Genomic DNA, 121,896 nt, shown 5'->3' with positions numbered 1-121,896 from the left:
ACCACGCCCAGCCGAAGGGGTAAGGGCAGGGAGAAGGGAACACACAGGGATAAATATGGACTCATGGTGGGGGTGGGGGGTGGGGGGCGCGGTGGTCAGTGATCTGCTTCTAGAAGCTTAACTAAAATAAACGCACCCACGGCTCCACGGCCGGACACATAGACACACAACTCTCGTACCGCTTCTCAAAGCTGCCCAAAGCTGTGGCCTCCTGTCAGTGGTCACCCCCAGCCAGCTTGGGTTTCCCTTCCTTTTCATTTACACACACAAACGGGGGTGTCTCTCTCCTTTGACCATCCAAGCTCTCTTGTCTTAGGTCCTATCCCTTCCATCATAATCAAAGTGAGCAGACTCCATCAGGCCAGGAAACCTACTTTTCTAGGAGAGAAGCCAGCACTTGGCTTTGTTGAATGAACGCGTGTAGTGCCGAGGGCTTGACCCGTCTTGCTGGGGTTTTAGCGCCCACCCTGGTGGCTATGCTGAGAGCTGGACAAGAGAGGGCAGGACGTCTAAAGACTAAATGTTCTCACTCCCCGGTCGCAAGGCACTTTTTGAGGCTTAGAACCTGTCCCCCTCCTCCCCTCCCTGTTTCCTTTTCTCTTGCTTTTTTGGTCACAAAAGGAAGGAACGGGAAAGAAAACTATGTTGCGATTCTGAGACAAAATAGGCCATGCAGGAAACTGCGTGTATTGGGAGAGCCCCGTTTCCAGCAGGCTGTGTTCCAGGCGGCTCCGGAAAGCCTGTAGGTTGTTTTAAAAAAAAAAAAAACAACAACAAGCAGCTGGCCCTTGTTTGGTTTTCGGCAAAGCTCTGTCTCTTTAAGTTTGCACTGGGAGCCCTCGGGGGCAGCCAACTTTTAATCGAGCACACATGGGATTTCTGGAACTGGGCCTATGCTTGCCAACAATCTCATGCCCTGTTTTCTTTCCTTAGAGGAGAGACATTCTGGAGGTCTGGGGAGAAGGATGGCCTCGTCACTGGGGTTCTAAGCCTAGGAATGTAGGCACCCCTCTGGGGACTGGGTTCATTTCCTACATGTCCAGGTCTAAAGGATTTTCTAGGAAAATGAATATTTGCTAGGGCCCCCCTGCATGGAGGAGATTCTGGGGAATCTCAAGAAAGGCACAACTTGCACACCTCGGCTGCTGGCTCCTGAGCCCCACACCTTAGTGGGGCGGGGGTGGGTGGGGGGTTGCTTGCAGTGGGAAGAACAGAAGGCAGAAGAAACGACTATACTTCCCGCCCCGGGTGACAGAGACAGAACCTGCTTTGTGAAGAGGCCACAAGAGAATGCCACCAAGAAAGTCGCCTGAGCAAGGGGCAGCAGACAGAACTCAATTGTATACCAGAGAGTTAAGCGGAGGGGGACTGGGTGTCAGGCCACTCTTGATGATGCGATCTGTGCGTAACATTTAGGCTTAAAGTGAAAATACACGATTCCAGTGACTTTCAAATTTGGCAAAAAGTAAGTGATTTTTCCCCCCTTTCCCCCTCCAACTGTGTGATTCAGAAATACAATATTTTTCCCTCTTACCCTCCTCCATCTGTAATTGCCAGTTGATTGTTCTCAGCGTTCCTCACAAACCCACGCCTCAGAGCCAGCCACTGGCGCCGATTTACATACGAGTTTAGCTCCAGTCTGTGCTGCGGCTGCTTTGAACCAGGGTACTGGGAAAAAACCCACTTTCATCTGAAGTCTCCACGCTGTTGGGGTCTCCCCCTGGGAAGCAGAGGAAAACCCCGATTGCCTTTGATCCTGGGACCTTGGTGGATCGAGTGGGGGCTGGCCAGGGAGGAGATGAGGGACAGTTCTTTCCGGGGCTGCCTGGTCCCCAGGAGTGGCACCTGGGGCTCTTCTCACGGCTACTCCTCTGCAGAGGATGACGCAGGACTCTCATCATCTGACATCGGGGCAAACTGAAATGAGAGGCAGAATTCCTTTAGTTTGGCCTCCCCTTGGGGGTCTGAGGTGGCGACTTTGCTGGCTGGCCCTGCGCCTGTGGTGAGTGAGCAAGAGGCCATGGTCCCTTGGCCTCAAGGAGATGACACTGCTGGGGAGATAGCTTCACAGACGCTCACAGATGAATGCAGTGGAGGGTTCTCCCTGAGTGATAAGGTGGAGTGACAGGGGAGAGCAGGTGGTCTGGCAGGGTGACCTCTGAAGGATGTTGGGGGGGCACCCAAGGGGCAGGGTGTTCCGGGCAGGGGAAACAGCAAGTGCAAAGGCCCTGAGGCAGGAGCGGCAATCGGGCCAGTGTGGCTGGAGCAGAGTGAGCAAGGAAGGGGGAGGTAAGAGTGGAGGGAGGGGGGCTTTGAGGATGACCCCACTCCAAGCGGGGTGGGAGTCACAGAGGGCTGTGAGCAGAGGAGGCCTGTACCCCGACTCAGGTGCTCACAGTGACCTCTGGCCACTTTGGGGAGGACGGTGGAGGGGGCAGTGAGGATGTGAGCCAGAGAAGCAGTGCGGAGGCAGCGGCAGTGCTCCCAGAGGACAATGATGGAGGATTGGGATCCATCCCTGTGGAGCCCTTGGGAGCAGGACCACGTGTCAGACAGCAGGACACCACCCAGCCCCATCACCCCCATCTCCCAGTGTGGACATGGAGGCCCAGAGCTGATCCCAAGGGGATCCCCTGAGCACCTAAGACCCTAAGCAGTGATGCTGAGAAGACTCGGAGTCTCACAAAGAACCTGCAAGCTGAGCAGGAGCCAGATGGTTTATGTCTCAGCAACCTTCTCTCTCCTGGACTATTTGAGGAAACTGCTGTGGTAAACACCTACCTCGCCACCCTCAAACCTGGCCCCAGACATGCATCAGGGAGGCCAGGGCAAGTGGGAGGTGGGGGTGAGGAGGAGCGGGCAGAGAGGTTCCAGTCTGAAGTCTGGATTCACACCCTAAGGTCTCTGCCCCTTCCTGTCTGTGAGGCTTTGGACCAAGAATGGAACCTTCTAAGTCTCAGCTTCCCCACCTGAAAAATGGTCACAGTAACAGTACATTATGCAGCTGAATAGGGTTCTTGTGGAGGGTTCTGGAAATTCTGCTCGGGAGGCATTTGGTATACAGTCCATTAGACCAGCAGGCACTTCTCAGGTGGCTCAGTGTAAAGAATCCGCCTGCCAATGAAGGAGGCGTGGGTTTGATCCCTGGGTTGGGAAAATCCCCTGGAGGAGGAAATGGTAACCCGCTCTGGTATTCTCGCCTGGGAAATCCCATGGACAGAGAAGCCTGGTGGGCTACAGTCCATGGGGTCGCAGAGTCAGACACGACTGAGCACACACACATGCCGTCAGACTAGAAGGGCTTGTCCCTTTCATCAGACAAGGGCATGCTTTGCAGACCTATGAGGACTGCCCCTGCCTCCCCCATCAGACTGGAAGGGCTTTCTCCTCCATCAAGCATTCAGGACACAACGAACATCAATCTCATCCTCCTGTTAGGCTTCCAGAAGAGCATTTTGCTAATGGGCATGATTTTTTTTTTTTTAAACCCAGATTTCTAGGGTCAAATCTGAGAAATCCCCCATTAAGACACAGTTAGGCTTCTTTACAGTGAAACTTCTCAAGGCCTTGAATACAATGACACACTTCGAGTAAATGCCAAAGTCCCCCGCATGGTGATGAAGAACACGATTTGGAACCAGACAGATCTGGTTTGAATCCTGTGATAACCAGTATAGCTGCACAGTCTTAGCTCTTGTGTCTTGTCTCCTCATGGGGGCACCATGAAGGTTCAACAAACAGCTGACTCTGCAGCCCTTGGTGTGGTCCCTGTATGCCATCCTCCATCAGAGCCCCCACCCCCTTCCCAGCTAGGGCTGAGACTCACCGAGCACTTGATGTTCATGTGGGAATACAGCATGGACGCAATTTCACTGTGTCCCGCATCCAAGGCCACCATCAGAGCCGTGCTCCCATCCTGCAAAGCATCGGTTGCCATGCTGATGCCCCGCGCTGTGCTCCCACCCACCCACCCCCCTGGGCGCGCCAGGGCGGGGACTCACACGGTCGGTGATGGAAATGTCGCAGCTGGGCACGGCCAGCAGCAGCGCCGTGATCTCCTTGTGGCCGTGCTCGCAGGCGCACATGAGGGCCGTGGAGCCGTCGTCATCTTGGACGTTGACGTCCGCCTCGCAGGCGAGCAGGGCTTTGACCACGTCCACCCGCCCGTGGCTGACCGCCAGCATCAGGGCTGTCTGCCCCGCCTGGACAGGGCAAAGGAATAGGCTTATGGATCATGCAGGCCCCGGAGGGTGACACCCCTGCTCCAGAACCTTCCATGGTTCCTGAGTACTCTGATGCTAACTGCACCTCCATTCATGGGCCTCCTTCTACATTTCGGACAATCCTACCTACCACTGGGCCTTTGTACTTGCTGATCCCTTTTTTTCCCTGCTGGTTCCTTCTCATCCCTCAGGTCTCAGCTTAAATATCTCCTCCTTGGGCACATGCTGTGTCTCCCCATCCCTTGGTGGTGGTGGTGTTTAGTTGCTAAGTCACATCTGACTCTCTGCAACCCCGTGGACTGCAGCACGCCAGGCCTCCCTGTCCCTTACTATCTCCCAGAGTTTGCCCAAGTTCATGTCCATTGAGTCAGTGATGCTATCCATCCGTATGTCCACTTAAATCAGATTCCTAAGTCACAGGTACAAACATAAGTAAAGTGTGTTGAGCTAAGAATTGTACACTTTCTGTCTACAAGTTGGTGGTGGTTTAGTGGCTAAGTCGTGTCTGACTCTTGCGACCCCATGGTCTGTAGCCCACCAGGCTCCTCTGTCCATGGGATTCTCCAGGCAAGAATACTGGAGTGGGTTGCCATTTCCTTCTCCAGGGGATCTTCCCGACCCAGGGATTGAACCCAGGTCTCCTGCATTGCAGGCAGATTCTTTACCGACTGAGCTACGAGGTTAAATCTCAACAAAAACCAACGTCCAGGGAATTCCTCTGTGGTCTGGTGCCTAAGCCTCCCAGCTCCCAATGCAGGGGGCCTGGGTTCCATCCAGGTCAGGGAACTGGATCCCACATGCCACAACTAAGACCAGGCAAAGCCAAATAAAGAAATTATGCTCTGTGACAAGAGCTAAGACACAAAAGGACACAATACTACATGACTCCGTTTATATAACAGATCCCTAACAGGCAAGTCCGCAGAGACAGAAAGCAGGCTGAGGGGGCTGGGGCTGGGGGAGGGAAGGGAGTGAAGTGATAGCTGCGGGTGCCGGGTCTCCTGTCCGTGTAAAGGTGTTCTGGAGGCAGACAGAGGTAGAGGTCGCACAGTACTGCAGCTATGCTAAATGCTACCCGCTTGGTCATCTTAAAAGGGTTCATCGTATGTGCATTTCACCTCAATTTTTAAAAAAGTAAACCACCTGGACACATACCCAGAAAAGATGAAAACTCTTAATTCAGAAAGATACTTGTACCCCAATGCTCATTGCAGCACTTTTACAATAGGCAAGACATGAAAGCATTGACAGATGAAGAGACCAAGAAGATGTGGTACAATGGAATACGACTCAGCCATAAAAAATAATGAAATAATGCCGTTTGCAGCAACATGGATAGACCTAGCGATGATCACACTAAGCAAAGTAAATCAGACAAAGCCAGATATCATATGATATCACATATATGTGGAATCTAAAAAAGTGATACAAAAAAAAAAAATAAAATAAAAAAGTGATACAAATAAACTTATTTATAAAACAGAAACAGACTCACAGACATAGTAAAAAAAAACTTACGGCTACCAAAGGGGACAAGGTGGGGAAGGAGAAACAAATTAGAGGCTTGAGATTAACAGATACACACAACTGTATATAAAATAAACAACATGGTCCTACTGTATAGCACAGGGAACCTTATTCAACACCTTGTAATAACCTATAATGAAAAATTATATATATATGTATATATACAACTGAATCACTTTGCTGTACACCAGAAATAACACATTATAAATCAATTATACTCCATTAAAAAAAAAACACACCTAAACCACTAATACAATTATTTTAATTAAAAATAAATCAGTAAAAAAGCAAGCAGGGTCTGGGACTTCCTGGTCAGCCAGTAGTTAAGACTCCAAGCTCCCAAAGTAGGGTGGCCCAGGTTTGATTCCTGGTCAGGGAACTAGATCCCGTATGTGGCAACTAAGATCTGGCACAGCCAAATAAATAATTTTTTTTTTTTAAAAAAGATTGGGGCTCTGGAGCTAGACCCCCAGGTTCAAGTCCCCCTCCTCTAGTTGAACCCTGAGGAAATGAATACTTCTCTGTGCTTCAGTTTCTCTGCCTGTGGAGTGGGGGTTCCTGCCTTGGCTCTGGGCAGGGCTAGGACATCGTCAGTGGGAAGGGCTGTGCCGGCGCCGAGGGCCTATACCTGGCTGGCTTTGGCATTGACGTCTCCAAGCCGGAAGAGCTGTAGGACGGTCTGGATGTCATCCTGGGTCTTCAGGGTGGCCAGGGCGGTGAGCATGATGGGGCTGTAGCCGGCGCGGTTCTGCTTGTCCACCTGGCAGACACCTGCCGGGAGTGGGCCAGGAAGACATCGGGTCTCAGACCCCCGTGATGCTGGCTGGGGGAGGGGCCCTGAGGACCAGGCCACGTCTCTGCCATCAGACTGGAAGCCTTGTTCACTACCATAATGAGCGCTGGGGATCATGTCTCCTCCATGAGTCTAGGTGTGGACTCACTCCTTCTTTTTCTTAGACTGACAACCCCATTCTGCCCCTGGGTCCCCATCTCTCTTATGGGAGCAGCTCCTAACAGTGAAGTCTGTGACTCCTCCATCAGACTGGGCTCCCACATTTAGGGCTGAAAGTAGGATTTGTGTCTCCCTCATTAATCTGAAAGGCCCCCTAGTCATCTTTCAGTTTGGCCTATGTCTCCTCCATTAGACTGCGGGCTCTGCCTCCTTCATCAGATTGACTAGTGGAGAGTCACGTCTAATTGCGGACCACGACTTGTCTCTGAGCCCCAGATGGGAAGCCACATCCTTTCCTCAGATTAGGGTTCCAGGGGTGTCACCTTTGTTATACAGGGGTCACTGGGGTGGTAGAAGGGCCACGTGTTTTCCATAAGGCCATGGCTGCCTTTTCCAGGACACTGGGGCCACAGGTAGGGCCTCTATCCCTTCACCAGCGTGGGAGGGCGGTATCTCCCCCATCAGACTGGGAGGGAGGCGTCTCCACCATCAGACTGGGAGGGAGGCGTCTCCCCCATCAGACTGGGAGGGCGGGGGAGTGTCTCCCCCATCAGACTGGGAGGGCGGCATCTCCCCCATCAGACTGGGAGGGCAGTGTCTTCCCCATCAGACTGGGAGGGCGGGGGAGCATCTCCCCCATCAGACTGGGAGGGAGGCATCTCCCCCATCAGACTGGGAGGGCAGTGTCTTCCCCATCAGACTGGGAGGGTGGGGGAGTGTCTCCCCATCAGACTGGGAGGGCGGCATCTCCCCCATCAGACTGGGAGGGCAGTGTCTTCCCCATCAGACTGGGAGGGCGGGGGAGCATCTCCCCCATCAGACTGGGAGGGCGGCGTCTCCCTGATCAGACTGGAAGGGCAGTATCTCCCTCACCAGACTAGGAGGGTGAGATCTCCCCCATCAGACTGGGAGGGCGGTGCCTCTTCCATTAGACTATGAGGCTGGGAAGCAATGTCTCCTCCATCAGACTGGGAGGGTGACAGCTCTCCCATCACTGGGGCCCCCTGCCCCGATCCCAGGGCTCACCACTGTCTAGCAGCTGCCGCACCACGGGGAAGTTGGCGTGGGACACGGAGTAGTGCAGCGCGGTGTTGCCATTGCTGTCGGCGATGTTGACCACGTAGTCCAGCAGCCGCGCCGACATGGCCCGGAAGGTGACCAGGTGGCGCCGCACGAGCTCCGGGTGGGCGTCGCTGCGGCAGGCCAGGCGCAGCCACTCCTGCAGCACCGTGGTGTAGGCCACTTTCTGGACGCGGGCCGGGGAGAAGAGGGGCGTGAGGGCCACGGCAGCCCACCCCGGCCCAGGGGAAACCCACCCTGAACCAGAGGGGATGTGTGGGCGCCCCACCCTGGGTGAGCCCCCCTGGAAGAAAGCGTAGTGTCCCCTGCCCTAAAGGGAAGTGTAGACCCTGTGGTCCTAGGTATGTCCCCAGAGGAAGGTGTGAGCATCTCCACCCTGGATGGGATCTTCAAGGTCAAGTGTACACACCCATCAGAGGAAATACAGCTGCCCCTTCCTCAAGCCCCGGAAGGAATAGGAACCAAGGCTAGCTTTGCTGGCAGGTGATCATCTGTGGCCCTCCCTCCTCCCTGACGCCTCTCCAAAGACCACGACTCAAGTCTCGGAGCCCCTCGCCCACCAGCTCCCAGCTAGGATCCTGGGGTACCCATGATCCAAAGCACAGTGACACACTGTGGATGAGGAGAAGCCAGGGTGGGGGTGGAGGAGAAGGAGCCCCCCACTTCAGGCCCAGGGCCCCACCGTACCAGCTCCCGCTCAGTGAGGGCTTTGGGGTTCTCCAGGTACTTCTCCAGGGCCAGGCAGGCTGAGATGAGGTCAGGACTCAGCTCCATCCTGCCAAGGGCAGACGAAGGGGAGTTTATCTCAGGAGCACTCGCCTCAGCCTCCTGGGTGTCCTCCACCCCCCATGTCCAACTGGGGTGCTCACAGAGGGTCTCAACACTGTGCCCCATGGCCCTCACCCAGTCCTGCCAGGGCTCCCCTGAGTGGTGGAATCTCAGACCCCCCTCCTTCTCAGACACTTTTACACAGCACCCCCAAGGGGCAGACACAGGCGACACATAGACCCCAAGAGAAAATGGACACATGGGTCAAACTTTATTCCAAATGGCCAGCAGCAGATGGAAATCTTTTTCTGAGGATGGATTTTTCATCAGGGGGAGAAATAGGAGACATACACAGGATGGACAGGTGGGGCAAAATGTCCCAAAGAAGGTAGGTGACTTAAGAACAGACTTGGCCTGCCCCTTAAACCCTAACCCCAACAGCCCAAATTGCCCCCCTCAGGCCCTTTATCAAAGCCACTAGACCTTCAGATGCCCAGAATGAGAAAGCGTGGGGTTCACTAATTCAGACTAAGGTGTACATGACTGATGGGAGTTTCCCCTCAGAGGGCTTGAATGGTGGGATCTTGGCAGAGGTCACCCTCTCTGCCCCAGACCCTGCCTGAAGCCCTCCCACCCAGAAAACTGACCGGATCTCATCTTTTGCACTTGATCCTGATGCCCCCTCAGCTGTGGGCGTGTGCAGAGACTCCTGCTTCAGTTGAGACTCCTCCCGGCTCGTCTTGGCCTTCACCGTCTCCTTGGGCCTGAGCTGGGGGGCTTCGGCCACACTCGGAACCCTCTCCTCTGGCTCTGGGGCCTCGTTCTCTGTGCTCTCATTGTCCGAGAAGTTCTCTGCAGTACTGGAGTCCTCGGAGGAGGACTCATACCTGGGGGAGACGCTGTAGGTGGTAGGGGAGGGGCACTTGACCTCTCTGGGCCTCAGTTTCCCCATCCATTAAATGGGGATGGTGGCACTATGAAGTTGACAGGGCTCCAGGGATTCAATAAGTGCTCAGTAAACACTGCCTGTGATGGTGATCATGTTTGGGGGATCAGGGAGGGGCAGTGCTCTCCACTTCTACCCTTCGGTACCTGTTACACTTTGCTGCTTATGCTACAAAGTGTGTTAGTCACTCAGTTGTGTCTGACTCTTGCGACCCCATGGGCTGTAGCCCACTAGGCTCCTTTGTCCATGGAATTCTCCAGGCAAGAAGACGAGTGGGTTGCCATTCCCTTCTCCAGCAGATCCTCCTGATCCACTGATTGAACCCAGGTCTCTCACATTGCAGGCAGATTCTTAACCATCTGAGCCACCAGGGAAACCGCTTTGCTCCTTACACAGGTGTGGTACTGATTCAGACCCTCGTCCTACTGCAAATAGACTCTCGTGCTTTTTGCTCTCTCGTGACAGTCTAAGCTTCTGTGCCTGGCATTCAAGGCCCCCAACTCTTTCTGCTTCCCAGGCCTCCCATTTTTTTTTTTTCTTATTTTTTAAGATTTTTTTTTTTTTTTGGATGCAGACCATTTTTAAAGTATTTATTGAATTTGTTACAATATTATTTGTTTTATGTTTTGTTTTTTTGGCTGTGAGGCAAGAGGGATCTTAGATCCCCAACTGAGGTTCGAACCTGCATCCCCTGCACAGGAAGGAGAAGTCTTAACCACTGGACCGCCCAGGAAGTCCTCTCCCACTTTTCATGTCATGGCTTCCTCTTGCCTCGGAGCGTTTATCCAGGATGTGTCCTCCACCAGGAGACCGTCACCCCCAACTCCGCGCCTTACAAGGGTCTGTTTGTCCTGCAGCACACTTGTTCCCCTCTGTCGGTGACTCTCCTCAGGGCCATCTCTGCCTCCTCCAGGGCCCCCTCACTGCCTGAGCATCCCCACCATTGCTCCGACCATGCTGGGCTGGGACCGCCCATCAGTGCCCCAGGTCACAGTGGACCAGGAGCTCCAGGGGGGCAACACAGCACCTCCCATGGGGCAGTGTGATGCAGTGGTTACAGCACCAGCTCAGCACCGGACTGACGAGTCAGTCCACCAGGCCTCCCTGTGCCTCAGTTTCCTCATCTGTCTCCTGTGCTTTGGTTGAATGAATGAATCAACGTGAGGGGCTCAGCCCAGGATCTCTCACCTGCCGTTGACCCCCACGAACTGGAGGCTCCTCCGGTGGGCCTCTGGGTCTGTGGGCTCCTCTTTCTGCTTCATGATGGACCGCACGCCTGCCTGGGCCCCTCCTGGAGGGGGAGGGGTGGTATCACGAGAGTCTCCCAAAGCCAGACCCCAGGCCTGGGCTCCAGGCGCCCGGTCCTCCATGCAGCCACACCTGCTTACCTGCACCCCCAGCATCCTCAAACTCCGATTCCTGACAGGCTGCTTGCCTGATGGGCTCCTTGATGGTGGTGTCGTTGTGGACAGGCACCTGGCCTGTGTTCTTCTCTGGCTGCGCCTGGGTGGCCCCCTCAGACTCCGGGGGCGATAAGGACGATTCTGCAGGAGCCTGTGGGTGACCTGCAGAGACAGGAGAAGAGGCGTTTACTGCAGCTAACAACAGCAAAACAAGAACAGTAATAATAGCTGCCTCTTGTCACCTACGCGGGGCCAGGTGCTCCAAGGGCTAATTCTTGCATTACTCCATCAAAACTTCCCACGTGGAAGCTGGATTGTTACAGATGAGGAAACTGAGACCCTGAGGGTGGCCTAAGGTCACCCTGCAAAGAAGTGGCAGGATCCATTCCAGGTCTGGTTTGTCACCTGCCTCACAGCCAGTCAGGGAATGTCACGTGACCCCTATAATCCTGGCTTGTGACCTCCCCTCTGACATCATACTGAGTGTTGTCCGGAAACTACAGCTGAAAATAGTGGTCATGGTCAGGACTCAAATCTCCTGCAAAAGAGCTGTGTGACCTCAGGCAGGTCACGACATTTCCTACATCATGACGCCATACACGCTAAAGACAGTAACGTGAGAGAGAGGGCTTAAAACACCACCTGCACAACAATAGCATGACGAACATTTGTTAAGTCAAGAGAACTGTCAGCTACATTTTGATAAAACTTACTAAAAAAAAAAAAAGAAAAGAAAAAAAAGACTTACTATTCTCACTTTATAATATTATTTCAATATTATAAATTATTTTATAATATATATTTTATAATATATTTTATAGTTATATTATATAACTATATATTTATAATATATTATAAATATTTTAACATTTATATTAAATATTATATATTTAAATATATTTATATAAATATATAATATTTATATAAATATAGACTATAAATATATAAATATTATATATTTAATATATTTAAATATATTTATATAAATATATAATATTTATATAAATATAGAAATATATTTATATTATATAAAATAATATTGTATATTATATTATAAATATTTATAATATATAATATATATTATTTTATAATATAATTTATAATATAATATTATTTCATATTATAAATATCTATAGCGTTGTTCTGTAGATAACATTTTGTACCTGGTTTCCTGCTTCTTTATTTTCAGCATTAAGCAGGTGCTCCTTTTAATAATCAGGACAAAGAAGAAATAAGTGTAGCCACAGGGAGTGGACAGAAAAAGAAAAAAACAATAAGGGCTATTAGAAAAATAAAGTTAAAACCCCACCCAGGGGGGTTTCACTCTGGGTCAATGAAAATGTTCTCGGGGTGGATGGTGGGGACAGTTGCATAACAATGTGAAATGGACACTCAGACATGGTTAAAATGAGACTTTTTATGTTATGTGTGTGTGTGTTAGTCACTCAGTCGTGTCTGACTCTTTGTGACCCCATGGATTGCAGTCCTCCAGGCTACTCTGTCCATGGGATTCTCCAGGCAAGAATACTGCAGTAGGTAACTATTCCCTTCTGCAGAGGTTCTTCCCAACCCAGGAATCAAACTGGGGTCCCCCACATCGCAGGCAAATTGCTTACCATTGGAGCCACCAGGGAAACCCTATGCTATATGTATTTTATCATAATTAGGGGAAAAAACGCCCAAGTTGGTCTGAGAACAAAGGTGACATTGTAGGACTCAGGATCCCGAGGGTGCCCACTGCGAAAACAGGAGTGGAGTTGGCAGAGAGTTCCAGCCCCGGATCACCAGCCTGGAGCCAGGAACAGAAGTCCTGAGACCCTGAGTGGCTGCCCGGGTCTCAGAACCCACTGAGGTTCCCCCCATCTCAGGCCACATGTGGCTTCCATGTCCCCACTTTACCAATTCATTTTAATTCCCTTTAACATTTAACTTTTTTTTTGACAACTACAGCAACTACTTCCTCAAGTCCATGGGCGACACTCAACTTGAGCTAGGAACAGGGAGTAAACACTTCACACAGCAGAGCACATCGAACGGATGAGACATTGGCCATAAAAGCTTCCGACAGCGCCCCAGCCCAGGGCGGGGCTGGCCCAGGCGGATTCCAGAGTCGGGAGCTCCAACTCCCATGGGGAACCGAGAGCAAACGCCAGGTTTTTACGGGAATCTGATTTTTTTTTTTAAAAATCTTGTCAATAAATTCACATCTGACAGACAAAAAAGCACTACGTGGTCAAGTGGAAAGTAACAAGAGACAGTGGAAAGTATCACCATCGCCCAAAGTCAGACTTCCTGATGGAAACACCTGGGAGGTCTGTTACTTAAATTCAGGTAAAGTAACATTATGCTCCAGGTTTCCCTGGTGGCTCAGACCTTAACGGTAAAGAATCCGCTTGCAATGCAGGATGCCTGGGTTCGATCCCTGGATTGGGAAGATTTCCTGGAGAAGGAAATGGCAACTCATCCCAGTATTCTTGCCTAGAAAATTCCATGGCCAAGAGGAGCCTGGAGGGCTACAGTTCATGAGGTTGCAAAGAGTCGGACACGACTGGGAGACTAACATTAACAACATTATGTTCAGAAAAGAAGCCAGTCACAGAACAAATGTTGCATGATTTGCAGGATCCCACTTGCACGAGGTCCGTAGAAGAGTTAAATCCACAGAGATAGAAAGTAGGATGGCAGGTGCCAGGGGCTGGGGGAGAAGGATGGGGAGTAAGTGTTTAAAGGGGACAGATATTCAATTTGGGAAGACAGAAAAGTTCTGGGAGGCCTCCCTGGTAGCTCAGTGGTGAAGAATCTGCCTGCCAATGGAGGAGACGTGGTTAGATCCCTGGTCTGGGAAGATCCCATGTGCCTCAGGGCAACTAAGCCCATGTGCTTTTGCTACTAACTACTGAGCCTTCGCTCGAGAGCCCACAAGCTGCAACTACGGAGCCCACGTGCCACAACTACTGAAGCCCGCTCACCCCACAGCCTGTGCTCCACAAGAGAAGCCACCGCGGCGAGAAGCCCGAGCACCGCAACGAGAGAGAACCCTTGCAGCAGTGAGGACTCAGCACAGGCAAATAACTCCATAAAATAAAATAAGAGTTCTGAACATGGATGGTAACGTTGGTTGCACAGCAATGTGAATATGTTTATTGCCACTGAGAAATGGTTAAGAGAGTTTTATGTTACATGCTGTTTACCCCAAATTTTTTAAAAGTGGGAAAAAAAAAAAAAGAGTGAATCGGAGCAGCACTATGGCCCCTTTAGCCCCATGGAAGAGCAGGCTCTGCCCTTCAAAACCTGGGATGGCTCCTTCCAGTTGTGAGAAGTTAAAGGTCAGACACTGCAATACTAAAATAACAATAACAGAACTGATAATAATTATTGTTATTCTACTGGGAAATGGAGCGAACCGTGACCAAAATTTATATGGAAATTTATATGGAAGAACAAAAGTCCATGGCCAGCTAAAACGGGCAGGGATGGGGAAGCTGGCTTAGGAGAGAGTAACACGTCTTCCCAAAGCCACAATAACGAAATCAGTGGGGCATGCTTGCAGGAAGAAATAGGCCAAAGGAGGTGAGCAAAGAGGGCTCAGCACAGACCCCAGGTGAGAGAACTGGGGGTAAAACAGAAGTGTTTGTGCTCACTCGCTCCTGTCCGACTCTTGGCAGCCCCGTGGACTACAGCCCACCAGGCTCCTCTGTCCAGGGGTTTCCTAGGCAAGAATATTGAAGTAGGTGGTCATTTCCTTCTCCAGGGGATCTTTCCAGATCAGGGATTGAACCGAGCCTCCTGCACTGGCTGGGGGATTCTTTTCCCACTGAGCCACCTGGGAAGCCCAGTAGCAGCCCTGCGTGGAGCAAGCCTACGGGCACCATTTTTCCAACAGCATTTGGTCCCTTCGTGTCTCTGTGTCATGTTTTGGTAATTCTCAGAATATTCCAAGCTTTTTCATCATTATTGTATTTTTTATGGTGACCTGTGATCAGTGGTCCTTGATGTTACCATTGCAAAAAGATTATGACCTGCTGAAGGCTCAGACGATGGTTACCACTTTTTAGCAATAAAATATTTTAAAAATTAAGGCATGAACATTATCTTTTTAGACATAATTCTATTGCACACTTAATAGGCTACACTAAAGTGTAGATATAACTTTCATATGCCCTTGGAAACCAAAAAAATTGTGGGACTCGCTTTATTGTGGAGGTCTGGAACGGAACCCACAAATCTCTGGCATATATTCGAAAATTGCTAAACGATCAGGTCTTAAAAGTTCTCATCACAGAAAAAAAAATTATAACTGTGAGGTGATGGATGTTAAACCTACTGTGGTTATCATTTTTGTGATATATACATACATATATACATGTATATACTGTCACATACATATATATGTATATACTGTAATCATCAATGTGTACACCCTCAACTAATATGAATACTATTACTTATAATAAGTAGGAAATGGCAACCCGCTCCAGTATTCTTTGTCCCATGGACAGAGGAGCCTGGTAGGCTACAGTCCATGGGGTTGCAGAGTCGGGTACGACTGGGCAACTGGGCACAGCAGAGTCAACTAATATAATTTATGTGTCAATCATACCTAGATAAAGTGGAAAGAATTAAAAATTTAAAAAAGAAATCTGAGATGAGTTTAATGACATCAACATTAACAGTTAAAAAACTCTTGGTTAAAACTATTTTGTTAAAAAATAAAACCTCTTAAAAAAATAAAAATAAAAAAACCAAAAACCTCTTAAATTTAACTGACAGAAGAATAAAGGCTGTGGAAAGATAGTCATGATGCCAAAAACAGGCAAAGAATTATCTTTTTTAGAATAGGCGTTAACAAAATTTTTCTGTCCTGGGCCAGATAATAAATACTGTGGGTCATAAGGTCTGTTGCAAACAATACAAAAGCAACCCTAGACGGTATATAAATAAATGGGCCTGGCTGTGTTCTAATAAATTTGAATTTCATATAATTGTGCTCATATCACACAATGTTACTCTTTTCACATTGTTCAACCATTCAAAAACACAGAAACCACTCTGAGCCCATGGGCTGTGTGAAAACAGGCAGCAGGCTTCATATGGTCCTGCAGGCTATAGTTCGCCAACCCCTATTCTGGAAAATGCCAGGAACATCTCAAAATTGCCCCAAAGAAAAAAATAGAGGCTACGACTAAGCGAGTCACTAGAGAGACTTGTGAAACATATATGGTGATGCTCAACCCCACCAGAAATCAAAGGAATGCTATTTAAAATAAGGAGATACCACCTTGGACAACTGCATCAAATGAGCAAAAAAATTAGAGAGATAAACAAACTCTATGTTACTGTGGATGAAGGGAAAAGGATACTTCAGACCCAGCCATGGTTGGTGGGAGTGTGGCCAGGGAGAAATTTCCGGAGAGAATCAGACAAAATCTGGAGTGAAGTTGTGCCTTTCCTGTAACCCAGCAACCCCACGGGACAGGACGTGTAAGGACGAAGCCAGTACTATTCAAAGCAGCCAGGAGTTGGAAGTAACCCAGGTGTCCACCAAGGAGGGGATCATATAAGAAACTGTAGCACATACCTAGAGCAGAAATCTATGCAGTCATTAAAAGTGACAAACCACCAGATCAGGGTGGAGAATTCCAAAAGAGAGTGTAGAGAGGAAAAAATAAGAAACAGAAAGAGATTTTTTTTTCCTAAAGCACAATACCATTTTAGGAAATTAAACATGCCTAGGGCATATTTTTCAAGAACACTCAAATATCTAAATAAGCTTCTGGAAGGTGGGTTGCAAGGAATGATATTACAATGGGGGGGTATGACAGAGCAGGGGGTGATGAATCACAGCCTGTGGGCATGGTTTTTACATTTTTAAATGGTTGGGGAAAAACTGAAAGAAGGAGTCTCTTTGGGACATGTGAAAATTACAGGAAATTGAAATTTCAGTGTCCACACATTAAGTTTTATTGGTACATAGCCACATTAGTTCATTGATGTATTGGCTACCCTGCTTACATGCTACAAAGGTAGAGCTGAAACATTAAACTCATCAAAATGTATACATTAAAAATGTGCAGATTATGAAAGAGACTCACAGACTTAGAGAAGGAACTTACGGTTGCCAGGGAGGCAGGGGGAAGGATGAGGAAAGGGGTAGTTAGGGAGTTTGGGATGGACATGTACACACTACTGTATTTAAAATGGATAACCAACGAGGGTCTACTATACAGCACACGGAACTCTGCCCTCAGTGTCTGGCAGCCTGCCTGGGGAGGGAGTTTGGGGGAGAATGGATACACAAATATATATGGCTGAGTCCCTTTGCTGTTCACCAGAGCTATCACAAACTTGTTAATCAGCTATATACAAAAAACACAGAATACAATTTTTTTACACGTGCAGATTTTTGTATATTACACATACCTCAGGAAAGCTGGGGGAAAAAAGAACTGAGCAGAACCGAGTCAAGTCATTGCAACAGAGATCAGATGCCCCACAAAGCTGAAAATATTTATCAATCCTCAACATTGAGGGTGGAAGACAAAGGTGAAAAAAGAATTAAAGTCAAACAAGAGAGGTGCCATGCCTAGCTCCATGGGGCTAGTGAAATTCGGGCCATGGGCCCAAGAATTAGATTAACTCCTTAGGTCCAAAAGAAATTTTTAAAAAATTTAAATCACTTGGCCAACTAGGGCAGGAAGGGAGAATCCACAGCATGGGGTTAGCGGGGTCGGGGGGATAAAGCAATTTGCTAACAGATATCATGGTCCTTAAAAATGCTCTTCTAGGAACTTCCCTGGAGGCCCAGTGGTTAGGACTCGGTGTCTTCACTGTGAAGTGAAGTGGCTCAGTCGTGTCTGACTCTTTGCGACCCCATGGACTGTAGCCTACCAGGATCCTCGGTCCATGGGATTTTCCATGCAAGAATACTGGAGTGGGTTGCCATTTCCTTCTCCAGGGGATCTTCCCGACCCAGGGATCGAACCCGGGTCTCCCGCATTGTAGGCAGATGCTTTACCGTCTAAGCCACCAGGGAAGTCCTGTTTTCACTGAGAGGGCCCCAATTCAATTCTTGTCCAGGAACTAAGATCCTGGGAAGGTGCATGGGGCAGCCAAAAAGAGAAAAAGCAGGAGATGAAAGGTTCCCACAGAAAGAAATTTGCATGGCACCTTTGGTGGCTCAGATAGTAAAGAATCTGCCTGCAATGCAGGAGACCTGCGTTCGATCCCTGGGTTGGGAAGATCCCCTGGAGAAGGGAATGGCAACCCACTCCAGTATTCTTGCCTAGATAATTCCATGGACAGAGGAGCCTGGCGGGCTATAGTCCACGGGGTTGCAAAGAGTCGGACGAGGCTAACACCTTCTTCTTTCTGACAGTAAAGAGTCACCCGGCTATTAAAAGATAAACAGCATGTTCCAATAATTTTTTTTTTTTTGCCACACCTTGCAGCGTCCAGGATCTTAGTTTTCTGACCAGGGATTGAACCCCGCACCCTCGACAGTGAAAGCTTGGAGACCTAACCACTGGACCACCAAGGAATTCCCTTAAAACTTTTTAATAACATAATGAAATGTCCCTGGGATAATGTTAAATCAAAGAAATCAGAGGATTTAAATCCTGGCTTTGAAAACTATGGACAAATTCCTTTACCACTCAGTGCCTCAGTTTCCACATCTGTAAAATAGAGATAGAAACGCCACCCACTTCCAAGCTGTACTGGGGGTGTCAATGAATTAAGATACAAAAAGGACATCACATAATGCCCTGGCCCACTGTAAGGGCTGCCTAAATGCTTTTACATAGAAAATAAGGCAACACAAATTCCATCAGCTACATGTTGCCGGACTCCAAAAATACATATTATTTTCTTCATGAGAAAAAAAAATCGGAAGGAAAGAAGTGTCGATAGCAGCTGTGTCTGGGCAGTGGTGGGTTTATGGAGCTTTTATTTAGTGTTCTAGAGTCTTCTGTCTCAGTTGGTAAAGAATCTGCCTGCAATGCAGGAGACCCTGGCTCAATTCCTGGGTCAGGAAGATCTACTGGAGAAGGGATAAACTACCCACTCCAGTATTCTTGGGCTTCCCTTGTGGCTCAGCTGATAAAGAATCCTCCTGCAATGTGGGAGACCTGGGTTTGATCCCTGGTTGGGAAGATCCCCTGGAGAAGGGAAAGGCAACCCACTCCAGTATTCTGGCCTGGAGAATTCCATGGACTGTATAGTTCATGGGGTCGTAAAGAGTCCAACACGACTGAGCGACTTTCACTTTACAGAGTCTTCTGTACTTTCCAAACCTTCCACAAAGAATATGAATTGCATTCATAGGACTGTGTTTCAAACAATAACACAGGAAATGTCAAAGCCTTGGGGAGACCCCACGGATGCACGTGCCTGGCTGCCCCTTCTCCCAGGAATCTCTCTGTGGTGCCTTTGAAAGGTGAGGGGTGAATGAGAGTTTATGGGGGTCTCCGGGCCTCTGCCTGTCTCATCCACCTTTGCCAGCCTGAGGTGACAGCTGCCTCTCACCCCTCCTGCCCTTCGCTGCAGCTAGCAAATTCTAGGTGGCAGAAAGGCTGGACCCCTCCCAGCCTCCTTATTGACCTATGCATGACCAACCTAAGTGATCAAAACATTTGTCAAGGATTTCCCTGGCAGTCCAGTGGTTAAGACCCCGTGCTTCCACTGCAGGGGGCACGAGTTCAATCCCTGGGTGGGGAGCTAAGATCCCACATGCCCTGCAGTGGAGCCAAAAAACAGAAAAACAAAGCATGTGTCAAGAAACCACCCAGGTGCTTCTTTTCTCTCACATCTTGGCTCAAAGAGCCAACAGCGAACCCCTGAGCACCTACCAGTGCCTGATACCATCCTGAACACACAGCATGAACCGATGCATTTCAGCTCACACTGATCTGGAGCCACTGGGTGGTCGGAACCACCACCCAGCCCCCCTCACCCCGGTTTGCAAATGTGGCACAGAGAGGTTAACCAGCTCGCTCAAGAGCACGGACCTAGGGAGCAGGGAAACCAGAATTTGAACACGGGCCTCCACGCCATCCAACCACCACCCATCCCACATCCGTTTTATTTGCTTCAAACATGTGTCCTCTGAAATGATTTTTCTTCACTTGTTTCTGGTGGGCTATTTGTTTATTGCAGGGGCTTTTCGTCTGTCTTGTTCACTGCTGTGTCCCCAGTGCCTAGAAAAATCTAGCACATGGCAGGCACTCAGTAAATATTCGCTGGATGAGAAGGCAATGAAATGAATTAGCACATGCCAATTCTGCCCAAGCGAGGCAGAGACTGGGGCTGGCTGCAGCAAGAGGGAGTTAAGTGAGACACAGGAAGAACTTCTGGGGGGTGACTGCTTGCACAAGGTAGGGACACGGCTAGGTCTGTGTGTCCTGCAGGCAGGAGGCCCCGTGGCTGCGCTGGGAGGCACGTCTGGAATGGAGGTGGCCTCTTAAGAGATCCAGAGGCTGGGCTGGGCGGGGCCTCTGGCTGGGGGCCAGGGTCGCAGGGCTGGGTGTTTGGGATAGACACAGAACACAGGGTGGAGTCCAGAGCTGGCCAGGAAGAACATGGGGAAGCAAGAAAACACAGCTGGGACCCCGCCCTCCAGCTTGTACCCTCTGGTGCCTCTACAGGCTCTGGCTACCTGATATTATTTGAGACTTAGATGAGGAAATGGGCTGAATCTTTGAGGCATGCTATAGGTTCAGAACAGCCTGGTCTCAGATCCTGGATGTTTGACAAAGGACATGTGAAACTTCTCTGCAAACCTCAGTTTCCCCAGTTATGACAAGAATTGACCTGAAAATTATTAGTAGGGGGGCTTCCCAGATGGCACAGTGGTAAAACATCTGCCTGCCCATGCAGGAGACACAAAAGAACATGGGTTCAATCCCTGGATCAGGAAGATCCCCTGAAGTAGGAAACAGCAACCTGCTCCAGTATTCTGGGCTTCCCTGGTGTCTCAGATGGTGAAGAATCTGCCTGCCATGCAGGAGAGCCGGGTTTGATCCCTGGGTCAGGGAGATCCCCTGAAGAAGGGAATGGCAACCCACTCCAGTATTCTTGCCTGGAGAATCCCATGGACAGAGGAGCCTGGCGGGCTACAGTTCATGGGGTTGCAAAGAATCGGACACAGCTTAGTGACACAATAACTAATAGCAGAAGTAGCAACACACAATGGTTAAGTGCTTACTGTATGCATGCACTAATTCAGAAGAATCCTAGAGGTGTGGACCGTCACAAGGCCACGTCACAGACAGGGAAGCTGAGGCCCAGAGAAGTGAAGCTGATCATTCAGGTCACACAGTAAGGGGTGCAATTTAAACCCAGGTGACCTTGCTACACAGCCCACTGTCTTAACCTCCTCGGTGGGTGAAACACTTAACAGCGCCGTCAGCACCAGACTGGTATTAGATAAAGAACAGCTGTTAGGATTATGAGTCATTCTGGCAGCGTCTCCCAGGGGCCTCAGGACGGCGGTGGTGGGGCAGCTGCTATCCTGAACATCCCACATCCCCTTTCCGAGCATGAGGACTCAGCAGTTCCTCCAGGGAGCATCCCCTTCCTCCCTCTGGACTTGGGTGGGGCTCCTCCACCCCCAGGATCTGGGTCTGGGCAGCGAGAGACTCAGTGATTAGCTCAGTGAGGAGCAAATGACCCAAGTCAACCAAGAAGGGTCACCCCTGGGATTTTTACTGGTGCTATCTGGATTGAGGGGCTCCCTTTCCTTTTATGAGCTGCCTCAACAGATGTCAGGAGTGGTGTGATCACCTCTGCCTTCCTGAGAGAGAAGCTTCCAGAATGCACAGAGGAAGAGAAAGAGGGAGGTAGAGATTCCTGAGGCTATTTGAGCACCTGGATCCAGCTATGCCTGAAGCTGTTACTCAGTTACATGAACAACAAACACATTTCCTTTTTCATGGCCTGAGACTGGTTTTCTGCCAATCAGGGAAGAATTTTTTTTTTTGCCCAACAACTGACAGCCTTGGGGACCTTCACCCAAATACCTCCTATTGTCCACACATTTATAATGTTCTAGACATGAGCAGACACCTAATTCTTCAGATACCTAATTTCTTCACATGGTCCCTAGAGGGAGTGAGTCGGCAGCACAAGTGTCCCCTTTGCACAGATGAAGAAACTGAGGTTCTGATTGCTGGTGGAAGAACAGGGTGGAGGCTGGACCCCAGCATTCAGAGAAAAAGGAGGGACCCTGCACCGCCTGCCCCCACCTACTACGGCTCACCTGCTGCCCCATCACAGCTGCGCTCTGTGATACTGATCTTCTTCACCTGGTGGACGTTGCTGGTGGATGCAGTGGGCGCTGGGGACACTGTCTCCATCACCTCGTGGCTGCGGAACACAGGGGGGCTCTCGGCCCCGTTGGATGTCGCCAGGGCCCGCAGCCCTGCCCCGTAGGGCTCCAGACTCTGGGCCCGCTGAGCAGGGGCTCCCGCCGCTGTGCTGGCCACCACCTCCACCTCTCTCGGCCCCTGCACCACCCGGACGGTGTCCACACGGACTGGGCTGTCTGGCGGCGGCCAGGCCTGGGGCTGGAGGTCGGCCTGCCGGGCTTGAGCTGCCTGTAGCTCCTGGAGTGCTTTCTTGAGCTGGGTCTCCAGCACGGCCACCTTAGCGGCCAGGGCTGCCTCCCCATCAGGCACGCCCAAGTCCCGCTCTCGGACCCAGGTGCCCACGCTCCGGGTCTCGAGGGCCACTGGGTCCTCGGGGGCCTCGGGGAGGTCCAGGCAGAGCTCGCCACGGCCCCGGGCTCCTGCGGGATGGCCCAAGAACTTCTGGCTCTTGAGCTGCACCGTGAGTTGTCGCTTCTCCTCCTGCAGCACCGACAGCTTCACCTGGAGCACGGGGATCAGTTTCACCTGCTCTTCCAGCTGCCGCAGCTTCCGCAGGGCCCCCGCCATCTGCTCCCGCACGTGGGTCAGGTGCCCGGCGCTGGGTGCCACTGGCGTGGACAGTCCTGATCCCCGCGGTGTCGGGGGCGGCAGCCCCACGCCCACCAGTGAGCTCGTTGAGCCGGCCGCGCTGGGGGTCAGGGAGCCCAGACCGGCAGGGGTGGCTGCCTGGTCCTCCAGGCGGCGACGGGCATCCAGCAGCGTGCGCTCCACTCGTGGGTTGAAGCCACCGCGTGTCTCCAGGGCGCCATACTGCGGGTAGAAGCCACGGCCGCAGTAGGAGTAGGCCGAGTGGCGGCTGTCCCCACTGGCATTGGAGCAGAGAGACTCGGTGGACGTCCACCAGGAGCCGGGCCCGCGGGGCAGGGAGCCCAGGCGGGGTCGGCGCTGCACGGCCACCCGCCGCAGCGTGTGGCCCTTCTCGATGTCGTCCACGTACTTGAGAAAGTCCAGGTCTAGGCGGTAGCCGTAGGGCGTCTCCACCGAGTAGGGGACCTCAGGCTCTTTAGAGGGGAAAGCAGGCGGGGAGGCTGGGCCGGGGGTCCCTGAGGTAGAGAGAAAAGCCAGCACCTCTGAACACTGTGGTCCCCTCCTGGGGGCAAACTGGGTGAGTCTGCCCCTGGGTGAGTCATGACTTACTGGCCCAAAGGATGGGACACCACTGGCTGCTCAATGCTCAGCTGTAAGTCTCAGACCCCTTCCCCACCCCAGTCTCAGGCCCCTCTCCACCTCCCCAGCCCAAGGCAAGGCCTTGTGTCCCCTGTGGACCCTCCCAGGGCAGGGCTGTGCTTCCAACCTCCCAACTGAGTCAGGACCCTGTCTCCCAACTCAGACCAATCGCCTTTCCTGAAAGACCCTGTCTCTTCCATTAGACTGTCGAGGGCAGAACCGAGTTGTCCCCATTCAGACCCTCAGGATAGAGCTGTGTCCTACCCTCAGCCCCGCTCAAGTCAGAACCCCTTCCCTCCTCCAGACCACACAGGACCTGGCCTGTGTCCCTCACGCCCCACCTCCCACCCCAAGGCTGGGCCCTCTTCCCCACGAGACCCCTGACCTGGGAAGGGGGCTGACACGTGCAGCACCTGGGCCATCCTCTTGCCTGCAGAGCTCCTCGGGTGTCTCTGGGGGGGACTGTGAGTCAGACCACCTGCAACACCGGCTGAGGTTTACCTGGGAAGGGGGGGAGAGGGTGTGATGACACCCAGAGTCAGGAGTCTGCAGGGGGAGGGGAGGTGACCACCCCTCCCCACTGCCCCCTCCTCCCCAACTTCCCTCTTTCCCTGGGCGTGGGACCCTCTCACAGGCACACACCCGTCCTGCCTATGGAAAGGGTTGGGGGGGGCCCCCACAGCCTGGAACAAAGAAACCAAACCTCACGGTCCGCCCGCACATCTGTCCAGCCCCTGGACAGGCTCCAGCTGTTCCCACAGCCCCGCCTCCACAAGGCCCCCCACCAGGGGCAGGGGGGGTGGGGTGCTGAAGCCTGACAGGCGCCACCCTTCCTGTGCCCCCTCCCCTCAGCCCAGGCAAGAGCTGGCTACCAGGACAGATGGGGGCTTAGATGGGCAGATGGGGGCACTAATGGGGAGACGGCCAGCCTTCCTGCAAGGATCTGGGGAGACAGAGACACAGGGGCACAAAGAGAAAGCAAAGGGTAGGAGACCCCCAAACAAGAGCTGGGTCCGGCTGGGCAGTGGCGGGGGGTTGGTAGGGAAAGTTGGGGGGAGGCAGCAAGGAGCAAAGCCTTTCCCCTTTATGGAAACAATTTTCTCTAAAAATAAACAGTTTCGCTGCCGGGCTACACGAGAACTTCCTGCTCCCCCCTACCCCCCCCAGGATGCGTCCGGCTCGGGGGCTCGGGGGCGCAGCAAGGATAGAAGGCGGGTGGAGGCCCTGGAAGTCACGGGGGTGCAGGGAGGAAGTAAGGGGGTGCCGGAGGCTGGAAAGAGGAGGGACAATCAGGGCCTCTCACTAACCTGCACCCCCAGACCTGGAGGATGGCCAGGGTACTTCCGTCCCCCACACTCTGACCGAGTTTGGCCAGTCCTTTCTGCTGTCTGACCTCTAACCACCCTGCTGCAGAGGTTCCGGCCCATCCCACTCTTTTCAGGCTGTGGCTCCAGGGCAGTGGGTACCTGGGAGGATGGGCCAGGTGGAGCACCTGCTGGGCATGAAGGCGGGGCCGGAGCTCCAGGGGCAGCCGAGCTTGTCTTGTCTCACGTCCTCCTTGCTTACTTAGCCTCTTGCTTGTCTCTCTCCACGTCTCTCTCTGTCTCTCCACGTCTCTGTCTCTCTGCACTTCTCCCGCCCTGTCTCTCTACGTCTCTGTCCTCACTTCTCCTTTCAGTGCCTGGAACACACAGTCATCCAATTGGAGGAAATCTGGCTTTCCACCTGCCTGAAGGGTCACCCCCTGCACAACAGGGAAGTGATCGAAAATATTTTCTGGGGACCTGAGAGAGACTAGAGGCAGGAAGCAGGAATGGTACCCTGTGGAGACCCCTGGAGGTGAAGGTGGTGGGGTGAATAATAGTTTAACTATAATTATCATCCGGGCAACTCCTTTGATCATGACAACCCTACCAGGGGGGTAGTTATCACCGTGTATTACGGTGTCTTGGGTAAGATGAAGTGTTTTGGGACACAGAAACACACAATGGGGACTTCCCTGGCGATCCAATGGTTACAACTCCATGCTTCCAATGTAGGGTGCACGGGTTCGATCCCTGGTCAGGGAACTAAGATACCACACACCAGTGGGGCGGCCAAAACAAAAAGAAAAAAATACACAGTGACTTGTCCAGGGTCACTTAGCCCGAGGAAGTAGCTGGGTCTGGATTTGAATCCTTAGCTTGGTAGATTCCCCTCACTGCCAGCCAAGCCACCCACACACCCATTTTCCAGGCAGAGAGACTGAGGTCTGAAGCCATGTGGCCACGCTCCATGTGACCGGCTAAAGGTGGAGAAAGCAGATGGTGGGGGAAAGGGTAGCGGCGGTGGGTGTCTGAGGCCCAGGCTTGTCTCCTTCTATGAGACCCCTGGAGCAGGCGAGCACACGGGACAGGACAGAGGGAGACAGAAAGGGGGACAGGACACTCCACGAGGGGACAGGGAGGTGGCTCAAGGAAGTAAGGCGGGGTCCCAGGGAGGCGGCCCGATGTCCAACGGGGTCTCCCTAAAGCCCGGGTCCCAGGCCAGCCTAGACGTCTCTGGGGTCTTCTCGCTCCTCTCCCCGTCCCAAAGACCGGGGCGAGGAGGACCCCGCCCCGTGCAGGGAGGGGGCGGGGCCTGCGGGGTCCCCAGCTAATGGCAAACAGCTGCAGCTCCCCACGCCGGCCCAGCCGCTAGGCCGAGGCCCAGCACGGCCGGACGCCCGGCCGCCTTCCCGCCGCCTGGGGCCTGGCTCCGGCCCGGCCGCGGAGGAGGGCGAGGGAGGACGAGGGAGGGAGGAGGGGGACGGGACAGAGGTAGAAAGGAGGATGGAGACAGGGGAGAGGGGCAGCGGGGAGGCAGTGATGGGGCGAAGGGATAGGGGGGTACGGATGGAGGATGGGGTTGGGAGAGACCAGCAGGGACAGGGTCAAAGATAAGGACCGCGCAGAGGCGCGGGGACCGCGACACTCAAGTCCGGAAAGTTTGCGCAGAGATGATGGAGCTGGAGGCAGCGGCTAGTGGAGACCGGCGAGATCGCGCCCTGGGCTTGAGAGTGGGGTGGGGTGGGGTGGGGACCACGCTCGAACCCTGAACCGGACTCGAACCCCGACCCAACCCGGGTCCTACTCGCCTCGCGCGCTCCGGCCGCCGCTGTCCCAGCGTCCCGCCGCCCGTGCGCCCTCCGCGCGCCGCCGCCGCCCGACCGACCAGCCCTCGGCGGTAGCTCCGCCCCGCCCCGCCCCCTCGGGGCCGGCCCCGCCCCCTGTCGCCTGCAGCCGTGCCAACGTGGAGGGGGATGGTAAGGGACACGATCGCACCTGGACGGCAGGTGTGTGCGCGAGTCGGGGTGTCCGGCCTCGCCCCCTCCTCCAGTCCCAGGGACAGTGTTCCCCAACTGCTGTCTTCCCCGGCCCGCTGCAGCTGGGCTGCTGCGGGGGGCGGGAGGGGGCGGGGCTGGCCGGAGTCCAGCTCCTGGAGGGCGGGCGGCGGCGGTGGTGGTGGCTGCGGGAGGTCACCCCTCCCCCAGCCGCCCAGCGCAGGCCTGGTACAGTGTGACGTGACCACCGCGGGGCGGGAAGGGAGGGGTGGGTCAGCGCGAGGCCGCAGACCTCAGCCAAGGCCTGAGCTCCATGGCCAGCCAGACCTGGTTTCCAGTCGCCACACCACCAAGCCTCTTAACTACTGGCTGCCTCAGTTTCCCCATCTGTAAACCGGGATAAGAATGCTGTCTGCCTGACAGTGGCGTTGAGATGATTCTGTAACCACGAAGCAGGCTGTCCCTCATGCAGCCAGGCCCATAGATGGGGACAGTGTCTTTCTGGGAGGCAATTATACAGGTCTGGGCTCTGGGCAAGGGTTTAACAAATGTCACTATTATTCCCCATGAACACACATGACATTGTCATTTGTGTGTTGCCTTCCCCACTAGAATGTCAGCTCTACAAGGGCAGGAATTTGCATGGGTCGTCACTGCTGTCTGTTGCACCCGAGTAGTTCTCAGTGTCCGTCATCAACAATTAGGTCGAGTATGCACCTGGGACCCAGCCCCCAGGGACCACACCACACAGGCTGTTTACAAAAACCATTTTAAATTAGAAAAGGCAAGAAGCATCAGTGCACACAGACGAGAACAGAGGAACAGAGGGCCCAGCCCCGTGCATGATGTGGTCGCCTCACAGCCAAGTGGGCAGTGGGAGAGACTGTCAGGAAGGCACAGGTAGCTGAGGCCAGGGTCCTGGTTCCTCTGGGAGTGGCTTCAGGCCCTGTGGGCTCAGAGGTCAGTCTTCCGGAAACTTGCTCTGTTCAAGGAGTTCCTGGGGGAGGGAGGAACGAAGGAGATCAACACGGCCACGTGGTCCCCAACTCCATAATGCTCTCCAGCCATCACCTCCTCCCCTTCCTCCCACTACTTTCCTTCCCCTCCTCCCATTCCCCCAAAGATCCTTCTATGGTCATCCTGGCTCCTTTAATGTTGGTTCTGATCCAGCCATGGAACTGGAGATTCCTTCATAGAATCCACCACTGGAGATATGAATCATACCCATTTGACAGACGTGGAAACTGAGGTTCAGAAAAATGAAGTCACAGGCCTGAGAAATAACCTAGCCAGGATCAGAAATGGTGGCTCAGAGCTTGAATATTATGTACATGTGCCAGTGTTCACATGCATGTGCAAAGCCTCCAGCACCCGTGTTGATGGGCACGTGTATGGCAGGCCCCACACTCTGCCGGGCTTTGCCTGCCCCATCTCGCCCTCTCAGGGGTGGGCCGGGGACTCGGGTTAGGCACCTGAGGCTGGCTGTGTTTGGCACCAGCATCTGGGGCAGGCGCTGTGTAAGCAGAGGCTGCAGAGCCTCCCGCAGGCGGGAATAGTTGCGCTCCAGCTCCCGATGGTACTCCTTCTGGTCCGGCCCAATCAGGGCTTTGTTCTTCCGCAGCGCATCTTCACACCTGAGGACCAGATGGCTCAGTGGGAAAGAATCCGCCTGCCAATGCAGGGGACCTGGGTTTGATCCCTGGTCTGGGAAGATTCCACATGCTGTGGAGCAACTAAGCCCAGGCGCCACAACTACTGAAGTCCACGCGCTGTAGAGCAGCACATTGCAATGACTGGGTCTGCCTGCTGCAACTAATGAAGCCAGTGGGCCCTAGAGTCTGTGCTCTGCAACGAGAAGCCATCGCAATGAGAAGCCCACGCGCAACAAAGAGTAATCCCCACTTGCCACAACTAGAGAAAGCCTGTGTGCAGCAATGAAGATCCAGTGCAACCAAAAAAAAAAAAAAAGAGAGAGAGGTGGGAAGGCCATGAGCTTGGGTCAGGCATGCAGAGCAGTAATACTGGGGGTCTGATAGGTGGATATATTGTTGTTCAGTCGCTCAGTCATGTCTGACTCTCTGCAACCCCATGGATTGCAGCATGCCAAGCTTCCCTATCCTTCACTATCACCTGAAGCTTGCTCAAACTCATGTCCACTGAGCCATTAATGGTGGACATGACTTAATGGAAATCAGAGAGGCCATAAAGGGGGGTCAGGTTGATAGACTGGCTGTACTGGGGAATCAGGTAGGCAGAGAGTCATAATGGGGGGGTGGTTAGAGGGGCCCTGTCTGGGGATGGGGTCAGGCCTACTTTTTGCAGAAGTCTTTGAAACAGAGCCGCAGCTTGTTGTGATGCCTAAAGAGCTTGGGGTCTTCTGGGATCTCAGCCAGAAACACCTGGGCTACCTCCAGAGGTCCCTGTGGGGTGAAAGGGGCTCATGAGGCTGTCTGCACACCACCACCCCCTGCCCCTGGTGGGGCTTTGGGCAGCCTGCTTCCCCCGCTGGCCGTGCCTGGTTCACAGTGGGCCCCACAGAGCCCTGCAGCACCATCTGCAGCATCTTGGCATCAGGAGGGTCCTGCTCAGTGGCGAAGGCCAGCTCCCGAGTCTTCTTTTGCATGTCCTCGATGGCTACCTCCACCGGGGTCAGCACCGTCTGTGGGGTAGGGATGGGCACGTGCCAGCTGGTGCCTGGAGACGCCCTGACCCAAACCAGCCCGCGGCAGCTTGGATCTTGGCTGGGGGTTCAGAGTGAGCTTGGTGGGCTACAGTCCATTCCAAGAGGCTGTGTAAGGAACGGGTCTGGGGCTCCTGCCTGCCTGGGTCTGGGAGGGTGAGGCTCAAGGTTCAGCTGCTTTTGGTGTGCTGCTGATAACTCTGGCCTGGTTCTAGTCCAGACTTGGGTCAGCGAGCTCTGGAGGGAGGGGTTTAAGTCTGCCGACTAGGGCCTGGAGGCTGGAATTTGGGGGTCCTCCACCTCCCTTGGTCTGGGGTCTCTTCACCTCCCCACTCCCTGGGCCGCCCCTGACCACCCACCTCCTCCCGGTGGCAAACACGGATTCGGGTCTTGATGTAGGGGAAGGCGTGGGCCGTGCTTAGCAGCGTCTTGCGCTTATGCTGCTCTGGCAGTTCGCCGTGAGCACGCCCGTCTGGCGTGAAGGGTGTGCAGAACAGGAAGGTTCGCAGCCCATAGTTGCGGTCGAAGTAGGTCACCCGGTCCTTGAGCTCATAGGTGTCAAAGTGTGGCTCCACGTATGTGATCTGGATGTAGGCCTGGGGCGCGGGGCCCAGGGGTAAGGGTTTCAGCCCCAACACACATACCTGGGGTTTGCCAGCCTCCCGCAGGGGCCCCATCCCTGTAGAAAGGGGGTTGAGCCTCCCTAGGTCTGCGGGTTTTGGGTCTCAGGGATTTGGGTTCTCAGGTCTCCCTATGTCTCATCTGGGGCTTTCCTGGTGGCTCAGACAGTAAAGAATCTGCCTGCAATTTAGGAGACCAGGGCTCAATCCCTGGGTTGGGAAGATCCCCTGGAGAAGGAAATGGCTACCCACTCCAGTATTCTTGACTGGAGAATCCCATGGACAGAGGAGCTTGGTGGGCTACAGTCCATGGAGTTGCAAAGAGTCAGACACGACTGGGCGACTAACACTTTCACATCTCATCTGGATGTACGGGAATCCCTGAGGAACAGGATTTTGGGGTCCCTGAGAGAGACGAGCTTTGGAGTTTCCTAGAGAAATAGGATTTGAGGGGCCATAGGACGTGGTACATGCGTCTCTGAATATAGGATTTGGGGGACCCGGGAGGATGGTCGGAAGCCCTCACCTTCTGCGGGTCCAGCTTGGTCTTGTCCACAGGGTTAGAATCTTTGATGATCTCGACCACATCCTCCCCGAACCTCTCTGTGTAGAACTCCTGGGGACACGGGGCTGACTCAGGGCCACACGGCTGCAGGCCCCACCCAGCCCCAGGGCGGCCCAGTGCCCTGTCCACCCCCCACTGCCAGGACATGCCTCCAGCCGGTGTGAGATCTCAGCCAGCTTCGTGATGGACGGCTCCTTGTACACGAACTCCTGCTCGTCCAGGTCACCAAAGCGGGCGCCGTAGAAGCCCACACGGAAATATGTCCCAAACACGCGCTGGGGCTGTGGAAGAGCTGCTATTGACAGGGAGGCCCCTACCCCAGAGACACGTCCTCCAGCCCCCATGCAGAAGATGGGGGCATGGGTGGAGGACTGGGGGGACCCCAAAAACATCACATCACAGGCAGAGATGTGGACCTGGCCGACTGTCCACTGCCCACACCCTCACTCTTTCTCTCAAGCCTATCTGCTGCCCCCTCCATCTTTATTCTCATTGAACACAAACCCTGAGCTTCCGATTCTCCCTCTCGCCCCATGCAGTCCTTCAAAGTATGGATCTCAATACGCAATGAGGAACAGGGCTCTGTTGCTCACAACTCGCTTCTCAGTGTCTGTGGGGCTGGGTATATAGTTGTTTAGCTGCTAAGTCATGTCCGACTCCCTGTAACCCCATAGACTGCAGCCTGCCAGGCTTCTCTGTCCATGGGATTTCCCAGGCAAGAATACTGAAGTGGGTTGCCATTTCCTTCTCCAGGGGATCTTCCTGACCCAGAGATTGAACTCCCGTGTCCTGCCTTGGCAGGCAGATTTTTTACCACTGTGCCACCTGGGAGCCCCGGGTATACAGTAGGTGCTCAATAAACGCACACGTGGCTGAAGGAAGTCATGGTTGTCTCTTGTTCTGGGACAGAGGCTTTGGTTCCCTTGTTCCAGGGCATCCCCTCCCCTCCCTGATCTAAGTTTGGGAAGAGGGACTCCCCTTCCTCCCACCCTAGGTAGATGACCCACCACCAGGAAGTACGGGGGTGGCTCATGTTCACTCACCAAAGCGGATCCAGGTAGGGTGGGGTGGGCACCAGGACAGGGAGGTGGGAGCCAGGGGCAGAAAGACAAAGTCATTGCAGAGGTCAGAGGTCAGAGCCCCCAACCCCCAGGGTCCTGGTTATGCAGCCCGATGACAATCATTCTATGGGTAGGGAGATCCGGGGACGGAGGAGACCCGCCTGCCCTGCCCGGCCCCCACCCAGCCCTCCCGCCTTGGCTCTGGGTTCCTGCCATCTTTGGCCAGAAAATTCTCCCCAAACTAGGAGATGCCTAAAAATAGACCCAAGTAGGGGAGAGGCAGAGAGGGGGAACATGAAATGGCAAATGAGCAGAGATCCTGGGGGAAGTTGAGGAGACAGGGAGACATGAGACCCAGAGACACACAGAGAGTGAGCAAGCAAGGACACAGACAGGGAGAGATGGATGGGAAGCGACCAAGAGACAGAGACAGAGACAGACAGAGGGCGGGAGCGGGAGGCCCCCCTTTCAGGCAGTGACCAAGCTGGCCCTGCCCGAGGGAGGGGTGTCACTGGAGAGCTCCCAGCTGGGTGAGTCACAAGCTGCCCTGGAGATCTGGGGCAGGGAGGGGGACCCAGGGGGAAGTAGTGGGGGTGCGTCATCGGTCATGGCCCACTGAGCCCCTGTGGCCAGGCAGCCGTGCTCCGCCGGCGCCCCCTGGTGGTCCCCGACCATTGGTCCCCTGACCAGTTGTCATGGGGGTCCCAGAAGCAGGTAGGTGGCCACTCACCTCCCAGCCGGAACTCTGTGGTGGGAGAGAGAAGGTGCAAAGTCAGCTGGGGATGGCAGGGGTCGGCAGGGGCTGGGGCTGGGGGCAGGGGCTGGGAGGGCTTCCTGGGCCCACCTGGTGCATGATCTTAGTGAAGGCCTCCTGCAGTTTGCCGTGCACGGCAGCTAGCTTCTTGTAGTCGCGGTGGGCTTCCAGGATGGGGATGAGGGTCTTGTAGACCTCATTCACGGCCTCGTAGAGCCCGCCCTGGGGATTGGGGTGTGGGGGTATGTCAGGGTTTCCAGCACCTACCCTGGTTGTCTCTCCTGCCTGGAACAACCACGCTCCTACCCACTCCCCCGGGTGCCACCTTCTATCACCTCCTCCAGGAAGCCTACCCTGACTGCATCTGCCCCAGATGGGGTACCAGCCTTTCCACTCAGCCCTTACAGACATCCTCTGTGGTTTCCACCATCCCACTGTGGACCTGGTACTGAGTACAGCTATGTTTTATCCATGTTCTTTCATTGGTAGGAGGAGTCATTTTCTTTCTCCTCATCCCTCAGACAGGAAATTGAACCTGAGACAGGAGGGGCTCCCCAGGACCAGTACCTGAATGTGAGCCCTTCTGGCATGATGCCTAAGGCCTCCACACACCACTGCCTGCTGGCACATGGTAATGGGCACTCCTGAGTGCCAGCCAGGGCCAACATCAAGCTTGGCACACAACAGGTGTCCTGAGCTATTTGCTGACTGTCCAAGGTCTGTGTCCACCATCTGGCTTATTCCCAAGGCCTTTGTCTCTGAGACTCCAGCAAAGTAACAATAAGAAACACAACATCAAAAAAACCTCTAGGGGCTTCCTTGGTGGCTCAGTGGTAAAGAATCCACCTGCCAACACAGGAGACATGGGTTCGATTCCTGATCCAGAAAGATCTCACATGATGCAGAGTAACTAAACCCAAACACCATAACTATTGAGTCTCTGCTCTACAACCTGGGAACTGCAACTACTGGGCCCAGGTACCACAACTACTGAAGCCCGTGCACTACAACTAGAGAAGCCATCACAGTAAGCCCATGTACAACTAGAGAATAACCCATGCAGCAACGAAGACCCAGAACAAACAAAAAATAAATACAAATAAATAAACAAAATTTTAAAAAAAAAGAAAGGAAAAAAAGAAGGTTCAATGCAAAGAACTGAAACAGGATGGTAAACATAGGTGGTCACTGATTTTGGGTGCTGGGTATGAGGGGTGGTGGGGGATACAACTTTCTTTTATGTGTTTTTGAAATTTTGCATAACAGAAAAGAATTTTAGGGACTTCCCCAGTGTTCCAGGGCTTATGACTCCATGCTCTCACTGCAGGGGACCAGGGTTCAATCCCTGGTCAGGGAACTAAGATCCCCAGAGCCTCCGGGCATGGCCAAAATAAGAATTTTTTTTAAAATGGTCAGTGAATATACTCAAGCCTTACCCATGTACCAAGAGTTTTAAGGGGAGAAAGGCAGGAAAGCGGCTTCAGAGAGACCCAAATCCTCGCAGCAGCTCCATCTGGAATCTCCGGGAGCGGGTATGGGGCCCAAGAGTGGAAGTACGCTGCTGCCCCAGGCCCTGGGCCTCACCATGGTGAAGTAGACAGCCGCCTGCTCCAGCAGCCCCACCAGCCCCATCTCCGTGAAGTGCTTCCCGGAACAGAAGCCCTCCTCATCGGGTGAGAGGATGTCATCGGAGATGGCGGATTCTTCCAGCACGTTGGACGAGATGTTCTGGGATGGGAGATGGGCTCAGAGCCTGGTCTTTTACCCACACATGCCACACTCCCGCTTGCCACTACCCCCACCCCCGCCACTCACCTGGAAGGAAACGCAGCCCACAGGCAGGTGGCGGCTGTCCTCCAACAGCGCGAGGTACTCGGCCACCAGGGCGGCCGCGTGCACCATGCACTGCGCGGCCTCCGCGTGGTTGCCCAGCTCCGCGTGCTTCCCCGCCATGTTCTGCAGCCACGTCAGCCGCAGGTCTGGGGAGCCCTGGTAGCCCCGGGCAATCCTAGAGCCCAGGTGAGGGTGATGGGAGGTGGGAGGAGGGTGGAGACTCACCTTGCCCCTCATTGCTCGCCCCTCACTTGTCCATCCCCTTCTGTTACCCCAGCCATCTGCCCCAGACGATCTCCTCACCTGAATCTTCATTCACCTCTCCCTCCCCTCACCTCTCACCTGTCCATCCCCTCACCTGTCTTCTCACTTACTGTTCTACTCATCTTTCTTCTCAGCAGTCCTCCTACTTGTCTCCATCTGACCAGCCAACCTCCTCACCTGTACCCCATTCACCTGTCTCACCTGTCCAACTCTCACCTGTCTTCCCATTCACCTGTGTATCACTGCCTCTCTTCCTGTCTCCTAACATTCCACTCCACACCTGTCCATCCCTTCACAAGTGTCACTCCCTCACTTGTCCTTCTGCTCATCAGTTTACCTGGAACCCTGAGCCCTGTCACTTGTCTGCCTAGGGCCCTCCCTTCTGTATGCCCCCTCCCTTCCCTGTCTGCATTACCTGGGCCCCCATCTCCCACTCCTCAGCTTCTTACTAAATACTCTTCTCTCCTCCAAATCACTCTGCTCTCGATCTGTCACCCCTTCATGGGTTAGCGCCTCACCTGTCTACCTCACCTGTCCTTGTTCTGCTTTGTCATCCTGATCTGTATGTTCCTCTGGCACCTTTTTTTTGCTCATTTACCTGCCCTTACTTGCGGCCTCACCTGTCTTCTCACTGCTCCACTCACCTGCCTTCCCTCTCCCTTGGTCTTCATCTGTCTGCTCTCCTGGTCCCTCATCACTTGTCCATCCTTACTTGTCTCTCTTATTACCTGTACGCTCACCTGCTCCCTCCCACCATCTCCTCTCCCCTCGACTGAGGGTCCCGACTGGCCCTCCTCACCTGTACATGAGGTCAATAAGCATCTCCGGGTCTTCCTGATGCTCCTTCATCTTCACCGTGTCAGTCAGGATCATGTGCAGGTTGAACATCAGGTCCTGGACCTGGAGTGGGGGAAGGGCCGGGAGCGATGTGGCCAAAGTGGTGGGGTTGGGGGTCAAGCAGGGTGGGGCCAAGACCCTGGTTGTGGAAGGTGGGGCCGGGGCCCCTCGGGGATCACCTGCTCAGCAAAGGTGCTGTCCCGCAGCCCCACGTCCTCCTCAGCATAGGTGAGGATGGTCTTGAGTGAACGTCGCAGGTGCTCGTCACTGAAGTTCTGTGTGGTCCCCACCAGGGACGACAGCGACATCGTCACTTGCATCTTCACGCGGGCAAAATTCTGGGCGGGCCAGGAGGAAGAGCACGCCTGCCTGTGGGTCTTGGAGCCTCACCCCAGGCAGGACCTTCTCAGCCTGCTGACATCACCCCTCTCCCCTCCTGCCTCGTGTCTATTTGAGCCAGACTCCTGGTCAGGACTGCCCTGGTAGGCTAGTGGTTAAGAATCTGCCTGCCATGCAGGGGACACGGGTTCGATCCCTGGTCTGGGAAGATTCCACATGCCACGGGGTGACCAAGCCCGTGCACCCACAACTACTGAGGCCACAGGCAACTACTAAAGCCCACAGGCCTAGAGCCTGCACACCGCAGTAAGAGAAGCCACTGCAATGAGGGGCCTGTGCACCACGACTAGAGAAAGTGCGCGGGCAGGAATATAGCCCAACACGGCAAAAATAAACAAACACAACTTATTAAAAAAGTTAATGAAGAATCCTAATCAACGGCCTCCCTGGAGCCCCGCGCCCCGCTTACGTTGCCGATCTCGAAGTTCTGGCGCATGAGGAGGTAGAGGGAGGCGCTGGCGTGTGTGCGGATGGCGCTGATGCGGCTGCCGCAGTGGCGGAGGAGCCTCAAGCAGAGGTCGGCACATAGCTCCGTGTCCTCCTCGAAGAGCAGCTCTGGGAACTGGCCGCCGCACCCAAGGGGAAACAGACACCGGTGAGCCTCTCCCTGTTCTGACCCAGACGGTTCCCCGTGGGGACTTGGGCAGAAGCACAGGGCTCTTCTGCCTTCTCTGGCCAAAACCAGCAGGCACTGGCGTCTGAGCCACTTGAAGCCCTTGTGTGTGACTCCAAGTAACCGACTCTGCCACTCTGATCCTCAATTCCTCTGCAAACCGCGGCTGAGGAGTGTGTCTGGGCACACAGCAGGTGCTCCGGGACTGACTGGGCAGTGCCTGTTGCTCTCAGAGGCGTGGCTGGCAGAGATACTTACCTTGGAGACCAGAGCCCGCTGCGTGGCCAGGCCGTGCTGCAGGAAGAGGGCACTCTGGGCGCTGCCCAAGCTGTATAACACGACCTTCAGTACCGCGCCTAGAATGCTCTCCCGGGCCTCTGACAGCATCACCGTCTGGCAGGCCAGAAATCCAGCTCTTAGAGACTGGGGTGGTTATGGAGTCAGGGAGGGAGAGGGATTCTCAAGTCAGAGATCACAAGGCCCGTTGGTGGGGTCAGAGGTCATGGAGATGCTGGATCAAGCCATACCTGCACTATGATCTCCAGTGTATCCAGCACCACCAGGCTTGCCTCGGTTGCCAGGTTCCCGTCCACCAAGGCCTCGTGTTCCATTTCATCCTTGGTCCTAGAGGGGATGGGACGGGCTTGGGAGGGCCTCTCCTGGCCAGACTCCTCCCCCGACAGCTGGGCGCTTTCCCTTTATCTGCCCTGGGGCCGCAGTTCTCTGGAAATTGATCTAACCCCTGTGAACTATGTCCCGCCTACACCCACTTGTCCACACGGTCCGAGGTTTGTCTCCAGTGTGTGACGCTCTTCCGCCAGCGTACATTCTCCTGGTTCCCAAACGGGCTCCTCTCTGAGACACACAGGTGGGTGTTCACACATGTGCAAAGACAGAAGGACACACGTGACCATGAAAAGATACACACGTGGGAGCCCTGTGAGGACACTGGATGATGTGGACGCCTGCGGGGTGCACGCGGTTAGACATGAACAGGGAACACAGAAACCCAAGTGCCACATGTACAGAGACGATGTGTGGGCTTCTGGGAAAAGCGAGCCAGACAGTAGGCAGGAATGGCTCCCGTCTCGGGGACCCCTGTACAAAGTGTGGGTGGCGCTGGGTGGGGACATGTGTGGGGTACACCTTCCTCTCACCACAGCTCCCGTCTCAGGGACCCTTGTACAAAGCGTGGGAGGCACTGGATGGGGACACGTGTGGGGGTATACCTCCCTCTCCCCACAGCTCCCATCTCGGGGAACCTTTACAAAGTGTGGGCGGCGCTGGGTGGGGACATGTGTGGGGTACACCTTCCTCTCACCACGGCTCCGTCGCACCATCTCCTGTCGGGCCCCGATAGTACCCAAAATAGCTTCCTCTAGGCGGGCCTTCATGTCCAGTGATTTCTTGAATGTGAGGCTGTTGATGCGTTCAAAGGCCTTCTTCCCCTGAGACGGCACAGAACAGGTTCAAAGTTGACTCTGTCCTTTTCTGTGGGCTAACCTGGTCTGCTTTTTCTGGCTCTATCCCTCCAGGAACCTGTGCTCAAAAACACAGTCCTCCCCTTTACAGCAAGCTCTCAGCACCTCCCAGATTCTGTTGGTGAAGGAAATTCTCCCTTTTTGCTTTGGTTCAGGATGTGCTCATGTGCTCAGTTGCTAAGTCAAGTCTGACTCTTTGCGACCCTTTGGACTGTAGCCCACCAGGCTCCTCTGTCCATGGGATTCTCCAAGCAAGAATACTGGAGTGGATTGCCATTTCCTCTTCCAGGGGATCTTCCCAACCCAGGGATCGAACCCACGTCTCTTGCGTCTCCTGCCTTGGCAGGTAGGCTCTTTACCACTGAGCCACCAGGAGAGCTGAGAAAGGTACATGGACTCTTACTGTTCCTTGGTTTCTATCAGGAACTTCTCTCAGGGGCAAAACTGCAGGAGCAGCTGGTGGGTAACGTACCTCACTGCAACAGTCTACCCCCGCCCCCCAGCTCCTGGTGCACAGGCCACCCCTTCACACCCAGCCCACGTCACTGCAGGCTCCCACTATGTGTCCTGAATCTGCCCCCTACGCCCCAGTCCCCTGCCCGACCTTCGAACCTTGTACTCGAAGGCAGCCAGGCAGAGGTACAGCAAGTCCAAGACACGACCCAGCTGAGGGAGGGTCAGGTCCGCAGCCCAGCGCTGCAGCAGGGCCGGCTCAGCGTTCTTCAGGACCCAGAGCACACACACCAGCAAGGTCCGGCTGGACTCAGCGGAGAGGGCGTAGCCTGAGCGAGCAGCCTGGGGCCGGAGAGGGGACAGGGGGCTCAGAAGGAAGCGTTGACCTTCATTTTCTCCATAGTAAAGTGAGAACTGGCCGATTGGTACTTGATTACATAACTTCTATTACTGGGTTATTGGGCACATGATGTCCAAAATACAACAGAAAATCACAAAACATGTGAAGAGGTAGGAAGATGTGATTGATAAGGGAGAAAAGACATTAGACACAGGCACAAAGATGATCAGATGTTAGATGGTGTCTCTGGGGACAAGGCCAGTACTCACCGTCACCGGGCCCTGGGAGATACTGGCCCGGGAGCCAGGGGCCAGGGGGCCACCTGCAATGGCCATGGCCACTGAGGGGTTGATGGTGCCTCCCACATCCCCTTCCCCTTCTGTGTCTGAGTCGAGCATCGAGGCCAGTCTTGAGCGTTGACCTGGGCCCTCTGGGATAAAAGAACCAAGAGAACTCGGTTAGTTCTGTCTCTTTCTCAAATTTCAGCTCAGAGGTCACCTCCTCAAGGAAGCCTTCCCTGATACCACCCCCCCAGACCAGGGTGCGGTCTCTAGTTATTGACTCCCAGAGTTCACTTATTGTATTTGCAATTAGATACAGTCATCGTGCAACTAAGATCCACAAAGGCCTGGACTATATCTATCTGCTCTGGCCACTCTATGCTCAATGCTTAGAACATGGCCTGGTGCACAGGAGTAGTCATTGTAAAGATGATGATGACAACGATGACAGTGGTGACAACCATAACAACTGCTGCTATTATTATAGCATCAACTCACACGTACATGGATTTCCTACGTGTCAGGTGGTGTTCTAAGCACTTTAAAAATATTAACTATTATTCTTCAACACAACCCTATGAATTAAGTACTTTTATCATCCTTACCTTATGGAAGAAGGGACTGAGGTAAAGACAGGTTAAGTTACTTGCTTGGGGTCATGTAATAGGTAAATGGTAAAGCTAGAATTTTAACCTAAACAGTCTGGTTCCAAAATCTATGATCTTAAAAGATTATCCTCTCCACTCGCCTCCAAAACAGTATCATCAGAGAGAGCTGCTACCAACAAATACAGAATAGGTCTCAGCCTAGAGATTCTTGAGATAAAAAGTCAACTGAATTTTATTCAAGCTCCAGCCCAGTTTAACATGGATTCCTGACTGGCTTGAGGTGATCAGCCCCTTATCCTATCTGCCTAAGAGAAGGAAAGACGAACCCTCACTGGGAAAAGAGGACACTGCCTCAGTCCTGATGGCCCTTTTACACACAATGTCCAAAATACAAGAAAAAAATCATAAGACATGAAGAGGCAGGAAAATGTGATTGACAGGGGAGAAAAGACAACAGAAGCAGGCATGCCACAGAGATGATCAAATATTGAAGTGAGCAAACAAGGACACTGAAATAAAAAGTAGAGGACTTTCCTGGTGGTTCAGCGGCTAAGACTTTGCATTCCCAATGCAGGGGGTCTGGGTTCAATCTCTGGTCAAGGAATTACATCCCACATGCTGCAACTAAGAGTTCATGTGCTTCAACTAAAGACCTCAAATGCTATAACTAAGACCCAGTGCAACCAAATAAATAAATAAATTTTTAAAAATAAAATGTAGAAAAGATGCACAAACAAGGGTAAAAAGATGGAGAATATCAACAGAGAGCTGAAATCTACAACAAAAAACATCAAATATTACAAGTGAAAAATGAAACATCTGAAATTCAGAACTCAACAGAGGGTGTTAACAGAAGACCAGACATAGCAGAAGACAGAGGTAGTGAGCTCAAACACAGGTGAAAAGTTTCCTAACTCATGCACAAGAGAGCAAACAGAATGAAAAGCAGAACAGAGCATAGCAGACACGTGTAACAGGATCATAAAGGTCTAACATACGTGTCATTGGAGTCCCAGGAGGAGAGAAGAGAGAAAAGGAGGCAGGAAAAAAAAAAAAAAAATCAAAAGATAACAACTGAGAGTTTCCCCGAAATGATAAAGGGCATCAACCCACCAATTCCAAGTCTGTATCTTTCAACCACAGTGCACACTTGTTCATCAACGGTGCTGGTCAACGTGCAAATTAATGAACAAAAGGCTCCAATTGCCCTCTCACCCTGATGTTCCCAACCTCTCCCTCCTCCCACCTCTTTCTAAAAGATAATTCATCTCCTGTTTATCGTGCACTGACAGTATTCCAGGCCTACACCTCCCCAGATTTTCACAAAATCCTAGGAGTAGTTGGTACTACCACTGTCCCCATTTTTACAGGTGAGAAACTTGAGGCTCAGCAAAGTTAATGGCTTTCTTGAGGCCCTATGGCAGGACTTAAAGCCACTTCTCTGATGCTAACACCCAGGTTTTTTACTCCTTGCCCACCTTTTCTGACTTGAGCCTTTTCTGACCTTGAGGCTTTCCTGGGGCCCTGTGGCAGAACTTAAACCTGCTCCTCTGACCCTAACACCCATGTTTTAACTCCTTGCCCACCTTGCCCCACCTGAGCCTTATGGGATCATATCAGGTCCCCAGATGATGGAACCTGCTCCTCCCCACCCTGCCCTGCTGACCGGCAAAGTCATGCAGCCGTGGCAGCGTGTCCCGGGCTAGTGACAGCAGCGGGAGGTACAACTCAGCCACCCGGGCCTTCACGGTGGCCTCGGCATAGCGGGGGTCGGCGTCATGGCTGCAGAGCAGACTGTGGACAGCACAGATGGCCTTCTTGTGCAGCAGGGACGCCCTGTAAATTGTGAGGTGCTCAGGATGGAGTGGGCGTGGCTCCTGGACCCTAGCCCCCACCCCGGGGGACCAGACAGGGCCTGCACTCACCCCTCAGCCTCAGGTTCCATGGCTAGGGCCAGTTCCGTCAGCAGGAGCCCAGCCAGGAAATGCTGCTGCCGGAAAGGCCCGCTCAGCTCGAACATGCTGACTACCTTGGGGTCTGGGGCCTGGCTGGAGAAGGTGGAGCTCTGGAGAGGATGGGGGACAAAACAGGGGGTGAGGGGGTCCAGGGTCAGAGGGGAGAGGTCGGGGTTAACTCATCTGTGAGATGACAGGGGGTTGAGTCCAAAATCAGAAATCTTAGAAACGGCAGATGGAATGCCAGTTTGGGAGTTAGAAGTAAGAAATCAGAAGCTGGTCCTCCCGGGAAGTTGCTGAGAATGCAGGGTCAGAGAGAAGGGTCAATCCCTTGGGCAGTGGCCTATGTGTGAAATGGACAGAGATGAGGGAACCGCAGAGAAAGGGCTGAAAGGCAAGAGGTTGGCGGGTCAAGAAGAGGCGGCACATGCGGGGCCAGCCCACCTGGGAGGTGGTGGAGGACACCGAGGGTGAGGGCGAGGCCGGGGGCGACAGAGGGCAGCAGGGGAGGTTGAGGGTCACGTAGTGCTCGTGGCTGCAGAGGATGCGAGTGAAGTCCATGCGCAGAGTCAGCAGCACTGCCGGGTTGGGGGCTGACTGCAGCCGTGTGGCCACCTGCAGGGGAGGGGTTGGCAGGTGAATCACAAGGGGCCGCCCACCCCCCACCTGCGTCCCCCGAAGGACTGCCAGTCCCCCCACGTTCCTGCAGGTGCGCCGTGCCCACCACACCCACGCCTACCTGCTTGTAGTGAGCCCGGACCAGGCTGAAGACGAAGCCGCGGTCCACCAGGGACAGCAGATCGCTGAGGAAGAAGGCCAGGCTGGCGTTGAGGCGCTCAGCCAGCTCCGCGTCCTGGGGGCACAGGGCCTGTCAGCCTACGCCCACTCGCCCCATCGAGCCTCAGTCCCTGCCCAAGGCCTTGGGTCTCCTTGACACGCCCTTGTCTCAGCTTCAGACTCCTGGCCTTTCTGCTTGTCCTCCTCTCTCTGACTAGCCTTTCCCTCCCCCCCAGGTAGGTGTCTATTCTCCATCCAGCTCTGTTGAGGGCACGCTTTTTTCTTCTCTCACTAGATTTTATTTATTTATTTTTACTAGTATTTATTTATTTGGCTGTGCTGGGTCTTGGTTGCAGCACGTGGGATCTAGTTCCCTGGCCAGGGATCAAACCCCGGGCCCCCTGCATGGGGAGCACCAAGTCTTAGCCACTGGACCACTAGGGAAGTCCCCTCTCTCACCAGATTTCAGTAAGACAACGCAGATGGCAGAGACTGGCTGCTAACTCCCCCCATAGCCTCTCTTAGGTATTGGGGCCCTTTCTCAGAGTTCAGAGCTGGGTAGGGACTACATTTCCCAGCCTTCCTTGCAACTGAGAAAAATCACATGACCACAGTCTGGCCAATGGAATTTGAGAAAAGTGACGTGGCGGGTCCTCCTGTTCCCACCACCTTGTAATACCTGATGTGGTGGGTACTATGATGAAGTGAGATGGCCAGGCCCACACCGTGGAGCTCCCTCCAACCCACTTACGCTCAGGAATAAACTCTGGTCACATTTAAACCGCTTGTGAGGATATTCAAGCAAATTAACCTCTGCCCTAACTGATAAACAAAAGTATTCCAAATAGTTCTACATGTTTCAAAGACACCTAACAGGATGCTATTCCAAGAGAAGCCTGGGGACTTTCTTGGTGGTCCAGTGATTAAGCATCTGCCTGCCAATGCAGGGGACACAAGTTAGATCCTTGGACCAGGAAGATCCCACGCACTTTGGAGCAACTAAGCCCATACTCCACAACTATTGAGCCTGTGCTCACAACAAGAGTTGTTCATTCCCTAAGTCATATCTGACCCTTTGCAATCTGATGGACTGCAGCATGTCAGCCTCCCCTGTCATTCACTATCTCCAGGAGTTTGCTCAAATTCATGTCCATTGAGTTGATGATGCTATCTAACTATCTCATCCTCTGCCGCCCTCTTCTCCTTTTGCCTTCAATTTTTCCCAGCATCAGGTTCTTTTCCAATGAGTTGGCTCTTTGCATCAGGTGGCCAAAATAGGAGAAGCCACCACAATGAGAAGCCTGAGCACTGCAACTGGAGTATAGGCCCGTGCTTGCTGCAACTAGAGAAAACTCATTTACAGCAGTGAAGACCCATCACAGCCAAAAACAAAGTAAGTAAAAAAAGAGAGGAAAGCCTGAAGGAAGAGAAAGAAGGAACAGTAAGTGCAAAGGCCCTGGAGCAGGAAGTGCCCAGCAAGTGGAACAGCAAGGAGGCTGATATGGCCTCAAGGCCCAGCTGCCCTCCTGTTCTCATGAGTTACCCTAAGGCCTCACAAGTTAGCCTCAGGGGTTCTCAGGTCCTGTGACCCAGAGACAAAATACAAAACCCGCCTGAGCTCCAAGTCCACAGGAGGGCAGAGACAAGGTCTGCCCGGTGCATGGAGTCTGATATAGTTGGATGCTCCATAAATGTCCAGTGAAGGAACGACCGCTGGGACCCGTCACCGATGCCCCCCACCCAGTGACGAAGCTGCTTCTCAAGGGTGCTGTTCTTCCCCGTAGGCCTCTTGAAGAGGGATTTCCTCGTAATCTGGAACTTAGCTCTTAGGGAGACTTTAGTGCAACCAGGTCAAGGCCTTTGAGATCAGCCCAAAGGTCATGGGGAATTGCACAAGAGCCAGCTTGGGCTGGACCGGCATTTCAAACATCTGGGAAATTCCCATCAAATACAGAAGTCCCCTTTCTCTTTGAAAATCAGACATTCTAGACTTCCCTGTGGCTCAGTGGTTACGAATTCACCTGCCAATGCAGGAGACACGGGTTTAATCCTTGATCCGGGAGAATTCACACATGCTTCGGAGCAACTAAGCCTGTGTGCCACAACTACTGAGCCTGTGCTCTAGATCCTGGGAGCCACAACTACGGAGCCCACGTGCCCTGGAGCCTGTGCTCCACAATGAGAAGCCTGCGCACCACAACTAGAGTAGACCCCACTCTCCGCAACTAAAGAAAGGTGCGAGCAGCAATGAAAACCCAGCACAACCCAAAATAAATAAAGTTATATTAAAAAAAATCAAACATTCTGGCCACAGCCAGTGGGCATATGCCCTCTGGTCCACCAGAAGCCCTACTCTCCCAACTGAACCTGGTGGTGAGGGTTCAAATCTCCATTCTGCCCCTTCCCAGTCATGTGATATCAGGTTATTAGTCATTCTCTGCCTCAGTTTCTCCATTGGCAAAATGCAGAAAACAATAACACTAAGTTCATGAAGCTGTTGGGAGAGTTTAATGATGGGATCCACCTAAAGTATTCAGGTACACAGCCAAGTGCTCAACAAATGCACAATTTGATTATCATTATTATTGTCTGCTCAGCTCCTGTGAGCACTAGGTTAGTAGTTCGGAGTCTGGATGATTGTCAAGGTCTCAGAATATCAATGTCCATTTATTGAGTACTTACTGTATACTGCCACTGTGCTAAGGGCTAATGGATCTGCCCTGCCACCTCCCTGCCCTCCCCAACTCTCATTCCTATCCTTGGTTAACTCCACTGCAGCCATTCACCTCCTCACTGCTTTCTAACGGAGGCAGGTCCTGCCTCAGGGCCTTTGCAACTGCTGCTCCTGCTGCCTAGAACACTTTTCCCTTGGATATCACACAGACTGCTCCTTTACCTCCTTCAAATCTCTCCCTAACAGCTCCATGAAGGCAAGGAACTGGGTCTGTTTTGGTCACCACCATCTGTCTCTAGTTCCCAGCCTAGGGCTGTGCACACAGTAGGTGCTTTAAGAAAGAGATGTTGAGTGAACAGACCCATCCAGTGAATGGGATTTGTGGTCTTGTAGCCAGGAAGCACCAGGCAGATTGGCACCCCACCTGGCTGGCTCCATGTCTTCCCTCAGCACCCCTGCCCCCCCCCACACCACGGAGGCCCCACACCCCTCACCTTGTGGACGCGGGTGATAACCTCCAGGCCTACAGAGCCCACCAGGGCTGCGATGTCATCCAGGAATCGTCCAGGGAAGCGAAGTTTGCGGGGTGTGTCCAGCTTCTGACCCAGAAGCAGGTGCAGCGTCATGCTTTTCACCTGGGGGCCAAGCAACAGGATGGGGGGTGGAGGTGGAGGTGGCTCGCCAGAAGGGGGTGGAACTTGGGGGACTGTGAGTGATGGCCTGAGGTGGGCTAAAGGTGGGCAGAAGGAATCCTGAGACCTGACCGTGTGGGCGGGGCCCAAGAAGGCCATGGGTGGGGCTTAAGTGAGGGCTAGCTAGAGGGGTAGGAGGCTCCGAGAGAGCATGTGTGGGGCTAGAACTGGTCTCCAGGGGTCAAAGTTGGGCGGTAGGAAAGAGGGTGGGGCTTCAAGGCCCACCAGATTGAGGTGGGGGCCGTTATAGTCAGCAGGAATAGTTCAAGGCACCTCTTGAAGAGTCTGGGGGCGTGTTCAAGTCTGATCTCAATAGCTTCCTTCTGTCTCTTGGGGATGAGGTAGGTCTCCTCGCTAGGTAGAGTTTCTCAATGGTGTCACAGGAAAAGTGGGGGGAGAATCCTTCACACAGGGGAGGGAGTTTCAGGTAAGTTTCAGGGGCTCTCCAGGGAGAGATTCACTTAGGCATCTCTTATCTCCATATGGGGGTCTCTTGGGACCATTTCTTAGGGGGCTTAGGTGCAATCTCAGGGGGTTTCTCTCCCTTAAGAGAGTCTCCTCGGGGCCCCTTGCTCTCAGGCAGGGAACAGGGAGTCTCACCATGAGCTGGAAGAAGAACCAGGCGTGCTGCAGGACGGCTTCGCGCACAGCGCTGCCGCTGACCACCCACTGGAGGGCCAGCTCCTCATGCAGCAGCTGGGGGCAGGGGCAGGGGTCACGGAGTGCAGAGGTGCCCACGCAGTACCCCCAGTGTGACAGGGGAGGATGCAGCTGGATGGCTCGGGGTTAGAGCAATGGGAGGCCATGCAGGAGGAGAGGGACCAGAAGGAGTCAGCGTGCCCTTTCCCTGGCTCTCCAGACCCCACTGGGCTTGGGGGGTCACGGGAGCTCTGGATCCCAAAGTGGAGTCACCCACCCCCTGCCTCCTACTACCTTCTGCACAGTGGGTCTCGGCTGGGTGGTGGGCGGGGACGAGGAGGAGCTCTCGAGGCAGGAAGAGGTTCGGCTAGAGCTGCGGTCGATGGCCTATGATGGAATGGCGAGGGGATGGGATGGTGGGGGGTGGGGGGCGGTTAGTGTGGGTGCAGATGGTACGGATGGAGAAGAGAGATGGTCGGCGGCGTGGATGGAGGGGAGGTGTGCCCATGTAGACGGACGGGGGGGTGTGGATGGAACGAGCAGTGTTAATAAATAAAGACAGCAGTGTGTAGGTACAGATGGAAAAGGCATGAACGTGATGGAAGAGATGAGAATAAGCAAGACACGGTAAGGAGGTGACAAGCAGGGTGAAGGGGACAGGTGAGGATGTGGACGGGAGCCCGTCAGAGGTGAGCACGGATGGAGCAGGACCCAGCAGACAAAGGTAAGAGAAAAGTGGTGGTGGGGTGGCGCATAGGTGGAGAGAATGAATGGGGAAGATAACATAGATGGAGAACATAGATGGAGAAGATAATGTGGTCAGAGGCAGGGAGCGCAAGTGGGGTTGAGGGTGGAGGGTGAGTGAGTCCATGAGTTCACCGATGGATAGAGGGCAACAAGGTGGAGGAGTGCGAGTGTAGACAGGGGCGCAGAGTACAGACAAAGGGGATTAAAGGGGAGGATGGAGGAGGAGAAAGAAGAAAAAGAAAGATAAAGACAGGGGAGGTGAAATGATGAGAGGCAGCAGGAGCAGCCGAGAGCTCCAGGTTCCAGGCCTGGCCCCACTCCAGCCTTACTTGGGGCCTCGCCAGGCCTCAGCATCCCCATCTGTGAAACGGGTATGGAGTGCTCAAGCTCCACTCTCCCCTCCTCCTTTGCTGGTCAAAAGGTGAGGCCACTGACAGGGAGAGGAGATGACCCAATGATGGAACTGGCCCAGCCCTGGAAACTGCCCAGGCCCTTGCCTCAAGCATGAGGGGGCCCCCACAGCTCCCTCAGTCCCAGCTACACGCCCTGGGCTCCCTGGCCTGCATCAGATGGGTCACCCATTGCCAAGGCCAGCCTCACTGCTGCCTCCCCCCTCCTCCTCCTGAGGCCTGGAATGCCTGCCCTCTTGACACCTTGTCACCTCCAGTGTGCTCTTCCAAGCCCAGCCGACACCCCAGAGAACTGAGGGCACTGTGGGGAGGCCTGTTAAAAATGTCAGGGGGGTACTGGAAAGGCCCATGAAACCAGATTCTCAGAAATCTTAGAAGTCTGCCCAGAAGTTCCCCTGCTCAAGCTGTGAACAGTCCCCTGGTTGCCAGGCCGTGCAGGTTGCCTAGGTGACAGGCACAAAGCTGGAACACTTGGCCTGGGGCCAAGTGTGCAGGGAATCTAGCCTTGGGTGCCCAGGGGCCTCTGAGCTTGCTCCCAACCTCTGCAGAGGCCTTCCCCTCCACCTGGAACACCCACTCGTCCCCGGCTGGCTCCATCTCACTCTTTAGGTCACCTAGGAGAGAGACTCTTCAGATCACCCTGTCTTGGTTCACTTCCTTGCAGGCGTTTTCACCTCCTGCACTAACATAGTCGTGCGTTTGTTTGATGGGCATCAATCTCCCTGACTAGCCAGCAGCTCAAGGATGAGGCTGGCCCGAGGATCTGTCTCCCCAACGAAGTCCTACCTGTGACGCCCTAACTCCTTCCCAGGCTTGGGGCTGCTGTACTGAACAGCGAGTCTTCACCACTTCTGAAAATTCAGAGCCTGGAGCGCAGGGTGAGCCCCTAACAGAACCAGGACTCATCTCAGGACTATCTGAGGGCAAAGCCCCTCCCCACACCAGGGTCCTGGGAAGGGTCCCTCTGCCTGAAATGGGATGAGGGAGCCAAGGTTCAGTTCCACCCTCTGGGCATCATTCAGGTTGCTGTGTCAAGGGGACAGTTGAATCTCCTGAACAGAGTGGATTAAGGAGACACAGAGAGAGAGGCCATGCAGGAAGTGAGGTTAGAGTGGCTGGGTCATTTGCATGCTATTTGCATATTGCCCCTCCCTTTCTGTCACTGCACATCATTTGCATGCTATTTGGATACCACTCTGTCCCTTCTGTCTCTGCCTGAGGCTGTGGTCTGTGTGGCAGCAAAAGGCTGGTGAAGATCCCCTGTGTTGCCTATAACATCCACAACATCCATGCCACAGCCCCAAACGAAGGCAGGAGGTGGAGGGTGGGTCTGCCGCCTCCTCCAGGCAGCCCCCCTAGGTTAGTTGGCAGCAGCCAGGAAGGTGGGAGGAGCCCATGCTGAGGTGGGGTGATGCACGTGCAGAGGCACGTCAGGTAGGGAGGGCACCTGTCGGGGGTCAGCCCCGCAATAAGGGGGGGCCCGTCGCAGTACAGCCTTGCTGCCTCCCGGAGCATAAGCAGCATTCACCCAGGAGTGTGAGCGGTCGATACCCTGGAGATACATGGGTAAGTGGTAGTGTCTATGGGCAGAGGGTAGGGAAACCAGCGACAAACATGGAGTGTGCTCACTGCCCTGGGCCACACATGTGCCCACGTGGACACCCACATGTGACCCTGCAATATATGTGTACAAAACACACACAAGATATGTGTGTATATGCCTCCCACATATGTCTGTGCATGGAACACATGAGTACACGCAACTGTGTTCCAATGTGCGTGGGCATTGTGCACATGGGCGCCCCCCCTGTAGATACATGCTTGTGGCACATGTGGAAACACCCCGCTGCGCTACATACACGCTTCTCTTTTTTCAAGCTCCAGTCACCCATCCTTGGGTCAGCCTCAGAATCCAAGTCACAGCTCCCGAACTAACAGCCAGAGCCCAGCCCCGCTGTCCAGGGTCAAGTTTTTTTTTTGCCATTCTGGGTGGCTTGTGTGAAGAAAATAGCAACCCACTCCAATATTCTTTCCTGGAGAATCCCATGGACAGAGGAGCCAGGCAGGCTAAGGTCCACTGGGTCACAAAGAGTTGGACACAACTGAAGCGACTCAGCACACACACACGCACGTGGCTTGTGGGATCTTAGTTCCCCAACCGGGGACTGAACCCACACCCTTGGCAGTGAACGTGTGGAGTCCTACCCACTGGACCGCCAGGGAACCCCCCAGGGTCAAGTCTTCATCTGTGCTGTTGGTTGTCATTCCCTGTTTTCCATCAACACTGAGATCTTTCACCCACCCACACAGCAGCCATGACCACTGAGGCTGGCGCCAGCAGGGGCCCCTCGTCTACCTTGCTGGCCAGGATGCGGGAGACCTCGTCATCCACAGAGCCAGGGGCCACGGCCAGGTCGGGGTTGCTGCTGCTGATGCTCTTAGAACGTGCCAGGTAGAGGCTGGCGGGGCGGCCAGGGCCACGGGCCAGCGTGGCAGGCTGCACCGTCACTGGAGGGGCCCCTGAGGATGGAAGGAATACGCTCAGCCCCCTGCCCACCTGCCCTGATGACCTCCTGTCCCTTCCCAGCTGGATGCCCTTGGTGAAGTCACTTTCTTTTTTTGTTATGGGGTTGCTCTTTTGGCTGCATCATGCAGCATGAAGGATCTTAGTTCCCCGACCAGGGATTGAACCTACATCCCCTGCAGTGGAAGCACAGAGTCTTAACCACTGGACCTTCAGAGAAGTCCCTAAAGTCACCTTCTGCCTCTAAACCTCTAGGTTCCTCACCCATAAAGGGGGTGTAATAGTGGCTCTGCCTTAGCAATTTTGAGAAGGATGAAAAACACTGAGTGCCCGGCATATTGTATGTGTCCAGAGGGGTTACTGGTTATTATTAATTATTTAGCAAATGAAAATATCCAACTTTAAAAAAAAAAGAAAGAAAATATCCAACTTTATTGAGTGTTCACTGTGCGAAGTATTTCACATGGATTACTATGCCATTTGGACTTCCCTAGGGGCTCAGATGGTAAAGAATCTGCCTGCAATGCAGGAGACCTGGGTTCAGTTCCTGGGTCAGGGAGATCCCCTGGAGAAAGAAATGGCAACCCACTTCACTATTCTTGCCTGGAGAATCCCATGGACAGAGGAGCCTGGTGAGCTACAATCCATGGGGTTGCTGAGTGACTAACACTTTCACTTTCCACAAGAGGAGCAGTACTATTATCACTGTTTAAAAGATAGGAAAACAGGCCAAGAGAGGTAAAGTCATTGCCTGAGGTCACAGAGCTTATAGGCAGAACTGAGAGTCAAACCCAGGCAGCTCTGCTCCAGTCCCTGCTTGCTGACTGGCTGAATCACTTGACAATAAAATTTACAGAGACCGCAGCCCTCAGGTTGGGGCACAAAGTTCTCTCTCTCCTGCTCTCCTATAAATTGCGCAAACCAATCAAGGCCTGTACAGCCTCAGGACCTTTGCACATGCCTTCCCTTTGCTTAGGATGCTTCCCTCCCAGGTATTTCCTGCTCCCAGAGTCTCCCACCAACACTCACCACCCGGGAGGCTGGGCTCCGTGCCAGGCAGTCGAAAGGCGTAGTAGACATATGCAGCCAGCAGTGGGCAGTGACCACGGGTGTCCTGGGCACCCTCTAGGCTCCGGTGGACGAGGCTGACCACATGGGCCATTGCTTCAAAGGCGCCACGACCCAGGTTCACTGCCGGACAGAGCACAGGTCTAGTTCCAAGCTCCTACTTCAGGGTCCAAGGGGGTCACATGGTCTTCAAAAGGTCAGGGGACTAGGGGACTGAGGGGCCATTTTTCAGATTAGAAAGTTGAGACCAGAGAGATAAATGGGCCATGGGAGGTCACCACTAGACACTGGGCCCATTCTCTAGATGGGGAAACTAAAGTCTGAGGCTGTGACAGCTCACCAATCTGGCCACCAATGACCGGGGGTCGCACAACCAGACGAACGAGCTTGTCCAGTACGTGGTGGGAGAAGGCGACAAGGGGCTCGGGGCTGGCGAGGCGCAGGGCCGCCAAGCTGCCCCGCAGCTCCTGCTCCACGGTGCCCTCGCTCAGCACAGCGTCCTTCAGCCGGAACGGAAAGGCCCCCTCCTCCAGGACGTGCACGAGGGTGAAGAACTTGTCCAGGTGGGGGTCCTGGTGGGGGACCAGGGGTGAGCGGGAGACTGAGTGGGTCTAGACACTGAGGCTGGAGACCAGTGAATGGAAAAGAAATGAGGAGGGAACTTCCCCGGTGGTCCAATAGTTAAGAATCCACTTGCCAATGCAGGGGATGTGGATTCGAACCCTGGCCCAAGAAGATCCCACATGCCCGCAGAGCAACTAAGCCTGGGCACCACAATTACTGAGCCCAGGCTCTAGAGCCCACGTGCCCCAACTACTGAAGCCCACACACTGCAACTACTGAAACCCGTGTGCCCGAGAGCCTGCACTCCATGAGAAGCCACCACAATGAGAAGCCCATGCACCATAACTAGGGAGTAGCCCCCACTCACTGCAACTAGAGAAAGTGTGTGCAGCAACAAAGACCCACACAACCAAAAATAAATAAATAGATAAATATTGATAAATAAAAAAAAAGAAAAAGACAGGAGCGATTACAGACATAGTAAGGGACAACCCGGGGGCAGGGGGAAGAGGAGAGACCATGCAAAAAAGGCCAAAGCTCCAGCTGTGATGGCCATTGGCATGGCCACCCCTGCCTGAGTCAGCAGCTTCCCTGGGAGCCAGCCTTGCTGACCAAAGTCACGTCCATGGCCCAGGGCCAGGCCTCCCAGGACAGAGGAAACTGTTGCCCAACCCCAGGGCCAGACTTCTGGGTTACTGCCCGCCCCCTACCTGGGGATGCACAGAGGACACAGCTGTGAGCTCCACGCTGAACACGCCCTTGTGGCCATCCACCCAGCGCATGCCCGGCAGCGCCACCTGCGGGAGGGACACACCAGGTGGGCACTGGCCCGCCCTCCCCCACCGCCGCTCAGGCCACCAGCCTCGGCCATTGCGACACTGGCCTGACTGTGGCCCTGCCTGGGGGAACAGCTGGGCACCTTGCCCCCAGGCCCCGCAGCCCAGCCCAGAGATGGGGGCGGATTGTGGGGAGCACTGACGGGGGTCCACTGGGCAGGCTCAGGGATGCCTAGGACGCTCATAGGAGAAGGGAGACTGAGGATGAATGTTATTGGAGGGACTGAACAGAAAACAGCATAATGAGAGGACCTGGGTGCAAATGAAACGGTTTGTGGGAGGTTGACACAGCATTCCCATGGGGAGAGAGTGCTCCGGGGAGAGTGATCAGGCAGGCAGGGCTACAAACGGGGGCCAGAAACGGTGAGGCAGTGGGGTCTTAGTGGGGAACAGTGTGTGCACAGGTGGGGGGGGCATTATCAAGTGAGGGACACCCCACAGCAGGGAGGGACACCCATGGGGCAGGAGGACACACAGGTTTAACAACAGGGGTGGATGTGACGAGGCCTCAACAGAGGAAAAGGTGCCCAGGGCTGCTGCGGGAAGGAAAGCAGGGAGTGACGGGGGTTCCTGGGCCTGGTGCTGGTTGGCAGAGGGTCCGGGGCACGTACATCCGGTGTCAGCACGGAGTAGCTGGGCGGGGGCTGGTCTACCGACACGGGGAGGCAGAAGGGGCCTGTCCTCAGGCGGCCGTGCTGCAGCAGTGGGATCCACTGCGAAGAGACTGGGGCTCAGATGTGGGGCCGGACAAGGGCTGGGAGGGCTGGGCATGGATGGGGGAGAGGCGGCGGGGGGCTCACAGTAAAGCCCACAGGAGTCTCCAGGGCCGTGCCAGGCCGGGGCTGGCAGCTGACGTGGTAGAAGGTGAAGAGCAGGTGGTGGTTCTCAGTCACGCAGGCAGGAAGACGCAGCTTGAACTCCTCGTAGAACTCAGGAGACCTGGCGGGGCCGGGCTGGGGGTTCTGCTGGGGGCTGGGCTCCCCCTTGCCTGTCCCACCCCCTCTGCTGGGCCCCGCTGTCCCTGCTGTCTGCCTCAGGTTCCCCCATTTGCACTCCAGGAACCTGCCCATCCCCCCACCCCTCTTCCTGCCCATTTGTATCCCCACCAGTCCCCCAACCCAGCCCACATACTTGTTATGGTAGACCACCGGTGTGAAGGCTTCCCGGGTAAATTCACTGCAGCTGGACTTGCCAAAGATGACCTGCGGGGAGCAAAGGCACAAGGGACTGGCTGGGGACCAGCCCCCCACCCCCGCTTCCGCCCACCTCCCCTGGGTCCAGCCACTGACCGGCAGGGCCTGGCTGGGGTCCTCGCCCGCCATGTACTGCACTCGCACGGTGAGGTTGCGCACAGAGCCCTGGCGGCTGCCGAAGTTGAGGCTATGTGGGTACACATAGAGCAGGCTCCTGGGGGGCAGGGGCACGTCCACGTCAGACGGACGGAGAGCCTGGGCACAGTGGCCACCCCGCCGGGACACTGAGGGCTGGGTCAGGGACAGTGACGGGCCGCAGGCGGGAGATGGGAGTGCAGAGAGCGGGGAATAGACGGGTACCCTTCAGAGCACAGGTGGGGGAACAGACTGACAGAGGGTGGGAATACAGAGGGACTTCAGGGTCACTGGGGGTGCGTGGGGAGGCAGAGGAGACACATGGGTGCTCAGGGCCAGGCTTCCAAGAAGGTGGCCCAGGCAGCCAGCATTAAGCCTGAGCGCTGCCCAGGCTGACCTGCCCATCATCCAGCGCAGGAGCCTGACTGCCCCTTTCCCCAGAAAAGGCCACTAGAGTTATATGGCCTGTCTCTCAGCTGGGGAAACAGAGGCTAGTTGGAGGTAAGAGCTGGGCTGAGGTCAGAGTTCTGCCTCCCTCCTCCAGAGTAAGCTTGTACAAGCCCCAGCAGCCCCCTGGGTCTCCGTTTCCCTAACTATATAATGAGGGCATCAAGCCTCCCAGCTGAGCCTTTGTCATATCAATGATATTAAGCAACAATAATGTCAATAATTGCACCAAACACTAATGTGGGATCAACTGTGTGTTGGGCTCTGTTCTAAGCACCTGACATAAAACGACTCATTTATAGAAATAAATGAGCAGCCTACTGGGCGGGGGGACCTCACATCATCCCCCATTTCACAGTCACAGGCAGGGAAACAGAAGCACTTGCCCACAGTCATCCAGGGAGAAAAACAGCAGTGAGCATTGATCCAGGGCACGTGGAGGTCCTGGAGTCAGGCTGTGTGGCCTTGAAAGATCTCCACGACCTGCTCCCCTAGCTCTTAACCAGGTCAACAAAGACTTGGGCATTGCAGGCTTGTGAGAAGGTTATGAGACCAGCCACTGTGTAATAGCAGTGGGGCAGCTGTGGGTGAACCACTGGCGATCATAAAAGCCTCACGGTTACTGTTGTCACGCCCATCCACAGAGGGGAAACGGCGGCTATGAGCCGCAGGGTTCTCCAGCCAGGCCTGGGCCTATGCTCTCACCAGTGCCCCAGCCCACACCCGGCCCCAAGCCCCAGCCGGCGTGATTCCGGCGTGGCTGGCTGGACATCCACCTGATGCAACTGTGGTACCACCTCCAGGCCCTTGCACAACACGGGGCACCCAGCTGGCTGGTTAATGACTGACCTGAAGTTAAGGCATAAAAGGCAGCCCCATGGGGGCTGTGGCCACACCCTCCCCAGCCCTCCAGCCATGCCTGTGCTCACGCTGTGCCTGCTGTGTGCCCTGGCAATGGCAGTCCAGCCGGCACCGGCGGGTTCCATGAGTGGCTCGGAGCCAGCGCAGCAGGAGGAGCTCACCCTGCTCTTCCATGGGGCCCTGCAGCTGAGCCAGGCTCTCAACGGCGTGTACAAGGCCACAGAAGCACAGATGACAAAGGCCGGGAACAGCCTGAGCCTCTATGGCCAGGCGCTGGGGTTCCTGGGGAAGGAGATCAGCCAGGGCCAGGATGCAGCCCAAGAGCTACGTGCGAGTCTATTGGAGATGCAGGTGGGCACTGCAGTTGGGGTGTTGTGGGGTGGGTAGGAGTCTATGGTGGAGTTATGCCTGGGCTGACCGTTGGGGTTTTCCCAGGAGTGAGGGGGTTCCTGGAATATAGGATTTCCAGTGTTAAAATCAGGCTGATCTCAGCAGGTCATCCTACTAACATCCACTGTCTATTGGTAGATAGAAGAGGATGGTCTCAAGCTGCAGGCAGAGGCCACAGCCCAGGCGCTGGGTGAGGTGGCCCAGGGACAACAGGTGCTGAGGGAGAAAATGAAGTGGCTAGAAGACCAGCTGAAGGGCGTGTGGCTGGGCCATGCCCACCAAGAATTTGAGGACTTAAAGGTAAGGGGTTCCTGGCCCTGGGGGAATCAAGACCTCAATTCACAATCAGACCTCATTTCTGAACCTTCTGTCCCAGAGGCTCCCCAGACCCAGTTAAGCCTTCTGGTACCCTGGCCTCTATGCTATGTGACCGTGGGCAAAAGCTATGCGCCTTCCCATACCTCAGTTTCCTTATTTGTAAATAAGAACAACAACTGATGTCTCAAAATAGAGCCAGGGACTCAGTGCAGATAAAATCCTCAACCTGGGATGGGGCACATAGTAGTTATTCAATAAATGCATACTAGAAAAGTGTTTCTGGAGCACCCATGATGTACCCAGCATTGTTTTATACCCTCTAATAATCTCTATCATGGGCTTCCTTGGTAGCTCAGTGGTAAAGAATCCACTTGTGATGCAGGAGACACAGGTTCGATTCCTGGGTCAGGAAGATCCCCTGGAGGAGGAAATGGCAACCCACTCTAGTATTCTTGCCTGAAAATCCCACGGTCAGAGAAGCCTGGTGGACTACGGTCCATCGGGTTTCAAGAGTCTAACACAACTTAGCAACTAAATCATCACAATCTCTATCAGGCTCAGAGCAATCCCATAGAGGGACTCCTATTTCATCTCCATTTTACAGCTGGGAAAGTTGAGGCCAAAGAGAGGCAGTGGCTTGCCAGATCACACAGATACAGTGGGAAGCGGGGGAATCTGGGCAGAGTCCAGGGATAGGAGGTGAGGGGGCCCCCAGCTGAGGGTTCTGTCCTGACCCACAGGCCCATGCTGATGAGCAGAGCCACATCGTGTGGGTCCTCACGGGTCATGTGCAGCGACAGAAGCAGCAGATGATGGCACAGCAGCAGCGGCTGAGACAGATTCAGGAGAGGTAAGCCTGGCGGGGGTCTAGGTGTGGAGGGCAGCGGAATGGGGGTATCCCTGTGCCTTGACTAAGCCTCCCCTCCCTCCCAGACTCCACATGGCTGCGCTCCCAGCCTGAGCCTGAGCCTGGGCAGAACTGAGGACCAGTCACGCACCAAGGGACACAGCCCTGCCCCATGCGGCCCCTGCACAGGGAGGAGCTGCCCATCCACTGAGGTCGGCCAGGGCGCTGGGCCCCGCTTCCAGTCATGGAGCAGAGAGGGAAGCAGGCGGGGACGCAGGCAGAGAACATGGACGGTCAAGGAGGGGTGGAGGAAGGACATGCCCCGTCATGCATATACATTCCCTATTAAAGCAGAGCAGTGGCATCTCAGGCCAGCATCTGTATGTGTCGGAGGGGAAGCAGACCTCCTTCCGCATGTTCAAGATTGTTCCGCATATGCCCCCCATGTTCAAGTGCCCAGCTGCCCCAGAGGCTGTACCTGTAGCTGGTGTGGGGGGCATAGACCTCACGGGCGGGGAACTCCAGGATCTCCTTGGTGGGCCGGCCCCTGGGGTCTGGGTAGGGCTTGACATGAAGCAGCTCCGGGGAGAGGCAGAAGTGGGGGTTCTCAGGGGCCGGGGAAATGTCGATCTTGAGCTGGGCTGGGGAGGGAGAGTCAGTTTGCACCTTCCTGGGAGTCTCCCGCTGGGGTCCCCGCCCGCCCTGCCCACGCACTCAGAGCTCAGGCCCGGGTGCCCCTCCGCCACCGGGTCAGGGCTCCGTCTCTCCCACAATGCCCTCTGGTGGCTCCATCTTTCAGGAGCTATGGCGGGAAGTCACCCTCAACTCCCGTTGCTGCCCCGCGTCTTTGATCAGGTCTGCCCACATTCCCCATTTGACCCACTACCTGTCTTATTTATTCTGTTTCTCCTCTCTGGCCCCCACTGGAAGGTCTACCCCTAAAGTCGGGGCTTTGTCTATCATGGCCACCAGGACGTGGCACGGCAGATGTGGGTTTGAGTGACCACATGAGTGACACGTCTCATGTTCCGGGCGCACCACGCACCCGTCACGGGACGCAGGCGTCGCAACAGGGATGTCGGGCGCCGCATGTCAGCCAGGAACTTGAAGAGGTCCTCGTCACTGAGCCGCTCAGCCTCCTGCACGAACCCACCCCAGTGAACCAGGGCTGAGGGGTTTTGGGATCCCCGGGGATTGTGCGGCCGCAAGAGGGAAATGGGGATGTGTGTGGGGTCCCCCTCCCTCAGCCCCCTGCCCCCCCCTCCCCCCCGCCAACCATGACACCTGCTTAAAGAAGTTGGTGACGGTTAGTGTGGCTGGGCGGAAGCCAGAGAAGCTGCAGGCGTCGTCCCCACTACTCGTCCGGTCCTGGGGTCCCCGACGGCGGCGGTCAGTCCAGGCAGGTCGGCGCTCTAGGGGAGACAGTGATGGAGAGGGACAGAAATGAAGGGTGCGGGAGAGCCAAGACACTGCAGACTCAGGCCTGGTACCTGGTCCGGCCAGCAGAGGGCGCCCCTTCCCCACCCTGGTAGCTCCGCCCCTGGCCCGTCAGCCCCGCCTCCTCACCACCCTCTGAGTCCGAGTCGCGGTCTGGCTGGCCGGCGCTGCTCACGATGTTGGCCAGGTGCACCGCCGTCCAGGCGAAGGGCATGCGATAGCGACCCAGACGGGTGCAGAACTGCTCAGCCGCCATGCGCAGCTTCTCCAGCTTCTCTTTGTTCTGGGGGGAGACCCCCGACACACACACCCCACAGGCTCAGTGTCCCAGGCCTGCTGAATCCAGGATCTGCTCTGCGGGGGGACCCCTTCAACACTCGGCCCAGCCTCCCACGCTCACCTTGGCTGTGTCCACCTCCTTCATCACCATGTACGGCTCACAGCACTCGCTAATGTCTCCCTGCTGCAGCACCTTCTCCAGCTGAGGGGCAGGCAGGCCCAGTGAGGTGCTGCCAGGACCCCAACCTCCCCACCTCACTCCCAGCCTCTCTGACCTTCACAGTCTCCCAAACATTCCACCCAGCTAGGGTTCTCGTTCCAACACCTCCCATGGCTCCCACTATCCCTTGGACTGAGTGCTAGCTGTCAGCCTGCATAACTAGCTGCCCCCGCCCCACCATTTAAGCCCCGCCCCCAAGCCCAAGACTCCATTTTTCCTCCACATTCACATCTTTATTTCTTAGTATAAGCAAAGTCCACTCCAAGCACAGCTCTGGGCCTGGACTCCAATCCTGACCACTTGGGGGCTGTGGGACCTTCAGCACATTCCTTCTGGATTTTGTGCCTCAGCTTCCCCATCTGTAAAATGGGCCCCATGGCAACCCCCACCTCCCTGGGCTGGGAGGATCAAAGGCCAGAATTCTTGTGAAGCCTGACTGACGGGAAGCAGTGCCTGCCTGAAGGTGTCCAATTAATGTCATTAATTAATTGATCAAAAACTAATTGAACGTTTTGGGAAAGGAAATTTGAGCTCACTCCTGGAAACAAAATCCAAAACCATGTGCCAATTAAGTTTTTCCACCCCTAATAAACTGAAAAACTCTCAACCAAAAAAAAAAAAAATTTTTAAGTCTACCCACATGTGCCAGGATGCCATTTCTCCCCAGGTTGCCCACTCATGGGTGTCAGCTCAGCTGTCACCTCTCCAAGAAGCCCTTGGTGATTTCTCCTCATCTGGGTTCGCTCAGAAGCTCCCCGTGGGCTCAGGCTTCCTCTTTGGCTTCCCCCATGACACCCCTGATCACCATTCTTGGTGACACATCTTCTATGAGAGCAGGGACCTCACCTGTGGCCTTCACCATGATCACCCCCTTGCCAGCCCCAGTCGGTATACCTTGATGACCAAGAAAATGTCAGGCGAGGGGTAGGTCACAGAGAAGATGGCAGAGCGGGCCAGGGTCGAGATGGCAGGATGGGTAACATGGGCCCGCAGTAGGCCCTTCATGGAGTCCGAGTTCAGGTCAAAGTAGAAGTTCTCTGAGATCTAGGGGCACAAGAAACAGCTGAGCCAACACCTCCAGGAAAACCATCACCCTGCAGCAAGGAAGAGGAGCAGGTGGGAGGAAGGGGAAGAAAGGGGCTCCTACCTTCTTTTTCTCCCGCACATCGTATAGGGCCAAGATGCCAAAGATGGGCTCAATTTCAATCTCGAACCTGCAATGAGTGAGGGCTCTCTGGCAGCGGCTGACCTTGACCCTCCCATTTCCATATACCCTCTCCCTCTAGAAGTCCAGCCCAGCCTTGGTGCACTGGCAGTGGGGGAGGGCATCTGATTCCCACTGGGTCACACAGAAGCACCATTTAAGGACTTGTAGGAAAGACCTGTCCCATTTTGCAAAAGGGGAAACTGAGGACTGTCTTGGTGGCCCAGTGGGTAAGAATCCGCTTGCCAATGCAGGTAACACAGGTTCAATCCCTGGTCTGGGAAGATTTCACATGCCACGGGGCAACAAAGCCTGTGCACCACGACTACTGAGCCCGCGCTCTAGAGTCCACGCTTCACAACAAGAGAAGCCACTGAAATGGGAAGTCTGAGTACACGACTAGAGAGCAGCACCCACGAGATGCTACTAGAAAAAGCCAGGACACAGCAACAAAGACCCAGCATAGCCAAAAAGAAATTAAAAAAAAAAAACAAAATTTGAGGCTCATCACTGCCCTGTGTGGACCAAACCCACCCGCCTCTTGGCCTCATTTTTCCTTTCTCCAGACCTTTGTGTATGTTGTGTCCCCACCTAGAGAGCCCCATGTGGTCATCCCAGTTACACAGCTTGCATACAGTAGGTGCTCACTGTTGGTTGAATGACTGAATGAGCCTACAGAGCTGGTTCCCAGCCTGTGTGTTGGAGGCAGGCGGCCCACCACGGCCTCAGACCAGATGGGGCCTCCCTTTCCTGCCCTCATCCAGGCAGGAACTCAGGGTGGGGAGGGGCCGGGCCGGGCTTGGGTCCAAGGCCACATCCTGTTCCGCTCCATTCCCACGCACTCTGGCTGCTCCCCAGGGCCGATGTGGAGGGGGCTGTGGCGGCGGGAAGCCAGGCCCAGGGTCACCAGTGCCCCCTCTAGCCTGGGTGCCAGCTGCAGACTGGGCAAGGGCCGGACTCTGGCCTCACAAGTCACTGTGATCTTGGGCACAATGACTTCACCTCCCTGTGCCTCAGTTTCCCACCCGCACCCACAAGGCGATGTTGTGGTGAAGGTCAGAGATAATACATGTGGAGGGCTTCCCTGGTGGCTCAGTGGTAAAGAATCTGCTTGCCAGCGCAGGAGACACAGGTTTGATCTCTACTACGGTGAGATCCCGGAGCATCTAAGCCTGTGCACCACAACTCCTGAGCCCAAGTGCTGTAACTACTGAAGCCTGTGCACCTAGAGCTCACGCTCTGCACCATGAGACGCCACCACAATGAGAAGCCCATGCACTGCAACTAGAGAGTAGCCCCTGCCCACCATAACTAGAGAAAAGCCAGTGCAGCAACGAAGACCCAGCACAGAAGTTTTTTAAAAATTAAAATAAATTAAAAAATTTTAAGTAAAAAATACATACACACATAAATATAGAAAGAAAAAGTAAACATGGAGGGCTGAGTACTAACACATATATATGGAATTTAGAAAGATGGTAATGATAACCCTATATGCAAAACAGAAAAAGAGACACAGATGTACAGAACAGACTTTTGAACTCTGTGGGAGAAGGCGAGGGTGGGATGTTTCGAAAGAACAGCATCGAAACATGTATATTATCTATAGTGAAACAGATCACCAGCCCAGGCTGGATGCATGAGACAAGTGCTCGGGCCTGGTGCACTGGGAAGACCCAGAGGAATCGCGTGGAGAGGGAGGTGGGAGGGGGGATCAGGATGGGGAATACATGTAACTCCATGGCTGATTCATGTCAATGTATGACAAAACCCACTACAATATTGTAAAGTAATTAGCCTCCAACTAACAAAAATAAATGGAAAAAAAAAACAAAAACAAAAACATGGAGGGCTGAGAACTGAGGCTGGCACACAACTGGAACTTAGGGTTAGTGGTTTTGAATAATGAAAGAAGTCTTGTTTCCCAGCCTGAAAGTCTATGGGGGTCCTCATGGTCTCAGGGCTGCACACAGTAATGGCATGGCCCCCATAGTGAGCGCCGACTGTGTGCCTCACCATAATCCCCCATGGTCCCCCTTGCGTGCCTGAAGGGAGGGACGGATCAGCACACTCACTTAAGCGACAGACACTTGACCAGGATCCTCTGTCCAAAGTGCTCTCGCGGTGGCTCTGGGCGGTTGCAGCGTTCCACGGCCTCATCCTGCCAAGAGCCGAAGGGGCAGCTGGGACACATCCTCCAGGGAGGGGTTGGAACGTGTGGCCTGAGACCAGCTCTACCCTCAGCCTGATTAAGCTTTCAGTCCCTGGCCTCTCAGCCTTTGCACATGCTGTTCCCCCAGCCTGGAATGCCCTCCTTCTGCCTTCCTCCTGGCCTGGCCAATACCTGCTCATCAGCAGGTCACAGTTTAGCTGGCACTTCCTCCAGGAAGCCAGCCTTCCTTCACCTGGAGGTATCTAACGTTCCAGGTCCTCACCAGGCCCTGATGCAGTGAGCCCCATGGCTGGGACACGGAGGGCAGTGAGAGGGACAAATGTGTGTGCATGTGTGCTAAGTCGCTTCAGTTGTGTCCGACTCATTGCAACACTATGGACAGTAGCCCTCCAGGCTCCTCTGCCCATAAGATTCTCCAGGCAGGAATACTGGAGTGGGTTGCCATGCCCTCCTCCGGCGGGGGGTCTTCCTGACCCAGAGACCGAACCAGCATCTCTTAACATCTCCTGCATTGGCAGGAAGGTTCTTTATCACCAGTGTCACCTGGGAAGCCCTGAGGGTCAATGACACACGGCTCATCACGGCACTGCCCTGGGTTGTCATTCCCTGGAGGGAGGTCTCTTCTCCACTAGACTGAACTCAGAGGGCAGGGACTGGGTCTGTCTTATTCATGGTTGTATCCCCAGTGGCTGCTATATAACAGGCACTCACACATCCTGGTTGGATAAATACAGAGGTACGTAGTGGGTACCTATTATAATGTGGTTGAACAAACATAGATGTATACAGAAAGTATCTAATTAATGCTGACTAGACATACATAGTGATACATACTAGACACCCAGTAAGAAATGGCTGAATAAATACAGGGCTATACAGCAAGCACTCAGTAAACAGCTGAATTAAAACACAGATGTATATACTGGTGCCTAGTAAAAGTTAGTTGGATATACATGGATGCTTAATAAATATTAGTTGCTCAAATGCTGTTTGATTAAATAGAAAACTATACAGTAGACATACAGTGAATATTGACTGAATAAATATGAGTATATAGTAAAAGCCCAATAAATGCTGGGTAGATAGAAATAAAGGGATATATAATAAATAACAGTCATTAAATAGAGCTGATTCATTGGAAAAGACTCTGATGCTAGGAAAGATTGAGGGCAGGAGGAGAAGGGGGCAACAGAGGATGGGGTGGTTGGATGGTATCACTAACTCAATAAATAGACATGAGTTTGAGCAAATACCAGGAGATAGTGAAGGACAGGGAAGCCTGGTGAGCTATAGTTCACGGGGTCGCGAAGAGCTGGACACGACTTAGGGACTGAACACCATAGTTAAGTGCCGGATAAACACTAAGTGGATAAATACAGGCATATATAATAGGTGCTTAATGAGTGCTGGTTGATTAAATGCTGTTTGTTTAAAGACTATACAGTAGGCATACAGTAAATATTGGTTGAGTAAACACAGCAGCATATAGTAAGTTCTCAATAAATGCTGGCTGGATAAATACAGGGGTATACAATTTAGGAGTATCCAAAAGGAGCTACCGAATTAAAAGGCAGGGTATACATTCGGCACCCAGGAAATCTCACTGGGATCATACGTAGGGATACACGTCAATTGGCTGTGTACCGATCTCAGGGGCTGGGGAGTTGAGCTGGCACCCACCTCGTCGGGTGCGGGGTAGAGGGTGAGCAGGGCGCGGGGCCGGTTCTGCCGCCGCAGCGCCTCATTACGCCGGTCCACGTCCTCTGGGGCCACGCGCTCCAGGAGTGAGGGTAGCAAAGAGTCTGCCGCCAAGTTCCTCAGGTCGAAGATGCCAGAAGCACCACTGCTTCGTGGGTTGTCGTCCAGGGAGCCTGAGGAGTGTCGGGGGTCATCCTGCCAGTAGAGAGTGGGCACGCTCAGGACCAAGGGCTGAGGTCACCATGATAAGGGTCACCTGAGGGCTTTGCTGACCTTCTTTCTAGAAACTTCTGTCTCGAGATATGATTATTATTGGTAAAACTAGACACTCAATAAATATCAGATGAAAAAATAAAGGCTCAAGACTCAGCTGGCCAGTGAAGGACCTCTACTAAGCTTCCCATGCCTCAGTTTCTTCATCTGCAAAATGGGCGTCACCCTTTACTATGGTCAGGAAGGCTACTTCCCAGTCTGGGCATCACATGACCCTTGCCTGGCCAATCAGAACACAACAAAGTCAGGATATACCTGGGCTGGGCCAATGAGAGCCTTTGAGGACTTTGCTCACTGTTGCCAGGGGAGGGAGAGTTCTTCTCACTGGGGCTGTTACTAGCCCAGGATCTGCCAGACCTTCTAGACTCAGCTCTGGTCAGAAGTAGACTTGTTGGTGTTAAGTTGCTCAGTTGTGTCTAACTCTTTTGTGACCCCATGGACTAGAGTCCACCAGGCTCCTCTGTCTATGGAATCTCCCAGGCAAGAACGCTCTAGTGGGTTGCCATTTCCTCCTCTAGGGCATCTTCGAGACCCAGGGATTGAACTCACACTCCTGAATTGGCAAGCAGGTTATTTACTGCTAAGCCACCAGGGAAGCCCCCAGAAGCAGATTACCCTGGTTTAAATCCCAGCTCAGCTCTGTGACCCTGGGTCTCTAACCCCGACAGCTAAGGGCCTCAGTTTCCCCAACTACATTCATAAGCAGCTAACAATGGAAATAATAACAGTAATTCTTTATATGATTCTTGGTAAAACTAGGCACTCAATAAATATTGGTTGACAAAATACAGGTTCAAAACTCAGCTGGCCAATGAAAGCCCTCTACTAAGCCAGGCATGCCTTGGTTTCTTTTTTCTTTTTTTATTAATTTTGGCTGCACTGGGCAGCCTGTGGGATCTCAGTTCCTTGCAACCAGGTTCTAAAACCAGGCCACAGCAGTGATAGCGTCGAATCCTAACCACTAGACCACCAGGGAACAGCCCCCTCAATTTCCCTGCTTCATAGGATGAAAGAGGACAAGTACAAAACATTTAGTATACACCAAGCACTTAATATGGCTTCCCTGGTGGCTCAGATGGTAAGAATCTGCCTGTAATGCGGGAGACCTGGGTTCGATCCCCAGTTTGGAAAGATCCCCTGGAGAAGGGAATGGCTACCCACTCCAGTATCTTGCCTGAAAAATTTCATGGACAGAGGAGCCTGACAGGCTATAGTCCATGGGGTCGCAAAGAGTCGGACACGACTGAGTAACTTTAAAAAAAAAAAGCACTTCATAAATGCTTATGATTCTTAACTTTTCAGTTACAGGGCTGATACATTTCCTGTGGGGCTGGAGGCTGTTCGGGTTATTGCCCATCACAGAGGATTGAGAGCTGAAACCTCAGGCAGGCCATGCACACACCTCCCCCTCAACCCCCAATAGTGACCCCTGCCAGGGCTCCCTCACCGAGTCCTCGGGGCCGGACCTCTCATCCCCAGAAGTGTCCTGCTCGAAGACCTGGCGGGTGAGCCCCTTCTGCCTCTCTCGTTGAGTCTCCGTGGTGATGGGGTTGTACGCCGCACTCAGGTGCTGGTATCTAGGAGGATGAGTGGGTAGCGGAGATGAGGGCTCCCCAGGGCTCCCCGAGGTGCAGACTGACACACCCTCAAGGCCCATGTGATGCCTGCAGGGCCATCCATCCACCAGACACCCCGCCGCAGAAGTCCAGCTACCCTTGCAGGGACAGTGGGCGGATAACTAGGAGGAGCGGCGACAGTGGCAGACAGTGGGTTCTTCTGGGCTCGGACCTGGCCTCTACCCTGAGTTGCCCCCGAGTCAGACCCACCTCCTGTGGGCAATGATCCAGTCCTCAGTGTACATTTCCACGGCAGCTCTCACCTGGGCATCCATCTTTCTGTACAAAATATAATCAGGGTAAACAAAAGCAGAGAAGAGAAAGCATCCGTCACTTCAGTCATGTCCGACTCTTTGCAAACCCCATGGACTGCAGCTCAACAGGCTCCTCTGTCCATAGGATTCTCCAGGCAAGAATATTGGAGTGGGTTGCTATGTGCTCTTCCAGGGGATCTTCCCAACCCAGGGATCGAACCCACGTCTGTCACACTGCAGGCAGTTTCTTTACTCTCTGAGCCATCAAGGAAGCCCCACACAGAAGCAGGACCCAGAGTTAAATCTTTCCAGTGGCCTGTCCTTCTGTTTTTTTCAGGGATATAGAGGTAAAGGCTCAGAGAGGGAAGGGGACTTGTCTGAGGTCACACAGCCAAGCCAGAAGCTGAACTCAGGGCTCTCGGGAGCTTGGTGGGAGACAGGTTGTTGACGTGGGGTACAGAGGCAGCGTGGGGATACAGACAGGGAGGGTGTGGGGCTCGACCCACCCGTCCTCAGGGATACCGGGCTCCGTGGTGCGGCATTCCCGGGGCTGCAGCAATAGCTCTAGGTCATCAGCTGGAAACTCGACCAGATCCCGGAGAGGCCCAGGTTCTACATCCGGTGGCCGGCTCAGAAGCACATCCTCAAAATCCAGGGGCTCAACGACTTCGGTCAGTGGGACCTGAGGTGGAGCAAAGTGGCTGTGACCTGGGCCCCGGGGCTGGGGGCTGGAGGCTGAGTGTGGGCTTGGGCTGGCCTCGGACAATCAAGAGGACAATCAAGAGGGCGGTGGGAGCCATGGAGGGTGTTGGAGTGGTGGGCGGGGCCCTGGAGGAGCCACAGGGGACAGTGAGTGACCTCAGCCGCTCCACCCCCACCCCAGCTAGGCCGGGCCCCTCTTTCCAGGCAGGAAATCACACCCTGTGCCTGGAAGGGCAGGAAACTCCGGGTGGAAGGAAAGGCCTGTGGACTGCAGCAAAGAAAGAGACAATTCCTAAGGCCCTGGGGGCGAGAGAGCCCCACCCTCTCCCTTACAGCAGCTAGAAGGGCGGCCCATTCCCCAGACCTCCCTCCCCAGCATCCCCAGCTGGGTGGTCCAGTCTAGACAGCAGGAGGTGTGGGCCACGGGGGGAGGGGGGGGCGCTGAAACCTCTCCCCCCTTGACCACCCACGGGGCTGTTCCCTGCAGAGGGGGACCAGCCAGCCTCCCCATCACACTCACTGGGAACGGGAATGGGACAGTGCTGGGCCAGGACTGGGACCCCACCCCCTCTCTTGCCACAGCTGGGCCCCTTCCAGCCTCAGCTCCCCCACAGCAGGTGGGGTGGGGGAGTGCCTCCCAAACACTCACCCCCAGGGAGCTGCTGCAGCGCCGGCTGGAATGGGGAGAGCCGCTGCGTTCCCGGGACACCTGCTTCCGCACTTCGGCAGCCACCGTCCTGTGGGGACAGGAAGGGGATCATAGGGGGCAGGAAAACTTGGGCAGCAGGGCCCTGGGAACTGGGGCTTCGGGGCCCACAGATTCATGCTAGGAGAGGAAAACCCAGGCTGTGGAAAGAAAAACAAAAGCAGGCCATGGGCCAAGAGAACCCAGGATCCAGGATGCACAGATCTCAGCATGGGTGCCCCCAAGGCTGTAGCAGACACATCACCCCCTTTCCTTCTCCAAGCACAGATCGGGGGGCAGGGGGTTGCTGCTGGGCAGGGCCTGGGGGTCATTGATCCCTGTGCTTTCTTCTTTCCGCTTTCTTCTCACCAGGACAGGCTCCCAGATCTGCAGAAAGGCCTCCACGTCCTCTTCTGAGGGATCACTGCCCACCCCAACCCCTTATCAGAAAGGTAAGCCCCTTTCCACCCTTGCTAGACGAGTCACTCCTGCCCCCGAGCCTCAGTTTACCCATCTGGAGCTGCCCTGCCCTCACAGAGCAGTGGAGCTGAGCAGGGGGCCTGGTGTTCATACACACACCCTATCAGGGGTCTAAGACTGAGGCTGACGGTGTGAAAGAGGCCAGCAAGACTCCTGGAGCACAACCCAGCCACCAAGGTCAATGCAGTGACCTTCCTGGGCCGTCTGCATCTGCGCTGGCCTTCGGAGTCACAACGGAGACTGAGGGTCAAGGGGCAAGACCCAGAGGGGAGAGAGAGCCAGCATGGGAGGAGGAGGAGGGGATGGAGGAGTAGGGATTGGGGACAGACCCAACAGGGGCAGGGGTTCCCCAAACTCTCAATTCCTTCAGCTGAGCCTGTAGGAAGGGACAGCCATGCAGTTATCTGGGGAAAAGTGTGCCAGGCAGAGGGAAAGTGAGTGCCAAGGCTCTGAGGCTGGCCTCTGTGCTCTGGGCCTGGAGACCCTTGCTCCCCGAGGGCTCTGTACAAACAAGACTAGGACTGTGCTGTCCCCATGAAGGCCCCAGCACTGGACCGCACGCACAGTAGATGCTCAATCATTTTCTTTGGCCACGCCACACTGCTTGCAGGATCTTAGTTCCTCCACCAAACCCAAGTTCTTGATAGTGAAAGTGCCAAGTCTTAATCACTGGAATGCCAGGGAATTCCCATCAATGTTTTTTTTTGATGGAATAAGTGAATCTTTTCTAATCTCCCTCTCAGTCCAACTTGCCTAAATCTACCATAAATTGAGGGAAGTCCCTTATCTTTTAGCTGTGTGGCTTTGGGCAAGTGGGACAATCTTTCTGGGCCTCAGTGTCTCTTAAAATCAAGAAAGCAACTGTGGGAGATTCAGGCCTCAATCACTCCTGCTTCTCTCTTTTCTCATTGTTTGGAAATCTGCTTAATAAAAAGTTATGCCTGGGACTGCCTGGTGGTCCAGTGGTTAAGACTCCACATTCCCAATCCAGGTTCAATCCCTGGTTGGGGAACTAAGATCCCACATGCCGCAACTAAAGATCCTGAGTGCCACAAGTAAGACCCGGTGCAGCCAAAGAAATAAATAATAAATATTTTTTTAAACTATTGAAACAAAAAAAACTAAAAGTGCTAAGGATCAAATGTGGCCCACATGTCACCAATGAGATAGATGTGTGGGGTAGGGGTGGGGTCAGTTGGGAGCTTCAGCAGAGTCTGGAAGCCTCTCAATTCAAATCTGTGTGGGTCAAACAGAACTCAACCATGACCCTAATTCAACGTGGGGTCTCCGATGTGAGACCCCAGCCTCCTTTCTCTGACCCTGGATTCTATTTATTTTCTGTGTCAACTATTTCTATTGGAGGGGGGTGGGAGGCGAAGAGGGAAGACTAGCTTGCAGAAATTTCAAAGGATATTAAAAATCAGGGAAAGTGAAAGTGTTGGTCGCTCAGTCATGTCCGACTCTTTGCGATCCCATGGACTGTAGCCCGTCAGGCTGCTCTGTCCATGGGATTCTCCAGGAAAGAATACTGGAGTGAGTTGCCACTTCCTTCTCCAGGGGATCTTCCTGACCCAGGGATGGAACTCAGGTCTCCTGCATCGCAAGCAGGTTCTTTACCCTCGGAGCCACCAGAGACTTGTCCTCAAATTCCCCAAGTCCTGGCCGCTTCCTCTGGAAGCCTGGGCACAGAGGATTGGGGGTGATTTACAAAAGATGCTGGAACAGGGAACCTGTCTGTGCCCTGGGCCCAGCTGTTCTGCAGCTGCTGCTGCAAAGCAGGGAGGGGAGTGGGGGCTGAACGTCCGGCTTCATTTGGTCACTGGCCTTGGAGTGAGTGCCCCAGGTTGGGAAAACTCTGAGTCCACGATGGCATGGCCACAGGAACTAGTTTACTGAGTCACAGAGCTTGCACTGGCAGCTGGGCGAGCATGGGTGGGTGACACCTCTTCTCCAGACCTCTGGGCTTAGTGGTATTTGTTGTTGTTTGGTCGCTAAGTCATGTCCAACTCTTTCTCCACCCCATGGACTATAGCCCACCAGGCTCCTCTAATCCGTGGGATCTCCAGGCAAGAATACTGGAGAGGCTTGCCATTTCCTTCTCCAGGGGATCTTCCTGACCCAGGGATAGAACCCATGTGTCTTGCATCTCCTGCATTGGCAGGCGGGTTCTTTATCACTGTGCCACCCTGGCACCCAGCACTTGCACTTATTGAGCTGTTCTGAGTATGGGGCCTGGCACAAGTAAGTGCTTAATTCAGAGTTGCTGTCACCACATTGCCTCAAAGAGCATCCTGGGAAACTGGAATTTCTGACCCTGCTTTTGTAAACCAAAGGTGAGTGGGGCTCAGAGAGGGGTCGTGAGGCACCAGGGGTCACACAGCAGTGCCCAGAATGGAACCCTGGGCAGCTGGGGGTCAAAGTCCTTCAGCGTTAGGCATGCCACGTCGCCCATGACAGGGAGCAGAGCCAAGAACAGAGACTGCAGAACACCTGCCCTTCCCTTGCCCACACTCATTACCTGCCCCCTAGAGCGGTCCCATCCAGTCTTGGCGCTTCAGCACCATTTGAACACCGACAAATCTTCAAATCTATGCTATATAGATCAACCTGCCCTATAGAGAGAACCTGGAGAAGGGAACGGCAACCCACTCCAATACTCTTGCCCGCAGAATTCCATGGAGAGAGGAACCTGGCGGGCTACAGTTCATGGAGTTGCAAAGAGTCAGACACAACTGAGCAACTTACACACATACAGATAACCTGCCCTCCCACCATCCTTTGTGTCTCACTAAACACAGCCCACCCTTCTGGATGGGGTGGACTCCCCTGAGTCACTACCCACTCCTCTGTCTCACTACCACATCAGATGTGCTTCAGATGTCCCCGTGGACCTCGTTACAAAGAGGGAGGCAAAACGTTGAGCTGAATTTAGTGGGTTTTCTCAGGAACGGGTCGCAGAGTTTGATTGATGAGATCAATCTTTCTAAGGTGAAAACTTGACAACCTGACGTGATTCTAAAGAGGTGCTCAGAGGGGAAAGATGGAACAGTGGCATCACTAGGAATTCATGTGAGACTGTGGACCTCCCCCTAGGGCTGGTCAGATTAACAGAGGTCTACTCTTAGAGGGAAGGAGGATGATAAAACCAGAAATAAGAATGACATAAGTCTGCAAAAAGTGACGGAAGAAAATGAATAAACACAAAACTATGTGGCTTAGTGGTTAAAAAAAAAAATCCTCCTGCCAGTGCAGGAGATACAGGTTTAATCCCTGACCCGGGAAGATCCTTAGCGGAGCAACTAAGCCCATGTGCCACAACTACTGAGCCTGTGCTCTGCAACAAGAGAAGCCACTGCAATGAGAAGCCAGAGCACTGCAACTAGAGAGTAGCCCCTGCTCGCCACCACTAGAGAAAAGTCCTCAAGCAGCAACAAAGAGCCCAGCGCAGCCAAAAATAAATATACGCAAATAAATTTTTAAAATCTTAAAACACACACACACATAAAGAGGGAATCCCTTGGTGGTTCAGTGGTTAGGACTCTGTGTTCACACTGCAGGAGGCATGAGTTCAAGCCTTGGTCAGGCAACTAAGATCCCACAAGCCATGCAGTGCAGCCAAAAATAAAATTTGGAAAATAAAACCATAAAAAGATTCCTCTTCATATCCCACCCTATACACACAACTCCTGGACTGGCAGAGAAATTTAAAGGCGAACAGTGAGTTCGCTGGGGACAGTGCTGGCAAGGCAAATAACATGAGTGCTGGCAAAATTTAAAGGCAAATAATATGAATGCCACCAAAGATTAGGAATTCTCATCTGCTACTGGGGGAATCCCTTTGGAAAACCATCTGTAAATGAACAAGCAAAGTTGCAAACATGCCAATCCAGCATTTCCACTTTGAGGTGTAGATACTCAGGAGGAAACACATGGCCAAGAATGTTCATGGTAGCTCTGATCAGGACAACCTCAAAGGGAAACAACTCACAAGTTCCTTGACTGAAGAGGGAGAACACAGAAGCAGAGGGGATAGTATGCAACCATGGAAAGGGATGAGTCTGACTATAAGCGGCAGCACAGAGGAGCCCTTCTCCTGACATCACGCTGCCATAGAGGACTCAACATTCCATGCGGTTCCATTTATGGGATGTGCTCAACAGGCAAAACCAACTCAGAGCAGACAGGGAGCCAAATTAAATGGAGACATGATAATGCAAGTGGGGAAATGATAGTAGCAGCCATCAGCATGGCGGTTCCCTGAGGAGCAGAACCAGGTGCAGATCACCTGGGAGGGCAGCTAGAGTGGGAAGGTTCAGGAAGGTGAAGACAGCCCCTGTTTTGATCCAAGTGATTTCTTCCATGGCATTTGTTTCTGTTTTTTGTTTGTCTGTTTTCAATTTTTTGGCCGCACTGCAAGGCATGTGGGATCTTAGTTCCCTGACCAGGGATGAAACCCGTGCCTCCTGCATTGGAAGCACAGAGTTTTAACCAGTAGGCCACCAAGGGAGTCCTGGAATTTGTTTCATAATTACGCTTTCAACTTGGCATTTTTCTGAATGCATGCCATCCATCATGGTGGCTCAAATGGTAAATCCTTCTGCAATGCAGGAGACAATTCGATGCAGGAGACACAAGAGATGTGGATTCGATCCCTGGATTGGGAAGAACCCCTGTAGAAGAAAATGGCAACCCACTCCAGATTTCTTGCCTGGAAAATCCCATAGACAAAGGAGCCTGGTGGGCTGAAGTCCACAGGGTTGCAAAGAGTCAGACATGACTGAGCACAAACAATATGGACAAATGTTACTGTATGCAACACAATGTTCTTTTTTTTTTTTTTCCCACTTGTATTCTTTAAAATAAAATCCGACCTGGAATGGTGATAATGGCCATCACTTTTTTTTTTTTCTGGATACATGGCTTGCAGGATCTTAGTTCCGGACCGGGGATCGAACCCATGCCCCTTGCAGTGGAAGCCTGGAGTCCTAACCATTGGCTATCCGAGTTTATATTTTTAAGCTGTCCCTCCAAATCTTTGTTTTAAATTAGCCTGTTCATTAGAAACCTTGGGGACATTCTAACATGCAGGTTAATGTGGCATTTGTGGAATGAGTGATTTCAGCGAACAAGATGAATACAGGCCTAGGTCTCAGCATGTAGACACCTGGGTGCCCACTAGACTGCTCTGCAGACCCTGTGAGGGGGTGGCCGGAAGACTTGAGCCATTTGCTTGTGGTTCACTAGGGCCCCAGGGCTTCCCTGGTGGGGTAGAATCTGACTCATCGGTAAAGAATCTGCCTGCCATCCAGGGGACACAGGTTTGATCCCTGGTTTGGGAAGACCCCCTGGAGAAGGAAATAGCAACCCACCCCAGTATTCTTCCCTGGGAAATCCCGTAGACAGAGAAGCCTGGAAGGCTACAGTCCATCAGGTGGCAAAAGAGTTAGACATGACTTAATGACTAACAACGACAACACGGCAGCCCCAAGATCTTTTTCTGCTTTTCTTAGCCTGAGCTCTACAGTATCCATCTCCCAGGGCAAAACCCGGGGCCTCTGTTTCTCACTTGAGTGGAAGCCAGGACCCAAGGACACAGGGACTTGAGCAGCAAAGAAACAGTAATGACCTCCCCAGGCTCAGAAACACCGAAGGTCCAAGACAGAGGGACAATTCAGACACAGAGATAGCAGAACCTAAAAACTGCCCAACTGATATGCCCCCAGACACCAGGTCACGGCATCCCTCCTCTGTTCTGAACTCTCCATGGCTCCCACCTCACTCAGGGTAAAAGTTGAACTCCTCCCCGTAACCCACAAGCCCTGTACAACCCGTTCCCACAGCCCCTTTGTCACTCTGCTCCAGCCTGCTGTGCGCTCAGTCGCTCAGCTATGTCTGACTCTTTGTGACCCTACAGACTGTAGCCCACCAGGGTCCTCTGTCCATGGGGATTCTCCAGGCAAGAAGACTGGAGTGGGTTGCCATGCGCTCCTCCAGAGAATCTTCCCAACTCAGGGATCAAACCCAGGTCTCCCGCATTGCAAGTGGATTTTTTACCATCTGAGCCACCAAGGAAGCCCAGCTGGCCTCAGATATCTGTAAACAAACTGCTCCTGCCCCTGGGCCTTTGCACATGCCCTTCCCCCCACATCCGGGCATGGATCCCTGCCTCATCTCCTTCAGATCTTTGTTTACACGTCATCTTCTTCTCCAGGCCTTCCTGATCCTGATTCCCAGGTCTACAATAGTCCTCACACTCATCACCTCCCATCGCTGCCTGGTATGTCCCCAAACTGCTTACCACTAACATGTAATCTACTTTATCCGGCTTCTCCTCTGTCTGCCCCATTGTATCTGCCCCCAAGGGTGGGTTCTTTTCCGGGGTCTTCATCAGGGCAGTGCTGGACACACAGGGTGTCCCGGCCCACCCCCTAATACAAGATAACCGCTCCCCTGCCGCCAGCAGATTTTGAATGCACTATTGGAGGTACAGACCAGAGTGGTGGGGGGAGGCGCTTCAGCCCCAGAGAGTCCGACATCCCTCTCCCCGGGCCGAGTCTCTTACAGTCTCCAGTGGCCACGGAAACGGATTCCCCAGCGCCTGGCGCCCGTCCCCTCCCCCGTCTGCCCACCAGCTGGTTCTGTCCCAGCCCCCACTCCTTCCATTCAATCACCCGTCCATCTCCAGCGCGTCCAGGCGGTGCTAGGAGAGCCTGAGGCAGGGCTGGGGGCGGGGGGACATCCACAGCTGTCCCCTTCCCCACCCCACCCCCACCCCGCCCCAGACAGCTGGGCACGGGACCCTGGCGGGGAGAAGAGCACGGGAAACTTCCCGAGGGGGTTCAAGGGTCGCCAGGAACGCCATCCCCGGCCCCAAATTCCGGCGCCTGATGCATTCCCGCCCCACACCAGGCACAGATGGGACGGAAAGAGCCCCCCAACTCCCACGGCCCGGGATTCGAGGGCCGGGAATCGGCCACGAGCTGGTGAGGAGAGGGAGCCACCTCCTCCAGGAAGGCCCCCGGACACACCCCCACGCGTCCCACCGGTTCCGAGGGAGGACCTCCGCCACCATCGCGCCCGCAGCCCCGACACGACCCCCAGTCCCGACCCCCGCCGCCCTCCCTACCTCCCCACGCCTGCGCTCCCCGGGCTGGAGGAAGCGGGCGGACCTGGCAAAGACCCAAGGGGCTTGAATGAGGGGCGCCCAGGCAGGGGAGGGCTGGGCCGCCCCGGGGCGGGGCTCGGACACGTGGGGGCGGCCCGGGAGGGGGCCCGACGGCCGCTCTACCTGTTGATCTTGTGCGCGAAGGCGCGGCGCTCGGCGGCCGCCATGGCGCCCCGCGCGTCCAGCCGCCGGCCTCGCCGCTGCCGCCGCGCGCACAGTCCCCGCCGTGAACGCCGCCGCCTCAGCGCCTCCCGGTTCTGGGCAGCCCGGGCTAGGCGGGGCCGGGCCGGGGGCGGGGCCCTTCCGGGTGTCCCGGGCCGCTCTGTGCTGCCCCTGCCGGCCGGAGGGGCGCGGGTCCCCCGGGCCGCCTTCCTGCCCTCGGGGCTGAGCCAGGGAAACTGAGGCTCTGAGGTGGGCAGGGGAGGCAAAGACAAGAGACTGAGGTTGGGTCGGGGGGGTGGTCTCTGACTCCCTCCCCTGGGGATGCTCTTTCTGCCCTCTGGCTAGCAATCACTGTAGTCACCGTAAGTATCATCTCCAGCGTTTATTAAGCAAAGCCCTGTAGTTCTCATGTGTGGGGTAGGGGGTGAACGGGGGTGGGCTTGGGGGAGACATCGTTTCTTCCATTTTACAGATGAGTAAGCTGAGACACCGTAAAGAAGTTAGAAGGCCAAAGAATTGATGCCTTCGACCTATGGTGCTGGAGAAGACTCCTGAAAGTCTCTTGGACAGCAAGGAGATCAAACCAGTCAATCTTAAGAGAGATCAACCCTGAATATTCACTGGAAGGACTAATGCTGAAGCTGAAGCTCCAGTATTTTGGTCATCTGATGGGAACAGAGGACTCATTGGAAAAGTCCCTGGGAAAAATCCAGGACAGAAGAAGAAGAGGGTGTCAGAGGATGACATGGCTGGACGGCATAAACGACGCAATGAACATGAACTTGGGCAAACTCTGGGCGATGGTAAGGGGCAGGGGGGCGGGCATGCTGCAGTCCATGGGGTCACAAAGAGTTGGACACGATTGAGCGACTGAACAAAACTGAGTCACGGGCTTCCCAGGTGGCAGGTGGTAAAGAATCCACCTGCTAGTGCAGGAGAAGCAAGAGACTGCGGGTGGGATCCCTGGGTCGGGGAACAGCCCCTGGAGTAGAAAATGGCAACCCACTCCAGTATTCTTGCCTGGGAGATTCCATGGACAGAGGAGCCTGGCTGGCTGCAGTCCATAGCGTCCCAAAGAGTCGGACACGACTGAGGTGGCTTAGCACAGCACAGTCTGTGGTGAGAGAGGCAGAGGGGTCCAGCCAGGTTCCGAGGCACTAAGGGACGTGACGCAGGGCTTGGTGGTGGGATCTGCAAGAGCCAGTCGGGGAGGCTGCACCATGGGGCCGCCTCCGGTGGAAGGAGGATGTGGGGACGTCTTGGCCAATATGTGGTCTCAGATCTCCCCTCAATGGTTCCTGTCTCGGTCCCACTGCCACAGTCTTAGAGGAATTCTCCAGCCCTCATTTGCCATCTGCATATCCAGCTTCTTGCTCACCTCTCCGCCTTTGCATGGACAGGTACCTCCTTCTGAAGGCCCTTCTAGCCCTGGTCAGAACATGTCCTAGGTGGAATTGGGGATTGAATCATACTAGGGATGAGTTATACCTTGGGGGCCTTTGCACGTACTGTTTCCAGTCCTGTGTGTGAAAGTGAAAGTCACTCAGTTGTGTTCGACTCTTTGTGACCCCATGGACTATACAGTCCATGGAATTCTCCAGGCCAGAATACTGGAGTGGGTAGCCTTTTCCTTCTCCAGGGGATCTTCCCAACCCAGGGATCAAACCCAGGTCTCCCACATTGCAGGTGGATTCTTTACCAGCTGAGCCACAAGGGAAGCCCTAGAATACTGGAGTGGGTAGCCTATCCCTTCTCCAGTGGATCTGCCCAACCCAGGGATTGTACCAGGGTCTCCTGCATTGCAGGTGGATTCTTTACTGACTGAGTTACCAGGGAAGCCCATTCCTGCGAACGGGTGCTGGCAATACCCCTTCCCTTTTACAGATGGGGCCTGAAGAAACAGGCGGAGGATGAAATGGTTACATAGTATCATCGATTCAATGGACATGAATTTGAGCCAACTCCAGGAGATAGTGGAGGAAAGAGGAGCCTCTCGTGGTTCAGTCCATGGGGTCGCAAAGAGTTGGACACAACTTAGTGATTGAACAAGAGAAACAGTGATTTGCCCCAGTTACCCAGTGGATCGGTGTCGGATCCTGAGCCTACAGGAGGGGGGCCTGGATGGTGGGGGAACCCTCTAGCCCTGCCATGTAGCCCCAGGCTCCTGAGGGCACAGGCTGGCTTGTGATGTGTGCACATGTGTGTCAGCAGCCCACACACCTGCCCCAGTTGTCCAGCCACTTTGGATTGGGAGAGGCCAGCTGTAACCCCGCCCACCACTCCCTGCCTCACCCCACCCTCAACGCAACCTGCAGTCTGGCCAGCTAAAGTCCCCGCCTTGCCTTCAGGCTGCTGGGAGCTGCTGGGCTGGAAGCATGAAGGTGAGCAAAGACTGGCAGGTTTCTCCACTCTTCTCTGCCTCTTTCCAGCCCAGCCCTCATACTACCTGGTCTCCGGCTCCTGCCCTCACCCCTCCATGGTCAGAAGGAGCCTGGGAACACTGGAATCAGGTCCGGCACCTCCTCTGCTTAGAATCTCCTTCATGGCTCCCACTTCATTCAGAGTAAAAGCCAAAGTCCTCACTGTGGCCCACAAAGGCTCTGGATCTGATCTCGATACCAGCCTGCCCTTCCCTCCTCCCACTGTCTCCCATAATCATGCCACTCCGGCTGCCTACCTTCCCCACAAGGCTCTAAGCTTTAGGGCGCAGCTCTCTTTCAGGGCTTTTGTACGTGCTGTTTCCCTCCGTACAAGTGGGTGCTGTCACATACCCCTTGTACAGGTGAGGAAACTGAGACCCAGAGGGGCAGAGTGACTTGCCCCATTTCACCCAGTGAATCTGTTTCAGATCTGTTCTTCCAGATCTGTGGCCCAGGGAGCCTGACTCCAAAGTGGTTTTCTCTAAATACCAGTTGGGGGACTTCCCCGGCAGTCCAGTGGCTAAGACTCCACATTCCCAATGCAGGGGGGTCTGGATTCAATCCCTGGTCAGGGAACTGGTCCCACATGCTGCAACTGAGAGTTCACATGAGGCAACTAAAGATCCTGCATTCTACGACTACCCACTCCAGTATTCTTGAGTTTCCCTTGTGGCTCAGCTGGTAAAGAATATGCCTGCAATGCGGGAGACCTGGGTTCGATTCCTGGGTTGGGAAGATCCCCTGGAGGAGGGATAAGGCTACCCACTCCAGTATTCTGGCCTGAAGAACTCCATAGACTGTGTATAGTCCATGGGGTCACAAAGAGTCGGACACAACTGAGCAACTTTCACTTTCACCTTTCTACGACTAAAGAGCTGCAACAAAGAATGAAGATCCTGTGTGCTGCAACTGAGACCCAGCGCAGACAAATAAATAAATGTTTTTTTGAAAAGATAAATACTGTCAGGTCCTAAACGAGGTCACGCTGTGTGATCCATGATAAATCTCTCAGCCTCTGTTTCCTTGTCTGCTCTGTGAGGGCTGTGGTCAGTACTAAGCTCCAGGCCCTTGTAGGAGTTGATTCCACACAGGAGCCGGGTGGGACTATGAACCCTGCCTTAGCGAAACCAGATAACTCAGATTGGGACTGGAAGCCCCGATCTTTTAACTGAGATCACACACCTGGTCTCAGGACTTAATGAACTTCAGGTTCTCACTGCCTCCTTACAGAAAGAATTCAGTGAGAGACAAAGTGATAGGTAAGAAGTGGGTTTATTTAGAGAGAAACACACAGTAGGAGCCATCTCAGAAGGCAAGACCGGGACCAGGGGATGGTGTTGTCAGTTTTTAGAGGGGTGGATAATTTCATAGGCTAATGAGCAGGAGGAGCATTCTAGCTACTTGGGGGAGGAGGTGGGAATTTCCAGGAATTGGGCCACCACCCACTTTTTGACCTTGATGGTCGGTCTTAGAACTGTCGTGGCTGCTGGGGTGTGTCATTTAGCTTATTGTGTTACGGTGAGCGTGTACTGAGGCGCAGTGTCTAGTGGAAGTTGACTTGTCCACCAGCTTGGACTTGTGTATTTCGTTGCTCAGGCATGTCCAACCCTTTGCAGCCTTTTCAACTGTAACCCACCAGGCTCCTCTGTCCATGGGATTTTTGAGGCAAGAATAATGGAGTGGGTTGCCATTACCATGTCTAGGGGATCTTCCTGACCTAAGGATTGAACCTGCATCTCCTGTGTCTCTTCTTACATCGCAAGTGGATTCTTTACCCACTGAATCATCAGGGAAGCCTCAGGTCCCTCCAATAAAGGTCTTGCCCCAGCAACCTGCCCACCCCCATGCCAACCAGATCTGATTGGCAAGGCGGGTCCTCTTCAAGGTACCACCAGGCTGGACTGGACCCCGGCAGCTGCTCAAACAGGGGGCCAGGCTTCGCTGGTGCGCCAGTGGTTAAGAATCCTCTTTACAATGCAAGGGACACAGGTTCGATCCCTGGTTCGGGAAGATCTCACATGCCGCGGAGCAACCAAACCCACGCGCTACACCTAATGAGCCCACGCTGAGGAGCCCGTGTAGCATGACTGCTGAAGCCTGTGTGCCCTAGAGCCCGTGTTCCGCGACAAGTGAAGCCACCGCAACTGACGAGTAGCCCCCCCCCCCCACCTTCACCGCCACCAGAGAAAGCCCACGTGCAGGAACAGAGACTCAGCATGGCCAAAACTAAAATAAACATTAAAAAAAAAAAAAAGACTGAGGCCAAGCTTGGTGGGGACTTCGGCTTCCTCTGCCTGATGTGGGGCAACAGATGGTGGGGTCTGGTGGGGCCAGCTTGCAGACCTGGGAGGAGGAGCTGCACTGGCCCAGGTGGGAGATGCCTGGGCTGAGTCGGGGAGGCACTGTGGAGAGGGCCCGGAAGTGGGTGGGCTCTGGGCAGGCTGACTTGCAGGCAAGTTGAATGTTTATGTGAGAGATGGAGTGAAACTGAAGACCAGCTCTCTTCACGCTGCTTCCCAATGCTGTTCCCTCCGCCCGGGATGCTGTTCCACCCACACCTTGTCTGTTTGATCCCTTCTTCACCCCTGGAGTCTCAGTGAGGACATCCCTGCCTCCCACGGTTGCCTGTGCATCCCCCGTGATGGCCCTGATCACGGTGTGTTTCACCGTCCTGCGTTGAGGTGAAGTGAAACGAAGTGAAAGTCGCTCAGTTGTGTCCGACTCTTTGTGACCCATGAACTGTACAGTTCATGGAATTCTCCAGGCCAGAATACTGGAGTGGGTAGCCTTTCCCTTCTCCAGCAGATCTTCCCAACCCAGGAATTGAACCGGTGTCTCCTGCATTACAGGCAGATTCTTTACCAACCGAGCTATCAGGGAAGCCCTGTCCTGCGTGATCCATGCCTAAAACAGAGACATCACTTTTCCGACAAAGGTCAGTAGAGTCAAAACTGTGGTTTTCCCAGTAGCCATGTATAGATGTGAGAGTTGAACCGTAAATAACGTTGAGCACCAAAGAACTGATGCTTTCGAATTGTGGTGCTGGAGAAGACTCTTGAGAATCCCTTGGACTGCAAGGAGATCAAAACAGTCAATCCTAAAGGAAGTCAACCTTAAATATTCATTGGAAGGACTGATGCTTAAATTGAAGCTCCAATCCTTTGGCCACCTGATGTGAAGAGCTGACTCACTGGAAAAGACCCTGATGCTGGGAAGGGTTGAGAGCAGGAGAAGAGGACAACAGAGGACGAGATGGTTGGATGGCATCACCGAGTTGATGGACGTGAGTTTGAGCAAACTCTGGGAGATAATGAAGGACTGAGGAGCCTGGTGTGCCATAGTCCATGGGGTTGCAAAGAGTCAGACACGACTTAGCCCCCAGACAACAACAAAATTCATGTCTGAGTTCCCCAGCACCTGGTACACAGTCAGCACTCCATAAATGTTTCTCTCTCTTTATTCTGTTCTCCTGATCTGTTGCTCAGTGCCTGTTCCAGGACCTCACTATTTGAATCATTGTAGCGTTGTTTTGTAATACATTTGCTTCTATCTTTGTGAGGGTCAAAACCAGCTGCCTCCAGACGGTTGCACACTCTGTACCCTCTGCCTGGAACACTGTTTTCCCTAATCTTTACCTGAAAGAACTTCAAACCATTCTTTAGGTCTCCTTGACCACTTCCCTCCCCTGCGCAAGTTGGCCGCTTGGTTTCCCCCTCACAGCCCTGATCACTCTTGGTTGTAACTGCCTGATTCCACGGTGTCTGTTTCTCCTACTTAAATGTCAGTTTCCTCAAGGCAAGGACTTTTCTCTACCTTATTCACTGCGGTGTCCTGAGTGCTTAGCTCATGGCTGGACATACCGTAGGCGCTCTATAACAGAATGAATGAGACGGAGTGGCACTGGATCCAGTGGCCAGAGGACTCTGATGCCTCCTTGCCGCCTGGTGCCTACTCTTTCAGTGTGGTGGGAGAAACCAGCCTGATGGCAGGGGGTTCAATTCCTTTTTTCATTTTAAAATTTTACTTAGCTATTTATTCCTGGCTGTGCTGGGTGATTATTGCTATGCACGTGCCTCCTCTAGGTGTGGTGCGCTGCCTTCTTGCTGCGGAGACTTCTCTTGTCGCAGTTCCCAGGCTCTAGAGCTCAGTAGTTGTGTTACTGGGGCTTGGTTGCCTTGTGGCATGAGGAATCTTCCTGGACCAGGGATTGAACCCACATCCCCTGCATTGGCAGGCAGATTTTTAACCACTGGACCACCTGGGAAGCTGAGATCAATTTGGTCAATTCCTCTACTTCCCAAATTGAGGGGCGTTGGGGGCATATAGGGGGAGGCTGAATGTGGGCGCCCACTGCCCTCTGGTGCCCACAGCAGGAATGGTGTGACCAGGACGCTTGCTCCTGCCCCCAGCTCTTCTGCCCACTGGCAGAGAACCTTTTCGCCACAAGGGGGAGGGGTGTGTGTGTTGGGGGCGGGGGGTAAGCTGATAAGGGCAGGTTGGGAAAGAGGGGTACAAGGAACTTCCATTCAGCAAGCATCTCCTGACTACCTGCTGTGTATAGGCCCTGGGGTTACCCCAGGAGGTGGTGTCATCACCCCAGGTCACCAGCATATAGGGGCAGGCAACCCGAGGTGCAAAGAGAAACAGCCACCAGCCTCAAATCACATGCTTTTGGGCAGGTCTGTCGTATTCGGGAAACTGCTCCAGAGGTTCTTCAAATGTATGCGCTCAGTTGCTCAATTGTGTCCGACACTCTTTTCGACCTGATGGACTGTAGCCCGCCAGGTTCCTCTGCCCGTGGGAGTTTTTCAGGCAAGAATACTGGAGTGGGTTGCCTTTTCTTCCTCCAGGGGTTCTTCCCAACCCAGGAGTCAGACCCGCATCTCCTGCTTTCTCCTGCATTGGCATGCAGATTCTTTACCACTGAGTCACCCGGGAAGCTTGATTCTTCAGATGCATTTTGGCAATTTGGTGAATCATTTGATGAATGAATGAATGAAAAGGTGTCTCGGAGTCAGTGGTGAATTTATTTTTAAAATAAAACTTTTAATTTTGTATTGAGGTATAGCCGATTAACAATGTGGTGATAGTTTCAGGTGAACAATGAAGAGACTCAGCCGTTCGTATACATGTATCCATGCTTCCCCAAACCCCTGTCCCACCCAGGCTGCCACATGACATTGAGCAGTGTTCCTTGTGCTATACAGCGGGCAGTGGTGAGTTTAAAGTAGGAATGATCACAGGCAATACTTCAAGTCCGAAGAGACCTGGATTCCGGCCCCGGCTTGGCCACAGCCAGGCTGAGTGACCTGGATTGGCAGAGGTGGGGGATGGGGGGGCTGTCTGGCCCTCAGCCTCCTTACCTGTGCAATGGGGATGTTACTCTCAGAGCTGATCCTGGGGGCCCACGTTCAGAGCCCAGGAGATGGTGTCAGGAGAGCACAGAACCTGGGAGATGCTGCCTCATTGGATTGTTTTTCCTGCCACTTCCGGAGTGGGGGAAGGAAGCAGGGAGCTGGCTCGGGGTGTCCAGGACTGCCTTTGGGAGTGTAAGTCACAAAGACAAAGGCTGGGCTCAGAGAGGCCAGAGGGGCAGGCCACAGGCTTCCTGTTTTTCTTTGAACAGATGGTCAAGCCGCTGGACGCTTGTCTGTCTGGACATGTATCCCCTGTTCCTGGTAACCCCTTCTTATCCCTCCCAGTGACACTTCTGTCCAGTTTGCTCATTTCTGGTGCTCTTGTCACATTCCAATGTCTGGGAATTTTCCTCCAGGGCTCCCAGACATCCAAGATGTCTGCAAAAGACTTCAGGGGGTCCATGAATTTGGAGGGGAAAAATGCATCACTCAGGCCTGCCCCTGCTTCTAACGATAGCAGTCATTAGAGCTGCCCTGGGTCTCTCTTGCTATTTAACACATGAGCAAAGATGCACAAATTCCATCACAATTAAACATATTTTAAGGGACTTCCTTGGTGATCCAGTGGCTAAGACTCCACGGTCCCAGTGCATGGGACCCCAGTTCGATCTCTGGTCAGGGAACTAGATCCCACATGTTGCAAATAAGGGTTTGCATGCCGCAACTAGTGATCTTGCATGCTGCTGCAAAGATCAAAGATCTCATATGCTGCCAATAAGACCTGGCGCAGCCAAATAAATAGACAAATATTTTTTAAATATTTTGATAACTGTATCCTATGTAATGGATTTGTAATGGGTTTCCTTTACCTTCTGAGGGGACTTCTTCTTTGTTTTTTAATATTTATTTATTTATTTGTCTGAGCTGGGTCTTAGTTGGAACATGATCCTGTGCCCCCTGGATTAAGAGTGCAGAATCTTAGCCACTGAACCACCAGGGAAGTTTCCTGAGGGTTTCTCTCTCTCTCTCTTTTTTTAAAATAGTTTTTCTAATTTTTGTTTGTTTGTTTGTTTTTGCCTTGTTCTGTTTTTTGGCTGTGTGGGGTCTTAGGTGCAGTATGCAGGATATTTGTTGTTCTGGCTTCTCTCTGGTTGTGACACTCGGGCTCAATAGTTGCAATGCAGGGACTTAGTTACTCTGTGGCATGTTGGATCTTAGTTCCCTGACCGGGGATCAAACCCACTTCCTCTGCATGGGAAGGTGGATTCTTAACCACTTGACCACCAGGGAAATCCTATGAGGGGTTCTCTTTTAGGCACGTACATACTTTCACTGATAAGGTCCCAATGCACAAAAAGATGGCCCCTACAAATAAGAGAAAATTTTCAAATTGCCTATCCCAGCCTAAAGCCTGCTGTGGCTCCCCATTGCCCCAAGAAGGAGCCATGCTTCTCCCTGTGGCCTACAGACGCCCTTAGGTGCCCGATAAGCTTGCCCCCCTTCCCTTTCCACCTCATTTACTTATTCATTCATTCATTCACTCCAGCAGCATTTATTGAGCACCTGCTGTATGCCAGGCATGGGAAGCTGTAATGTCGGTGCTGAGACCTGAAGTTCAGGCTGAATCAGGGAGGGAGTTCTAGGCAGAGGGACGAGCAATGAAAAGATGGAGAGAAGTAATAAAGAAAAAAAGAGAGAGAAGTAGAATATAAATAAATAAATGAAATTAAAAAAAAAAATTTATTACCACACTACATGACTTGCATCTTAGTTCCCTGACCAGGGACCTAACCTGGGCCCATGGCAGTGAAAGCAGAGAGTCCTAACCACTGGGTGCTCCACCAGGGAACTCCCTAGAATTTTTTAAAAAAAATAAAGTAGAATGACAACAACAAAGCAAAGATGGAGAGAAATGGAAGTCTCCCAAGTAGCGGGTCAGGGAGGGAAAGGTGAGACTCAAAGCTGATGGATTTGTGGAAGCAGGTCCTGCAGGACCTCCCAGTGGGGGCCTGGGCATAGCCCTGCAGGCCGTGGGGAGCCCTGGAGGGGTGCAGAGCAGGTCAGATACACCCTCTGATTTGTTTCAGGAGGATCTGGCTCTCCTGTCTCTCATAGGCAGAGGTGTCATTAGGTAAATGCCATTAGGACAAATCAGCTGGAGGTTTCCAAATTACAAACCCTTGAACCTTTGGACTCAGAAGGCCTGTCTCTACAAATCTAGTCTTTCCATGGAAAATGATGAGGATATTCATAGCAGTGTCAACTAAACAGCCAAGATTGGACATGACTATTTGTGTGGGGCTGGCTTCACTGTGTCTGTGCAGTGGAATACTATGCAGTGGTGAAAAAGAATGAGCTGTGAATTTCAACTAAAGAAACCATGAAAGCAACATCCCTGAAGCATATGGAGTGGATTGGAATGAGAAAAGCAGTGCATGCCAGGGTGAACAGGAGGTCGTCCTTTGAGTAAAACATTGTGCTTCATGCTCAGCCCTTTCAGTCCAGTCCCACTCTCTGCTACTCCATGGACTGTAGCCTGCCAAGCTCCGCTCTCCATGGGATTTCCCAGGCAAGAATACCGGAGTGGGTGGACATTTCCTTCTCCAGGGGATCTTCCCCACCCAGAGACTGAATATGCATCTCCTGCATTGCAGGTGTATTCTTTACCCATTGAGCCACCTGGGAAGCCCACTTTGAGTAAAATATTAGAGAAAAAAATATATATACCCATCTTTACTTGATTTTCTAGGTATCCCCTTCAAAGAATTAAAAAAAAAACAACTGGTGGGGTTTGGATACAAGTTAGGAAAGACAGTTTTTAACAATTAATTTTGGGGGCAGTTGGCAATGACTTCAACAAAACTTCGGCTTCTAGGTAGAGAAAGATTTCTCCGGCCAGCAACTTCCTTTCTCTTTAAAACAGTTCTGCCAAGAAAAGTAGGCTGCACCTTGCACCGAGTATATGCTCAGATGTTTGGATTCAAATTCTTCACCTTGGCTCATGATGGCAGCCATAAAAGACTTGTTTCGTGTTTATTAGGATGGTGGCTCAGATGGTAAAGAATCTGCCCACCGTGCAGGAGACCCAGGTTTGATCCCTGGGTCGGGAAGATACCCTGGAGAAGGGAAGGGCTACCCACTCCAGTATTCTTGCCTGGAGAATCCCATGGACAGAGGAGCCTGGCGGGCTACAGTCCATGGGGTCGCAGAGAGTGGGACAAGACTGAGTGATTAACATTCAAACTAAAAGTACCGACAACACCAGGTACAGTCAAGGATGCAGAAAAACTGGGCTTCTCAGATGCTGCTGGTGGTGAGACAGGCTGGTATCTGAGACCCGTTGCCACAGTGCTTGCAACTGGACAAACGTCTCCTCCAGCAGCAAAGTACAAAGCACTCTATGGGACTAAAAATAACTGTGGGCATGCACAGTTGGGACAAATTATGAACAGAATACAAAAAGACCAAAACCCCACACAGGAGGTGGGTGATCACTTAAGCCACCCTTCCATCTTGAACCCTGGACCCACTCCCACCCTCACCCGATGTAAGAACCAGCTCCCCCCACACTCCAGGCGCAAGCCAGAGAACCTGTTTTTTATACTCCCCCCACTCCTGCTGCAGCAGGGACCCCAGTAAAAGCCTTGCCTGAATTTCTTGTCTGGCCTCTGGTCAATTTCTATTGATGAAGGAGGCCAGGAACTCTGGTTGGGAACAGTGGGAATGCAAAATGGTACAGCCACTCTGGAAAACAGTTTGGTGGTTCTTAAAACACTAAACACGCAACCACCATACAACCCGGCAATCCCACTGCTGAGTATTTAGAAATGAAATTTTATGTTCATGTTAAAAAAAAAAACCCGTATGTGATTATTTACAGCAGCTTTGTTCATCATCACCAATTGCTGGAAACACTCAATTGTCCTTCAGTGGGTGAACATAAAATAAACTCCGGTCTGTTCATACAATGGAACATTCCTCAGCAACAGAAAGGAACAAACTATTGATACAGGCAACAAAGCTTTACGCCCCAAAACGTTTTATGTTGCAGTGAAAGAGGCCAGACTCAAAAGGCTACATATCGTATGATTTCAATTACATAACTTTCTCAGAAAACAGATCTCTAGCGTGGGAGAACAGATCTGTATTTGCCTGAGGCTGGGGGATGGGGCTGGCTATGAAAGACTAGGCAAGGGGGAATTTGGGAGGTTGTTTTATTGTCTGGATAATAAATTTATTATTTATTTATTTATTCAGCTCATTGTCTGGATAACAGATGATGCCCCAGTTATCAGAGCAGTGATGGGGGATCCTAGGCACTGAGGGAGTCCTGGAGGCAACATCTGATCCAGCTGGAGGGCTTCTCAAAGGAAGGGACATCTAAGCTGAGACTTACAGGCTGGGCTGGAGTCAGGCAAGTGAAGAGGCTTCCAGGCATTAGGAACAGTGTGAACAGAACCTAGAGGAGATATATTCAGGAAACCGGGTGGCATTAATTTGACTGGAGTATAGAGATTTTTTTTCTTTGAGATTCATCCTTTTTTCTGGTGGTTGGAGGAGGCTATGCCTCCTTGTGAGATCTTAGTTTCCCAACCAGCAACTGAACCTGTGCCCTTGGTCGTGAAAGCAGGACGTCCTAACCACTGGACCATCAGGGAATACCCAGAGATTCATCCATTTGTAATTTGAAAACTAGAGAGAAAGGAGACTAGAGAAGTTGGTGGGATCTAACCAGACTTTGTGTCTCAGATGGTAAAGAATCTGCCTGCAATGCAGGAGACCGAGTTTCGATCTCTGGGTTGGGAAAGTCTCCTGGGAAAGGTAATGGCTACCCACTCCAGTATTCTTTGCCTGGAGAATCCCATGGACGGAGGAACCTGGCAGACTCCAATGGGTTTTCAGAGTCAGACTGACACTTTCACTTTTTTCTTCCACCAGACTTTATCACAAGGGCACTAGGGAGCCATGGAGAAGATTTAGAGCAGGAGAGGGAGATAGTCAGACTTTCTAATCCTTGTTTTAGAAAGATTGCCAAGGTACTAGAGTGGAGAGTGACCTGGGATGGGGTAGCGAGGAGGAGATGGTGATGGCCTGAAGGAACAAAGCCAGGGGCCAGGGTGGAGAGACATGGGCAGACTTAAGAGAGACTCAAATGCAGAAAGAACAGAGGCTGCATTTAATCAAAAGCGTCTTCCTACTTGGTGCTCTGTGATGACCTATATGGACTTCCCTGGTGGGTTGGTGGTAAAGAATCCACCTGCAATATGGGAGACGTGGGTTTGATGGGTCAGGAAGATCCTGGGTCAGGAAGATCCCCTGGAGAAAGAAATGGCAGCCCACTCCAGTATTCTTGCCTGGGAAATCCCATGGACAGGGGAACCATGGGGTCTCAAAGAGTCGGACAGGACTTAATGACTAAACATCAGTGACTTATAAGGGGGACGAATCTAAAAAACAGAGTGGATATGTGTATATGTGTAACTAATGCATTTTGTTGCACTGCAGGAACCAACAAAATATTGTAAATCAACTACGCTCCGATAGAAATTCTCAAAAGTTAAATACAATCACTAAAAAAGGTGTCTTCCAGGGACTTCCCTGGTGGTCCACTGCTTACGACGTTGCGCTCTCAATGCAAGGGGCCTGGGTTCAATCCCTGGTCAGGGAACTAGATCCCACATGCCACAACAAAGGATCCCAAGTACTGCAACGAAGACTAGGCACAGCGAAATAAATAAATAAATAAATTTAAAAAGGTGTCTTCCAGGGACTTCCCTGGTGGTCCAGTGCTTACGACGTTGTGCTCTCAATGCAAGGGGCCTGGGTTCAACCCCCGGTCAGGGAACTAGATCCCACATGCCACAACAAAGGATCCCAACGAAGACTAGGCACAGCCAAATAAATAAATATATTTTAAAAGGTGTTTTCCAGTTGCCTATTTAACGAGAGATAACATCTGCGAGGTCTAAAACCAACAAAGGTTTGAGGAACTTCTACAGATCAACCGGAACAGGACACTAACCTGAAACATAGAAAATGGGTCACGAGCAGAAACAGGTAAGTCACAGAAGGGCCCACTCAAACCCCCCAGGCTGTATCCATTAGACAGACACTGCTTTTTGTATGTTAGTCACACCTCAATAAAGTTTTTGTTTTTGTTTTAAAGGAAGCCCAGGGAATTCTTTGGTGACCTAGTGGTTAGGATTCTGGGCTTTCACTGTGGTGGCCAAGATTCAATCCCAGGTCGGGGAACTGAGACCCTGCAAATTGAGCAGCATGGCCAATTAATTAATTTTTAAAAAATTTAAAAAGGAAGCCCAGAAGATGCATGAGCTTGTCAAGAGATGCTCACACTTCTCAATGCTCAGAAACACACGGGTTTTGGGGGGCTACCTGGGTGGCTCTTAAGAATCTGCCTGCCAACGTAAGGAACATGGGTTCGATCCCTGGTTTGGGAAGATACACGCTGGGCAGCAACTAAGTCCCATGCACTGCATCTGACTGAGCCCACACCAACAGCTACAAAAGCCTGTGCTCTGCAACAGGAAAAGCTACTGCAATAAGACCTCACACAACAAGCAATAAAGAGTAGCCCCCGCTCACCACAGCTAGAGAAAACCCACAAACAGCAACAAAAACCTGCACACTACAAGAAAAACCCAGCTCAGCCAAAAAAAAAAATAGAAACACGCAGGTTGGAACAAGATGTCACTTTGTAGTTCCTAGGTTCACCAAAACTAAACAGCATGATAATGCTCTGGCCTGCATCGCTCCTGTTCTAGTAGAAAGGAAACCAGTTTGTGATAATGTCATTGAATGCTTCTGTTAGCCAGGAGGGCTGGCTGGGGGTGGGGGGCAAGGGTGATAGCATCTGTAATGATTGTGCATCAGATATGGGGGTACCCCTACCCCCAACAGACAACCCAGTGCAGAGCTTCCCTTGGCTCTGCCCTCAGGATCTGGCCAAAATCTGAAGACTTCTCTCCTTTTCCTCAGCTCCCATCCTCCAACAGCCTCCTTCATAGCTCACTTGGACCAGTGCAGTCACCTTAGCAACCATACCTTAAGCCCACACATTCTGTCCCTCCTGTAGCAACCAGAGGGTGCCTGAGCAATTGAGTCAGATCCCAGCCATCTTCTGCTCAGAATCCTCCATGGTTCCCATCTCCCTGTGGGTTAAAGGCCAAGTCCTCCCATGTTCTCAAAGGCCCTACTCAACCTGGTTTTCCATCTCCCTACCTTCATCGCCTCCTAATCCCCCACTCTCACTCACTCAGCTCTGACCATGCCTCCCTGTTCCACACATGGTTCTGCCCCAGGACCTTTGCACCTGCTGTCTCCTCTGCTAGGAATGCTCTTCTCCCAGGTAACCACATGGATCCTTCCCTTCCTTCCTCTTTCAGCTCTCTAATTAAAGACCCCAGAGGGACTTCTCTGGAGGTCCAGTGGTTAAGAATCCATCTTACATTGCAGAGGATGTGGGTTCAATCCCTGGTCAGGGAACTAAGATCCCACACGCCACAGGGCAACTAAGCCCCCAAGCTGTTAGAATCTGTTCTGCTATGGAAAATCCCACATGACATAATGAAGATCTTGTGTGCCAAAACTAAGACCTGAGGCAGCCAGATAAAAATAAATATTTTTAGAAAATACGGTGGCTGGTGGTTTAGTTGCTAAGCTGTGTCTAATTCTTGAGACCCCATGGACTGTGTTGCCCACCAGGTTCCTCTGTCCATGGGATTTCCCAGACAGGAAGACTGGAGTGGGTAGCCATTTCCTTTTCCAGAGGATCTTCCTGACCCATGGATAGAATCCAGGGCTCCCGCATTGCAGGTGGATTCTTTACCTATTGAGCCACCAGGGAAGCTCAATGTAAATTACACTGAGATTAAAGAACCCAGAGACATGCTTCCTGACCACCCAGGAGAAGACAGTTCTTCTCTGACCCTGCTTTCTTCTTCTTCTTGGTACATATCTCCACTCAATACGTTATATTATATCACACATCTGTCTCCTCCCAGCCCCATCTCACAAAGATGTCAGCTCCAGGCAGGAAGGGGTGCTTATCTGCCTTGCCTACCTCTGTGTCCTCAGTCCTAGAACAGAGTCTGCCACTTAACAGTGTCCAATAAACCAAACTCAGGCACAGAGAGGTGAAGTCATCTTTTCAGGCTACAAAGCAGGTAAATGGTAAAGCTGGGAGTCATGGGAAGATTTATTTAAAAAAAAAAAACTTAAAAAAATTTATTTATGAGGGGAAGGAAGGAGACAGCGGGATGTATGGAAAAAGTAACATGGAAACATACATTACCATGTGTAAACTAGATAGCCATTGGGAATTTGCTCTATGACTCAGGGGAGTCACACCAGGGCCCTGTAACAACCTAGAGAAGTGGGATGTGGGGGGGAGGTTCAAGAGGGAGGGGACATAGGTATACCTATGGCTGATTCGTGTTGATGTTTGGCAGAAACCAACATAATACTATAAAGCAATTATTCTTCAATTAAAAATAAATAAATGTAAAATATATTTACATATTTATTTGGCTGTGCCAAATAAATCTTTGCGACAGGATCTTTGATCTTCCTTGCAGCCTGTGTGTTCTTTAGTTGCGGCAAGCAAATTCTTAGTTGCAGTATGTGAACTCTTGACTGTGGCATGTGGGATCTAGCTCCCTGACCAGGAATTGAACCCTAGCCCCTTGTATTGGGAGCCCAGAGTCTTAAGCACTGGACCACCAGGGAATTCCCCCACGGGAAGATTTAGAGCCGTCCTATCTGAGTCCAGCTCTGCGCTCACAACCATCTGGAGGCAGAGGAGAGACCCTGCAGTGGGTGGCAGGGTGGGCCGAGGTTCTCACTCCAGCAGCTCCGGGCCAGGGTCAGTCCTGTGCTATGAACCTCACCTGGCTTCATTCTCTCACTGGTACATCCTTCCCATTTTACAGTCAAGGAAACCAAGACTCAGAGAAGGGGTTTTTTTATCCCCTGATGTAACAATTTTGGCACAAGATTAAGTCCTCCAGTTCTGGGGTTCAACTGATGTTGACATGACGAACACATGTAAATCAGATGGAGAAATCGAGGAAGGCCACCTGTGGAGCTGACACTGAAAGCTGTCCCTCACCCATTCATCGGGGTGGGGGTTGGGTTGAGGGGTGAATAGGGTTATGGTAGACTCGCCATTGAGATCCTGTTGGAGAAGACTCTTGAGAGTCCCTTGGACTGCAAGGAGATCCAACCAGTCCATCCTAAAGGAGATCAGTCCTGGGTGTTCATTGGAAGGACTGATGTTGAAGCTGAAACTCCAATGCTTTGGCTGCCTGATGCGAAGAACTGACTCATTTGAAAAGACCCTGATGCTGGGAAAGATTGAAGGCAGGAGGAGAAGGGGATGACAGAGGAAGAGATGGTTGGATGGCATCACCGACTCAATGGACATGAGTTTGGATAAACTCCAGGAGTTGGTGATGGACAGGGAGGCCTGGTGTGCTGCGGTCCATGGGGTCGCAAAGAGTCGGACACGACTGAGCGACTGAACTGAACTGAACATGCAGATGGCTCTATCAGATGGTTTTCTCTGGAGAAGGGGCAAAGTGTCCGAGAATTAATGGCCTCTGGGAGCAGCCTTTGGCCGATGGCTGATGGGGGTGGTGGGGCTGGATAAACACCCCAGCTCCCTCTCCCACAGGTAGTTTCACTGACGTGTGTCCCGCACTAGCTCCCGGAGGTCCTGAGTGCTGAAACTGCGTCTTCAGCAGTGAAAGCACTAACCACTGGGAGCCAGGGAATTCCCACCAAAATTCATGGGCTGGAACTTCCCTGGCCGTTCAGTGGTTAAGATTCCAAGCTTCCAGTGCAGGGGACGTAGGTTCAATTACTGGTTAGGGATTAAGATCCCACATGCTGTGCTGCTGCTAAGTCACCAGTCGTGGCCGACTCTGTGCGACCCCATAGACGGCAGTCCACCAGGCTCCCCAGTCCCTGGGATTCTCCAGCCAAGAACACTGGAGTGGGTTGCCATTTCCTTCTCCAGTGCATGAAAGTGAAAAGTGAAAGTGAAGTCGCTCAGTCGTGTCTGACTCTTAGCGACCCCATGGACTGCAACCTACCAGGCTCCTCCGTCCATGGGATTTTCCAGGCAAGAGTACTGGAGTGGGGTGCCATTGCCTTCTTTGCCACACGCTGTGAGGCATGGTCAAAAATAAGTAAATACACAAGTATTTTAAAAAGCACACAAAATTTATGTGTTTGAGCCCTATTTCCCAGGACCTCAGAATGGAACTGTATTTGGAGAGTGGGTTTTTTTTTTTTATTGGATTGATTTACAATGTTGTATTAGTTCCTACTGTACAACAAAATGAATCAGTTACACATACACATATATCCACTCTTTTTTAGATTCTGTTCTCATACAGGTGATTACAGAGTATTGAGTAAAGTTCCCTGTGCTATATCCTGTGGAACTCCTTGTTAGTTATCTATTTTGTACATGTATGTGTGTGTGCACTCAATCATTTCTGACTCTTCTGTGACCCCATGAACGGTAGCCCACCAGGTTGCTCTGTTCATGGATTTTTCAGGCAAGAATACTGGAGTGGGTTGCCATCCCCTTCTCCAGGGGATCTTCCCGACCGAGGGATTGAACCCAGGTCTCCTGCGTCTCCTGCATTGGCAGATGGATTCTTTACCACTCGCGCCACCTGAGAAGCCCTATTATATATATAGTAATGTGTATTTGTTTATCGAGATAAGATCTTTAAAGAGGTCGTTGAGTTAATATGAGGTCCGGTCAAGATAAAGCCACCCCAGGGTTCAGAGGTGCCAGTGGGTAAAGATGCAAATCTCGGGCACTGGGATCACCTTGTATGATGCAGAGGGGAGGAGGGCAGGGCCAGACATCAACGGAAGCCACTGCGCTTGCCCTAAAAACCCATTAGGAAAAGCTTCCCAATGTGGGAAAGGAGAACACACGTCAGGAACCTGCTCTGAGGATTCAAGCCCCAGAGTAAGGTCTCAAGACAACAGAGGAAATGGTTACTAGTTGAGGGCTGGACTGCCCTGACCTCAGCCTTCTGAGCTGAGCTTCGGGCATCTCCTCCCTCTTGCGTCTTTCAGATTTACACCCTGAGACGGAGAGCTGACCTTGGGCTGCCCTTTTGCAGCAGCGTGGCAAAAAAAAAAAAGGGGGAAGGAAGGAAGAAAGAAGCAAGCCAGGTCCAACATTCCCAACGTTGTATTTGTCTGTTTACATATCTGGGTCCCCAAAATATTTGAGTTTGTGATGACAGGGACTGCATCTGTCTTGTTTGGCACAATGGTGGGCATACAAGGGGTGCTCAATGGATGCTCTTTGAATAAAAATTTGAATGAATTAGTGAGTGAACAGATGCCACCCATCAGTAAGAAGCCTTGACTTTGGTCTCAAGAGACAGACCTTCACATCTCATCTGAGGGGGCTGAGACATGGGGCTTATCCCACTGTGCCTCTGGTTTCCTATCTGTGAAATGAGTGTAGTAACAGCACCTACCTCCAGGGGTGGGAGGAAAGCATCCAGACCATTTGCCAAGCACCTGGCATGGAATAAGATCTCCAAGAAGTGTCTACACCAACTCGCTCAGATCTTTTAAGAGAGAACCACAGAAAAAAGGTCCAAATGCAGCCTGCAAAGAAAATTCCTGTGCTGGGCGGGACTGTTTTCCATGACCCTTGAGGTCCTAGCTCAGTTTTGGGTCAGAGCTATTTTTTGTTTCCACAGATCAGCTCTCACTCGCGTGGGCCAAGATGAGGTCGTGATTTCCAACATCCCTGCCAGGCTCAGCAAGGAGCATCCGCTGAGATGGTGAGAAAACTCTCTCGGGAATGCAGAAGCCTGTCCTCCGGCCCCCTCCCCCACCACCCCGTCACCTTTGACAGTCATAACATTCCTCCATTTTCTTCACAATTTCTTCTGCATGCCAAAGGAATCCATGCTCACTCTAGACAATTTGTGAACATTTTTTCAGAGAAAAACTACGTAAGAAAAGAAAAAAAAAGTTGCCCCAAAGTCCAACAAGGCTGACATTTTTGTGAATTTCCTTCTGGTCATTTTTCCATACAGAACAGGTAACTGTGCTAATTTTTCAAAAGATGAGGTTATTCTGAACACACAGCTTTGGAACCTGCTATGGAAAAACCTGCAAAAAGAGAAGGGGGAACAGAAGATGAGATGGTTAGAGAGCATCACCCACGCAATGGACATGAGTTTGAGCAAACTCTGGGAGATCATGGAGGACAGAGGAACCTGGAGTGCTACAGTCCTTGGGGTTGCAAAGAGTTGGACAAAACTTAGCAACTGAACAACGTGTCCTCTTGGCAATATGTAGGGATTTTTCTACTTGGGTTTTCTCCATCATTGAGCCTCCAAGGCCATGGTGGATTTCATACTTAATGATAAGAAAGACTGGGACTTCCCTGGTGGTTCAGTCACTAAGATTCTAGGCTTCTACTGCAGGGGATATGGGTTTGATCCCTGGTTTGTGAACTAAGATCCCACATAACTCTCGAGCACAGCCAAAAACAAAATAAAAGCTAAGAAAAACTGTATACCCGTGAGGGAAAGGGCAGATGTTGTTGTTTAGCCATTAAGTCATGTCCGACTCTTTGTGACCTCATGGACTGCAGCACACCAGGCTTCCCTGTCCTTCACTATCTCCCACAGTTTACTCAGATTCATGTCCGTTGAGTCTGTGATGCCATCCAACCATCTCATCCTCTGTCACCCTCTTCTCCTGCCTTCAATCTTTCTCAGCATCAGAGTCTTTTCTAATAAGTCAGATCTTCATATCAGGTGGCCAAAGTATTGGAGTTTCAGCTTTATCATCAGATCTTCCAATGAATATTCAGGGTTGATTTCTTTTAGGATTGACTGGTTTGATCTCCTGCTGTCCAAGGAACTGTCAAGAGTCTTCTCTAGCACCACAATTATAAAGCATCAATTCTTTGACATTCAGTCTTCTCTCTGGTCCAGCTCTCACATTGGTACATGATCCTGAAAAAGCCATAGCTTCGACTATGTGGACATTTGTCAGCAAAGTGATGTCACAGGTGGACAGCAAGGCATCTATGTGGTGGTTAAGACTGAGGCCCTGGGGTCAGATTCTGACTCCTACCACTTTCTGACACAGTGGGAGTGTTTTAATTTTTGGGCCTCATTTTTCCCATCTGTAAAATGGGGATATATTTGCCCACTTTTAAAAAAATATTTATTTTTATTTTACTTATTTGACTGTTCTGGGCCTTAGCTGTGGCATGCCAGATCTTTAGTTGCAGCATGTGGAATCTAGTTCCCCGACCAGGGATGGAACCTGGGTTCCCTGCACTGGGAGCATGCAGTTCTAAGCACCGGACCACCAGGGAGGCCCCTGTATCAGTCCACTTAATCTCACAAAACTCTGGATCCCACAAGAGTCAACAGCAGAGAAAGGTTTCCATGTCTGAAAAACATAAACTTAGCTTCACAATGCACCAGGATCTGTGCTAAGCTCTTTTTAAAATATTTAAAATTTCATTTATTTATTTATGTTTGGCTGTGCTGGATCTTCTTAAGCTTGACATGGGCTTTCTCTAGTTGCAGCGAGCAGGAGCTACTCTTCTTTGTGGCTTGAGGGCTTCTTGTCGAGCTGGTTTCTCTTGTTGTGGAGCGCAGGCTCTGGGATCCAGGCTTCAGTAGTTGTGGTACACAGGCTTAGTTGCTCTGCAGCACGTGCGATCTTCCTGGACTGGGGATCGAACCACTGTCCCCTGCACTGTCAGACAGATTCTTGTCCAGTGCTCCACCAGGGAATTCCTCCATGTTCTTAAGGACCACACCGCACTGCCTTCCTAGCAAGTTATGTAAATCACACCTTCAATACTGTATTACTTATATAAAACCACAAAACATGCATCCAATGTTGTCTGCTTTGCCATGATTCATTGTATACAGCCTACATGCTTTATGGAGTTTTCTGTGTTTGTGTTTTAGATCCTCATTTTAAAAAGATTTTTAAAATAAATTTATTTTAATTTATTTTACAAAGTACAAAGCATCTGTTTTTTTGGAGCAAAAAAACAGATGCCATTATCAGATATTTTTTTAAGTTTCTCAATGATTTTATTTTATTTTGGGAGAGCTCAGTTGGTAAAGAATCCGCCTGCAATGCAGGAGACCCTGGCTTGATTCCTGGGTCGGGAAGATCTGCTGGAGAAGGGATAGGCTAGTCAGTCCAGTTTTCTTGGGCTTCCCTTGTGGCTCAGCTGATAAAGAATCTGCCTGCAATGTGGGAGACCTGGGTTTGATCCCTGGGTTGGGAAGATCCCCTGGAGAAGGGAAAGGCTACCCACTCCAATATTCTGGCCTGGAGAATTGCTGGGTTGCAAAGAGCCAGACACAACTGAGTGACTTTCACTTTCATTTCTTTCTTTATTGAAGTATAGCTGACTTACAGTATTATATTAGTTTCAGGTGTATAATATAGTGATTCAATATTTTTATGGGTTATACTCCATTTAAAGTGATTACCAAATAATGGACATTTTAACTTAGTTAATTTTAAATTTTCAAAGTTTAAGGCTTGCAGAAAAATTAAATGGAAAGTACAGTTCTCATATATCTCCTCTTTCCCTGCTCTGTTTGCTTTATTATTAACACCTTGCATTAGTGTGGTAACTATTACAACTGATGAACCAATACTGATAACACTATTATCAACTAAAGTCCATAGTTCAGGTTCACTCTTGGTATTGTACATTCTGTGGGTTTTGACAAATGCAGTGTCCTGTATCTGTCAGTACAGCATCACACACAACAATTTCATTACCCTAAAACCCTCACTTATTTCTCCCTCTACCTCCCACTCCCCCCTCTCCATGAATCCCTGGTACCCAATGAATTTTTTTTTTGTCATGCCTTGCAGTATCTTAATTTTTTGATCAGGAATCAACTCACATGCCCTGCATTGGAAGCGTCCACCGCTGGACAGCCAGGGACTTAGTGTGAATTGTGTTCTCCTGGGGGATATTTTTGATGCCTCTGGTTGGGCTGGTCTCCGGGGGCCTTCTTGGTGGCTCAGACTGTAAAGAATTTGCCTGCAATGCAGGAGATTTGGGTTTGATGCCTCGGTTGAGAAGATCCTCTGGAGAAGGGAATGGCAACCCACTCCAGTAGTCTTGCCTGGGAAATCCCATGGACAAAGGAGCCTGGAGGGCTATAGTCCATGGGAATCGTGGAGAGTTGGGGGATTCTTTAAGTTTAGTGGCTCATTTCTTCTGCAGTGAGAAAAAAGGGTAGCCCCACCCACCCCTTAGAGGAGTGTCTGGGGGAAGGCCTGATACAGACAAGGAAGTCCGATGGACAATAATTTCTTCTTTTAAAAAATTTATTTATTTATTTATTTTTGGCTGAACTGGATCTTCTCTGCTGCTCCCTAGAATACTGGACTGGGTAGCCTATCCCTTCTCCATTGGATCTTCCCAACCCAGGAATTGAACCAGGGTGTCCTGAATTGCAGGTGAGGTCTCCTATATCTCCTGCATTGGCAGGTAGGTTCTTTACCACTAACACCACCTAGGCTTCTCCTAAGTGTCTTGAATTGCCCTTCCTTGAGAAATGATGGAGGCAGGGACCACCCACCATTAAGATCATTCAAAACTCAATCACTTTCCCCTACTTTCCAGGTCCATCCCCTGTTATCTCGCTTTCTGCTATCGCAGGAAGGCGGACTACATGCAATCAGGAACATATTTTTTCCCAGAAATTTCTGCTGGTCTCGTGAAGCTTTCTGCTAGGGAAGTCAAGGAACAGTCATCCCCATGAAGCATTTTGGTGCTTTTCCTAAATATGGGGAGATACAAGAATTGGACTCACAAAATCAGCTCCTAAAAAATATCTAACTATCTGAACTATCTCTCGGCAGTGCCTCATTTTTGCTCTCCACCCTAAACTCCTTTCAGGGTGTGTTGAAAGGAACTGCTGCAGCAGCACGTGACTTAATCCTTGTAGAGGTAGATGGCAAGTGCCAGTTTGTAGCTGACAGCTTTGCTCTTGGTAAGGTGGGAGCCCCTGGGTGTTCAGAACAGGACGGACCTGAATGACTCAGTTGCTCACAGGCGCCCTCTGGTGGCGGGAACTCACTGTGTCGTGAGGGGCGGAGCCGAGAGACCATGGAGGAGGCGACAGTACTGGCCCAGGGGCGAGATGACTGGGGATGGACTTGGAGTGACGGGGAAAATGGTCAGGTTTCGAATGATCTTAAAGGTAGGTGGACCCTGCCTCCATCACCTCTCAAGGAAGGGCAATTCAAGACACTTAGGAGAAGCCTAAGTGGCCCTAGCGGTCAAGAACCTCCCTGCCAACGCAGGAGATGTAAGAGAGGAAGGTTCATCCTTAGGTTGGGAAGATCCCCTGGAGGAGGAAATGGCCACTCGCTCCAGTATTCTTGCCTGGAGAATTCCATGGACAGAGGAGTCTGGCAGGCTACAGTCCATGATGTCGCAAAGAGTTGGACACTACTGAGTGAATGAGCATACCAAGGACAGACTGTCTAACCTTTCTGACCCTCCCTTTCTACCAGAGGCTGCAGCTGGGTCCTTCCTGCAGGGATTCCCTCTGAATATCCGTCGGTTGACTGTCTTGGCTGTGGGGCCTCAACTCAGGGGCCTACCTGGCCAGCAGATAGCTGGACGCAGATGGGGGCATGCCAGCAAACTGGAAGTTGACCCCACGCCCCGCTTCATGAAGGAGACCACAGACATTCATTTCAGCCACATGTGTCTGTGTATAGCGGGGAGTGCAGTTCCAGCATAGTCACATCTCTGGGTTTTCCAAGAGAAACTCCAAATCCAGATGTTCGATTGAAACATGTTTTAATTTTTTTTCTTTTATTTTTAGAGCTGAGGCCACCAGCAAGATCTCTTCTGAGAAAGAAAAGGACCCCTCCCTGGACCTGGACTCTTTCCCCAAACCTTGTGTTTCTCATTCCCGCTGGCAGCTGAAATATCTGCCACCGGCCACCCACTGTTTCCTGCCTGTGTTACTGTCCTACGGCTGCCATAAATTACCATAAGCTGGTTTGAAGCAATAGAAAGGTATTCTCGCCCTGCTCTGGAGGCCAGAAATCTGAAATCAAGGTACTTCCAGAGCAACGTGTACACGTGCACACTCAATCATGTCCGACTCTTTGCAACTCCATGGACGGTAGCCCTCCAGGCTCCTCTGTCCATGGGATTCTCCAGGCAAGAATACTGGAGTGGCTGCCATTTCCTCCTCCAGAGGATCTTCCCAACCCAGGGATCAAACCCATTGTCTCCTGCATTGCAGGTGGATCATTTACCTGCTGAGCCACTGGGGAACACCCCAATACTGCTTGCAAGAACTCTGAGGAAGAATCCTTTCTTCCTTCAGCATTTGTTGGCTCCTGGCAGGCCTTGGCTTGTGGCTACATCAGCCCAAGCTCTGCCTCCATCTTCACGTGGCCTTCTCCTCTCTCTGTCTGTGTTCAAATCTTCCCCCCTCCCCAACTCTTTTTTAATAAGGACACTAGTCATTGATTTTTAAAATATTTATTTATTTTTGGCTGCACTGGGTCTTCGTTGCTGCGTGAGGGTTTTCTTCTAGTTGCCATGAAAGGGGCCTACTCTCAGTAGTGGTGTGTGGGCTTCTCATTGCAGTGGCTTCTCTTGTTGCGGATCACGGGCTCCAGAGTGTTTGGGCTTCAGTGGTCGTGGCTTCAGTAGTTGCCCCAGGGCATATGGAATCCTCCCAGGCCAGGGTTCGAACCCACTCCCCTGCATTGTCAGGCAGATTCCCAACCATTGGACTACCAGGACAGTCCTGTTTCTGTTTTGTAAATAAGTTCATTTGTATCATTTTTTTAGATTCCATATATAAGTGACATCATGTGATATTTGTCTTTCTATGTCTGACTTACTCCACTTAGTATGATAATCTCAGGTTGCATCCATGTTGCTGCAAATGGCATAATTTCGTTCTTTTTTATGGCTGAGTGGTATTCCACTGAATATATGTACCACATCTACGTTATCCATTCATGTCTCGCCCATTGTATGAGTTTGACTTTTTTTTTTTTTGAGTTTGACTTTTTTGAATGTCTGTAACTGTCTAAGACCAGAGTTACATTTGTGATTAGAATGGGCCTTGAAAGGATATTCACAATTTTTAAAAAAGATGACAGTTCTGGGTAGTAGTGCCTGAGGGCTTGCCCATTGCATGGAAAGCTTTACAATTGTCCTTATCACCGTGTGGCAGGTAAGGAAACTGAGGCCAAGGCTTAAGTCATCTGGCTAGTGAGCGGGGACACTATGATCTGAAGAAACCAAGTGTTAGGGCCCAAACCTCTGACCATTTGGCCTTCCTCAAGGATTCCCAGTAAATTCCATCTGACTGCCGATGTTTGGGGGCTTCTCAGGTAGTGCAATGATAAAGAATCTGCTTGCTAATGCAGGAGATGAAGGAAACACGGGTTCGATCCCTGGGTCGGGGAGATCCCCTGGAGAATGGGAAGGCTACCCACTCCAGTATTCTTGTCTGGGAAATCCCATGGACAGAGGAGCCTGGTGGCAACTGTCCACGTGTCGCAAAGAGTCAGATGTGACTTAGCAACTGAGCACACATGCATATATAAGACAGATAACTAACGGACTTCCGTGGTGGCCCAGTGGTGAAGAATCCGCCTTCCGGTGCAGAGGACCTGGGTTCAATCTCTGACTGGGGAACTAAGACCCCACATGCTGAGGGTCAATTAAGCCCGTGGGCCCCACAATTACCGATACCGTGCGCCGCAACGAAGATGCTGCAACTAAGGCCTGATGCAGCCAAATAAATATGTACCGCAGAAAAATTAAAAATATCTTTTCAAAATATAATTTTATTGGCATATAGTTGATTCACAGTGCTGTTAGTTTCTGACGTAGAGCAAAGTGAGTCAGTCACGCATATACCACTCCTTTTTTAGATTCTTTTCCCATGGAGGTCATGACAGAGTATAGAGTAGCATGGCCTGTATTACACAGTAGGCCTTTATTAGCTATCTATTTTTTAGTATTCATTTTTATTTGTTTACTTATTTGGCTGCGTCAGGCCTTAGTTGCAGCATCTTCGTTGCGGCGCACGGTATCGGTAATTGTGGGGCCCACGGGCTTAGTTGACCCTCGGCATGTGGGATCTTAGTTCCCCAGTCAGAGATTGAACCCAGGTCCTCTGCACCGGAAGGCAGGTTCTTCACCACTGGGCCACCACGGAAGTCCGTTAGTTATCTGTCTTATATATGCATGTGCGCTCAGTTGCTAAGTCACATCCGGCTCTTTGCGACCCATGGACTCAGGTACTTTGGCCACCTGATGCGAAGAACTGACTCATTGGAAAAGACCCTGATGCTGGGAAAGATTAAAGACGGGAGGAGACGGGGATGACAGAGGATGAGGTGGTTGGATGGCATCACTGACGCGATGGACATGTGTTTGAGTAAGCTCTGGGAGTTGGTGATGGACAGGGAAGCCTGGCGTGCTGCAGTCCATAGGGTCACAGTCGGACACGACTGAGCGACTGAACTGAACTAAAGGTGAAATTCACATAACATCCAACTGACCACTCTAAAGTGTACAATTCTGTGGCATTCAGTACATTCACAAAATTGGGCAACCCCACCCCTATCTAGTTCCAAAACATTTTTACCACCCAAAAGGAATCATGTTCCCAGAAAGCAGTCAATCCCATTCCCTGCCTCCCCTCAGCCCTCAGCAATGACAAATCTGCTTTGTCTCTATGGATTTGCCTATTCTGGACATTTTCTATAAATAGAATCAGACAATACGTGGCCTTCTGGGTCTGGCTTCTTTCATTCAGCGTGCTATTTTGGAGCGTTTATCCCCATCATAGCATGTATCAGAGCCTCATATACCTTTTAAGACTGAATAATATTACATGGCATGGATGGATCACTATTTGTTTAAATATGTATTCCGTCCATACACGTGGCTCTGTACTTTATTGCTTCACTTAAGAGACTGTGGTACGTCCCTGGTCATCCAGCGATTAAGAATCCGCCTGCCAACGCAAGGGACATGGGTTAGATCCCTGGTCCGAGAAGATCCCACATGCCGTGGAGCAACAACAAGCCTGTTGGACACAGCTACTGAAGCCCAGGAGCCCTAAAGCCCATGCTCCACAACAGAAGCCACCGCAAAGAGAAGCCTGCGCACCCCAGTGGAGAGTAGTCCCCAGCTGCCACAACTGGAGAAAGGCTACACGAAGCCAGGAAGACACAGAGCAGCCAAAAATAAACTAAAAGGAAAAGAAAAAGAGAGAGAGACCATGATTTGAAGATCTCATTTCAAAACCAAATTACCTTTGTTACTTCTCCTTCATTTCCCCAGCTGCAGAATATAACATGTCTTAGCTCGGGCTGTCATAGCAAAATAGCATCGTCTGGGTGGCTTAAACAACAGACATTTATTTTCTCACAGTTCTAAAGGCTGGAATCCAAGATTGACGTGCCAGCATTGGTTTCTAGTGAGGTCTCTCTCCCTGGATTGTGAATCAATATGAATTTTTGTGGGAGACGGGACACAAATCAGTCCCTAACACTTTGCTATTGTTGGGCCGTGCCATACTTAATCAGCCTCCTTGTGAAGGCATTTAGGTTGTTTCTGATCATTCACGAACTCAAACTAGGCTTTAGAGCAAGTGTTGGCAAAACTGCAGCCTACCACCTGTTTTTGTAAATAACATTTTGGCATATGGCCGCACCCATTCGTTTACATGTATTTACATATTGCTCATATATATACTGTGTAGGCTTCAACAGCAGAGTGACAAGTGAGAAACATTTATTCTCTGGCCCTTTCCAGAAAAGATTTGATCACTCACGTAGAGAACAAACGTGTGGATGCCAAGGGAGAAAGGGGGGATAGGACAAATTGGGAGATTGGGGTGGGCATACATTCACTATTGATACTGTGTATAAAATAAATAACTAAGGAGTATCTACGGCACAGCACACGGACTTCAACTCAGCGCTCTGTAATGACCTAAACGGGAAGGAAATCCAAAGCAGAGGGGATGTATGTATTGTTGTTCTTTAGTCACTAAGTTGTGTCCGAGTCTTTGCAACCCCATGGACTGTGGCCTGCTAGGCTCCTCTGTCCATGGGATTTTTCCAGGCAGGAATACTGGAGTGGGTTGCCATTTCCTCCTCCAGGGGATCTTCCTGAACTAGGTACTTAACCCACGACTCCTACGTTAACAGGTGGGTTCTTTACCACTGAGCCCAATGTATGTATATGTATGTGTATATGTGTGTATGTGTATGTGTATGTGTATATGTATATGTATGTGTATATGTATGTTTATATGTATATGTGTGTATATGTATGTGTATGTGTATATGTATGTGTATGTGTATATGTTTGTGTATGTGTATATGTATATGTATGTGTATGTGTATATGTGTGTGTATGTATATGTGTATATGTATATGTTTGTGTATGTGTATGTGTACATGTATGTGTACATGTATGTGTATATGTATGTGTGTATGTGTATATGTATATGTATGTGTATATGTATGTGTATGTGTATATGTATGTGTGTATATGTATGTGTGTATATGTATGTGTATGTGTATATGTATGTGTATATGTATATGTATGTATGTGTATGTGTATATATATGTGTGTGTATGTATATGTATGTGTGTATATGTATATGTATGTGTATGTGTATATGTGTGTATGTGTATATGTATGTGTATGTGTATATGTGTATATGTATGTGTATGTGTATATGTGTGTGTATGTGTGTATGTGTATATGTATATGTATATGTATGGCTGATTCTCTTTGCTGTACAGTAGAAAGAAAATACTGCAAAGCAACTATACTCCAATGAAAACTAAAAGAAAAGCAAAATTTAAAAAGCAAGGTTTTGTTAACTACTGGTCTATATGCATCTGAATAAATCTGTAGTAGAAATTCCTGTGGGGGATATCTGCTCCCCCCAATCCACATGCTTTAAAAAGTCCTGAGAGTTCTGTTATTGCTATTGATGACAAATACATCAATTTAAGGACAGTTCATAGACCAAAATGGGCTACTAATATAAATGCTGTGTGTGTAAGACATTGTCTCCTTTTTTATAAACCTTTTAAAAATTTATTTTTAATCTGACACTGTTTTCTTGAAAATCGTGCTTTTCCAAAACTTCTAAAATATAAGGAAGGAGAGCAAGCATGTGGAGAAATACATTAGGACTCTCAGCACACCCTGTGTATGTATGTGTGTTAGTTAGTCAGTCGTGTCCAACTCTTTGGGATCCCATGGACTGTGGCTCTCCAGGCTCCTCTGTCCATGGGATTCTCCAGGCAAGAATACTGGAGTGGGTAGCCATTCCCTTCTCCAGGGGATCTTCCCCACTCAGGGATCGAACCCAGGTTTCCTGTGTTGCAGGTGAATTCTTTACTGTCTGACCCTCCAGGGAAGCCCCTCAACACACCCTGAGCCCTGTAATTAAGGAAATACTAGAGTGACTCTTGTTACTCTACCATGATATTTCAGTGTCCTCCTAATCACACTGTTCTATCCCTGGGTTCTATCCTTCAAGGGGAATTTTTCACTGTTGTCTAGAACCTTTGAACCGTGCCTGATGAATTGCATTAGTTTGCTGCATGCTTTTTTGTTTTTTCTTTTTGGTCCGTGTCTTGAATTTACAATCGCCGGATGCCTGCATTATTCTGTCTCTCCGCATTAATTCAATGGGTGTGTGTTGGAGGGACTTGGGAGTGGTTCTTGTCCCTTCATTCCCTCACACCTGAGGGCTAAGGAGAGGCTCAGGGGTTGGGGCGGGTGGTGCAGATGGAGACGCGTTGGGATATGCCTGGCTGGGAAGCGCCAGGGTCGGGGCGCAAGTGCTTCCGATGACGGCCACCAGGGGGTGCGAGAGGCCGGGATCTGGGCCTCTGCCTGGTAGGGAAGCCGGGGGCGGGGCTGCCGCGGGGGCGAGGCACCTCGGAGAGTTTCCTGCAGCCTCCTGCATCTGATCTAGCTTCCCAGTTCTAGCCTCCCTGGATGGCAGGCGCTCCACTGCGCCCCTGAGGCCACACCACCCTGCCTCCCACCCTCCCCGTCCTTATCCATCCTTCATTTTCCCGCCCTCATTTACTCCACCCCTCTCCTGTCCTGCTTTGCTCTGGTGTTCTCCAAACATTTGAGCCCCCCCGTTTTCAGGACCCCAGCATCGAGCGCTGAGGCTCTTTCCCCCAAAATGACCTTTTAGAGAAAGATGTGGAAGGACACACTCCTAGCTGTGAACGTGACCCGTGGTCCAGGGAGGAGACAGCCACGCCTCTACGAACTTAGTTCTGTATGTTTCTAGAAGCAGGCAGTTTGACAATATTCAGTAAATGAATTCAAATGGAAAGTTTTTTTTTTTTTCCTTCTTTGAGATGTGCCCTGGAGATCACAGAAGATCGTGAAACCCCTGAGCCCTCCAGAACCTGGTCACAGACACACTCCAGCCCAGGGGCTGGACAGAGGAGCCCCCAGGACTGGACCCGGACGGAGTGCGGGCCAGGAGACAGTGAGGGTCAGTGGCTGCAGGAGTGGGCCTGGGGGCCTTCAGTGCCTGCATGGACATTTTTTGCCTTGAAATGCCCTCTCTGCTTCTTTCATCATCATCAAGAAAGACCCACTGATCAATGACAACTGGCTTAAGGATGATATCTTCATCCGCTCTGGCCAAGGAGGCTTCAGATGCAGAAAGTACAGGCTCTCAGGTGGGAAGGGGACCGAGGTTCCTACCTCTGTGTCACTCTTGGAGCTTCAAAGCCCAGCCTTGGCCCTGCTGCCTGTGTGGTCTTGGGCAGTTACCTTGGCCTCTCTGAGCCAAGTAAGAAGTCTGAGCCCAGTGAGCTAATGTGTAAGCGAGGGACTGAGGAACCCGATGGCTTGTAGCTAGATTCCTGCTCCATGGAACCTCTTCATTCATTCATTCATTCCACAGTGGTTTCTTGAGCGCCACTGTGTATCAGGCTTTGGGAACACAGCCATGAATTGGACAGCCCACACACGTATCCACGCGGAGCCCCCAGTCAGCAGGGACATCAACCACATGAGTGGTCAGTGCTAAGCATTATCCCTGTAGTTCCTGGGTAGTGTAGTTCCTGGGTAGTTCCATCTGGGGGTGGGGTGTAACAGAGTGACTTCTTCTCCATTCCTGATGAAGAACCAGCAGGGTACAGTTTGGGGCACTCGCGTCCCTGGTGCTGGGAGCCTCGCTCCAGCATCTGATTGTGATGTGATAAAGGCTGTGACTTAAGAGGGCCGGCCGTTGGGGCCCCTCCCCAGCCGAGGATCGGGCAGCCAGGAGAGAGAGGGGCAGAGCAAGTCAGCTTTGGTAACCCCACCCCACTCCCCAGACCTCTACCATCTTGGGAAACAGGAGCCCAGAGGTTTAGGAAGATGCTGACTTAACTGGTCAGGGCACCCCAGTCTGGCTGACATGGCTGAAACGTACACTCCATATTATTCCTTGAAGAAAATGTTTTCTTTCTTCAATGGTGTTACTGCTGTAAGTATGTCACAACCCAGACCCTGGGGCTTTGCAGCCCTTCCTCCATGGCTGGTTCCTTCAAAGACAGAAATAAGTTGATCCAAATTCGCTGGCATCCGGATCTGTGGTCCCCGGGGACCCAGGAGGGATGTAGGGCAGACAGACGAGGAGCAGGATGCACTGGGAACAGGCGTCGCCTCCACCAACCCAGAGCTGCTAAATCAAGCAGAATTGTGTGCTCTGGGGGACCTGAGGGTCAATGGTGGAAGAACTCAGCTCTAAGGCAAACCCTGCAGAAAATGAAAGTTGTTTGGAAAGGCAGGAGAGAATGGTTCTTCTATTGGTCCTTTACATGTTTCAAACAATTTTTTTTTTCTTACTACAAAGTAACCCATGGGACTTCCCTGATGGTCCAGTGGTTAAGATTCTGTGTTCCCAATACAGGGGGCACAGGTTTGGTCCCTGGTCCGGGAACTAGATCTCACATGCCACAACTGAGACCCAGGGCAAACAAATTAAAAAAAAAAAAAAGGAAACCTGAAATGTGCACTGCGGAAGCAGTCATTGTTTTCAATAGTAAGACTGTATGAGGAAAGGTTGCCAGAAAAGAGAAGGAAATTAAATATTACTGCTACTCTCTTCACCTGTGTGGCATCATTTTGATGGAAATTAAACAAGATAGCCATTTAAAAGGCGGCTGATGCCTGTCATGGGAACATGGCTCAATAAATATCATTATTATATCCTCCCAGACCTTTCTATGTACCTTTAAGAACAGCAACACAAACGTATGCGACTGTTTTACAATCTTCATTTTTTTTCTCTCTTTTGAAAAATTGTAAGTTTTACCTCCTTTTAAATAGACTTCTTAAAAAAAAAATAGACTTCTTTTTAGAGAACTTTTAGGTTCACAGCAAAATCAAACGAGGGTACCAAGACTTCCCATATAAGCCCTGCCCCCCACACATGCTCAGCCTCTTTTGCTGTCAACATTTCAAATCAGGGTGGTCCATTTGTTATAATGAAACTATGCTGATATCAGGGGCTTCCCAGGTGGCACGGTGGTAAAGAATGTGCCTACCAATTCAGGAGATGCAAGAGTTCTATCCCTGGGTCGGGATCGCCTGGAGGAGGAAATGGCAACCCACTCCAGTATTCTTGCCTGAAAAAAAGGAAATGGACAGAGGAGCCTGGCGGGTTACAGTCTACCGGGTTGCAAAGAGTCGGACACCACTGAACCCCGCAGGCAAGACATTGATATCATTATGACCTTGTACATTGACCACTGTTTTCTCTTTTGGTCATGCCTTCTGGCTTGCAGGATCTTAGGTCCAACCAGGGATAGAACCCGTGCCCCCTGCAGTGCAAGCATGGAGTCCTAACCACTGAACTGCCAGGGAATTCCTGGTGTACCATTCTATGGCTTTTCACAAGTGTATCTACCATGTCAGCATCTTATGAATAGTCTCACTGCCCTAAAAATCCTCTACGCTTCACCTGTCACCCCTCCTCCCCTAGCCCCTGGCAACTACTGATCTTTCTTCTGTCTCCATAGTTTTGCCTTTTCCAGAATGTCATACACTTGGAATCATAAACCATGTAGCCTTTTCAGATTGGCTTCTTCCATTCAGCAATGTGCCTGTAAGTTTCCTCTCTGTATTTTCCTGGCTTGACAGCTCATGCTTTTTTCGTGCCAATAGTCCATTGTCTGGATGTTCCATAGTTTGTTTATCCATTCACATGCTGAAGGCCATCTTGGTGGCTTCTAAGTTTTGGCAGCTATGGATAAAGCTGCTAGAAGCATCCATGTGCAGGTTTTTATGTGAACATAAGTTTTCAACTCTGTTAGATAAATACCAAGGACTAGGACTGCTGACAATCTATTTTTTTTAAAAAATATAGGCCTTAAAAACATATTTGTGTGTCAATAAACATTCTCCTACAACAGAAGTCGGTGAAATACAATGTTGTAAACAGATAACATTTCTTTGTATATAAAATTAGTTTGTTTATGAATTGTGTGTGGCTGGGCTTCCCCGGTGGCTCAGCAGTAAAGAATCCGCCTGCAATGCAGGAGCCGCATGAAATGTGGGTTCGATCCCTGGGCTGGGAAGATCCCCTGGAGGAGGGCATGGCAACCCATTTCAGTATTCTTGCCTGGAGAATCCTATGGACAGAGGAGCCTGACAGCTACAGTCCATGGGGTCGCAAAAAGTCAGACACAACTGAAGTGACTGAGCACCCATGCACACATGTGTATGACTGCCATCCGATACACTGGCTGAGTCGTTTCAGTTGAGAATGTATGGCCTGCAAAGCTCACAATATTGGGGACTTTTCCGAAAGAAAATGTGCCACCCTCTGTCTTACAAGCATCATTTAAAATAACTGTCTAGGATCCCATTGCAAGGCGGTACTATGATTTACCTACCCAATCTGTATCTTTGGTTGCTTCAATTATTTCCAACATTTTTACCTGGTTCTGAGGCTCATCCTATGTGACTATTTTTCCTAGGTTGAATGTCTAGAAGTGGAATTTCTGGGTAAAAAGTTTTACCATAAAACCTTGAAGGTGTTAAACACCAATTACAAAATATCCTCCTGCCCCTTCCCTCAAAAAAAGGCTGTTGCCTGATAGCAGTGTATGGAAAGATTCTCTACATCCTCACCAACTCTGGGCATTGTGAGTTCTGAAATGTTTTTGCTGATTTTATTGGCCTTTATTGCCTCCTCCAGGAGTTTGATTTGTATACAGCTAACAGATTGCTTTCTCCTGTTTTCTGTTCTAAAGCTCTCTGGCATGATCCTCATTGGTCTGAGCATCTATGTGAATTTCAGAGGGGCTGTCCTGACCAAGGTCCTTGGGCTGTCCTCCGCATACCTGTTTCATATTGGTTACCTGTGCCTGGTGATGGGCAGCGTCACAGTGTTGCTTGGCTTCGCCAGGCGGCAGGGAGCGGCCAAGGAAAGCAGAGGCACCCTCTTGTCTGTAAGTTGGATCTGCACACAGACCCCACAACTCCTCCATCATGTCTGAATCCTTCCCTGCAGGTGTTCTAAATTCCTTTGATGTTTCCTATTTTATAGTGTTTATGGTGTCTTTTTAAGAACACCAGATGCAAGCATCTTTTTTTTTTTTTTAATAACTTTAAAAAGTGATTTATTTATGGTGATGTTTGGTCTCCATTGCTGTGTGCAGTCTCTCTAGTGGCAAGCAGGGGGCTACGCTTTGTTGCAGGGTTCAGGTCTCTCTTGTGGATGAAGGACAGGCTCTAGTCTTCAGAAGCTGCAGAGTGTGGCTTCGGTATTTGCGGCACATGGGCTTAGTTGCTCCGAGGCATGTGGAATCTTCCCGGACCAGGGATTGAACCCGTGTCCCATGCACTGGCAGGCAGGTTCCTACCCACTGCACCACCAGGGCAGTCCCATCTTTTTCTGTATGATGGGTCTCATTTAGAGCCCCTCCCCCGCCCAAGTGCATAAATTATACCCTCCTAGGTTTTCTTCCCGTTATTTTATGTCTTACTTTCTCACTCTTAGCTCTTTAGTCTTTGGGAGTTTGATTGTGTGTGTGTGGTGTGAGGTAAGGATCTGATTTCTTTTTTTTCTTCCTAGTTGTGTGACATACTATTGCACTTACCGCCTGGCCCATCCAGTCCCCCTCTGTCTTTGCTGGTTTCCATTACGCTCTGGTCTGTTCTATGCACACTGCTCTGTTCCCTTGGCCCATGTATATGTCCCCCATGAATACAACACTATAGTAATTGCCACGCGGCACAAGTACACGGTCAGATGCGTGGAGTGAGAATATTTTGAGCACGATCATCAGATCATGTCACAGATTTTACATGTCTTACTCATTCTCACATGTAGCCTTGGCCAAATGTCTCCCCAGCGTCCAGCTCCCAGAGTCCCCATTCCCACTTCCCTTATAATCTTGTCTGAACTGATCATCCCATTTTAAGTTGAATCTGTCTCCACATCTTTTTTGTTTTGTTTTTAAAGAAGCACTCTCTCTCTTTCTTTTTTTTTTTTGGCTCTGTCTGGTCTTAGTTGGGGTAGGTGGGATCTTTCCTTGTGGCCCAAGGGCTTCTCTAAATGGAGCACAGCGTCTTAGTTGCTCTGCAGCATGTAGGATCTTAGTGCCCAGACGAGGGATCAAACTGGCATCCCTTGCATTTAAGGCAGATTCTTCACCACTGGACCACCAGGAAAGTCCCTGCCTCCAGCATCTTCCCCTACTGTGTTGCTGCAAAATTTCAGTGGTTTTAATTTAGAGGTTTCAAGGTGATCCTTGCTCTAGCCATCTCCCAGAGAGTCAACAGCCCCCATTCTTAAAGAATCCACCCTCCCTCTCCACCTCCCTGAATATCTATCATCTCTAGTTTTCTTGATTATTTCATTCAATAAGTATTTATTGAACCAGTCCTGTGTCTGCAATATTTCATTTTCTCTTCTAGAGGATGTTGTTGTCTCTTAGCTGTGTCTGACTCTTGGCAACCCTATGGGCAGCAGCACCCCAGGCTTCCCTGTCCTTCACTATTTCCTGGAGTTTGCTCAAACTCATGTCCATCGAGTCGGTGGTGCCATCCAACCATCTAATCCTCTATCACCCCTTTCTCTCCTGTCCTCAATCTTTCCCAGCTTCGGGGTCTTTTCCAATGAGTTGGCTCTTTGCATCAGGTGGCTAAAGTATTGGAGCTTCAGCTTCAGCATCAGTCCTTCCAATGAATATCCAGGGTTAATTTTCTTTAGGATTGACTGGTTGGATCTCCTTGCAGTCCAAGGGACTCTCAAGAGTCTTCTCCAGTATCACAGTTCAAAAGCATCAGTTCTTCAGGGCTCAGCTTTCTTTATGGTCCAACTCTCACATCCATGCATGAATACTGGAAAAACCTTAGCTTTGACTATACAGACCTTTGTCTTCAAAGTGATGTCTCTGCTTTTTAATATGCTGTCTAGGATGCATACAGGATCAGTAGCATGGGGGGGCACGTTTTGCTTTTTTTAGCCTTAAAGCCCAGCATATGGTGATGGAAGCTGCTCCCCCTGCAGTGGAATCAGGGAGTTTTAATCACTGGATCTCCAGAGTCCTGTGGGCACTATTTTATCCATAGTTTAACTTGGAGGGATCAAACAGTCTTTTCTCTCATACCACAGTCCAACCCACTGGCAAGTTCAATCGACTTTACCCTCAGCCTCTGGTCCCTCCAAAGCTTCTGAGACCTCATCCACAAAAGTACAGTCCTGGTGGCATTGGGAGCCACAGAGGGATCTGAGCAGAGTTGTGCCCTGACAGATGCGCCCTCTGGTGGCTGTGGAGGGAACACCATGCGGGGAGGACCAGAGTGGAAGGACTGGGTTTGTCCTGATGGGAGACAGTCGGGGCTAGACCCAGGGGGGCCCTGGCCGGCATTAGAAGTGGGTTAATTCAGGATAGATTCTGAAGAGGTCACCAATAGGACTTTTTGATGCCTGGCTATGTCTTCTGGATGCCTCAGTCACCCAGAGGTTGGGAAATACTATTGGTGTTGTTCAGTTATATCTGACTCTTTACGACTCCATGGGCTACAGCACCCAGGCTTCCCTGTCCTTCACCATCTCCCAGAGTTTGCTCAAACTCATGTCCAACGAGTCGGTGATGCCATGCAACCATCTCATCCTCTCTCGCCCCCTTCTCCTCTTGCCCTCAATCTTTCCCAGCTTCAGAATCTTTTCCAATGAGTATTCAGGGTTGATTTCCTCTAGGATTGACTGGTTTGATCTCCTGCTGTCCAAGGGACTGATAATAATAACAGGCATAGGTAAAAATAGATGAAAGGAGACCAGGATCTGACCTTTCTTGGACACCCCTTCCCCTCACAGTATTTCCCACTGTTTCCCACCAGGCATGTGAATTTCATCGGAAACACGAGGCAGCATATGTTGATATTTTCTCCCTGGCACTCATCCACCTGTCATCTGGCATCTCCCCTTCAGTCTTATCACCCCTCCCCCCAATTTACATATCTGAGATTTATTGGCCCTGCTTCTTCTCCCGGCAACTTTTTCTTTTTTGGCCACAAAGCATAGGTTGTGGGATTTTAGTGCCCTGACCAGGGATTGAATCTGGGCCCTCGGCAGTGAAAGCATGGAGTTATAACCACTGGACCTCTGGGGAATTCCCTCCTGCCTCTATTCTATGTCCCCACTGTCCCCCCTGCTTCTCTATCCCTCTCTGCTATCTGGACTTCCTAGATGGGTGCTAGTGCTAAGGAACCATACTGCCAATGCAGGAAATGCAGGAGACTCAGATTCGGTCCCCTGGAGGAGGGCATGGCAACCCACTGCAGTATTCTCGCCTGGAGAATCCCATGCTCAGAGGAGTCTGGCGGGGTATAGTCCATGGGGTTGCAGAGTTGGACACAACTGAAGTGACTTGGCACGTACGCAGGCCCTGCTGTCTGCACACACACAGTCAGAAGTTCCCTCTTAGGCCTCTGGGACTCCCAGAAAGTTCTGGACATGAAATGGGGTTCTAGCTATTAGCTCTTAAGAACACCCCACTGCCAGTATCCTGGACAACATCCAGGAAAACGACACAAGGAAAAAATAAAATCCACCCCCCCACCGCCCCCGTCAACCCCACTATCCTGCTACCCCCACCACCCACCCCACCTCCCACCCCTCCACCACCCAACACCAGGCGTGAGGTCTTTCAAACTGGAGAGGCTACAGGGTGGCCTGGGGGTGGGGATGGAAGGACTTCCGGCAGGCTCCCAGCCCCCACCCCCCACCTCGCTGTGTCTTCCAGTGTTTCTTGGTCATGGTCATCATTCTCATTGTGGAAATCACGGCTGCCACGGTGGTCTTTGCCTTCTTCCAGATTGTAAGTACATGGCGGCTTCTCCCACTCCACATTAGAAATAGATGGAATCAATAGAGCCCCGCCCCCTCCCCTCCGCGGACCCCACCCCCACCCCCCGCCAGGCACCCACGCCCTCCAAGATCTGGTGGTGGTGGGACACTGCGTCTCTAGAGATCGGGTGAAAAAGCCAAAAACCTCAGCCCTCTCCGCCAAGGCTCTCCTCAAAAAACCTGCTGGGTTAATCTGACCTCTCTCCTGCATTTGCGGCGAGCCTTGCGGGGGATGGTAATGGGAAAAGCTGTGAAAATTGTTGCGGTTTTGAAATGAGTTCAAAATAGAGGGTTATTTAGCAATATCCATCAAAATGGCAAAGCACGTATGCTTTGACCCAACCATCTGGTTTCTGGGAATTATCCAAGGATATCCTTGTTTGTGGGCAGCCTGACATACATATACCAGGATGTACAAAAGATCGCTTCCGTCCTAGTGGAGCATCAGTTTGGGGGAAGGGGGATTATAATTTATAATAATCCAGACAAGGGAGCCTGATGCAGCTGGAAAGAAGGAAGAAGGAGGCTGTATGTACAGGAGAGGGTACATTCTCCAGAATGTAGTTCTGTTCTTGTTTACCTCTGGGCGAGGCCCACCTTGAGACAAGGATTTGAAAGCTCCTGGTTTGAGTGATGATCCCAAGAAGCACCAGTAGGGGGCATGAGCAGTGAGGCAGGGAAGGGAATGTAGCCGCCAAAAGCTTACACTGTACAACTGGGATCAGTCCTGGTTGGGATGCAAAGAGCACGCAACTATTTCCCGAAGCCAAGGGGCGAGGGAGCTGCAGTATTGATCCGCCACCTAATCATCAGGCATTGTTTAAGGGCTGCTCCCAGGGCGCATGCGTACTGAGAGGCCACTTAAAGACCCTCAGTCGCTGGCAGGCTCCCGGACACAGAAATTAGCGAAGCCACCGGGATTTGAGCCGGCTACCAAGAGCCGCTAATGCTCTTGTTGAAAACAGCCAGACGCCGAATAATGAGAGTAGCCGGATGCCGAACCGTGAGAGTAGTATGAAGCGAGGAGAACAATAAGGAGAGTATTCTTTGCTTTGACACGCATAGTATATCTCTTTGGGGACACAGGAATCTGTAACCCTGTGATGGAGTGGGAGAAACTTGTCGGCTGGAAGAAAAAAGTGGGAGGGAGACTTTTCATGATTTACCGTCTGTGCTTTGTGAATTTTGAACCGTGCGATTATTTTAACTCTTTGGGGGGAAAAAAAAGGTTTTAAATTTAAACCTCTATTCAAACACACACACACAGAAAATTAAAGTCGCGCCTTTTGTGCAGAGAGAGATTCAGTTGCTAAAGATGATTTTCAAGTCCCTAATCGAATTGCAACCCAGTCGGGGGCGTAGCGGGCGAGTGGGCGATTCAAAAGAGCAAATGATTCAAAGCAGTTTGCGAGGATGAAAGCAGCCAGATGCGCTGGGCTCCACACCCACGCTCCTGCTTGTGTCCCCCTGGGGGTGGGGGCAGGCCCGACGGTAGCCTGAGTTCTTCCTCCTCCAGCGCAGACCCTGGCTGGTGGAGGGGCCAGGAAGGAAGCGGTCGGGAAGTCCCCTTCCCCGCCCCCGCCCTGAGTCCCCAAGAAACCTCACCAAATGGGCACCTTGCTGTTTTCTGTGCTCACCGCTCCCCGTTTCATCGCTGAGGTTCCAGAAGTGGCCTTGGAGCACAACTTCGTGACCCTGAGGAAGAATTACAGAGGTTACGAGGAGCCAGATGACTACTCCATGCGATGGAATTTGGTCATGGAGGAGGTGAGATTCACATTTTTGTTTGTTTGTTTGTTTTGTAATGAAAGACGCATAACATAAATTTACCGTCTTAACCATTTTTAAATGCTCAGTTCGGTGGCATTAAGCGCATTCACATGGTTGAGCTACCATTGCCAGCCTGCCTCTCCACAACTGAAACTGTCCCCTTTAATCACAAAGGCTCCTTCTCCCCACCTCAGCCCCGGGCAGCCACCATCCTCCATTCTACAATGCTCTAGGAATATGGCTCCTTTTAGTTCAGTTCAGTTCAGTTCAGTTCAGTCGCTCAGTCGTGTCCGACTCTTTGCGACCCCACAGACTGCAGCATGCCAGGCCTCCCTGTCCATCACCAACTCCCGGAGTTCACACAAACTCATGTCCATTGAGTCAGTGATGCCATCCAACAATCTCATCCTCTGTTGTCCCCTTCTCCTCCCGCCTTCAATCTTTCCCAGCATCAGGGTCTTTTCAAATGAGTCAGTTCTTCTTATCAGGTGGCCAAAGTGTTGGAGTTTCAGCTTCAGCATCAGTCCTTCTAGTGAACATTCAGGACTGATTTCCTCTAGGATGGACTGGTTGATCTCCTTGCAGTCCAAGGGACTCTCAAGAGTCTAGGGACCTCATATGGGCTTGGTAAAGAATCTGCCTGCAATGCAGGAGATGAAGGTTCTATCCCTGGGTCGGGAAGATCCCCTGGAGAAGGAAATGGCCACCCACTCCAGTATTCTTGCCTGGAGAATCCCATGGAGAGAGGAGCGTGGCGGGCTATAGTCCATAGTGTCGCAAAGAGTCGGACATGACTGAGCAACTGAGTGTGCTCACACACAGGGACCTTGTCTAAGTGGAATCATGCAGTTCTTGTCTTTTCGTATCTGGCTAATTTCACTAAGCATTCTCCAGGTTCATCCATGGTGTAGCAGGTGTCAGAATTTCCTTCCTTTTTACACTTGATCTTAGCCAAAAGGCCGAGAAGCGATAATTTCCTTCCTTTTTAAGGCTGAATAATATTCCTTTGTATGGATGGACTGCATTTTATTTATCCATTTCTCTCTCCATGGACTGGAGCTTCCCAGGTGGCGCTGGTGGTAAAGAACCCACCTGCTAATGCAGGAGACATAAGAGACGAGAGTTCGATCCCCAGGTCAAGAAGATCCCCTGGAGGAGGGCATGGCAACCCACTCCAGTGTTCTTGCCTGGAGAATCCTATGGACAGAGAAGCCTGGCGGGCTACAGTCCATGGGGTTGCAAAGAGTTGGACATGACTGAAGCAGCTCAGCAGTACACACACTGTCCATGGACACTTGGGTTTACAGGTGTACAAATATCTCTCCGAGTCTCTGTTTTCCATTCTTTTAGGTGTATGTCCAGAAATGGAATTGCTGGATCATCTGATAATTCTACATTTAATTTTTTTTTGAGGAATTTTCGTACTGATTTCCATAGCAACTGCCCATTTTACATTCCCATCAGCAATGAAGGCACAAGGGTTCTAGTTTCTCCACATCCTCACTGACATACTATTTTTTGTCTTTGCTTTTTGGTAGTAACCATCCTCATGGATGTGCGGTGTTAGGATTTATTTCTTTTTTTAATATGTGTCTATTTATTTGGCCACATTGGGTCTTCGTTGCGGTATCTGGGATCTTTCATTGTGGTGAGCAAACTTCGCTCCAGTTGTGGTGTACAGGATCAATAGTTGAGGTGCTGTGGCTTAGTTGCCCCGTGTTATGTGGGATCAGAGTTCCCCAACCAGGGATCGAACCTGCGTCCCCTGCCTCGGAAGGCAGATTCTTAATCACTGGACCACTGGGGACGTCCCCAGGATTTATTTCTTTAGTCTTGGTGTTTAAGGAGCAGGACTGGCCTCCATGTGTCATCTAAGCTTTTGAGGCAGATAATTGAGAAGGGTCTGTGAGGCCAGGAAGCATGTGAAAGGGAAAAGCCATCACCTGTTTGTAGGAATGTTTTCTGAGTTTGGGGCCCAGGAACTGGTATGGGGTCAAGTTCAGGCTCTGGAGGCATCACATGATGGGTAGGGGACTTGCCTGCATCCCTGTTTTGGCTTCTGAAGTTTGAGATGGTGGAAAGTACCTCTCATTCATTCATACAGTCCTTCCACTAATCTTTTAAAATTTAAGTATAGTTAATTCACAATTTTGCATTTGTTTCTGGTATATAGCAAAGTGACTCAGTTATACATAGTTTTTTCATATTCTTCTCCATTATAGTTTGTTACAAAGCATTGAACACAGTTCTCTGTGCTATCCGGTAGGTCCTTGTGTTTATCTATTTTATATATAGTAGTGTGTATCTGCTAATCCCAAAACTCCTAACTTATCCCTCCTCTGATAACCATAAGTTTGTTTTCTATATCTATATTTATCTGTTTTGTAAGTTCATTTGTACTGTTTTTTCTTTAGATTCCGCATATAAGCAATGTCATATGATACTTGCCTTTCTCTGACTTGCTTTGCTTAGTATGATAATCTCTAGGTCCATCCATATTTCTGCAGACGGCATTATTTCATTCTTTTTATGGCTAAGTAGTGTTCCCTTGTATATATGTAGCACATCTTCTTTATCCATTCCTCTGTCTATGGACATTTAGGTGGCTGTCCTTCCAGGAATCTTTGTTGGACACTTACTGTGTGCTGGGCACTGTTTAGGGACAAAGCAGGGTGCAAAACAAAAATCCTTTGCTCTGTGTTACTGACACTTGGGAAGGGAGACGGGCAAGAAACCACTAAGTAAACATGTCAGGAGTGCTAAGTATTATGAAGAAAACAAGGCAGGTAAAGAGAGAGGATTTGTTTACTCTTAGATACTAGTTGTCATCTATTTTTAGCACACAGTAGATGGCGTGTCCTAGTCCTTTGTAGTTAGTCGGGGATGGTTGATGAGTTCTGGCCAATGAAAAGTAGTATGAGTCACTTCCTGGCCAAATTATCTAATTGTCAGTGCTCTCGAGACTTTTCTTTTCCTTCTGTCCCAATAGTGGAACCACCTGGATAGTGACTGCTTCACCAGCCTGAGTCCCTGAGAGACCTTGATAAGTGGAGTTCTCCTGCCAGGTTAGGAAGAGCATGTCATGTGAGTGACAGATGAACTGCTAAGACTGAAGACCTGTTTGTTATGCAGCATCACTTAGCCTGGCCTGACTGATACAGGGCTGGAGACCTGAATGAAGTGAGGGCGTAAGTCATGTAGGTAGTTGAGGGAACAGCATTCCAAAAATAACCATCTAAAGACTCTGAGGCTGACGCTTACTAAGTGTGCTTAAGAAACAGAGAGAAATGGAAAAGGAAATAGGAACCCCCTCCAGTATTCTTGCCTGGGAAACCCCATGGACAGAGGAGGCTGGTGGGTGGCAGTTTATGGGGCCGTAAAGTCAGACACAAGCATATAAACCACTACCACCACCATCTTGTCTAATCCCCTTTGCTTAGCAAAAGCCAAACAATAAAAAGAAACATTCAATATTAAAAAAAAGAAAAAGAAAGGAGGGACTTCCCTGGCACAGTGGATAGGAATTTGCCTGCCAATGCAGGGGACACGGGTACGAACCCTGATTTGGGAAGATTCCACATGCCAAGGGGCAACTAAGCCCGTGCACAGCTACTGAGACCTCGCTCTAGAGCCTGTGAGCTGCAACTACTGAAGCCCTCGAGCCGAGAGCCTTTGCTCTGCAACAGAAGAAACCACTGCGATGAGAAGCCCGTGCACCGCAATGAAGAGTAACCCCCACTTGTCACAACTAGAGAAAAGCCTGTGTGCAGCAACGAAGACCCAACACAGCCATAAATAAATAAACAATTAAAAAAAAAAACAACAGAAGACTGATATGCAGCTGGGTGAGTTCAAGGGACCCAGCAGGGAGAAGAGAAGGTGATGGGGAGGATCATGCAGGGCCTCATGGGCCATGGTGAAGAGTTCAGCTTTTACATCAATTAAGGTGACAGTCGTAGAGGGTCCTGAGCCATGATGGGTGAGAAAGGGCGGTGTTTACACAGGCCCTGGAATAATGCGGCTGCCTGCTCTAAACAGTAGCCATGGTGACTGTGATTTCTATTGTTTGGATTATTTCAATATTTGAAAGGGAGTCTTCAAGTGTTTATTCTCCTCTCTGCAGCTCAAGTGCTGTGGAGTGAAGAACTACACAGATTTTTCTGGCTCCTCCTTTGAAAGGGCGACAGGTCACACCTACCCCCGGAGCTGCTGTAAATCCCTGGGGACCATGGACTGCGATGGACGCAATGTGTCTGCAGACGTCATCCACCAGGAGGTAACTTGAGATTTTGAAGAATCTGCCTGCAATGCAGGAGACCCAGGTTCAATCCCTGAGTTCAGGAAGATCCCCTGGAGGAGGAAATGGCAACCCACTCCAGTATTCTTGCCTGGAAAATCCCATGGATGGAGGAGCCTGACGGGCTACAGTCCATGGGATTGCAAGTCGGACACGACTGATCGACTGAGCACCCACGCAACACAGGCATCACCTAGGTAGACCCTGAGGGCCAGAGACTTTTTTTTTGGCTACACCGAGGGGCTAGCTGGATCTTACTTCCCTGACCAGAGATTGAACCCTCAGCAGTGAGAGCAGAGTCCTAACTATCCGACCCGACTGCCAGGAAATTCCTCCCACTGACTTCTATAAAAATTGTGTTGGGTGAACTTTCCTGGCAGTATAGTGGTTAAGACCCTGCACTTCCACTGCAGGGGGCATGGGTTCCCTCCTTGGTCAGGGGACTAAGATCCCACATGCAGTGGGTGAGGCCAAAAAAAAAAAAAGTAAAAAAATAAATAAATTACTTTGTGAAAAAAAATCTGACCTGTAGGGATTGATAGGGCCTTGGAATCCACCAGGGCTTCTCTGGTAGCTCAGCTGGTAAAGAACCCGCCTGCAATGCGGGAGACCTGGGTTCCACCCCTGGGTTGGGAAGATCCCCTGGAGAAGGGAAAAGCTACCCACTCCAGTATTCTGGCCTGGAGAATTCCATGGACTGTACAGTCCATGAGGTTGCAAAGAGTCAGATGCCACTGAGTGACTTTCACTTCACTTTGGAATCCACTAATCCCTAACCAGATCCCTCCTACTTTGATGTTTGTTTCCCCAGGGCTGTTTCCCTAAGCTCCTGAAAATAACCAAGACTCAGAGCACCAACCTGAGTGAGGGCTGTCTGGGGGCAGCAGTGATGCAGGTAAGTTCCAGCTCCTCTGGGACACACCAAGGTCTTTTAATGAGCACCTACTGTGTGCCAAGCACTGTTTGGGACACTGAGACACAGCAGTGACAAAAGACAAAAATGGTTGTTAAAGCTATTCTCCTACCTCATTTATAAGACAACTGCATAAAGCAATAGTCATAAAAGTGTGCTTATGTGAAGATGTAATTTACATGACAAGAATAACACAAAGAATGTTGGAGAGAACACAACTATATAGGAGTTAAGTTTTCGTATGGTACTGATTGAGTATTTATCCAAACTAGATTATGAATAGTTAAGATGTCCATCGTACTCCCCAGGGCAACAACTAAGAAAATAATTTTAAAATATAATAAAAACAAGAAGGGAATTAAAATGGTGCACTAGAAAATATCCAGCAGATGAGGACTTCTCTGGTGGTCCAGTGGTTAAGAATCTGCCTTCCATTGCAGGGGAGGGCAGTTTGATTCCTGGTTGGGGAACTAGGATCTCACAAGCCTTGGGGCAGCAAAGCCCAGTCACCACAATTAGAGAAGCTTGAATGCTGCAGTGAAGAGCCTGCATTCTGCAACTAAGACCCAACACAGCTAAACAAATAAATATTTAAAAAGAAAATATCCAACAGAACAGAAGGCTGTGATGAATGAATAAAAGAAGAGCAACAAA

General features: G+C 51.6%; 4 protein-coding genes and 1 non-coding gene across 20 annotated transcripts in view; 3 read left to right on the top strand and 2 right to left on the bottom strand.

Moving 5' to 3' along the window:
• Window positions 1-758: 758 nt before the first annotated feature.
• KANK2 (KN motif and ankyrin repeat domains 2) lies at window positions 759-26,710 on the bottom strand. 4 transcript variants are annotated; one of them, XM_043466577.1, is made up of 13 exons: window positions 26,605-26,662; window positions 24,956-25,170; window positions 23,875-23,990; window positions 22,154-23,365; window positions 10,885-11,061; window positions 10,685-10,787; window positions 9,198-9,449; window positions 8,470-8,557; window positions 7,729-7,948; window positions 6,379-6,521; window positions 4,002-4,202; window positions 3,827-3,916; window positions 759-1,917 (listed from the first exon to the last, which is right to left on the bottom strand). In XM_043466577.1, the coding sequence occupies exons 3-13, from the start codon at window positions 23,909-23,911 to the stop codon at window positions 1,864-1,866; spliced, it is 2,577 nt and encodes an 858-aa protein (XP_043322512.1). In that variant the 5' UTR covers window positions 23,912-23,990; window positions 24,956-25,170; window positions 26,605-26,662; the 3' UTR covers window positions 759-1,863. The 4 variants fall into 4 exon arrangements, with proteins under 4 accessions (XP_043322512.1, XP_043322515.1, XP_043322516.1 ...); XM_043466580.1 differs by lacking the exon at window positions 24,956-25,170 and having other exon boundaries at window positions 26,605-26,710; XM_043466581.1 differs by lacking the exon at window positions 26,605-26,662 and having other exon boundaries at window positions 9,198-9,437; window positions 24,956-26,231.
• An 833-nt stretch (window positions 26,711-27,543) lies between these two features.
• Window positions 27,544-75,122, bottom strand: DOCK6 (dedicator of cytokinesis 6). Of its 11 annotated transcripts, none has more exons than XM_043466567.1 (50): window positions 74,966-75,121; window positions 67,162-67,249; window positions 66,317-66,492; window positions 65,767-65,835; window positions 65,388-65,517; window positions 63,650-63,862; window positions 61,872-61,957; window positions 59,740-59,806; window positions 59,487-59,636; window positions 58,494-58,574; window positions 58,223-58,376; window positions 57,941-58,068; window positions 57,702-57,795; window positions 57,135-57,297; window positions 53,755-53,872; window positions 53,597-53,667; window positions 53,266-53,404; window positions 53,077-53,178; window positions 52,340-52,426; window positions 51,406-51,637; window positions 51,027-51,188; window positions 49,830-49,993; window positions 48,921-49,025; window positions 46,611-46,703; window positions 46,278-46,373; window positions 45,480-45,620; window positions 42,274-42,387; window positions 41,979-42,149; window positions 41,505-41,644; window positions 41,246-41,415; window positions 38,960-39,120; window positions 38,510-38,692; window positions 37,738-37,864; window positions 37,187-37,271; window positions 36,944-37,040; window positions 36,675-36,839; window positions 36,213-36,365; window positions 35,584-35,742; window positions 35,367-35,467; window positions 34,286-34,478; window positions 34,055-34,198; window positions 32,561-32,692; window positions 32,447-32,461; window positions 30,805-30,930; window positions 30,617-30,706; window positions 29,830-30,066; window positions 29,306-29,449; window positions 29,104-29,210; window positions 28,263-28,424; window positions 27,544-27,787 (listed from the first exon to the last, which is right to left on the bottom strand). In XM_043466567.1, the coding sequence occupies exons 1-50, from the start codon at window positions 75,007-75,009 to the stop codon at window positions 27,745-27,747; spliced, it is 6,372 nt and encodes a 2,123-aa protein (XP_043322502.1). In that variant the 5' UTR covers window positions 75,010-75,121; the 3' UTR covers window positions 27,544-27,744. The 11 variants fall into 11 exon arrangements, 10 of the variants coding, with proteins under 10 accessions (XP_043322502.1, XP_043322504.1, XP_043322503.1 ...); XM_043466569.1 differs by having other exon boundaries at window positions 36,675-36,809; XM_043466568.1 differs by having other exon boundaries at window positions 58,226-58,376.
• On the top strand, window positions 55,096-57,025 carry ANGPTL8 (angiopoietin like 8). 2 transcript variants are annotated; one of them, XM_043466583.1, is made up of 4 exons: window positions 55,096-55,452; window positions 55,630-55,791; window positions 56,550-56,659; window positions 56,743-57,025. In XM_043466583.1, the coding sequence occupies exons 1-4, from the start codon at window positions 55,156-55,158 to the stop codon at window positions 56,768-56,770; spliced, it is 597 nt and encodes a 198-aa protein (XP_043322518.1). In that variant the 5' UTR covers window positions 55,096-55,155; the 3' UTR covers window positions 56,771-57,025. The 2 variants fall into 2 exon arrangements, with proteins under 2 accessions (XP_043322518.1, XP_043322517.1); XM_043466582.1 differs by having other exon boundaries at window positions 56,726-56,818.
• A 13,431-nt stretch (window positions 75,123-88,553) lies between the features above and the next one.
• TRNAE-CUC lies at window positions 88,554-88,626 on the top strand. Its single transcript has one exon. It is a non-coding gene; the product is annotated as a tRNA-Glu (tRNA).
• An 18,648-nt stretch (window positions 88,627-107,274) lies between these two features.
• Window positions 107,275-121,896, top strand: part of TSPAN16 (tetraspanin 16) — a 17,282-nt gene continuing 2,660 nt past the window's right edge. Inside the window, exons 1-6 of one of the 2 annotated variants that reach the window (XM_043464383.1) lie at window positions 107,275-107,383; window positions 110,157-110,354; window positions 114,159-114,233; window positions 115,922-116,029; window positions 120,156-120,308; window positions 121,141-121,224. In XM_043464383.1, the coding sequence (XP_043320318.1) occupies window positions 107,315-107,383; window positions 110,157-110,354; window positions 114,159-114,233; window positions 115,922-116,029; window positions 120,156-120,308; window positions 121,141-121,224 (687 nt within the window). In that variant the 5' untranslated portion in view covers window positions 107,275-107,314. Of the gene's footprint in view, window positions 107,384-110,156; window positions 110,355-114,158; window positions 114,234-115,123; window positions 115,275-115,921; window positions 116,030-120,155; window positions 120,309-121,140; window positions 121,225-121,896 lie in introns of those variants that run through there. The other variant, XM_043464384.1, reaches the window with a different exon arrangement.

Source organism: Cervus canadensis, chromosome 4 (assembly GCF_019320065.1).
Source record: "Cervus canadensis isolate Bull #8, Minnesota chromosome 4, ASM1932006v1, whole genome shotgun sequence".
In the NCBI taxonomy this organism is placed as follows: domain Eukaryota; kingdom Metazoa; phylum Chordata; class Mammalia; order Artiodactyla; family Cervidae; genus Cervus; species Cervus canadensis.
The sequence above is the reverse complement of the archived record's forward strand: the minus strand, read 5'-3'. Positions and strand labels throughout refer to the sequence as shown.

Coding starts and splice junctions, on each gene's coding strand:
- KANK2 (XM_043466580.1), bottom strand. CDS start 23,911: ATGGCCCAGGTGCTGCACGTGTCAGCCCCCTTCCCAG. Junction 11,062..22,153: donor CAGCTGTGATGGGGCAGCAG/GTGAGCCGTAGT, acceptor CTGTCTCTGCAG/GTCACCCACAGGCTCCTGCA. Junction 6,522..7,728: donor GCGGCAGCTGCTAGACAGTG/GTGAGCCCTGGG, acceptor CACTCCCGGCAG/GTGTCTGCCAGGTGGACAAG.
- ANGPTL8 (XM_043466582.1), top strand. CDS start 55,156: ATGCCTGTGCTCACGCTGTGCCTGCTGTGTGCCCTGGCAATGGCAGTC. Junction 55,453..55,629: donor CGAGTCTATTGGAGATGCAG/GTGGGCACTGCA, acceptor GTCTATTGGTAG/ATAGAAGAGGATGGTCTCAA. Junction 56,660..56,725: donor CTGAGACAGATTCAGGAGAG/GTAAGCCTGGCG, acceptor GCCTTGACTAAG/CCTCCCCTCCCTCCCAGACT.
- DOCK6 (XM_043466567.1), bottom strand. CDS start 75,009: ATGGCGGCCGCCGAGCGCCGCGCCTTCGCGCACAAGATCAACAG. Junction 63,863..65,387: donor GGTCCGGCCCCGAGGACTCG/GTGAGGGAGCCC, acceptor CTCTACTGGCAG/GATGACCCCCGACACTCCTC. Junction 37,041..37,186: donor ACCTCGGACCGTGTGGACAA/GTGGGTGTAGGC, acceptor CATCCCCTCTAG/GACCAAGGATGAAATGGAAC.